Source organism: Scatophagus argus, chromosome 8, assembly GCF_020382885.2.
Source record: "Scatophagus argus isolate fScaArg1 chromosome 8, fScaArg1.pri, whole genome shotgun sequence".
In the NCBI taxonomy this organism is placed as follows: Eukaryota; Metazoa; Chordata; class Actinopteri; family Scatophagidae; genus Scatophagus; species Scatophagus argus.
Window position 1 is genome coordinate 1,901,825 of NC_058500.1, and position 120,021 is coordinate 2,021,845.

At 47.1% G+C, this 120,021-nt stretch overlaps 1 protein-coding gene across 1 annotated transcript; it reads left to right on the top strand.

Annotated features, from left to right (window-relative positions):
• The first annotated feature begins 13,746 nt into the window (after positions 1 to 13,746).
• On the top strand, positions 13,747 to 116,981 carry LOC124062752 (nucleolar protein 4-like). Its single transcript, XM_046395683.1, has 12 exons — positions 13,747 to 14,803; positions 15,184 to 15,778; positions 37,383 to 37,535; positions 39,532 to 39,643; positions 44,507 to 44,613; positions 73,349 to 73,502; positions 108,355 to 108,818; positions 110,885 to 111,082; positions 111,708 to 111,896; positions 113,081 to 113,194; positions 113,814 to 114,045; positions 114,533 to 116,981. Exons 2-12 carry the CDS (start codon positions 15,344 to 15,346, stop codon positions 114,775 to 114,777), a joined length of 2,403 nt encoding a protein of 800 aa, XP_046251639.1. The 5' UTR covers positions 13,747 to 14,803; positions 15,184 to 15,343; the 3' UTR covers positions 114,778 to 116,981.
• Positions 116,982 to 120,021: the final 3,040 nt, after the last annotated feature.

Below are 120,021 nucleotides of genomic sequence, written 5' to 3' on the forward strand. Positions count from 1 at the left end.
GGCATCAAGTTTAAAGATTGTAGTTTAAAATGTGGATTACAATCCAGTTTTATCCAGTTTGTGATGAAGACACTCGAGACTTCCTGTAGGCTTGTGCTCCCATCCTGCTTCTAACCCACCGTTCAACCTAAACCAGATTGGATGTAACGTGTCGTGGGATTCGTTTAGTCTGCTGTGAGAGAACAGTGTTAGCAGGTAAAACTCGATTTTGATGTTAACACGTGAGGTGCAGGTGTAACCTGTGAGGGCAGCCCCGTTAGTGTGAGGATGAAGACTTTAAATCCACGTGGATTTACGTGTGATGTGGATTTTTGGTGACTTTTAGACGCTGCGTCCTATTTGACAGCAGTGTTCAGGTGAGACAGACAGTAAATGAAGGGAATGATTTTTTCCTTTGAAACCTGAGGCTGCAGGAAGCACCTGACTGAGACCGCCATCTGCTGAACAGGAGAGGAACTACACCCGCCTGCTCAGAGTCGGAGGGATGTGTGAGTGTGTGTGTGTGTGTGTGTGTTTTACTGATAAGCGCAGCCTTGTCTCGACTCACGCGGTTCTTCCTCATGTGCATACTCAGAATGTGGTTTCTGCTGATGGTAATTAATGTCTTCCTGCCCAAACCTGTGAGAAAGCTGCCTCTCTGAAGGAGCAGGGGTCCACCCAGCTGCCGCCCAGGCTGGACAGAGAAGCTGTTATCTGGGCCCGACACACTCGAGAGCGGCCTGAGCCCTGGAGGAAGGGGCTGCAGCCTGAATTATTTGTGGCTGAGGATGCACAAAGATGGTTGACGGCTTTGCACAGAAACATGGATGTTGGATGTTGTGTGCAGCAGAAACAAGAGAAACAAGTTAAGATGTGATGGCAGAAATGCAAACCCGGAGCTTCCTGAAGGCCTCTCTCTCTCTCTCTCTCTCTCTCTCTCTCTCTTTTCACTGTGTGGAAGTGAGTGCCTGGTTTCCCCCAGTGAGGAACAAGAAATCCCTTATTTAGACGACGCTCACTGCTTTGGATCACTTCCTCTGCACACGTCTGTTCATTTTTGTGTAGACTTTGTTTTCATAGAAAAACATCAGACAACATCGTTGTCCAGTATTTGCATTTCAAACAGGAATCTCCATATGTTTCTTTCAAAGTTAAACATATGACATTCACGGCCACTAGATGTCGCACTGGAGCAGCAGCAGCAGCTCAGAGCAAAACAAAAGGAAGTTGGAGATCCTGTGAATACACGCTGTTCATCCGCCAAACCAGGCAGTGCTTAGCGGCTATGAATCAGTTTTCTGATACTGCAGGGTTCAGGTACTCTTTCTCACTCAAAACATTTTAACCTTTGAGATTGTATGTAAAGAATTCAGAACCAGAAACATTGTATTGATCCCTGGGGAAAAAATTGGGTAAACCTAAGAGATTTCAGGCAAATATTATGCACACAAATCAGGATTTTACAGGACTCACAGTTGGCTGCCAGTTAAGAGGAAGTCAGGACTGGAGTGTGAGTCCTGTTGTTTGAAGTGATGAAGACAAGAAGTGAAGAGCCCAGCAAACACAATGAGACCAGTTCAGACTGTGTGAGCCTTTGTGTCAGGTGGAGGACGGAGCAGATCCTGTTCTCCAGGGCTTCTCCCTCCTCTGTCGTGGACCATCGCTTCTCCCAAATGAGATGCAAGATCTGTTTCTGTTAGCAGTTGTGTTGTGAGGAACATTCAGCATCCAGAGTGTAAGCTGAGCTTGACAACACGCCTCCCTTCCCCCCCAAACGCACACACTTGGCAGCCCATAATTTCACCCCCTTCAGAGGTACCTGACTAATCCCCCCTCTCCATTTTGTAGCGGGGCTCCTGTTACTTAGCTACCAGTTGCCACGGTTGCTCGGGCTGATGGGGTTACCTTGGCAACCATACCCATCCCATTGTGTGGCAATCCAGCCACAGCGGGCCTGTCCCAAGGATACACAGGCACACAAATGCACAATGTTATCCCAGTGCAGCCCATCCCCCCCTCCAGCGCCCATACGCTCATAAAGACACACACACACAGACTCCCACCCCCACTCGGCACACAGCAGCAGCTCCTGGTGGGAGGGAAAGGTACACACACACACACACACGCACACGCACACCTGTTAACAGCTCCATGTTGAAGCCTTCCCTTCACCTGTGGAGAATACTGTGTGTGTGTGTGTGTGTGTGTGTGATTAATACCTCATTAATAATCAAACCTGTTTCACCCACAGTACTCATTTTAATCTGTCTGTCTCCCCTCCGTCTTCGTCCCTGTTCCGTCTCAGACCCACAGCAATCAGCAGCAGAAGAAACACTGCTGTGATTCAGTGTGTGTGTGTGCGTGTGTGTGTGTGTCGTGCTGTCAGAGCGGGTGTTAATGTATTCACAGACGACACGCTAACATAAACACAAGTCAACATCACATACTGTTTAACACACAGTCAGAGTGAGTAATCAGAAAATGAGCTGATGGTTTTCATGTGAACGTAAACACTCACCGCAGGAGCTGAGCACAGAGGGACTAGACAATGACGTCATCACGCGGAGGCCAATCATCATTCAGTCAAGTACTTCTTTTTTAAACAAAAATATCGTTTTACAGAGCTCGAGGTGCGAGAAGCAAAGGAGAATTTTAAACAGGAGTGGACACAAATGAGACAGAAGACCCCAAACGCAGACTGAGCGTGAAGGAGGCTCAACAGGTTTTCAGTGGAGACACGCGATGCTTCTGGCCACTGGAGGGCGCTGTTGATCAATGAGAAACACTCAGACAGGGACAGGAGCACCAGAACAAAGAGTTTCTGAGAAATGACACAAAACCCAGAGAGGAAAGGAGAAATATCAAATACATTAGTGAAATACACGTCCCTGCTTACCTTACGCACAGGTGAGCTCGCAAACAGGACGTCTGAAGATGAGTTCAGGGGGAAGCAGGGAAACGGAGACCCTGCGGCAGCAAACTGTTTTCATTAGTATGAAATGTCAAATTAAGTTTGTCAGTGCGAATGGAAAAATGCTTTGTGTAAGGGATAACCCCCAGTGAGACGTCCATTTTCAGGGACTAAAGGACGACACAGAGGACAGAACCATTAACTGCTAATTATGGACACCGTGAGGGACATTATCAGCTTTTTATTAACTGTTTTGTAAAGTGTTCTGTGGCGACATACTGTAAGTAATAATTCTTTTCTCAGTTAATCGGTTAAACCGTTTAGGCCCCTGACACGTTTTGACTGTCCTGAAGCGGCCGTAACTCGAACACGGGGAGTGTGTTATGAGTGAGGCAGGAAATGAGTCACATTTCAGTCGTTGAAACTGGAGTGTTTGTCATGTTTTTGTCTTTAAAGACGAACCTACGAGCGTAACGAACAGTGCAGCAGCTCTGTGCGCGTGTGCAGCATGTTGCCGCCGCGGCTTTCTGCTTGATTGAGTGAAATAGCAGATGACTAAAACAGTAAAACAAGACAGAGCTGGAGATCGTTTCCTCCTCAGACTAACAACACGGCGTGCTGTCAGTGTGTTCATTCGCTTTTATTTCTGTGTGTGTGTGTGTGTGTGTGTGTGTTGCGGGCCTTCAGCATGTTGCGTGTGCGCTGACAGCAGTGGAATCGTTGCAGGTCACGCCTCAGCAGCAGGCTGCGTTCATGAACGCAACGCAGAATCCACGGGGTGAATAAACACGCTTTACACACGGCAGCTCATTAGTGCGTGTGTGTGTGTGTGTGTTTATCTGTTTATCTGAACATAACACTTTTGGGGACATTTTATTTGTTTGTTCTGCTTTCCTGAGCCCTCAGATGACTGAAGGCTTACGTTTCCCTCTCTGTTCAGCTGAACTGCACTAACACAGCAATGGCCGTCGTCGCCGCGTTGTAGGAAACATCAGTCTGTCAGCACGCTGACTTGTTGACGATGCATTTTAAGGTCCAAAAAGGTTCTGACCCAAAACCAAACACGGCCTTCTTCAATGGAAATCCATGATATGAACTGTCTTTCATTGATGAGATTCATAAACGCATGATAAGAACCTGCAAACCTGGGATCATTTTGCAACTTTTCTCAGTTTTATGTTGTGGCGCCGCCGTGCTGAAGGTCTGGTTAGGAAAAGACACCTGCTGAAAAACCTCCCGACGTGGAGTTCAGAGTGTCAGCTTTTGGTGCCATGATGTGAGGTAGTTTTTGGCTCATTTTAGGCTTTAGTCACCCTCCCAACCTGTAGAGGGCGAGCTGAAAAGCTAACCTGATTATCATAACTGCATATTGTAACCTGATATCATATTGTATGGATAATTCTTTGAATTTAACATCAGGTGGGATTTCTGTGATCAATAAACGGAAGCAGTAATTGTTTCCTAACAACCAGTGAAATAATTTCTGCCTTCAGCAAATCGCAGCGTAATCCAAGGTTTTCAGCTGAGAGCCGGTGGACGTTGTGTAGGCTGTGGACCGCATGAAGACCGCCATATGAACACGAGCAGGTGGTCTGTCTGAAGAGAACGTCGGAGCTGATGATGTTTTCAGGGGATTGAAATAAGTGAGAAGCGAGTGAGACTCATTTTTCCCACTGGCCGTGAAGATGACGCGTTAGCGGAGTGACAGCGAGGGAAACAAAAGCTCAACGCTGATGCTATTAAAGTCTAAGTGAATATTTTACTGTTCGAGACGAAACCGGGAAATACTGCACCAGTTTACGAGTCAATACAAAATCTGTCAGCTCCTGATGATCGATCAGTCAGCGGGACGAACTGAGAAAAAATTGGAAATTTTATTAATGAATTTTTACCGCGTTAATTAATAGCAGGTACAAATTTTATGAAAAAGAATAAATTGAGATTTTTGTTTGCAATGAATCATCATCATTTATTAGTGTTTAAATGAAGAGGCTAAATTATATATGATAAGATTATAATTCATGATTTGATATTTTAAGGGACAATAAAAAGAGGGATCATAAAAACTATTTAGGTATGTAATATTAATCCATCAGTAAATAAAAGGATTTCCAACAACAGTCAAATAGTACATCACAAAATTAAATATTAATGAATATGTCAATCTTTTTAAAAATACAGTTTAAAAAAAGAAATACATTATCTTTATATTCATTGAAATATTGAACAATGAATCTATATATTATTTACTAGTGCAAAGTGCAAATTAGATTATAAACAAATGTACTTTTATTGTGCAGTTAGTTATTAAATGATGAAAAGCATTATTAGAATATCTGTGATGTCCTCCATAAAAAACAGCCAGCTTGTCAACTTGTTGTAAACATTTTATCATTTTGTCACATCCTAATTAATTTATTCCTATTTTCATCTTGTATACTGAGAAATATTTATTTTTAAGTCTCTTTACTTATCTGAACTTATTTCTGTCCTTGCAACATGCATCTAAATAAAAGATCTTATTATTGTATCTTGGGTTTTTTTCTATAGATTCATTGTAAACAGAATCAGAAAAATAAAGTTATGTGCAGCCTCACTGTGTTTTAATGAAATGACAGTCTGGGATGTAAATTTGTACCACATTTTTCTGCTGTTATTTTACCTGGTTGAAACTGAAACCGGCCTCGTCAGTGACCGTCTCTGCACGTAAGTCTCTCCTCTAAACCCACTGTGTGTTTCCAAGCTTCTTGAAACTCTGATCTTTATACAAAAACAGCGCATTAAGTTTCCACGGTTTATTGTTGAACGTTGCGGTCACTTTGGAGGCCGCTGTAAAAATGTCTAAATATCAATATGCAATATGTTAATGTGTTTGTAATGTTCAATAATTGTCATTTTATTTAATCCTTTCCCATCATTTTTCCGGCTGAGTGGTTAAGTGCTATTTCACAGAATAATTAACACCAGCTAATCTTCTTCCTGTTCACCAAAGTGTGTCGCATTAATTATATTGCATTAATCTCTTTTACAGTTTGTGTCTCTCACATATCACCACTCAGTGTGACCCTCTCACCACCCACCCCCACCCTAACAGACCCCATCCTGAAAACACTACAGTATGAGTAGTTTGTCCAGAACCCTGACACCAGTGTGTTGGGAACTGAACCTGAGACTTGATGTCACAGGTCAGAGATGCTCACAAGTCAAGTGTCTCGTGGTTGTAACGGATGTTTAATAATCTGTTGCTGAGGAATTCTGTAGTATCTGTAGTAGTATTAGGAGTAGTTAGTTCTGTAGTAGTATTCTGTAGCTGTAGTATCTATTAGCACACGATATCAGCATTAGTCCTCTGCTTTATGATCACTGTCAACAGGCCGTGCGGTACAGTATGAGCTTACGCCCAGCCGCTGTGACACATCGGGGCATCGCGGGACCCCATGAAGGCTGAAAACAAAGAAAGTCAACCGCCGTGAGGAAGAGGAGACGAAGGCCGTGCTGTAACAGTCCAGCGAGGGGCAGAGTCGGGGAAAAGGAGAACAGACAAGAGGAAGAGCACACAAATGGATTACAGCGCATCAATCGCTATGACCAAACACTCAGCACAGAGTGAGTCATCCAGGAAAACAGGAGCTCCCGCAGACAAAAGTGAATAAAACAGCAGGCAGAAGATCAAGAAGCAAAGTAACACTCATCCTTTCAAAATATTCAGCAAATGGCAGTCCAGTAAAGTTAACCTCCTTAGCTAGAGAGCTAAGTCGCAAGCAAACGTGAGCTGAACATGCTAACTTCCACATTACAGAGTGACTCACCTGGCTGATGTGTTTTCAGGTGTGGGAGATCCAGCATCTCTTAGAGCTGCATTTTGAGAGTGTTGGACACAAATCTCCTCCATGTTGACGACTGGCTGCAAAAATCTCTCCAGATCCACCTCAGAAATAGTGAGCTTGTGGAGCCGAATCTGCTTCTCATCGGGCTCAAGGAGTTTCGGGGCCCAGCGAGCTGACATCTTGGTCCTTTGGTGTTTGTTGAGGATGACTGACTCCGTCCAGATAATACCATGACCTTTGTCCTGGTAGTCCACCAGCAGCGTTCCCCTTTGCATCTCAGACACTCTAGTGTTTTCTGGTTTCATTTTATGGCCTTGTGATACGCAGGTAACACAAAGTCCATACTATGAGATCAGGAGTTTGGTAACGCTGTAACTGTGTCAAAACTGGCCATGTGTCATTTGTACTTGGCTAATTAGAGAAAAGGACAACAGCCTTTGAGACAAATGTTATCTGACAACTGAATGCATCGTCGTCAGTGTTGACGAGGTCAAGGACACTGTAGGAGTGTCATTCCCACAGTGTCCTTAGAATGAAGCTGTGGTCAGTGAAGGTCCTCACTTGTCCCATACCAGTTCTCGCCACATAGTGGGGACCATGGTAAGCTTTTACCCAACACAGTGAGGACATTTTGGCCCATCTTCACCACCTCAAAGGTCATTTTGAAGGTCAAGACTTCAGGGTTAAGGTTAGAATTAGTTTAGGCATCAGGTTAGACAGGGTTTGGGTCAGACATTTAGCTGTGAGTCTGGGGGCTGAACAGGGAATGGTTTGTGTGTGTGTGCGTCTGTGTGTGTGTGTGTGTGTTGTTTCCGTATGTAGGCTTGTACATCCGCATTTGTTTGTATATCTGCATACATTACTGTATGTGTGTGTGTTTGTGTGTGCGTGTATGATTGTATATCTGCATGTGTGTGCTTTTGCCTGTGTGTGTGTGTGTCCCAGCCAGGAGTCAGCAGCAGACCTCGTCCTCGACGCCCACTCACCCTCCCTCCAGCTGACTGGCACCATGGCAACCAAGAGATCCAGCCAGCCGAACAGGCGAGGCAGCCAGGGCCCTATGTGTGTGTGTGTGTGTGTGTGTGTGTGTGTGTGTGTGTTAAGGTGGGTCTCACTGATTTCAGTTCTTGTTTGTGTATTTCGTGTGTGTGAGCATTAACATACGTATGTGCATAAAAGCCTGGTTATGTGGCAGATCATGCATGTGTTTAAATGAATGCTCATGTAAGCATGCAGTCATGTGGCTGTGTGTGTGTGTGTGTGTGTGTGTGTGTGTTGGGGGGGTGGGGGGTGTTTGGCCGTTGCTGGGTCAGAATGAGGAGTTTTTTTTTTCCTCCATGGATGCTGCAGGAAAGCTTCCAGGGCTGAGAGACTCTCCTCACCCTCTCCTCACCCTCTCCTCACCCCAAACTGCTGCTGTCATCTCTTTAAGGGCACACGGCAGCTCAGCTGCTTCTGACTGTACTGAAGGCCAGATACATTACTACCAAAGGTCTGTAAGACTTCTGTTTTGACAGTCGGGCAGTGGACAAAAAATAATGCAAATCTTTTGTGGAAGAGGTTTCATATACTGGAGCTAAAAGGATTCATTTTAGCCCATGTTGGACTCTGGGCTGTTGTTCAGTACATTTTAAAGACTGAATTAATAATTTGATAAAATGATCCTGTATGACAGATGAATTGTGTGCAGGTCACTGAAAAGGATTTTGAAAGATTTATTTTAAAGAAAATCAGGTAAAGGTTGTGGCAGCCATGAAAGGGAACATTAGGAGGAGCTGAAGGAGGCTGCTGCTTGGAATCCCAAGTCCAGGATGAGAAGTGGGAGTGAAAAACCTTCCCTCCTCTGCACTGCAGTGGGGTCAAAGCTCAGTCTCTTCAGGCTTCATCCTGGTTTGGGACAGCAAACCGACAGTGGAGATTTCAACACTTAAAGTGTGTCAAGCAGAAGACGAGAAAGAGGAAGAAAAAGAAGAAGAGGACAGTTTCACAGAGAAGGAAATCCAAGAGGCCCAGCCCAGGACGGCCTCGGACACGACTCAGAAACCCACTCAGCGTGGACAAAAACTGGATGGACAAGAAGAGAAGCTAAACAGGGTTTCACCTGGGTCTAAGACAGACTTCCTACACGCGTTTGGTCTGGCCAGGAGTCTGACAATTAAAGGAATAAAGTAAAAATGTTAACCAACAACTTAGACCATAACAAATTTGTTTTACATGAAAGTGCAGCCCCCACACAGTCTGCTTTGAAAGATTCTGCAGCTGCTGACACCTGACGTACATTTCATTATATTATAGAAGAGTTTTAATGCAACGTGCTGATGAACATGCAGTCAGAGTTATCACTTGTCACGTCTGTAAATCTGCACTGACAGGTTCAGTACGTTTGGACACACGCTTGATGGATGCATTGAATAAAAGGCTTTAAATGTTCAAACTCCCTCATTTTAACGCTTTATTAAAAACGCTGTGTTTAGCCTAACCCCCCTCAGACGGCAGTTGGTTTCCACCAGCTGCCCGAACGTTGGCCTCCTGGACAACAGCACAGCGAGAAAACAAGGGTGAGCGGGAGGAGAAACTCGAGTGTTTTGAAACACACTTTCACTTCCCATGGTGGAAGGTTATTTTCATCCTCCTCTGTCGAGTTTCTCTGTTTTTTTTTCTCTCCATTGTCTTATTCCTACGGGGAAAGTCGATCAGATAAGACACACACGTGCAAACACAACGGCCCAACGTGAACTCACATCAACTTTGGTCGTCTTTGAAACAGCTCAGGTTTTGTAAAATGATTTTCTGAAAAGCATGGAATTGGTAACTGCAGTTATATTGATCCATCAGAGATTAAATATACAGAATTTCACAATGATGGCTTGACTGAGATTATTTAATAATCCTGCAATAGACCTGTTTGACAGCATCCATGTGAGAGCACAGGTGTCACTTCGGACACTAAGGATGGATCTGTTCTCGTCAGGTGTCCCAGGAAGCTGTGGCGGTGATACCAGGACCCTGAAACCCGAGGGCTGCAGGAAGAGTGACACTTGGCACAGGAAGTCAGTCACTTAAAGGAACTTGGGGTCTTCGTACCATTTGTACCTCAACAGTACAGCACAACAGGTGTTTTGGCCTGTGGTGGCTTTTCTGTGGATCCTGACGACCTTCAAGCTTTCCTTGAGGCCGACAGCTTGTGTTGTGCTTGTGATCCAATCAGGATCAGCACTCAGCTGTCACTTATGATGTTTTAGCCCCTTTTTTATGGCAGAATCAGAAAAATGAACACCTCGTCTCTCTGTGTCTCTCTGTGTTTCCTGCCAGTTTGATCGTCTGCCCCGCCCTGATTGGCTCCGCCTGCACCTCCGCCAAAAGACTGTGAGTCCTTTGAATCAAGACCTGCTGTCAGAGATGTGCACTCCAGTCCTGTTCTTTGTGGCTTCCTAGTTTTAACAAAATGTCTGTTGGGAAAAAGGAGCTAAATGAGTTCAGTATTGATGTTTAATCTTTTTTAGATAACCACATGTTGTTTTGAAGGTTCTGTCAGTGCCAGAGGATCCAACTGAAGGCTTGTTAGTTTCCCCCGTGAGCCGCAGTGGCGTCTGTTACTGGCTGCTGCCTGAGCCACGGCGAGCATCAGTCTGAAGCTCGCTGAGATGTTCGCTGATAAGAGCAGACAAACGGAACAGGCTCTTTCAGGTGGTTGTCACTGCGTGTGGTTATGGTGCTGACATGGTGACGTTTTTCATTTCGACACCCGCTCGCCTCTGATATCTCTGATCTGATGGGTTTTTTGTTTTGCTTTTTTTTTCCTTTTCAGAGAATCACTTTTGGTGCTCAGGACGTGGTTTTCATCAGGCCTCTGGTATTCATCAGATCAGATATTCAGATGGCTTTGGCTTCTTATTCTCTTCCCTCTTGTGCTGTTCATCCACCCAAACAGTTTTGGTGTGAGCTGCAGAGCTTTGGAGATATCAGCTGTAGACACGTCTGCCTTCTCTTGAATGTCATGGAAGCAGATAACACGTCACTCAACAGCGATGTCTCTTTCCAGAAACCGCGACCCGATAGCTCAAGATGATCCACAGACCTCGTTGTGAGCGGGTTCATGTTGGAACTGTTTTCTTTCAGTATTGTTGCACAGAAGGAAACGTACATCTACTCATGGATGAGAGGCTGGCTAACTAAGCCAGCTGAAGTTAAGGTTCAGCTGAGGAGGACGACATTAATGTGTTGATTTAGATGTGGTTTGGTTCATGGCTTGTTTCAGAGCTCCAAAACGTGTAATTTTGGCCACTTTGAACAAAGAGATTTGCCAGAGCTTCAGCTGAGGCTCACTTTATTGTCTCCAAAGGGAAGTTTGTGTCAAAGCCTGGTGGGACGGTGGACACAACCATGGAGTCAACACACACAGCCTGGTGGGACGGTGGACACAACCATGGAGTCAACACACACAGCCTGGTGGGACGGTGGACACAACCATGGAGTCAACACACACAGCCTGGTGGGACGGTGGACACAACCATGGAGTCAACACACACAGCCTGGTGGGACGGTGGACACAACCATGGAGTCAACACACACAGCCTGGTGGGACGGTGGACACAACCATGGAGTCAACACACACAGCCTGGTGGGACGGTGGACACAACCATGGAGTCAACACACACAGCCTGGTGGGACGGTGGACACAACCATGGAGTCAACACACACAGCCTGGTGAGGACGGTGGACACAACCATGGAGTCAACACACACAGCCTGGTGGGACGGTGGACACAACCATGGAGTCAACACACACAGCCTGGTGGGACGGTGCACACAACCATGGAGTCAACACACACAGCCTGGTGGGACGGTGGACACAACCATGGAGTCAACACACACAGCCTGGTGAGGACGGTGGACACAACCATGGAGTCAACACACACAGCCTGGTGGGACGGTGGACACAACCATGGAGTCAACACACACAGCCTGGTGGGACGGTGGACACAACCATGGAGTCAACACACACAGCCTGGTGGGACGGTGGACACAACCATGGAGTCAACACTGGGGCGACTGGAGTGATTTCAGGGTTAATTCAAGGTAACAGTAACCTGTCAGTGCTGTGACCACAGACTCGTGTCCCAGGTTGAACAGGTGGACAGTTTTTAAGTGTAGATTTGATTTTTTGCTATGGGCTGCGTTCACATTCAGATCACGTTCCCCTTGTGCAGAAGCAATCTGATGGACAGAGTTACTGAAGCAAGGATAAGAAAACACGCCACGTCTGCAAGGTTTTCCCCACCACGATGAGGCTCAGGCACACGAGGGCATCAGCACCAACGGGACCTTTTCAGATCTAATCACTGTGGATTTTTTTTTATTTTAATTTAAGTTATTTTATTAATCCCAAACTGGGAAATTACTTCCCTGCATTTAACCACACACACACATGCAACATGCAGTGAAACACACACAGGAGCAGTGGGCTGCACCAAGCGCCCGGGGAGCATATTGGGGGGTTAAGTGCCTTGCTCAAGGGCACATCAGCCGGCTAATGGGGGGTGGGGACATTATCACTCCACCACACTCAAATTTTTCCTGCCTGTCCGCTGGAGGAATCAAACCAGCAACCTTCCGATCACAAGCCGCTTCTCCAACCTCTAGGCCACGGCTGTGCGTCTTTGTTAAGTTCTATCATTACACTCTTTGGATGGTCCAACATGATGTGAAAATAGATTTTTTTTTTATTGCTTTATTGAAAAACATAAAACGTCCTCTTGGAGGTTGGCCCCCAAACCCTCGGACAGGAAAACACTGACCTCTTATTAATATGTAAACACTTCCAAAAGGAAAATGTGCTTAGATTTGCAGCACAGAAAGAGTTAATTATAAATTGCAGTGATAATAAACACAAAGTGTGCTTGACAGGAAGCTATTTTCAGAAAGGGGACACTAACTTTCCAGGCTGTAACTGTAAATTCATATGAGAGTAGACTTCTTTCCATAAATACGTGCGAGGCTGAACAAAGCGGAGGAACGCGATGTGAACTGTGTTCCTCTTTAAGGCTGCTGGCAGACGGTGTTGTGTGTGTTGAGGGAGTGTTTTCAGCAGCCTGGTTGACTGCCAGCTTCCTTATTTTGATGTGTGTACTGTGGCTGTTTCCACAGCAGGTCGCTGGCCTGTTAGTATCTCGTCTTGCCTCAGTGATTTCAAGGCTACATGTGAGTGCGGGATGGAGGCCAGATGACGGTTAGACCCCTCAGCAGGGAATCATCCTCAAGAAAGAAACAAAGAATTGCTTTAATTTGATCAGTTATTCTCAGGCTTGTTGGGTTAAAAACACACACACACACACACACACACGCACACACAAAGTGAAGGGATGAAATACAGAGTGGAGACAAACCAACACGTTTTAAGAAACAGATGTCGCTGAATGGCCTGTTGGCAACATGTCCTCCTCAGTCTGGAGAATCCGAGGGTCCGTTTGTTGTCTTTTATTTCCAGTGGCTTCACATGAATGTACCAAAGCAGAACAGCAGCGCTGCTCTTTGGGCTGAGCGGGACTCTGCAGATATCAGGAGCCCCCAGCAGCTAACATGCATGAAATCAAAACACTTGGGCACAAAAGCTCCCATTAAATGTCTTTGTTGGTGAAATTTTGAATCAAATAAAAGCTGATATGGCGGGCTGCGAAGGGTCTGCCTTCATTGGTTTAGCAGGAATAAAAAACATCTTCATGTTTAGTTATGTTAGTCTGTTTGGTCCCACTAGGCTTTAATACTTCAAATCTGGATGCTCACATTTCACAACCAAAACTTCTGGCCTCTCTGTGGCCTTCAGCAACAGGTACTCCAGGTGAGTGCTGACATGTTTTTTTTCTCACTATAACTTTATTAAATTGAATATCCAAAGACGTGACTGACACCAAGTGTTGAGGGGCTTCAAGTCAGAAAACGAATGACGGAAAGAAACAAAACACTCATGAAAAACGGATTTGGTCGGCAGCGGCAGTTGAAAAGCTGCACAGTCACGTGACAAATAAGAGAAACGTACACAGGTGGAGTACAGTAAAGTAAATCAGACAGCTGAAAGTGCAGAATATGTGTGGGAGTTTGTCAGGAGAAATTATCAGCTTTCCCTCTGCAACATTATTCATGTGTTTTTCAGTTTAAAAAAGTAAACAATGTCTGTGATCCTGGCTGGTAAAGCTGAGCTCTGACTCAAGTCAGGTCAGAGCTTATTTATCAGCTTTTCCTCTTCAGGGCCCCTTTGAATCAGCTAAATAACTGGATGAACAGGAACCATCGGATGCTGCCGCGGAGAGAGTGACGAATAACTGCGTGGACCTTGTTCACCTCGCGCAACAATCACGGCTTTTATTAAAACATGTCCAAAGAGATTTTTAACACACATTTCAGGCTCTCCCTTCAGTCTTTGTGGTCCGCCGTCTGGCAGCAGCGCGCTGCGCCTGTCTGGACCTTTTTGGGACACTTCCTGCTTTTGAGGCTCGAGCTGCAGCCGCGTGTCGGTCCCGTTGACTCCGGCCGCGTCCGAAAGCTGGTGTGTTTGTGTTCAAGGCTGCTGCTATCGTGACTTAACATCTTCAGCGCTTTAGCCACCGTTTATTTGAGGAGGGGGGAAATGAGGCGTAGCGTTGCGTAAGGGTGCCAGAAGAAGAAGGAGAAGAAAGACAAACCGGATTCAAACAGGTGTCCGCTTGTCTCCCATCAGCCCGAGCCCGGAGGAGGAAGAGAGCGAGAGAGAGAGGGAGAGAGAGGGGGGAGGAGGTTACAAAGAGGGACACAAGAACGAACATTTGTCAGGAAATAACGCTGTCAATGGGAAAATCAATCCGACGTGTCGTCTCGGTGTGAAGCCACGCGCTCCGTCGGCTCAGCGGTGATGGAGACCCGGCAGGACGAGTCCGTCTGTTAATGTCGGAAGCGGCTCGTACTGAGAGACAGACAGGTGAACAAAGATAACCCGCGCATCTCCTTTCTTTCTTTCACTGTGTCTCGGAGGAGGAAGAGGAGGTGACAGACGAGGGGGAGGCGGTGACCGACATCCCCCACGGGACAGGCCGACCGACCCACGCTTCTAACAGGTGTGTCTGAGGAGGGCTCCAGTCTGCACCGCCCGTCCGGCCGGTCTGCCTCCCGGTGCCCGCCTGTCTTTCTCGTTGTCCCTGCCTGCCAAATTTCCACCCAGACGGGCGCTGCTTCGGAGTAAAATTTGGTTGGTTTTAGGCATCCCGTTAAGTGAGCGCTTTTCTTCTCGCAGCTCATCATTGGTGCGCAATAGCAGCGAGGAGGAAGGAGGTGGGATCCAAACGGCTCTTTTTCTGAGACGTTCATTTAAAAAACCCCAGCGGGACTTTGTTGCGACGTTCGTTTCTTTCTTTGGGAGTAAAGGTCTTTTAGCTAGCGGGTCTCTTCGGGGGTCAATGGGAAAATTTGAAGATTTGGTTTGTGTTTTTCTCGCCAGATTTGAAGGTTCAGAGGATTTCGCCCCCTGGTGAAGAGGCACACCGCCGGTCCCGTGGCTTCGGCGACGTCCGCTTTCGCAAACGAACTCGTTTCTGACCAATTGGCTGGGTCTTTCAAAGGACTCCCTCCTGTACCGACCAAGTGCGCCGCGTTTCATCATGACAACGCGGAAAGCCAGCTGTGTGACGGACACGGTGACCACCTCCACTTCCACCACCACCACCAACAACAACAACCACCACCAGAACCAGCCGAGGAGCCGGAGTCCCAGCAGCGGGGATCCGGCGTCCGAGGCGGCGGGCGGAGGCGCGGAGATGTTCGGTGAATTTCAGGACTGGTGCCTGCGAACGTACGGGGACTCCGGCAAGACCAAGACCGTGACCCGGCGTAAATACAACAAAATCCTCCAGACCCTCCTCCAGGGGGACGAGGAGAACAGCAACGGGGTTTTCCTGCATGAGAAGAGCAACAACCACATCAACGCCAAATTCAAATTCTGGGTCAAGTCCAAAGGCTTCCAGGTCAGGACGCTGCAGGACGCCAAGAACGGCTCGTCGGACAGACCGGTGCTGTACGTGCCCATCAAGGCGGCGGTTAGTGCATCTTCCCCTTTATCTCTGACATGTGTGTGTCTGTGTGTGCGTGTCCCGTTGTCACAATGCCTGCTCGTCCATCGCTGTTTGGACCATTATGATAGGCTCCCCTTGTTTGCATAAAGAAACAAGGTGTGTGTGTGTGTGTGTGTGTGTGTGTGTGTGGGCTGAAGCTGTACAGCACAACTTTCCCTGGCTCAGTGCCATGTCTACAGCAAACACCTGTTCCAACACAAGGCTGAGCCTGTTAGTGGTTTTAAAACCCACAATCTATATTTTACCAGCCTGTCCTGGTTTACTGACAGACAGTTTGGGAAAGCCGCTCACTAAACTTTTGCTTCTGCTGGTTAAAGATCCACGATATATATCAGACCGATATCCAACCAATATTTATATTATCGGCCCTCAGCTGGTAAGAGAAGTCATAGCTGATAAAGGGAGTGCAGCGTCTTCGCACTCCGGCCCAGTGGGTGGAGGGAAGCACCGTCACAGTTTGTTTGTGAGCTGTCAGTGAACCCAGAGAAGAAGAGGACTCAAACTGCTCTCTAGTCCAGGTGGTGTGGACCTGAGAGCCGAACGTGTCGTCACCTTAGCTTTGCTTACCCTCAGGTGTCACTCGAAGGGTTGAAGCAAGGCGTCTGGACTTGTGAAGAGTCCCCTAAAACATCTGCCCTGGATGATACCGATGCATCGGTTTAAAGCTTGTCACTTGTGTTTTCATATCGGCTGAATAAGACAGATGTCCGTACACAAAAATGTGAGTTTCAAACGTTTTCATTGGGCGAGCTAGCTTTGCTACATCACAAATTCGGTCGCTGTCTGATTTGTGAATACTGCAGCGGCCAGTGAGGTGGTCCTCAGGCAGACTTGGTTGGCTACGAAGATGTCAGCACAGTGTAACGTCGCAGCGGATGCTGCTGTCCGTCACTGCTGCATACAAGCTAATGAGCTAATGAACAATAAGAAACAAAAGATGCTAACTGGCTTTCTGAAACGAGCTCTTCTGGTCGTGCTACCTTAGGGCTGAACCGCTCTGTATTTGCTCTAGAACGAGTTGTTTTGATGAAAAGCACCTTTTATGAAGGCAAACCAGGTTAAAGAAAACAGGAGTGTTTTTTACGTTCTTTAAAACTTGTCTGAAGGGGGAACTTTGGTGATTAGTGCTTTTTATTAGCAGTAATCCGCTGACAAGATACGTATCACTTCACATCATATCACGACGTATATGATGTATGCATCTAAATTTTAGGAAAACTGTCATGGAATAAAGAACAACACCACAACTGCACGCCTTAAGTCTGAGTAAATCAAAGTTTATCCATTGCGACCGTCGTTAATTTCAGCTCCCTTTTTTGTGCAATCGGAGCAAAGGAATTAGTAAAGTCCTTGATCAATAAAATATAAAAAGATGCTTGCAGCATTCTTCAAGTGAGCAAAGAAAATAAAAATCGTAACAGTAACGGCCATGAATTTTTGCTCGTAAGCTATCCATTAAAAATACAGTATCACTCAACGTAATGTTGTGATACTCGAGTTTATCAATACTGTCTTACGCTCTCGTTAATGATACTGAAAGAAACTGATGCAAGTAATGACAGTTTTCACCATCAATTCATGTATTTCACTTGTGATCAGTCAGTTGATGAAGAAACAGCAACACATTTCAGAGCTAGTGTTGTACTGATAACGAGACCAAACCAACAAACCAGTAACTTTATAAATAGCTACACATGATTACAAATGATGCTTCTCTTATGACAAATGTGAAAATAAAAACGGCAGTTACAGTCGGGCGCTTGTCGGAGAAACATGAGCGCTGCTGGGTTGATTCGTTTTCCGTCAGTTGACTGATTGAATGCGAAAAACACAAGGCGGTAACCCAGTCCACTTCATCTGTCTCATCTTTTGCTTTGTCCCTCCTGACCTGGAGGTAAAATTTGTCCACAACCTCGTTTTGAAATGTTTATGTCTCGCTTTCAAGTAAAAGCTAATTGGGATGCTTCCTTGGGTGTCATTTAGATATTCACATCTGCTCTAAAGGCAGGAGTGGATGCATGGATGTACTGTTACTCTTAGTGCTCCAGCAGTCCACGAACTTTACTCCCATACTGCAGCTGTCTGTTGATGTGAGGGGAAAAAGGCGCGATGCTGAGACGTGAATTTGTTGCAAGAAAGATTGTGATGGTGAACCGAGAAAGTGGAAGAGAAGGAGAGGAAGGAAACTGAGTTTGTGCTTTTACACACTGCAGGGAATCCAACATCCACGAGCTTCGAGTCAGCTCGATTGTGTTGCATTCAGGTACCACCCTGAAGACAGCTGGACAGAGAGAGGGAGGGAGACAGGAAAGGCAAGGGGGAGAGAAGGGAAGTCATATGTAAGTTCATTTTAACCCGCTTTTGGGCCTAGAAATGAAAACATACTGAAAGAAAGAGATCGCAGCCGAATTGAGTTTCCCCATGCAGGGTGGCTGGAGTTCGGCCCTTACAGGTGAGACGAGGTGAGGTGAGGCGAGATGAGGTGAGGTGAGGTGAGGTGAGGTGAGGTGCCCAGAGGAGCAGAGCCCAATATTCTCAGATGTGAATCTTTGTTTTTTGTCTTCATACATTGAAGATCTTTGGGTTTTGGACTGTCGGTCGCAGTCGACAAGTAAATGAAGCTGTCGGCGTGTTGTCCTCAGCTGTTCAGCATGTCCTCCTTCCTGACTGATGAGACTGACTGTATTTAATTCCCCTGAGGGACGCTGTCTCGTTTCACTGTTACTGTAAACAACTGAAATGACGATAAAAAAACCTCTTGACTTGAAGAAGAAGAAGTCAGTCGTGGGGTGGGAATCGGCTCTCCGTCAGCATCCGTTGTCAGGAGCTGCCCTGCGTGTTGCTGGTGGCGTCACAGCAGAGAGCGCGGTGGAGTGGGTTGACTCGGAGACGTGAATGGGAGGACAGAAAGCGGACTGCTGTCTTTAGAGAAACTCTGTCCGGTCTGCAGCTGAACCGTTTGGTTTGTCGACGGCTGAACAGACAGATGGCCTGACGTGACGCAGGGCTGCTGTGGCGATGAGGGGGTCTGAGGTGCTGGTTGGCATGGTTACCGCTTGGCTAATTTCACCCTGTCCCACATCATTTCATATCCAGATCAAAATCAGAATCACAGTCAGGACAGGGAGTCCTCTTTCAGAGTCTGTCTTCTCTGTATCTCCCTTTATCTCTGTCTCTCTTTATCTGTGTCCGTCTCTGCGTCTGTCTCTTTCATTGTCTCACTGTCCCTGTGTCTCTTTGTCTGTGTCAGTCTCTGTGTCTGTCTCGCTGTCTCTGTCTCTCTTGGTCTGTGTCAGTCTTTGTTTGTTTCTATGTCCCCCTCTCTGTCTGTCTGTCTCACTGTCCCTGTGTCTCTTTGTCTGTGTCAGTCTTTGTGTCTGTCTCACTGTCTGTCTCTCAGGCTGGTGTTTAGATTGAATATAGACACTTTTCTGTTGAACTCTGTGTTGTTTCTTTTTTCTGTGTCTAAACACAGCTGGACAGATGTTGGAAGCAGTGTGGACATTTTACTTGTCTGTCCAAAGTTTGCTTCCAAAAGAAGCTGGCTTCACCCAAACTCACAGAAACGGTATTTTCCCGCTTCAGTGCAGGATTCGTGGTTCTCTGTGGTTACCGTGGATGACGCAGTGGACTCAGTGTTGGAGGCTTCGTGCGCACTGAAAACTCAGTGTGGAAGGTCTGGTGATCGTCCTGATTAACAGCCACCGAATGACTGTTTGTCATTCATATTTTAAAACGTTCCATCCTCCGGCTTTTATTTGGGATTGATGCTGTTTTGTGTGTCCAGTCTGCACCATCATTTGATTTCTGTGCGAGCTGGATGAGATCACTCAGGGCGGCAGATCGAACTCCTGCCTTAAAACTGCTGATGGACAACTGGATTTCAGATTGTCAGTGATGTTGGAGGCATTTCCAGTCTGCTTTTTGGGTGGATCATCGGGATTGCTGTGATATTTAATGTCAGGAATATTTCATGACGTTGAAACACACACACCACTTGTGACCAGGATTCAGTGTTCAGTGTCTTTTGGTGTGTTTGATGACAATAAGAAATGAGAGAAAATAAAGAAGAGTATCACCTCCTGTGAGCCCCCTGTGCTCCAGTGTTTCTGATCAGCACCACATTGAGCAACTCAATGCTGTCATGCTCTTCAACTTTCACCGCAAAAACAAAACTTAAAATCTAAACAGTTTTTGTCTTTTGCAACGCAGGAAGCAAACATCAGATGATGACAAATGACAGCACACAGGAAACGGCACCAGCGTGTGTGTGTGTGTGTGTGTGTGTGTGTGTGTATGTCAGCATGTGTGTGCGGGTTGAACTTCAGGTCTTTGTCTCATCTCCTACCTGTCGAGCGGGGTGAGAAATGAAATACACACCTGGATGTGTTGAGCTACACAGGATCTTAATGTTGTGTTTATCACTCAAATCAACTTCCCGATTTCTTTCTGTCTACGTCGTGCTGAGAGGAGTATGACCTGACTGCAGCAACAGCTGATTAGAGCACAAACAGTGTGTGTGTGTGTGTGTGTGTGTGTGTGCGGGAGAGACAAAGAGGTGATATTGCTCAGCTGATCTGTGAGGCACGGAACAATGTAGGGATGAAAGAACTGAAGAAACGGGGTTGAGTGCAGAGGAACCGTCACTGTCGGGTGCAGTAGCCCCCCCCGACAGGCCGTGATATCTTGTCATTATAAGAAACCGGTCCTCCTGACTGCCTACACATAGTGGAAGGCGGTTGCCACGGATCAGAATAGTTTAGAGACCTAACTTAGCCTAACTTAGCTTTGTTACTTCCCTGTTAGCTTAGCTTAGCCTGCTGATTCGGCCTTATCACAGCAGTGAACCCAACCTCATAACCTGTGTTATCAACCAATCAATCAATCAGTCAAGTTTATTTGTCACATGGCTTGTGAGCAATAGAGCCACTTGGTAAAGCATCACATTATGTAAAAGTGAAGCCAGAACCTCCTTATCGCCTCCTGGTGGCTGGCTGCGGTACTGCTTATATGGCCCCTCTCCCTCCATGTTAGCAGATGGGACATGAGCCAAACTAAAAACTGTGCTGCCTGGATATAAATGAAGCGACCAACTTGCATGTGCATTGATACAGAACTGTGTAAAAGAATCAGACCTCTTTGCGGTTGTTTATGGCTATTATACCACAGCTAACAACCAATCAGGTGGCTTCATTTGAACCATTTGCTTTATACGTGACAGTAAATCATGCAGGTGAGACATGTTGCTAGTAGTCAGAATTTTTGTTTTTGTTTATTTTATTATGTGTGGCTTTTTGGGTAAACTAAATCATTTAAAATGCGTTCTTGAAATGCTGAATTGTTGTCTTTACATTGCAGCGACGGCCCTCAAACGACATGCTCAGAAACGTCGTAGGGCATCACAGCCATGCAGTTGTCTTCTGTATCGTGAGAACAAAACGGAAAGGAGAAACTATGTTTTGCTTTCTGATTTTGTCCACTTTGGCTGGTTTTAAATACGCTTTTTTTTAGCTGAGTAATTTTGGTCCTTCTTACTGCAGCTCACAATCCTCAGGAAAACGTCTGAACGACTACCGACGAAATGAACGCCTTAGAGTTCTCAGTGTGTTTTCATTGTAAATGGGACCTAATGGCTTTCTAACAGAAGGTTAGCAGGAGTGTAATTGGCCACACACAGCACAATTTAATCCACAGTTAGAACGAAGCCCCTGGCCAGCAGAGGAAACGCTTCTGAGCGCAGGGCGTGGAAGGAAACGTGGAAGCAGTGCTGCATTGACAGTTAACTCACACCCATCGTTTAAACTGACCGCAGACAAACCTTTCAAATTGGAATGTTTGGACACTTTTTGAAGCGTGATGACACAGTGTTTCAGACACTCTCAGAAACTTTATGGTGTCCACCTCAGGGAAGGTCGTCCTGTGTGTTCAGCTGCCTAAATGGCCTTTGTGTTGTTTTATTATCCTGTGCAGTCCAGTCCTTCTGTTCTTTTACACTACCGGAGAGCTGAGGTTATTAAAAATGAGTTTGATGAGTAAATCAAATTTGCTCAAACGACTTGTGGAGTAAAACATTAAAAAGAAAAACAAACAAAACTATCTCTCAGTTAAATCAAGAGAGCACTTTGAATTAGCTTAAATAGCAGTGCAACCACCAGCCGTGCTGGTGGGAGACTTTGGTTTAAGACTTGGAGGAGAACACCAGGTGCAGAAGTCGTTACTGAACAGACATCAGAATGGGCTGTAATGTGGGCTGCAGTGGACTCATGCTAACCACATGGAGACAGTTGTTTAAATGCGAGATCACCATGCAGCATAATCAAAGTAGCAACACAGTGGAAGTGAATGAGCCTTTACTCATTAGTGGGCTCCGTTCCACTGTACGATGAAACAGTCCAGTTTACAACCCGAGTCGACTCTGTGATCAAATTAGTCTTCCTTAGAATAAGGTCAGCAGTCACATTTGGTCAGCGTCATGTTCCTAAACCACATGTCCCATTAACCCTTCTGCTTTGTGAGGGGACGGGACAGCTCGTCCCTCTGCCCGTCTGTTCTCGTCTTCACTCAAACAGTCAACCTTGTTGTGGTGTGTGATCAGGAGAAATTTTACGAATGCAAAGATGCAGTGACTCACCAAGGAAACGTACTCGTTTGCACTGAGGGTCCCAGCTGTTATGGTAATTTTAGCCTGGTTCGACTATCACCCAGTGACGTAATGTGTCACTTAACATTGTGGTGTAAGCGGGCTGTATTAAAATGGCTGTGAGAGACACTTTTCTTTCACTCGACATTATCATTTGCCCATCGCTGTGTGTGTCGCTCACACACCGAGGGGGACCAGTCTGGCTGCAGGGGGTCTGATTCTCACAACATAAAAGATCTGCCAGGTTGGATCAGTCCTCGGTTTTGGCCAGTGTGCAAGTCTCCACATTTCAGTAATGTCTGAACATTAATGTGACCGTGATGCACCGAGCACCTTTGGTCTCCCGACAATACAGTGAAGAGTTTCTGTAGTGCAAACAGAGCCTGTTTGTCTGTTCCAGCTAAAGAAGGAAGTGCTGAGTGGGTTGTTGGCACTAATAATAGTTGCTATCTAGACAGTCATGTCAAGTACATGTGATGACTGCTTCCCCCTCTGTGCACTGGCTTCAGCCAGGGCTGCACAGAGAGGACGGTTGGCCGCTTCGCAGCAGAGCCTCATGTAGAAGGAGTTTATCAGTAGCTCCATGGCTCGGGTCCCTCTGAAGAGACACATTCAGCTGTCCTGGTCCTGGGGAAAAAGCCCTGCTGAGCCTCTTGTTTTAACAAGTTTGACACAGAAATCCACTCAGCTTGGTGCCTTTGAGTCGTGCTCTTTTATCAGATTTTCTCAGCAATGGGAATGTGTCTCGCGGACAGGTGTTCTTTCTTTTGGAATTACAGCCGAGCCGTATGGCTTCATCTCCTGCAGGTCTTTTGGTTGGCTGAAAGTGAGGCTGATGGCTCAAACGTGTCAGTAACGTCCGACTCCTCTTTCAAACAGAACACAGCTAACATGAACATTATGTCACACGCAGGAATGTAGTAAACATAAAGTGACGAGGTGATCAGATTTCCTGCCCACATACGGCGGCGATAAGCTGTGGACAAACATCTGAATCATTAGGGCTAAAATTCGTCATTGCTGAGCCAAAGAAGAATTGTGACTGGACTTCACGCGTGCTCAGATAGTGAATTGCTTCAGTTTTTGTGGTGAAGCTCTGTGTCAGTCGCTTCATGGAGGGAAACCGGAACTTGACTGATGCTTTTTATCCTAATATGTCACATCCTGTTTAAGAATCTTTGTGTTAATTAGCTTGACTTCTCCCTTGTGTGACTTTATTGTATTCAGTTTGCTGAAATGGTGAAGGCATAGATGTCCCAGAGACTCTGAGACCCCACAGTGGACAGTTGACTTCCTGTACAGTTTACTCTTTGTGGTGCGGTCAGTCTGCTTCTTGTTAAAGTTACTTGCTTGTATATTTTAAGAAGCCACAGAGTGATGCTTGATGTGTTTTCCTGCTGCCTTCGAGATTATTTTTACTGCATGAGAACGATGTCTCGCTCAGGGACAGTCAGATGGGCCCGATATGAGCTGTGGTGGCTCTTATCAGCTCTGTAGTGGGGTGGGAAATGATATGTGTAGGTTTCTGCTTTACCTACACATGAGTGAACGAAACCTGTGTGTGTGTGTGTGTGTGTGCGCGCATGTGTGTGTTGTCCTTCATTAGCACAACAGAGACAATTTGTCCCAGTGTAGAATGGAGGGAGGAGGGACGGACCAACGGCTTTCTTGTTTGCTCTCTCTCTCACACACACACATACACACACACACACACACACACACACACACGCACACTCTCACACACACTAGCTCTCATCTGTGAGAGTGCTGTCCTGTGCATGTGGGGGTCTGATCTTCTGACAGTCTGTGTGAGTCTGTTGAAGAAGGGGGCAGCTTAATCAGGCCTCAGTGATCTCTGCTGTCTCAAAGAAGCCCTTATTCTGTTATAATAAAACCCCTAAACTGACAGGAATTGGTAGGACTTGGACATTCATCACAGTGTGTGTGTGTTTGTGTGTGTGTGTCTGCTGCCCTCCCTCTGACCCCAGTGTATTGTAAGCCTCTGTGTGTTTGTGTGAGTAAGCAGCAACTGTTCCCCTGTGCCAGAGGTTACGTGAGGGCCAGATGTTGGGTGAAGCAGCGGCCACACGGCTGCCAAACATCAGAAAAATCAACTCTGTGAAGTCTGACGAAAACTGGAAGCTGCTCCGCTTCCAGCAGAGCCGTTTGGCCCGAATAACTCCGGCAACGTTAAACACAAGTTTGTGTTTAACATGTAAACTAATAATCACAACAGAAAGTCAGGAGAGCTGATGGGTACGCTTGGGGACACTTCCTGTTGTTGCACCTCAAGACTGCAGCTATTTGACGATTTATCGATTTAGTTGATGGAAAGACAATTAGTTGCAAGCTATTTTGATAATCGATTAATTATTGGTATTTTTGGCTAGTTAGACCAGAGGATGTTTGGTCAGTATTCAGTAACCGATCATATGGTAGCCTGGCAGGCGCTTTGGCTCCTGGTGTTATGGAAGATAAGACAACAGGAGTGACAGACGAAGGTGAAGTCGTGTTTCCTGTGCAGAGGATCTCATTTGCATCTGTGTGAAGAAGTGACTGATTAGGTGTTGATGTTAAGGTGTTAAATCAGAAAAACAAACCTGTTAAAATGTAACACGGCACACATTTCCTTCTGCCCTCTCCATGCAGAGAGGTGCATGCTGGGTAAACAAGAAGCTGTATCATGACATCTGGTTTTTGATGATTAAATTTCGTTCATTCCGCTCACCGTCACCATCCATTAGCTGTGACCGCTCGTCCCTTAGCGGGCTGCGGGACAGCCGTGGAGCACGCCACGGGCAGGTCACGAGGCTGACATCCGCTCACACAGACGGACAGGTTCGAACCCCTCTGGGTGCTGGCCACTGTGTGAAACAATAAATGTGATTAACAGCAACCAATTAAGTGAGGAAAAAAATAAATTAAAAAAAATCATATTAATCGACCGTTAAACTAATAATGAGTTGGAGCCGTGAGTCAGCTGTGAGTCTGCTGACTCTTCATCATCCCGGTTTGTGTGTGCTGTTGGGTTGAGTGGAGCTGCACAAGTGTAGTAACAGCTCCAGGTGGACACACACACACACACACACACACACACACACACACACACACACACACACACAAGGTCGTTGTCTTTGTTTGGTGGATCAGTGAAAGTGTCAGATGTCTTGGAGAACAAACAAAGCAAACACCCCTCACCGTTCAAGACTGAAGAGACAACAGAGTGTGTGTGTGTGTGTGTGTGTGTGTGTGTGTGTGTGTGTGTCGCAGAGGCGCAGGTTGAAGCTGGAAACTTAAATCTGCGTCGTGTGGATTGAAATGTGAAAACGTCAGTCGACTGATCTAAAAGTAAGAAAACACTGAAGAGTCAGAATTGAGCGATTGTCCAAAACATATTAATTACTTGATGAAAGTCAATTGTCACGTTCCTCTGTAACATCTCAGCAGTTAACTACAAACGAACTCCAGCCAACAAAGTGCCAAAAGTTTCCTCTCTTAATTGGATGAATAAGAAAAGAAAAACAGAACGTGATTACTTCTACAAATCGCGCTTCAACTCTTAATTGGTGAGTCTGAATTTAGACGGTTTCCATGCCTTCAGAGCCTCAGCAGTAAATCCAGCTCAGTGCCCACACAGCCTGAGTGTGTTTAAAATCACGAACTCACTCACTCGCTGTCTACCCTGAACTAATTAAAAGTAATAAACTTTGACATTTCTGCATAAACACGCATTTCCACTTGGCTCTTCCACTCTGAAGCTGTTGTGTTGCGAGTGGGAAGGAAAAGATAACGAACGTGTGATGAGCGCTTGTGGATCTCCACGTGATTTTCAAATGGTGCGAGAGGTTAAAAAAGATTTGATGAGATGTCGTAAAAACTTAAAGCTGAAGTTAATCAGCTCTGAGGTTACATTTATATTCTCCATTTTCTGTGCAGACCATGTCAGTAGTGCACCATGGGGGCATTCATAGTGTGCTATAATGCATTCATAATGCTTTATGACTACACTCATGCACTGTTGTCAGCAGCATGAAACATTATAGCTGTGACCTCTGGTGAACTCCAGTGTCTTATGGAGGCTCTTCAGAATCAGAATCAGAATCAGAATCAGAATTCCTTTATTAATCCCTGGAGGGAAATTCTTGAATTCTTGACTGGTTATAAACTCCAGGTTGACTTATGGGGCTTATAATGCATTAAGACCACCTGCCTCCCTTCACTTTAACACATTCAGTAACTTATGATACTGCATGGACTGTTACAGCACAGAATGAGTCCAGCTGATTGTTGAGGTGTGTACAGGTGAGTATGGGCAGTCATAATGCATTATAAGCCCCAACCTCTTGTTTATAAGCAGTCAAGAGCCTCCCGAAGACACCGGAGTTGTTTAGAAGACGAGGTCTTGATGCGTTTTCACAGGATCTGTTCTGAACCTCAACCACAGGACTGTTGTTGCCTAAACGTGACCACACACTGCGGTGTTGGTGTCAGAGTCCTAAACTTTGTGGTGCGTTCAGTCGAATAAACTTCTGATCGCAGTCTGGGCAGCGGTTATGATTCCAACATGAACGAATTTGCAGTTGCAGGTTAGTTGTACATAAATGTATTTTCTAGGAGACACGGTTGAGGTAATTGTAACTTTAATTCAGTACCTCCATGTTTGGTTTGCTGAATATCTTAATTTAGGCACACTTTTGTGTTGCGATTTCTTGTTTGATGGATTTAACTTTACTTCAGCGTAGGTAGGTGCTCGTTGTTTGTGTACATTCGGATGTTTGTTTGTTTTGTTTTTCAGCTTGACTGTTTTGGGAATTTTACATTTTTAATTCGTCTTCTGACATTTCAGATGTCATCTGAAAGGCTTTTAAAAACTGTTCATCCAGTGGAAGGTCATGTAGTCCCTTGGTTTTGTGATAAAACATAAAAGTTGGAGGAGGGAGCTTTTAAAACGCAGCTAAGGGTTGCTGCAGCAGGAGGGAGTTCCTGTGAAATAATCTGCTGCTGAAGGTGACGGCACATTTCATCTGCGTCAAAGACGGAAACTGTGATATGAAGGCCGTTAATTGTAGTGCAGTCGGTTACCTTGAGTTTGCAGCGGTGCTGGTATGTTGAGACAGCCTTGGGTTTGCTTCCCCCTCCTGTTGCCATGGTGAACCGCTCCTTTGGCCGCATCGATGGTGAAAAGAAATTAACACCAGTCTTAATTAGACCGCAAGGCTTCAATTTCCACCTTCGTCCCTCCTGCCTCCTCCTCCTCCTCCTCCTCTGCTGACCTTCTCCTCCCTCTCATCACTTCCCTCTCCCACCTGAAAGGCAGCCTGGCATATTAACACCAGCCAACAGGCATAATTAATGAGACCAGTCAGTCACAGTTGGCCCTCTGAGATTGTGAACACATCCAGCTTCCAAACGGATACACTCTGTTCCTGCTTTCTGTCATTCTGTGTTACGTACAAAGAGGAACCCTAATCGACTCAGATTAATATATCCAATACACACTGTATAGACAGAAGTATCCAGACACTCGTCTTTATGAGGCTGTTCCTCAGGGTTTGGGCTCGGCCCCTGACTTCCAGTGAAGGGAAATCTTAATGCTTCAGCATACCAAGACATTTTGGACAATGCTATGCTTCCAACTTTGTGGCAACAGTTTGTTGAAGGCCCTTTTCTATTCCAGCATGACTGTGCCCCAGTGCACAAAGCAAAGCTCCATAAAGACATGGTTGGATGAGTTTGGTGTGGAAGAACTTGACTGGCCCACACAGAGTCCTGACCTCAACCCCATCCAACACCTTTGGGATGAACTGGAACGGAGATTGTGAGCCAGGCCTTTTGGTCCAACATCAGTGTGTGACCTCACAAATGCTCTACTGCATGAATGGGCACAAATTCCCACAGAAACACTCCAACATGTTGTGGAAAGCCTTCACAGAAGAGTGGAAGCTGTTAGAGCTGCAAAGCTGTCTGTGTGTTTACAATGAGACGTCATTAAAGTCCCTGTTGGTGTGAAGGACCCAATACTTTTGTCTACATAATGTACATGCCGCGTGTATCCATTCGTATCAGCCTGCGCTACTTCGGCCACTTCAGTTCACAGCTCAGCTCACCATTCAGCTACATTTCACTGCGTTTAGCCTTCACATATGAGACACTGCTTTTAAGAGAGAAAATTCAAGTGGAATTTCAGTTGCTTTCTTCAGTGATTTCAGCAGCTTCCAGCAGCAGCAGTTGGACAGATGCTTCTGCACTTCTTAAAGTAAAGTGACATATTTTGTCATTGGAGGGAACTCACTCCAACGAAATTTGTGCTCTGCATTTAACCCACCCAAGTGACGTGCACACACACACAGCAAACCCGGGGCAGTGGGCGACCGCGTGCAGCGCCCGGGGAGCAGTGGGGGTTAGGTACCTTGCTCAAGGGTACCTCAGCCATGGACACCGGGACGGGGAATCGAACCAGCGATCCACCGGTTACGGGTCCGACACCCTAACCGCTGATCCACGACTGCCTTGTGCTTCAGCGTATTACTTCTGGATGTGTGCATGTAAGTGTAAATTTTACTCTGTTCTTTGTACAATTAAATTCTTATGGTGTACACATTCTGTGTGTGTGTGACACTGAAATGACCACAGATTTTGGTTTAATAGTGCACAAAGTGTTGCAGAAGGATCCATAAATGACCTTAGATCCTTGAAAGGCTGAGGCGAGGACAGGAGGCTCATACTTAGTCTCTCAAGTGATTCGAGCAGCATGTCGACTCAAAGTAAAAACCACTCGCCTTCTAAGGAGGAGCAGCAACAATTTCAACAGAAAACAAAGTCGCCTTTTCTGTTTAAACTTTAGTGAAAGCTGTTTAAGTCGTCCCCATGGCAACCAGAGACATCCCCGTGTTTCTGCGTGTTTTTCTGTCGCCGTTAATGAAGCCTAATCTGCACAAACAGTCGTTGAACTCAGACGAGTGTCCTGCCGTATAAGACGTTTTAGCACCTGCGATACCTGCTTTCTTTACCCCTCTGTGACACTCAGCTGAATGTCTTTGGGTTGAAGACTGATCAACATTTTTGACCAGTCTGTCGCTTTTTGAAGACCAAACAACTGATTGATTTATTGGGGAAGCCTCACAGCTCTGTTGGCGTTCATCTTCAGCCAGATGTTCTGGAAGGAGGCCCAGGAAACACAGTTCGTGTAGGAGATTTTGTCTGCCGTAGCCTAACTGACGTCTTTGCTTCCATTTTCAGTCCTCTACCAGCCGACTGAGGTCAGGAGGCTCAGCAGCGTCTAACGCCACAAAGCTGCTGGCGGTAGGCGAACTTTGTCCAAGCATCTGTTGTCGTGGTGGAATTAGTTAAGAAGGGAAAAATAAGTCTTGAAGGTGGAAGCCGACACGAGATGGAGAGATGGATTTCCTGCTGCTGTTGTCCGCTAACGGGGATGAGGAGCCTCTCCCTCTGTTTGAGTTCACCAAGAAAAGACATTAACAAGGGTTCCCACCAACACAGTCTGTCTGTGCACTTCATCATCTTGTGAAATCACAGCAAACAAAAGCAACGATTGTCATGAATTCAGAAACAACCCGGCACCTTCGCACCGTGAAGTGACAGTAAGCACTCGATTGTGATTTTCCTGTCAAAAGGGGTTGAAAAATTTGTTGGGTGATTTTTCTCTCTTGGTGTCTGCCTCCCACCTGAAGCCCCGGACTGTGCCAGGTAATCACGGCCCTGATTGGGTCGCAGTCCTGCAGGCCACGTCCTCCCCCTCCCCCACAGAGGAGACAGCTGATTGGCTCAGAACAGCTGGCTTCCCCCTTCATGAGCCAATCATAATCAGACTCCATTCACAGGTCACAGCTAAATGTCGTCCGGCTTTACTTCCCACATGCAGAGTTTATGTGTGTAGAAACTCAATTAATCAACGTTTTCCTCCTCGTTACGTATCAGCCTTTGAAAGCTGCTACCAGTCGACCTGCAGTTCAGGTTGACTCCGTGGGTCCGTAGGTGTGAATGAGTCCGTCTCTGTCCCGTGTCAGCTGATCAGCTCCACCAGGTGTGGCTGGTAGATGGATGGACGTCGTGTTATATGAAGGACTTTTTAATCTCATCATCTCTCGGCTGTGTCTGAGGTGGATTTAATGGAATGAAGAGCACATTTTCCTGCTGGTTCAGACCGATCTGGTCTCTGGGGGGAGGAGGAGGAGGACGCAGAGGAAGACAACGTTGTTATGGGACAACGGGCTTCTCTTTATCACGTCTCCCCCTCCTCCTCGATCATGACCCTCCAAAGCACATAAGCCGCCTCCCTCCAGCTTCCCTCGTCTTCCAGCCTCACTGTCTCCCCACAGACACCCCCCAGGCTGTCTTTTCTCCTTGTTTCTCCCTGCCCCCCCCCAGCCCTTCCTCCTTACCCACAATGCCCCTTTCTCTGCTCTGCTGCCAACGCTGCTGGATAATTAGCTCAGTATCCTCAGATTTGTGTGTGTGCGTGCTGCAGCCATCGTAACATGTTCATTGTCACTGGTTTGAAAGGTTCATCATGTTGCCAAAACTTTTGGTTCTTGTTGGTTAGTGCAGCTGAAGATGCTGCGGTCATGTGCTTTTCTAGCTGTCAGAAACTCATTTCTGTCCCATCCATGTCTCACTTTTAATGTTTTTTTAATGTCTGTGATGCTGCAACTTTTTAAAATGCAGCAGTGTTTCCTTTTCCGTTTTGTTTCCAGTGCAAACTGGGAAAATTGACTGTCTGTGTTGTAGATACGAGGGTGTGATTCTGCTGAAAGCTGCTGATTCAGTCTCACCCTCGGTGCTGTGGGTGAAGCTCGACTACATGCCTCTGAATTGAGTGCTAACCCCCTTTTGTTTTGTTAAGGTGATCAGAAACACACTTTCCATGTCAACTTCACCTTCATGGGGTTAATGCTGTGGTCCACAGAGACACAGCGAAGGTCACGCAGGCAGGACTTTTACCCTGGCCAGCTTTTTCATCTGCTCTCTCCTCTAAATCTGATTCAACCTGTGGGCTGAACTCAGGCTGAAAGGAAGAAAGGACCATGTGGGCAGGGGAAGGAGAAGGAGCAGAGATGATGGATGGAGGGAAGCAGGTCACAGTGAGCAGGATGGATGGATGGATGGATGGATGGAGGGATGAGAGGAGAGGGGGATGGTGGGGCTGGAGGTGGGTGAGTGTGTTGCTTCATGTCATGGCTCATTTAGCTGCTGCCTGTCCTGCCTGCTGAAAGTGAAGTCCGAAGGCAGGACTATCGGCGACTGCTGCTCTCAGAGCTGCTGCTCTCAGAGCTGCTCCTCTCAGAGCTGCTCCTCTCAGAGCTGCTGCTCTTAGAGCTGCTCTCGGTGTGTTTCGAGCAGCCTCTCGACCCTCCAATCGGATCGCAGCGCGTCAGAAATTGCAGCCGCATCGTTAATTTCTGTGTGACCACGGATTGTTGTGGGATCTGCGATCTGAGAGCATCCAAACGTGATCTGAACATTCAAACACACACACACACTGTGATGACTATCCAAGCCTTCCCCTGTGGGTGGAGGCTGCGGTTTGCTTCTCACCTGCTTAAAACAAACCTTAACTAACCAGAGCTTCATCGTATGTTGCAGTTTTGGAAGGCTGTAATCTATTTTTAATGTCAGAACTTCTTGGCGTTTAATTGTGAGTGAAGTCGCTCATGTGTTTGTTCTCAGCTCCTCTTGCTCGTTGCCGCTGACATTTTTTACGTTGGCGTCCATCTTATGTACCGTCAGTGTTTGTGGTGAACCACAGCGGCTTGAGGTGTGCGGTCATTTCCTAACTTTGTTCTGTGTTAAAGTCAAACCCCTGACACATCAGACTTTTGAATTGTTACTGTGTTTTATCAACTCTTACGACAGCCTGTGGAACACTGAACCCCGACGGGGCTGATTGTCGGCCTGTTGACTCCTGAAGTTGAAGTGGGAACCGAAGCTTTTTAGGTGTGCTGCATGATGGAAGCTCAGGGCTGAAGTGATGTGTGTCTCCTTTTGTGTGTTTAGCATAGTGTGTGCAGTCATGATGATTGTGTGTGTGTGTGTGTGTGTCAGTCTATTGGCTGAAGAGGGGTGGAGGATGAAGAGCAGGAGCAGTTAGTTTTCCCTGAATGGACTCCACGTGTATCCTAGCAACAGGCTGGTTTGGAAATGGGATGGCGAGATAAACGGAGGGAGGGAGCCCGCAAAAAAGGAGGAAATGAGCGAGAGGATGCAGCAGGTCAGAGATGGAGGGTCAGATAGAAAGCCGAGCTCCATGTTGTGAGAACAGAATCAATACGAATCCGCCAAGTGCTACGGCAGCTCCCACTTTGACCCAAACCGCTGAAATAACCCTCAAATCTGTAAAAAAACCAAAACACAATATACTCAACGCTTCCTGTTTGCCTGAAAAATATGTTTGGTTTGATGAGTTGACCAAAACGAAGGGATTTCACTCAAATGTCATATTTATACACTCGTAGAATCTAATGGGAATTAGAGCATTAAAGTCCTTAAAATGGCACAGATTCTCCCTCACTCACTGAAAATTCAGGATATACGAGCGTGTAGATATGTTTCATATTTTTCTCAGGTCTCCACATCTGGACCAGGACTGGCTGCCGATTGGCCAACAGTTTATGATGTCACAAATCTTGCTGTTAACTCTTAAAATCGGCTTTGTGCTCGGGGAAACTTTACACTTTGGGCAGAATGTGAGAACACAGACATCATCCTGCACCACAGATTATGAAAAAGTGGTTATTATTTAGGGAATAAGAAGAGTATTTTCTCAAACAGCTGCTCACTGTAGTTCTTATCAAACAGACAGGAGGAAATAGTGCATTTGGTGGGGACTATTTTCAGCGGCGGATTAATCCACCTTTGGCGCTTAGTGAGAATAAAATGAAAGTGAAAATGAAATGAGTTTTGTGGAAGCTGCTGACTTGACATGAGCAGATAAAACGGGGGGAAAACCTCGCTGTGTCTTCAAACTGTGGCATGTGACCTGAAAATGGGTCATGGGTGTCTTTTAATGAGTCCGTCCCCCAGAGAGACGCAGGGACGCCGCTCGTCTCCCCGGACGGGAGAAAAGAAAGCCTAAAAATAGTTGAGTTTTCAGTGTTTTACTGGACGACTCTGTTGGCTGCGGCACACGACCGACGTGTGTGTGTGTGTGTGTGTGTGTGTGGTCGCAGCCTGCAGCCTCTGGAGATGCACATGCAGCCCTGTGTGTGTGTGTGTGTGTGTGTTTACTGTGTTTATTTGTGTGTTCACTCGAGTGTGTCGTGCAGACGGGCAGCTCTGCCCTCACACCTCTCCTCTCTCTGACTTTGACCCTGCTGCTCAGCCAGTGGGAAGTGTGTGTGTGTGTGTGTGTGTGTGTGTGTGTGTGTGTGTGTGTGTGTGCGTGTCCACTGCATGCTGTGCTGTCCTGTCTGCTGTGCCTTAAGGTGTCCCCTGAACACACACATGCACACCCCCACCCCCACCCTGTGGCCCACATAGATGTGTGTGTGTGTGTGTGTATGTGTGTGTGTGTCTGTGTCTGAGTGTGTGTGCATGCTGTCACATAAGCTACAGTCCCGGGCCAGTGATGTGCCCTCCAACCGCTAGGAGCTGAGGTGGGGGAGGTCCAGAGTGTGTGTGCACGTGTGTGTCTGTGTGTGTGTGTGTCGTGCTCTGTAGTTAGTGTGTATGTGTGTAACTGAATCTGTGTATGTCTGTGCACACTTTCTTGTTGTATGTGGAGGTTTTATGTGTAGTTTGTGTGTGTGTGTGAGCGAGCTGGTTTTACGTCACATTCGGTCCCAGTATCAGCAGCAACAAGCAGACAGTGGAGGACAAACATGTCCCCTCTCCCCATCTCTCCTCTCGGTCCTCAGTGTGTGTGTGTGTGTGTGTGTGTGCGTGTGTGTGTGTGTCCTGAGCCGTGCTGTACAGCAGCCTGGCCCTCCTGTGATGTGGCGGGGACGGCGTGCTGTGGCCTGGCTCATCGTCAGTGAGCAGAACCAACAGTATCGCGTTCCTTTCGTGCTCAGCAGTCGTCTCGTCGTCAAACGTCACGTCGCTCTTCGTTAAGTGCAGAGCTCAGGGAAAAGAAAAGGTTAAAGTTTTTTCATTTAGTTGTAAGACATCAGCTTGATGTGAAGGGTCACGGTGGTCCGGGTTCGAGTCCAGGTCTTGGTTTTCATGTTCTCCCTGTGTCTGCGTGGGTTTCCTTCCTCCCACATTAGGTTAATTTGCTACTCTGTGTGTGTGTGTGTGTGTGTGTGGTTGTTGTCTGTCTTTGTGTATTGCTCCTGTGATTGGCTGGCGACCAGTCCAGGGTTAACCCCGCCTCCCGCCCGTATCTGGGCTGGGATTGGCTCCTGCCCCCCGACTGATGAGTGGTATTTGCTGCAGTGTTTTAATAACATGAGTGTGACTGATTCATTAGAGAAAAGACACATTAAAGTATCTGATATGAAACGTACTCAGTATGTACAGATATTTACACGTGTGTGTGTATACTGTATACTGTGTGTATATTCTGCTTTCAGTGGTTTCTGTTTTCATCCGGTTGCTCATGAAATGAATTCATTGCGGCTGAACTGACCTGATGAAAGAAGTGAACTGAAGGAAAAACGTTCAGGTTGAACTCAGGGAATTAAAGTAGATGGAAACTTTACATGTTTAAAATACTTAGAGTCAACATTTTAATCATGTTTGTGTCCATCCAGACAGCCTCCTCCGGCTGTGTTTCAGGACGGCGATTGTTATTTTTATTGTCGATTAATCTGCCACACATTTGGTCTATAAAAGACAGGATGGTGGAAACTGTCGTGTGTCCCAGAGTCCGAGACAACGTCCTCAAATGTCTTTGTTTGGACCACAATCCAAAGATATTCAGTTTGCTGCCTCAGACTGAAGGAGAAACTGAATCCAGAGAATTTTAGCTTCTTTTCTTAAAATTATCCAGACTGATTAATTTATTAACAAAATGGTCGGTGATTAATTTAAAAGTTGACTTTTAAGTCATTAGCTGATTAGCCATGGAAATTCAATTCTTATTCTCAGGTTTCTATCGAGGAAACTAATCAGCAGGATTTAAATACAGTACAGAACACAATGCAGTACAGAACACAATGCAGTACAGTACACAATACAGTACAGAACACAATACAGTACAGAACACAATACAGTACAGAACACAATGCAGTACAGAACACTATGCAGTACAGAACACAATGCAGTACAGAACACAATACAGTACAGAACACAATGCAGTACAGAACACAATGCAGTACAGAACACAATACAGTACAGAACACAATGCAGTACAGTACACAATACAGTACAGAACACAATGCAGTACAGAACACAATACAGTACAGAACACAATACAGTACAGAACACAATACAGTACAGAACACAATGCAGTACAGAACACAATGCAGTACAGTACACAATGCAGTACAGAACACAATGCAGTACAGTACACAATGCAGTACAGAACACAATGCAGTACAGAACACAATGCAGTACAGAACACAATACAGTACAGAACACAATGCAGTACAGAACACAATGCAGTACAGAACACTATGCAGTACAGAACACAATGCAGTACAGAACACTATGCAGTACAGAACACAATGCAGTTCAGAACATAGTGTTGTTGTTTCAAACTTTCTTTAGCAGCATTATTATTTTAATAAAGCTTCACCTGCGTCACCTGCTCCTACCTGTCATCTTCTCTCCGTTCTCCTCCTCCCCTCCTTCACCCCCCCCCCTCCTCCTCCTCTTTGGCTGGCAGTTGTAATGGCATTGGAAATGGGAGCTGGAGAGGGGGGCGTCCCCTCTGTGAAAAGCAGAACTGGTTTCCATAGCAACGCTTATTACAGTACCTGCACCATGGGAGAGGAGAGAGAGAGCTGGTGGGTCAAGAGAGTGTGTGCTGATTGTGTGTTTGTGTGCATGTGTGTGTGTATCCTGTAGTCCACTGGCTCTTCATTAGATGCTCCACATCTGTTAAAGGCTGCGCTGGGAGCATTTCTTCATGACAGTGAGGGGGAACACACACACACCATCACCAACACACACACACACACACACACACACTCTGAAACTCTGAAGTCAGCTGTGTGTTAGACCTGGTGTGCAGAACAAAGCGCTCCACCAGTCGGCCTTTTAGCCTCGTTTAGCTCTCGTGTGTTAGTTTTACTTACTGCACACACACAACCTGCTGTCACACACCTGCCTGTTCAGCTCTCATTGGTTACCATGGCAGTAGCAGGCCTCCCCATGTGCTGCTTTTTTGCACCTGGGGAGGAGCTGTGTGTGTGTGTGTGTGTGTGTGTGTGTGTGTGTGTGTGTGTGTGAGTGAGAGACAGGCAGACAGACAGGCAGACAGACAGAGAGACAGACACGGCTCTGTCCTTTGGGAGGTTTGGCTAACATGCAGTATGTGTGGTGAGTCTTTGTCACTTAACAGTAAATGTACATCATTCGTTTATTTGACAGCGTTAAACATCAGAGGCTCGTTGGCGTCGCCGAAACGCGTCGTCGCTTTACGACCGCTGAAGACGGACGACATGTTGGATTTTACACGCTGCATCGTGTTTGACAGCAGTTAAAGGAACTCACCTGTAACATCCGTCTCTGGGACGTCCTTCCTGATGTTTTGATAATCAGTTGTTGAAACAATCTTTTGATCGAGCGGTCGATTCGTCGCAGTATTTTAGTTGTGGCTTTCATTCGCTTTCTGTAATGAGACAGTGAAAAGGGAATCCTCATCAGGTGGGGGTCTGGGGTCCAGTTTGGGTCAGTTTGGGAAGCCCTGGTCCTGGTGTGACTGTGTCTCCAGTTTGGTTCTGGTCCCGTGTGTCACATGTCCCCGTGTCTCCTGTCTGTCTTTGCTGAATGACCCTCATATGTCCTGTCCCCCTCTGTTTGCAGTGTGTGGACAGCGTGTCGGGGGTGGACTCGTCCCTGAAGCGCGTGGCGGTGGTGGAGGATTTCTTCGACATCATCTACGCCATGCACGTGGAGATCAGCACCGACCCCGGCAAAGCCCCGAAACACGCCGGCCAGAAGAAGACCTACAAAGCTGTAAGAGCGCCGTCATGTGACCACCCGGAAGTCGCTGTCATCACGAGTTGTGTGCGCGACGCTTTCTGTCGCATCTTCATTCTGCTCTCGTCCTCGCGTCCTCCACTGTCTCATTTGTCTTTGAGCTTCAGCCGTCTGTTTCTGGTTGTCCAGGTGTCTCCCGTGTCTCGTTGTCCTCCGGTCTTTCCCCCTGCACACTGTCTTTTCTGTCTTTCATAACTTGTGTCGCCTGTTGCTTAACACACCCTCTGCCTCTCCCTCTCGTCTTCTTCCTCTTCTTCTTCTTTTTTTTGGGCGTCATTCCTCTTTCGCCGTCTCCGTCTTCCACCAGCCTGCGTCATGCGGTTCTGGTTTCAGTTTCAGATCAGGTCACCGCGGATCTTCCTGAAACTAAACAACCAGCCGACTTCTCATGAGTGCTTTTACTTTGTGTTTTTTGATCAGTTTGCAGTCGTTTGTCAAGCAGAATCACCAAACGTTTCCTCGTTCCAGCTTCTGAGGATTTTCTGCTTTTCTTTGTCTCGTGTGATGGCAGATGAGTTTTAGGCTGTTAATGGGACAAATCAAGTGATTTCAAGACGTCACTTTCGGCTTTAGTGAACTGTGACGGGCACTTTTCATTATTAAGTGGTAGGGAAAACAGTTGTTGTTCGAGGCAGCCTCATCATGTGCTGCCCAGCGCTGCTTATCGTCGGTACCTTCTCCTCCACTCAGCCGCTTTTTCTTTTCTTCTGTCATCTCTCCGTCCTCGATGGAGCGACATGAGTTCTCCTGCTGCCAGCGCTGACTGTAACCTGCACTCGATTCTAAGCTCAGACCTTAAAGTTTCAAACTGTTGGACCTGTGCTTCATTTGCAGATGTAGAAACCTGTACACCTCCCCCTGTGCTCTGCTGTCTCAGCTGCTGACACTGCCCTCTTTTGGCCAAACGGAGGAAGTGCAGCTCTGATCGCTTTCTTCTTCATGTGGTTCTTTCACTCTCCTTATGTCCTCTCCTTCTTCTTCATCTTCTTTAGTGATCTGTATCACTTTCCTTTTTGTGTTCTTTTCTTCCAGGTCTTTCCCCAGATAAGATTGGATGTGTGATTGCAATTGGACACGTCCACTGTGTCCTTTAAAGTACATACAGTACATACAGTATAATACATACATACAGTATAATATAGAAGCCAGGAGGCAGAACATCCTGCCACATAACTTCAGGTCTGAGTGCCACCAAAGGCTGGGAATGACATTTGCCTTTGCTTTACCCCCCTGCTTTTGCCACACACACACACACACACACACACACACACACACACACACACACAGGCTGCACAGCAACCCCCCATCCATCCTCTCTGCCTCCCTTCCAGCCTTCCTCCTCTCTTCTCTTGTGTCTTTGTGCCGCTCATTGCAGAATAAATGTTTGATTTGTTCATGTCCACATGCAAACGCGCCCACAGAGTCATGCAGCTCATATCCTCAGCTTCTCTGAGCGCAGGGAGAGCATTGGAAGCAGGTGACGGTGGCCTGTCTTACTCTTCTGGGCCATTTTTTATTACTTTGGTGAAATGCAGACACAGCACGACTTGAATGATAAAAGATTCTAGCGCCAGACTTTTAGACTAAAGTTGTTGTTGTTTGTTGTACTTTACACTCCCACTCATCCTGCTGCTCAGGGTGGTCAGAAATCAGTCCTTCTGGGATGTTTAAGACATTAGAGAGTAAAGGACGTCACTGCCACAATACCTTCAACAGAGCATGTGCAGGAGGAAAAAGAAAAACTGGGCATTTGCTCTGAATATCCAGTGAGCAGCTTTGTCTGTCACGTCAGTATTCACGCTGCGTGATGCTGTGTGCGACCCGAATGAATTTGGCTGCGCTCGGTGTTAAACGCACAGTGATGGTGACTTAGGTGGAGACGAGTGGTGCAGCTCTGTCTGCGCCGAGGCCTCCTTCTTCTCGTCAGAAACTAAAACGACCGTTTGTCTGTCTGTCGCTCCATTTCTCTCAGATCGCCGAGACGTACGCCTTCCTGCCCAGAGAGGCGGTGACTCGTTTCCTGATGAGCTGCGGCGAGTGTCAGAAGAGGATGCACATCAGCACCGCAGGACAGGACTGCAAAGGTACGAACGCGACACAGCGAGTCCTCGCCGCTCACCGTCAGCGGGATGATTCAAGTGCTGATAACAGCCACAGAGGACACTTTGTTATCCCTTAGCCGTTTCATTTGAGTCTGAATTCTCAGTGTGAAATTTATTCATTTGGGTGTTCTCTTAAAAAAGTTCCCAAGATGGAAAAAAAGTACGTCCAGCTCACAGTCCCACATTTTATCGAAATGTACAGATGAAACTGTCAGTGACGCAGCATGTCTGAACCTTATTTCCCGCAGGGTGTGTCGGGTACGGGGCAGGGCCGCCCAAACCGGGCCCAGTGCATTTATGTGGGTGATGCTGGCACCAGGTTCTTTTCTGACAGCAGTCTAAAATGTTTCAGTGGTGCAGTCATGATTGGCTGCTGTGGTCTGAGTGGCCACACATCGAGCTGTTTTAACGAGCTCTCTGAAGAGGTTTTGAACGTGTGCTGTAAACGCTCAGGCAGGCAGAGTGTGTTGTTGCTTCATGAGTCTTCGCTCGCTGCAAACTCCAGATTTGTTGCTTGCTGTCTTGTTACACATTCAGTTTAGCCTTCAATTACACTAATTAGAGAATTAAGCTCCATTAGTGTGAGATCAGAGCCAAAGCAGAGCAGATGACAGACAATTATCGAGATTTACTTTCACTGGTGGTTCACTCTTCTTCTCTCTTTCTTCATTTCGCTTCAGTTAAATTCAGCATTTGATTGGAAAGTCCAGTGTTGGCCAATAAAGACAGAAAATATTCCCTCTCGCTGGGTTGTTTTTCTTTCTCTGCGTCTCCATTAAGGCACGAAGGCTCAAAGGAAACTTTGCTGTCCCTCACTCTTCCTCTGCCGTCAGCTCTTTGTCGTCACTCTCTCTCATTCGCCTTCCTTTCAATTACAGCCCCTCTTTCATCCTTCCCCGTTTCTTTTCTCTCTCACATAATTGCCCTCCCCCCTTGGAAAAAAATCGTCCACCCATCCCCCGACAGCGAAGAAGAGAAAACCCAAAAATAAAAACCAGTTCAGTTTAACTTATTAGATTTGTATCCCAGTGAGGGTGGAAATGCACATCAGGGAGTCTCAACATGCTCTGTGTCTCTGTTTAAAGCTGAAATTTGCACCTTGTCTCTTTGAGATAAAAGACGTGTCGTTGGCGTCAAATCTCTGCCACCTCGCTCGCTGATGAGCCTCCTGTGACCGAGCTGACCGGCGTCTGCGCAGCCTTCACGGGATCTGAGCAAGAACACAATTAAAGATAAAGCTAATGGTCGCTGGCCTTCGATGTCCAGCCTCCCTGTGCTCCTCCAGCCCACAGGAAGTGGTACAACAGGAGGCACTTCAGTCTGTGAGATGTGAAGTTGGGAGCAGCAGACACGCGCTTGCTTTAAAAACATCGGTTTTCCTGTTGGCAGTGAAGACAACACACGGTAAAAATGTAAAGAAGCCAAACAAACCAAACTGAAACTCAAGCCCGCTGAACACTGACAAGATAAGTGAGGCAGCTGTTGTCATGGATACAAGTGTGTGTCACCTGTACATTCTGAACTACAGGTAGAAGCTTGACAGGATGAGTTCACATTTCGTCGGGTCTGTCTGGCCCAGCACTCAGTGTAGGTTTGTCTTTGGAGAGACGGGGACGCGGGGAGGCGGCTCGCGGTCTTCCAAAACTGGAAGGCGTGTCGCAGTGTGAAATGTGAAGATGCCGCTCCTCACTTTCTGTCCCTTTTCCTCAGTTAGCTTCCAGCCAAAAGATGCTGACATGCGTTTTGCCTCCCCAGCTTCTCCTCTGCCAACCCTGCCACCCTCCATTATACGTGTTCTACCCCCGCTGGCACACTGAAGCCCCCCGCCCCCTCGTCCCTCCCCCATCATCCCTCCAGCTTGTCCATCTCTCTGTCTTTTCTCCTCCTTTATCGTCTCCTCCAAGCGTCCCACCCGTCATCTCTGCGTCCCCCCACCCTTGCAGCTCTTCTTCTGTTTCTGCCTGCCATCGACCCCCCCCCCCCCCTCCAAGCTTCCTGTCCCATCCCCTGTCTCCTTCCCCTCCTCCATCCTCCCTTCTCCTCCTTTTTCGCCTTCTCTACCCATCCCTATACCCTCCGTCCACCAACCCCCCCACCCGCCGGGTTTTCTCCTTGTCCCTCATTAAACAGAGGAGTCATTGGAGTGTCCTGTCTCTCTCCTCAATTAGCCTAATTAATGGCTTTTAACAAAGAAAATGGCCCAGGAAACGAGCTCATTTTCCTCATAGTCGAGGGGGAGAGAGAACTGGTGCTGTGGGGGGGCTGGTGGGGACTTCTGAAGTGCAGGGTAGAAATGTAGAAGAAGAAGAAGAGATGAGTAGATGTCCCCACGTCTCTCCACACCCCCAGAACATTTCCCTGTTAACCAAATCTGGACAACTGAAAGCCTGAAAAATGATTTCTTTAACACTCTCAGAGTCTGAGGGAAAAAGTTTTTCATGTGAATCTGTGATCTGAAATGTTTGCAGTTTGTGTGCATTCAGTGACAAAATGAAAAACGTAAACGTGAGCTTTCCACACATCACATAAAGCGTCCAATCAGAAGATGACATAAGATGAGCAAACAATCAAACACATACACAAAGTAAGGACAACAGCTGGGTTACCTCAATCCAGAGTGTGTGTGTGTGTGTGTGTGTGTGTTGTCACTAGATGCCACTCAGAGCGAGAGCAGCTAATTGCCTTCCTACCCTGTGGGGGTTCGGCCTGTCCTCACACACACACACACACACACACACACACACACACACACGCACACACACACACACACACGGCCCTCTTTATCACTATGCTGAAGTGACTCCCACTAAAGTTCAGCTCTGAATTATTAAATGCAATTAATCACGGCTGTGTTTAATTGACACAGGCAGCAGGCTCACAGTGTGTGTGTGTGTGTGTGTGTGTGTTCATCAACAGTCTGAAGACAGAGGCTGTCATGTGATGTACATACTGTAAAACCCATGTAGCCAAATCTGTGAATTTGGGCTCATTAAATGAAACTGGTCTGACTTAAAGGAACAGTTCACCCAAATATGAAAATGCAGTCGTTATCTGCTGTTACTGCCTGCGCTTCCATTTCTGGAGTTTCACAGTAAAACAGCGTCGCAGCGTTGTGCTAAACAGCTGAAGAAGCTGGATCTGAAGTGGCTCGAGCTTTGTGTCCCCCCGTCCTCAAACAGACCTATCAATCACCAATCAATAGTGACGGTCCTGTCTGTCCTGCTCAGCTGTATTGATCTCGCGCCCCATATTCACGTCTGTCCTTTAGACAATCCAGACGTTAGACACGTCCTTCAAGAGGTCAGTAGATAAACGGCTGGAAGGGCTTACGGGTGTGGAGAGATCGAGGCTGATAATGTGATTTCATTTTTTATTTTCTTTCTACTTTTCAAGGAAAGGTTTTTGTAGTTTCTATAGAAAACAGACTCAGACCTAAAGCTGAACTCAGCTGCTATTAAAACCTGGCCTTTAAAGGACCAAAAACTGCTTTGTCCCTTCAGGACAGACAGGACACCCAGGTCACAGTCGGGACGCTCAGGATGACAGAAAACAGACACAACTAGGTTCACTGACAGGGCTTGACTTTGTATGTTTTGTATGACAAAAGAAATAAAAGTTCATTTGATGCTTTGATTTTAAGGTTTAAATTTAATTAAAACGGTTAGACAGCTGAGTGTGCACACACTCAAGACCCTCTCTGAGGAAATAATGAACACACACACACACACACACACACACACAGGGAGAGGGAGACATGCAGTGAGCATCTGGACAACCAGGAGAGACTGAGGACAGCGGAGACAGGAAGAGACCACAGAACGAATAACTTACTGACAAGATGAGCTTTAGGTTTGGATTTCAAGGCCCCAGCAGAGTCAGGCGGTCCTGTTCCTCGACCTCCGGCTCTAGAGGGCTCTAGAGGGTCCTCTAGTGTTTCCTCTCTGACATGATAACGCCACTGCATCAGCATCTCATGAGTTTTTGACCAACCGGCTGTCACTTCAGTAGCTACAAGACGTCATGAAGATGGAGATAAAAATAAACATCTTACAGGAGAGCAGCGCCAGCAGGATTTCGCTGGTTTTATGGTGATTTTAATCATATTTTTTATTCTTTTACTTTCACTTGGTGTTTTTGGAGAAAGTTTTTTCAGCTGACGTGGTTGATTGATGACCTCTCACGCGGTAATTGCACAGATTATAGAGATGCTGATTTGATATGTGTGAAAGACACAAACCTAACACATCTGTGGATTGGAGAGACAAAGAGGAAGAGGACGGGAATTTGTCCCCTCTCGATGTACGTTATATAGACAAAAGTATTGGGACACATGATCATTACACCAACAGGGACTTTAATGACATCTCATTGTAAACACACAGACAGCTTTGCAGCTCTAACAGCTTCCACTCTTCTGTGAAGGCTTTCCACAACATGTTGGAGTGTTTCTGTGGGAATTTGTGCCCATTCATGCAGTAGAGCATTTGTGAGGTCACACACTGATGTTGGACCAAAAGGCCTGGCTCACAATCTCCGTTCCAGTTCATCCCAAAGGTGTTGGATGGGGTTGAGGTCAGGGCTCTGTGTGGGCCAGTCAAGTTTTTCCACACCAAACTCATCCAACCATGTCTTTATGGAGCTTTGCTTTGTGCACTGGGGCACAGTCATGCTGGAAGTCAGGGGCCGAGCCCAACCCCTGAAAAACAGCCTCGCAGAGAGGGGGGTGTCTGGATACTTTTGTCTATATCATGTATATAGAAGGAGAAGGAGAAAACTCACAGTAACAAAATGAAAATGTGGCTGTTGCTTTGCTTTTTTCATCTAAAACTCTCATCTCCTCTGCAGAGAACGACAGGCCGAGCTCTCTGGTACTGGAGGTGATCGACTACAACATGCCTCTCACCACCACCTACATGAAACAGATGAAGCTGCAGTGTATGGGCAACAACAAGGTACGTGAGGTCACATGCTAAGCGACCTGAGGCTGTCGGGCAGAATTTGCATTTTGTGTTGTGCTGTGCGCCGTGAGAATTTCGGGAGGTTTTTTTTTTTGCTTTGTTTTGTTTTGTTTGAGAGTGGATCAGATTGTGAATCTTTAAACCAGCGAGTTCTTCAGGGCGCCTGAGTATTGTTTGTGACGAGTATGTAGGAGGAAAACAGGAGGCCCATTAGCGCCTCGGTAGGAAGAAAACTCCCACGCACGCCGTCAAGCAATTAAAACACTGTAATGAGAAGGAATATGAGTGTGTAAGTGTGACGCTCGTGGAGGTCAGTGGGCCGAAACCATTTCTCCTTGTTAAGCATGAGACGACTTGTTTTTATTCTCTGCGTGTATGTGGATGTGGGCAAAGAAGTGTGTAAAAACACTCAAAAATACATACATACAACAGTTCAAAAGCCTTACTTAATTTTTTGTGTTTTTTTTCTTAATAAACCACCTGAAGAGTTGTTTGGTTAGTGAAATTCATGTTGGTTAACAGAAGCGGTCCTGTTCTAGAGGACGTGAGCAAACAGCGACGTGACGACGTAGCTGGACTTGTTAGCAGTCATTAAATGTAAAATTAAGCAACATGACCCGGTACCGGTCCGTGGGTCATTGGGTACCGGGTCGCACAGAAACAATAAGTAACTTGCATTATTTCCGTTTTATTGATTATCTGAGTCTGAACGATGTTTTATTTTGAAAAATGACCGGATTCTCTCCGTTACATTCGTCTATGACTCACTTTTGATGCATGTCAAGACGCTTGTCTCGGTCACGTGCTAAAAATAAACCCACAAGCTAGCAAAATGAGTAAAAACAAACGTCTCTAGAAACGGGAAAGACTCTAGATGGGACCGTCTCGTTACAAAGAAACAGGCTCAGGGCTCCCACCGATTCAGCGTTATGGTGAGTTGTATTTTTCATGCACTTTTTTTGTTTTTGCGTTGTATCTTATTTTGAAGGCACGTTTAAATGTTACCATAGCGACCAGAGAGCGTTGAGGGCAGAGAGGATGTCACTAATGTAATGTTGTTGGCGCGATGTTACGAAGACGCTGCTAATAAAGTTGCGAGTACGCATTGGATTCACGTTTATTGTTATATTTAAAAAATACCCCAGTTTATGTCGGTCTTATCATTTTATTTTGTTGTATTTATCCGGTCTGTGAAAATACGGCCTGATATTAAACGGGTCCGTGGCGCTAAAAAGGTTGGGTACCGCCGCTCTAGAACGACACGTGGAAACGTTTTCCGATCGGAAAGCTGATTTCTGATGTGACGACCAAACGAGACAAACGGACGTCCGGTCTGACGTTCGTTTGACCCACTGCGACTCACTGAGGTGTGTGTTGGTGTGGGTTTCTGCAGAGAACCCGCTGCCCTCTGCCTCTCTTGTCTTCCTGCCTGCTGCACCTTTAAAGGTGTGTTTACAAATAGCAACCGGCAAATTCCACACGGTGAACCTTTAAACCGACAGAGTTTCATGTCTAACAGAGAAGAAGAAGCTGAGGTGGTGCTTGTGTGTGTGTGTGTGTGTGTGTGTGTGGGCGGGTGCAGTGATTGGTTTATACCACATTGTTGAACAACAGCAGCACCACCACTCTACCCCGCACCAGTGTGACTATCAGTACGACACACTCGCTGTCAGTCATATTCCCTGTGTGTGTGTGTGTGTGTGTGTGTGTGTCTAGATAACGGGTGGGGGAACGGAGGGTTGAGCTTGTTCCAATTAATCCAGGCCCCTGAGCGTCAAGTTAATTAGCTGAGGAGAGAGAGAGAGAGAGAGACCGAAGTGCCAATTTACATTGGAATGTCAATATGTCTGCCCGTCTGTCTGCCTGTCTGTCTGCCTGTCTGTCTGTCCAACACACACACACACACTTCAATACGTTGTGCTTTACCATTTTCCTCTCTGGCACACACACTCGTACACACACAGTCAAACATCCACACACATTCGGGTCCTCGTGTTGATCCAAACCACAATGCTGTTGTTTTAATGACGATCAATAATGTAATTGCAGCTTATTGGTTAGCTGTGTGTTAGCATAGCCAGCCTCGGCTCGTGTAGCCACAGCTCAGTGGCCAGTGAAGATGACATGTTGATGACTTGGAGCCATGCAGTTAAGTTTTCTGAAGAAGCACAGCAGCACACTGATGATGTCAGAGAGCCGTGATTGGTTGTCCCAGCAACGTGTCCTGCTGAGCTAAATTACACTGTGGGCTCCAGAAAATAAACAGAACCACAACACATCCATGATGTCACACACACTCACTCACATCACACTCACATCACACTCACACTCACACACACTCACACACACACACACACACACACACACTCACTCACATCACGTTCACACACACACACACTCACATCACACTCACACTCACACACACTCACACACACTCACACACACACACACTCACTCACATCACACTCACACACACACACACACACACACACTCACTCACATCACACTCACACACACACACACACTCACACACACACACACACACACTCACTCACATCACACTCACACACACACTCACACACTCACTCACACACTCACTCACATCACACTCACACACACACTCACACACTCACACACTCACACACTCACTCACACACTCACTCACATCACACTCACACTCACACACACATACTCACACACTCTCACACACACACTCTGACTCGTCCCTGCAGGAGTTGCTTGTCACCTTCGTTCTCATTAGTTCAAACTGACAGATTGACTTGATTCTCGTCCTGATGTTGCATAAAGAGCAGAACGTTTTTCTTTTTTAAGTGTCGTGTCTTTCTTCATTGGAACTTTAGCTCCTTCGCCTTTTTCTTCCGTTTCTCCTCAGCCTCTGACGTGAAGTCGCGCTCTGCACGCGGTGGGCGTCGACCGAGCGAACACGAGCGAACTGTGATGATGAATAAAAGATGGTCGTGTGCTGCACGCAGCCTGCAGCCGTTTGACTGACATCTCACTTCATCAATACTTGGCCTTCAGTGGACGAGGCCGCGTGCCAATACTCTTCATCTCTCACCTCGGGTCAAGTCACGTGAAGGAAGTTTTGAAACAGCATTAGCATTTCAAAACGGAGGAAAAAAATCAAGTTTCGGCGCAGGTTTTTCAGTCCGCGTTTCGCTTCACGTTTGTTAAAAGCAGAGCTGGTGGTTCGAGTCTCCTCGGCAACGAGAGCAGTGAAGGCAAAATAAAATCAAAACTTAGCGTAGAAAATAAAACCATAGAAGCTATAAGACTGCATGTGACGTGAACAAAACGGCCCTGACTGCGTCACTCAACATTGATTTGCTTCACATCAGGCCTCACGATTAATCGATGAGTTTTTGACGAGCTGCTCTGAGCACAAACGTCGTGTCACGATCCTGACATTTTGTGTCAGGTTCAGGTGTTCTGTCGCTGCTGATTGCTTTTGGGAGTGAGCTCTCAATTGGTGCTTTTCAACCTGCTGCTAGAAGAGTTCAGGTGAAGGTCTAGCAGACAGTATGGATTGTGTGTGTGTGTGTGTGTGTGCGTGCGCGCTGCAGAAAGATTATAGTGTGCAGCCCAGAGGAGCAAAAGTACAGACAGGAATAGAGGAGCAATGACTCACTCACCTATAGAAATAACATAGGACATGAGGGAGCATTAGGTTCAGTGTGTGTGTGTGTGTGTGTGTGTGTGTGTGTGTGTGTGTTATGGGAAGCAGACCGTGTGCAGGACAGTCGAATAGCAAAGTATTCTGTGGAAAAAGGTCGCAGTCTTTTGTTGAGGTTGTATTTATGATGAAGAGAGCGAGAGAGGAGGAGGCAAAATGAGGCACACAGAAGAAGAGGAGGAAGAGGAGGAAGAGGAAGCTCATATTTGTGATGTGTGAATCCTCCACTGGCCCCATTAGCACTCATCCCAAGCCTCTGTTCATCTGCCCATCCCTTTATCTTTCCCTCCATCCGCCCCCTGTCCCAATTCAATAAGAGGAGGAAATTACCCAGGATGCTTCCTGGCAGGGGGGGAGGGGGGAGGGCTGTAGGAGACAGTGCAGATATGGGTGAGTGAGGAGTGAGGAGAGAGGAGACGAGGGGGGGAGGAGGAGGACAGAGAGATGGCAGGGCGGTGGCTCTGCCTGTCTGAAGAAAAGAGGAAGGGGAGTGAAAACGAGGATGGGAGAAGGCGGATGTGCTCGGCCGGGGTGAAGATAAAAATGAGAAAATTTGTAGGTGACGGTGGGATGTGAGGGGGAGGATGAGGAATGGGAGGAGGGGGGAGGGAGGGGGAGTGGAGAGCCAGAGAAGGAATTAAAAAAGGAGAATGAGGTGGTTCATTATCGTTTATGGTCTCCCCTTCTCCCTCTCTCTGCCCATTATTTCAGCTACCTCCAGAGGAAAGACATTTCATTATTTTTGGGAGGAGGAGGAGGAGGTGTGTGTGTGTGTGTGTGTGTGTGTGTGTGTGTGTGTGTAGGGGTTGGGGGTTGGTCTGTTATAATTATTAAAAGACTGTTGAGAAGACAGCAGAAATAATTCATACGTTTTGAGATAAAATGCTCGTCGGTAGAACAGCCTTGGAAAAGTAGTAGTCAATAAAAGTAAAAGTAATCAAGTGAAAGTAAACGAACGTTTGTGAATTTGTGTTAGAAAGAAGAAAGTAATGCAGAAAAACATGTCCCACGGCCTGAAACTGATGTTTGAGCCAGATGTTTCTGTTCGCACTGTGCTAAGTGCAGGAAGCAGTGAAGGTCAGGGTGACGCCATAGAACATAAACTAGAACAGAAAACCAATATGAAGAATTCGATAAATAAACAACCTGTGTGCCACAGTAGTTCTTTTGCATGTTGGAACGTATCAGGAAAATGTTCGCTGACAACATACTTCATTCTCGCCTCTCACATCACGTTATTATTTAATCATGGACCAAACTGTTAAATCTCATAGCTTAGCTTAGAGGTAACAACATGTGTGGCTAGTTTTTACTTGTCCTAAGCCTAACCAGACCTTTTGCTGTGTCAGCCAACCACAGACAGCCAGAATCCGGCGTTCAGCGGCTGCCTGCCGTGTCGTCCTGTCAGGCAGACTGTGGGGGCACAAAACCTTTTGACAAAGACAATACAATGAGCCTGCACAAATAAATCCTAAAAACACTCAACACGTCTGACATCCGACACGGAGATCACACGTGAAGTCTTCTCCTCCTGGCATGAAGCCCTCAGGTGGGTTTACACCAGGACTGTGACCTTTATCACATCTTATTCTGCCACCATCTGCCCCGAGTCTCTCCGGTGTATACTCTCCAATAAAGCAGGAGTGCCATGGAAACGGCCAGAAAAATCCCCTCTGTGGTCTGTCAGTGCACAGCACAGAGGGTGTGAGGGGGCGTGAGAGCACCCTGTGACACACTGGAACTGCTGCTTCCCCTCAGGCTGCACTGGAAACAGGACGGGTTGAATCCATAACTTGGACTGTGTGACAGAGATGCTCGTTTTAAACTAAAGGGCTAAAACACACACTGGATTTGGATCTGGATCTCCACAGAAGCTGAAAGCAGCTGTAATTCAGGTCTTTTAGACAGTGTGTGTGGCACAGGAAGTGATAAGCAACCCTGATCAACACACACACACACACCCTGTGCTGCAGTTCCCTCAGCTCTTGGTCCTGTGCATCCATGGCGAATTACCCTGCAGTTCCCCCCTCTGCCTGTAGGTGGCGGGTTTGTCATGTAAATGTATGAGGGGGGCACATGCTGGTCTTTCTCTCTCTCTCTGTCACACACACACACACACACACACACACACACTGCAGCTTCATGAGTATGGACAGTGGCTGGTGTGTATTTAAATATTTGAGTGTAAAGGTCAGTGAAACCTCAGCTGAGTGAAACGTCCTGTTGCACCACAGGATTCTTTGTGTTTCAAATCACAGCTGCTGTTTGATTTTGGGATTTTTGATTTCTTCTCGGTGATTTTTTCCCTTGTCAGTGCAGTTGCTGCTTGTTTTTCTGCACATCCTTCAGGATTTGTTATCCTTGCATTAATTAATTCTTCCACTCTTGTGTTTACGAATACAACAGAGAAGAGCATCTGCCAGGACAGAAACAAAGCGTTTTCTGTTGCAGATCACATGAAACCTGATGTCTTCAGCTCTGATTTTTGATAATCGATTAATTGGTTCAATTTCAAGCAAACATTTAATCAAGCATCGAATGGTTCCAGCCTCTTAAATGTCAGAATTTGCTTCTGGCAGAAACTGAAGAGTCTTTAGTGATGAGCGATGTGGAGGAGCTTGTGGAGCGTCCACAGTCGGCTTGCTGTGCGTGAACCAGTCCACCTAGTGGACATGGACGCAGCCTGTCCACTTCCCACAGTGGACAGTGGGTTTACCCTTTGTACCCAAAGTTAGCTGCAGTACACTCGTGGAGTCATCCTCAATGGACGGGAGTGAAATGATTATTTACAGCTACTTCTGGACAAAAACAAGCAAATTTATTTTAGTTTTTGCAAATATAATATTGATCAAATATCAGAACTGAAAAGAAAAATACTGAAGGCCGTTTGTTTTTCTTACAGGGCAGACGGTTTTGCCCATAAAACACTAGCATTCTGCCAATTGGTCGGTTAAAGATTTACGACTAAATAACAAAAAAACTCTAATGGAGTTGTATCTATTCTCTCTTACTCTGAAAACATAAAGAAAATCGAAAGATTTTTTTTTATTACCTTTTGGGGCTGCAGCTCCGTAAGCCCCCATTTATTTTGGACCACCTCACGAGCGCCCCCTACATAACCGGAAGTTCCACAGAGTGGGAATCCTTCCTGTTGGAGTTTCTGTGACTTGGGCGGTCAGTCACGTTTGTGTCAAAGCGGGCCCCGTGGACACGTGGAGAGGATGACTTTGTCTTTATAGCTGAAAAGCGGGTCAGGTCTTCTGTCTTCTGTTCAGGTGTATGAACAGCAAGGTGTATGTTCAGGTGTATGAACGGAAGGCGGAAGAGGCGTTCAAATCGTCTCGGTGCCGGTTTATCAGGTACACTGAGCTACATCTAACGGCCTCGCTTCAGGACTGACAGCTACAGACGCTGACAGACAGAGAGGTGATGGTGAATTGAAGATTACAGACAGCGAAATCTTTCTGCTGTTTGATGTGAACATAAATAAAGCAACATTACAAACCTCGGAGCGCAGGATTTACCGCGTGCGTCAGGTTTAGATGAGTGGACCTAACAAACTAAACTGGGTGTGTAGCACAGCCTCTCCTGCTGTCTGTCTGTCTCTGTCTCTGTCTGTCTCCGGCTGTGATGTCAGCAGCCCTGGCCCCGCCCCCTCCCTCCCTCCCGGTTGCCTCAGAGAGTCTTGAGGGTCCTGCTGTGCGTTCTCAGTCCCTCCCGTCACGCAGCCGGTTATTTTGTCCTTTTAAAATAAACACGGAGACACGCCGGAGGCGAATGAATGAACAATTGCACCAAACGACGGAAACAGTAGAAGAAGAGTGTGGAAACGCGCGTGGCGAACGACTTCTTTCATGTTTGTAATCTTGCACAAGTGAAGGTAAGAGAGCGTTTTCTGCGTGTGTCGGTGTTTATTTGCGTCGCGGGGTGTTTTCCAGTGTTTGCCCTCGTCCCGTGCGTCCTGCACGGCGGTGCCCGTGCAGCAGCCTGCGGAGCTCCCCTCCCCTCCTCTGCGGTCACATCGCACCGCGCGGCTGGACGCTGAGCTGACAGGCGCTCCCATCATTTATCGATGCCATACTGAGGAGGAAACGAACGCTTCTGCTCCCTTAGCGCACTTTGCATTTGGTTGGCAGCCGACTGGAGCGGCTCAGTAAGTTGTTGTGCTGCTGTCATGCGGGCTGCTGCTGCTGGTGTGTGTGTGTGTGTGTGTGTGTTGGGGCAGCGGGCACCGCGCCACACCGCCTGCAGCTCGTTAAAGCTGCTCCTCGGATGTGCGCTGTGTGGCGGTCATTGTGCGGCTCCAGCAGGCCGCTCCGTCCTGCGACAGCCGTCATTAACATTCATGACCGCGTGCCGGCTGAGCGTGCGCGCGTGTGTGTGTTTACGTTCGCTTCAGTGTGTGTGTGTGTGTGTGGGTGATGCCGGATGACCAAGCACCCGCACACAGTGAGGAACAATTGGTGGCGCGTGCCGAGCATTGAAACGTTAGACTGGACCGCCGGGACGCGGTGCCGGTGCCGGGCAGCCCGCCGCGGTGGGATTCACTGTGGTTTTCGCCTGAGGCCGGTGGGGAGTCGAATGTGAGGCGGTTTTCTGGTCATGTGTTCCTGTAGTAAAACGTTGTAAAATCCATATGAGGTGCAGAACTCGGGGACCTGGAGACAAAAGCTGATCAGATGGGGGTTTGTGTCAGTGTGGGTTCCTTGGTGTGAAGAACTTTGGCGGTGGCCTCAAGCTCATCAGGAACAATAACGAAGACATCATTAGACAGCCCACGCTTGTTTGTCCCTTTGCTGTCATCGGGGTCCAGTAAGGACCCAACAGTCCGTGCAGTTTCAGGCACTTGTACTTGAGTATTTCCATTTCCTGTTGCTTCATACTTCAACTCCACTACGTTTTGGAGGAGAATACTGCACTCTGTACTGCAAAAACTTCAAAAACTTTGGTTACTTTGCTGCATCAGAGCTAAAGTCTGAGATTTTGAAATTCATTCATTTTATGTGCAATCAGACAATCAGAAAAATGCTGAACATCAGATCATTTTATACACTACAGTATACGCTATACACTACCATACTATACTGGCAGTATTTGTGTGATTTTCTTGTACGTTTTGATACTGAAGGACGTAATATGAAATACTTGATTTTTACTCAGTAACGTTCATATGGGCGTCTATCACTTTTACTAAAGTAATATTTTAGCATGATGTCTTTACTTTTACTCGACTACAGAACAGAGTAAAGCGTACGAATACACAGTCCGTTCACTGGTCCTGATGCAGTGCAGTGTGGTATCCTGTGATCCGGACACCCGGATGCAGCACTGGACTCATCCTGTAGCACATGAGCGTCCTTCACGAGTCTCTGCTGCGTCCCCTGTGAGTGTTGTTGTGATGCCGCCCTCCGCGGGCAGGACGCAGGTCAGAGTTTGATTCTGCATTCTGAGCAGCTGATAAGAATTCGGTGCCTTGCATAAGGGCCCTTCAGCGGGGCCAGAGGCTTTCAGACGGGGAGGCTCGAGCCGAGGTCCTCCAACTGAAGGACAGGCTCTTTAAGCACAAATCCGCTCCGAGCGTCGAGTGTACCATACACGCGGCCTGTTTCCATGGCAACGTCTCCCGGGAGACGCTTTGTCCGAAGTTGCCGCAGGTTGTGAACACTTCGTTGCTATCAGAAAATAGTTTTAGATGTGATGAATCGGTTGAATGTACAAGAGATATTGATCTCAAACGAGTCGGCAGATTTTGATTTGAAGGCTGAAGTTTCTCTCGTGCCCGCGGGGTCACGGCGGCGGAATAAGATGTGGAGTGACAGGGACGGTGAGCGACTGATGCTGTAGGATGAGGGTTTGTGTTTGTTTTACATTTTGTTGATATTTCCCTGCTTGAATGAGGCTGAACGTTCAATCAGACATTCTTCGTGGATACTGGGAATAAATGTTTCATCGCTGTCATGTTTTTCTCGTACGTGTGCGACTTCCTCCTCCACATGCTGATGAAACAAAAACCCACAGACTTTAACAGGCCTTTGCTGTGATCACCTGGCGTCCAGAGGGTTAAGGTCTTCACAGATTTTCTGCCCTCCCCCCCACCCCCCTTCACCTTCAGCCTTCTGCCGGGGGACAGTAGGACTGGAAGAGCCTCTTAGCTCCTCTCTGCTCTGAAATAACTCCAGTTTGGCCCTGTCCTGGCCATGTGCTCGGCAGGAGGGCAGGGGAGGAAGGATAGCCTGCCTTCTAATCCCCTTTTCCCCTTCATCCTCTTCCTCCTCTCCTGGACGGGTTGGGTCCCTCTATTTCTGGACCGTCTTTCTCGAGTGTCCGCTGCATCTTAGGAATACTTTCTGAAGGTTTTAGTTCTATCCCGTTTCACCTGCTTGTGTTTGTTTGTTCGAGGTTGTGAGGGTCCGACGCCTGCCACGGCATGTTGTTCAGTTATTTCATTATCAAACATTACCATCTGTCAAGGTGATGTCTTATTGTGTCTTGTTTTGTTTGAACAGCAGCCCAGAAATACTCAGTTTCCAGGGATGTAAAACAAAGACAAACAGCTCCTGAATTTGGTTTACCTGAAACAAACTATTTTTTGATTATAATTATGACTCCATATGTCATTTAGTCTGAAGAACATACAAAAATAGTTTGGCTTAAAAAATGCATATGCTACAATTAACCTTCATCACGGTGGTCGCAAATAAAAAGTCAATGCACATTGCATTGTGTTGCAAAGATAATCTATGGAAGCTAGCATGCTAACCAGCTAGCCCCGCCACGTCCCGTCTGTAATACCACATTGTACCTCTAGAGACGGTAGTTCGACAGCTTCCGGTAGTTTCAGCTGAGAGAGAGAGAGCAAAGTGAGAGCAAAACTTCTTTCTCTTTCTGAATGAGCCCTTATATTTATTTCTGCTTCTGTTTCATTTTTATTTTTCTCCTAGAAATGAGTTCTTCTGTCACTTATGTGTGTGTTCGTACATCTTTTTCTATCAGACATCTATATTTTGTACAAACTGGATCTGTAGGTGCTGTTGATTCATTCTGCCTCAGATGGCGAGTCTGTAGTGCGTTGAGCTCCTCGGGAAGCGGCGAAGTGCCGCACTGAGCCGTGCCGCGGTGTATCGTGTGTTGTAACAGCACAACATTAGTATGAACAACATCCTTGTCAATATTTCCATTGAGAGAAATGTGAAGTATATGAGGTCATGATGGTCATGAACTGAATTTTCCAACAACACTGAATGTAAAGGAATGACTGAATCGTTCATGAATAATGTGATGACGTCGGTACATGCCAAAGCACATCGTACAGGGTTAAGTGAGTGGCTCTGTGAGGCAGTGCAGGCGGGCGGATGACTCTACATTACCACTCTGAATAAATATGTGCAGTTCCGCTACTGTCTGGTTTCAGGCATCAGGCTTCTGTCCACGGTTTGGCCCATTCGAGGGTTTTGGACATTCCAGGCACATCAGACAGGCTTGTGCCATGAGATCAGTGGTGTCATATACCTTTAAAACATTCTGTGCAGATTGGTAAGAGAGAACAAAGATATGTTACCAAAGCAGAAGCTAAAGCTGGTCTGTGGAAGGCTTGAGATTACTTTAGATATTTTTGCTTTATCATCCTCTGTTTGTGTTAAATCCCCTGCAGATGAGTCACTGGCAAAAAAATGACTGACTGACTTCACCTGAGCTCGCTACAGGTGGTAATTATACAGCAGTGGAGGAAGAAGGAGCAGAACATTGAACTCATCTTTATTTTTAAACCTTCAAATCAGCAGCAACAAAGTACTGAGCTGTCTCCATTGTCTGCTTCTGGACCAGCGTGATCCATGACGCCGTGTGTGTCCAGGGCCTCATGGTCATCCCATGATCACCCACTTTCTCTTTTGTCTCCCCTCCCTAACAAAATTAGTTTTTATTCCTTAACCGCAGCACTGTGAGCGTGCAGTGTGTACATGACTTCCACTGTCACAAGCTAGAGGCTACGCTGCTCCTTTACCAGGCAAACTCACATTATTTTCATCATCGATTAATCTGCATGCTGAGTAGCAGAGCAGAGTCTGTCAGAAGTGCTCAGCCGGATTACGTGGCCTTTCTGTATGCTGTCAGTCAGACTTTCCTAAAACTCCGACTTGAAGGGAGCCTGTGATCCAGGCGTTGCTTATTGGCCTGTTCGGGTATGTTTTGGTGGTAACGGCGGGATGTTTGGCTGTGTGGCGTGTAGCAGTGGGTGTTGAAGGTGCAGCTCTTCCTGCCGCGGGACGCTCTCGGCATCAGCCTGCCTCTGGCGGCTCACTCGTGCTCAGTGCTTGATGAGCTCAGCCCACTGTGTGCAAACTCAGTGTTTGATTAGCATCGCCTGAGGCAGTGTGTTAGTACCCTGGCCTTTAGAGTGCAACCATAAAACAAAGACAGGTCAAGCCAAACACTTGTGAATGTAAACACAGCAGTCCACTGCTCACATATTTTCAACCACTGCAGCTCAGTGAATGGATAGCAGCTCACCCACACTCATCATTTCTCCTTCATGAACCTCGTGATGTATTGTGAATAAAAGGATCAAACATTTTTGTTAAACGTGTCTTCAGAGCTCCCTGTGGTTTCTGTATTTCACCTACACAGTTTGCCTTCCTTTTTTCTTCTCTCGGCTTCATCTTATTTGTTTAAGAGAAACTCTACAAACCCCTCAGGCAGACATGGGTGGCGAAGTTCAGAGAGGTGGGGTTTTGTTAAGTGTTCACAGGGTTGAAGTCTTCTCAGGTTATCCAGCAGCTCTCAGACAATTTAACCATTCAGCAGCTCTGCGTGAAGACAACGTGAAGAAGAAAACTTCTCCTCCTCAAGTCATTTCAGTGTTTCACAGTTAGTGAACACGCTAGTGAAGGTCGTGTGCAGCAACATGTTCTAGAGAAAAGGCCCTGTGGTGACACTGTGGTTTTGAGTCAGATCATTTGATTACAGACAGCAGAAGCTGACAGACAGAAAAGTTTATGCACTGATGTTGTTAACTTCAACGCACTTCATTGCACCAAAAGGGGCAAAAATTTTACCGTTATTACTGACAGCAAAAGTCAGAGGTTAGTAGAAGTTAGTAGAGGTCAGCGGGTATTAGTGGGTCTTTTTGTTCATTGCCAAAGGAGTATTCGTGAAAAGATGGAGGGCACGTGAAGGTGCAGGCTGACAATAAAGTTCTTTGGACTGTGAGGAACTGAAGTCTCATGAAAACTTCAAATCCTAAATAGTTTTCTGTGTCATGAAGTGGTCACAGGGAGTTGTGTTGTGTTGTGTTGGTGTAGTTTGGTTGCACGAGCAGATCCTGATTGGTGCCCTGCCCAACTCAAACACATAAGCACAGTAATGTCTAAAGGGAGGTCTGTCTCAAATGCAGTGCTTTGAATATGGTATATTCCATCAGCAGTTATTCTAAATTTTGACACTAAAATATACATTTTTGCCACAAACGTACATCAGTTCCACATGCTGGTTATCTGTCCGCATGATTGCTAATAATCGATCCTGAAAATACCAGTCGATCCCTGTCATGTAAGTTATTCTGCAGTGTGCTACACAGGAAGCATTTCCATGTAATTACCTTGGCTGTCTGCAGCAGACACGTGCTGCCCGGCGGCCATGCTGCCGTGTGTGTTCAGTGCTCAACCAGTGGAACCGGGGAGTCCCTGCAGAGATCAGCCCTATAATACAGCTGCAGCTGAACTCCACTCCTCTGCCGCTCCCTGAAGCCGTCACCCCCTCCGCTTCCTCCATAAGAGTTTCTCATGTCTGACTTTCTTTCTTTCTCTTACTTTCACGAGGGAGCCCGGCTGGAGCAGAGATGGACAACTCAATAAGGTGGAGCTGAGTGCTGATTATTGCCAGGAAATCGGGGCAGTTAGTTGTCTGTGAAATAACCGATACACCAGTTAGCAACTCTCTCTCTCTGGATGGCTGACAGACTCTGAAGGCTTTAAAGTGATGATACAACAAGGAAGAAGCCTCTCTGGCTAGAAGTATTGTCCACTAGAGCTTTTGAACAGAGTTTGAATTCACACCGAACAAAAAAAGTGGACCAGATTTGGTTAGGGAGAGAGCGGGTCTCTTGGATTATTGGTTTCTGTATCTTTTCTCTGTCCAATTGAAGATAAAATAAATGAATTGGGAAATGTTCTGCTTTGGAAGCTCTGAAGCAGCCTCCTCGCCGTGTCTGTCGTCTCCACTCCACATTGCACTCATTTAGAGTGCTTAAGTGCAGTTTTCTGATTGGCAGATTGGGGATGACAGTGACGCTGAACCGAACCGTAAGCTGGGCCTGAGAAGCTCCGTGGAGCTGCAGAGGTGAGAGGCGGCTCTTTGTTGGGTCGCCAGTACGAGTGACTTGTTCTATTCTTTCATGTGTTGTGTAGTCTTCTTATTTCTGTGGTTGGTAGAAAAAGATTAGTTTAATGCTGCTCTGGGTATTCCTATTTTATCTGGCAGTACTTTGCATTAGTGCACATGTTGACCTCTGCTGTCGGTTTCAGGTGAAACCTGCGTGGTTCAGTGTAGCGTTTCAGATCGTATGTGTTTGCAGGGTGAAACTAGCCCAGTCCAGCAGTGACCTTTGCCTAGACTAATCCACAATGTGTTTCCCAAGGATTGCTGCAGAAGAAAGGGGTTAATCGTCATGCTCGGGGCAGATTTGTGACTGACTGGATTAAGCAGGGCTCAGAGTGTTGGACACTTCACTAATCTCTGGTATCCATGCCCTGATGCCCTGCTGCTGGGGAAGGAGCGATCGCCCGATGACTGACTGATCTGCTGATCGACCAAGAGGACGACCGTCTGATCCAGCGATGATGGAGCGGCTGAGCTGACAGACGGTCAACCCGCCCTGTGTCAAATGAGAAATGAGAAAAAATATTTCAAACGACAAAGAATACACGTTTAACTTCTCTCCTGAGTCGAGCCCTGTGTTTCAGTTTATTTCGTTCTTCTTTGTACTCCACACCCACCTTTTAATGAAGGTGTTGAAACCCGGGTCATATTTGGAGACTGGCTGTTGATTTAACACTTTACAACAGTTCCCACTCCCTTGTCTAACTCTGAGTCAATGATTAGCTGAGACTGCTCAGTGTTTTTAGACTCACTGTGTTGGAGTGTGCAGCTCAGCTCCCATAACCTAACTTTTTTCTGTGTAATTATTTTAGTTCAAGTTGCACTTTTGATAGCCTGTGTGAAAGATCTTGCCGTTGCGCATGCTGCAGGGCTGTTGACTTTCAATTCAACATCACAACATCAACTGACACAATAAATGCCAGTGTAAACACCCGGAACAGGTCTATGAAGCGTTAGTGAATCTGCCCTAACATGGTGCTAGTTGCTAATGCTAGCTAAAGGCGACTGAACACCGCGTGGGGCTGCACAGTCATGTGTTGGTTCTCAGGTGTATCAGCAGCACCAGCAGCTGTTTCCATCACAAGCAGTGTAATTTAACAATGTTGCTCTTTTTAGCTTTGTCCACAAAGAGCAACATTTGCCACGAAACAGTTTGTGGTTTGAAGTTAACATTTAAGCTAACTGCCGTCCGTCTCAGACCCCATGAACAGAACAACATAAAACAACATCACTTGGTTTCATCAAGCACCACGATTATGTCCCTGCAGTCGCTGTGGCTCATCGAGGTGTCGTCTGCGTGTGCAGGGAGGAAACGCGACGTACTTCGTATGTTTCTCATGAATGGCAGCAGCTTCATTTGCAAGAACTCAACAATACTGAGCAAGTTACACATTGATGTGAGCTCAGCCGTTGTATGGATCATACAGACTTTTTGTTCAGTTTCCATGGCGATAATTCAGAGTAAGTTGTTGATCCAGGTAGACGCACACACAGGCACACACCAGGTTGCTGGTGGATTTAACAGATGGGTGATGAAGGTCACTGTAAGGTTGACCTCTTTTCAGACACACACACACACACACACACTCACTCAACAGTTTTGATGTGCCGTGTGTGTGTCTGTTCCAACACTGTGTTCATTTGTCACTCTTGGTTGTCGCTGTTTATTTCAGTACAACTTAACACTTCAGCATGTGTCACCATGTTAACCAGATGGATTAACGGGCTGCTGAGCAGACAGACAGTCAGACGACTAGCTGCTGCTCAAAACACAAGTATTGTTCCTCACATTCTTCCATACGCTGCCTGAAAACAATGAAAAATGGCCACCAGAAGTTCCTCAGAGACCACAACAACACCTTGTAATTGCTTTTCCAATCAGAAGGCACAAAAGCAAAAAGATTTGACACAAATCCTCACACTTGAGGTGAGATGCACTATATTGCACTATATTCCCTTTTTTTAGAACTGATGAAGCTGCTTGGATTAGCAGTGAAACGACTTCAAGTTAATCTTCACAAGTCCAGCCGCCTTGCTTCAACCTTTTGATTGAATATGACCTGGATGACTGAGAATCTTCACAGATATATTGCCAAAACTATTCACTCACCCATCCAAATCATTGAATTCAGGTGTTCCAATAACTTCCAAGGCCCCAGGTGTATAAAATCAAGCACCTAGGCATGCAGACTTTCACTTTCTGCAGCATCAATCGCTACAGACCTCCAAACTTAGCTCAAGAACAGTGCATGGAGAGCTTCATGGAATGGGTTTCCATGGCCGAGCAGCTGCATCCAGGCCATACGTCACCAAGTGTAATGCAAAGCGTCGGATGCAGTGTTGTAAAGCACGCCACCACTGGACTGTAGAGCAGTCCAGACGCGTTGTCTGGAGTGACAAATCACGCTTCTCCTTCTGGCAATCTGATGGACGAGTCTGGGTTTGGCGGTTGCCAGGAGTACGGTACTTGTCTGACTGCATGGTGCCAAGTGTGAAGTTTGGTGGAGGGGGGATTATGATGTGGGGCTGTTTTTCAGGAGCTGAGCTCGGCCCCTGACTTCCAGTGAAGGGAAATCTTAATGCTTCAGCATACATTTGTTGAAGGCCCTTTTCTATTCCAGCATGACTGTGCCCCAGTGCACAAAGCAAAGCTCCATAAAGACATGGTTGGATGAGTTTGGTGTGGAAGAACTTGACTGGCCCACACAGAGCCCTGACCTCAACCCCATCCAACACCTTTGGGATGAACTGGAACTGGAAAAATGTAACCTAAACCAGTTTTACAGCTGAAGGTGATGACTACTGAGGATTAAATACGTTTTTTGGCCGTTCTCAAGTACCCCGTTGTTGTGGCATTTTGTTGGCTTCACTCCACATTCAGTTTTGGCACGTTCTCATGAGCACAAAAACAGCCTGCCTCATTTGGCTTCAGTTACTACAGTGTGATGACGCTCTCATGGGCTCAGTCTGTTGGCCTTTTTCTCACCAGCCCCGAACGCGCTGAAAATGATCAGCAGCATCCTGTGCTTGGAGTTTTATTCACTATACAGGTTGATTTTACGGTTTCTCTCTTTCTACACTGACCTGCAGACTGCAGAAGAACTGGAACTAGTGGACAGCATCAGCAAACACAGCCTGTGTGTGTGTGTGTGTGTGTGTGTGTTTGCTGCTGGGCGATGGTGGAGTTATGCCTGTGTGTGATTTTTAAACCCAGAGTTCACTCACAGAGCAGCCAAGACCTCTCCAAATGAGCTCTGTGGAGAGATGGCATGTTCATAGCCTGCAGCTACACACACACACACACTCACACACACACACACACACTCTCTCAGAGGCCGGGAGGCTTTTATAACCACATGCATGCTGAAGACGCTTTCCCTCTCAGAGGCACACAGACCCAGAGGCTATGAGCAGGATAACTGAGCTCTCAGACTTCCTGTCAGGTGCGTCCACATTAAATCCAACACACTCAGCAGTCCGTCTCATCATGCACAAATATCAACGCTGCTCAGTCACACTTATGATCAGTGCACCACAAATGTTTCGCATTCAGCCACGTCATGTTTTATGCATACTTCCCTTTATTAAGGGGAGCTCACTTGTCACAGCTGAATTAGGAGTTAGGGAGCCTTTGGAGAGACGGCACGGGGTCGCACCTGCCTCAGCTGCTGCTCAGGTGCTGTGAGATCAGGCTGCAGAGGCGTCCGGAGCTTCAGTGAAGCCGTCTGAGGCAGCGACGTTCAGGCTGGAAAAGGCTCCTCCTCCTCAGGCTCCGACGCCCCGATGCACTCTTTGACCTGTAAAATTAGATTTTGGATACTTTGAGTGGATATATGGTTTCACACTAATAAGCAGAAAGAGGAAGGAAGGGACAGAGAAAGAGATATTTATGACTCCGTGTCCTCTCGTCTGGGACTTTTTTATTGATGATCATGTGCATTTCAATATGTCAACTCATGTACACTGATTAGTTTTAAATAAACCTGGTTCCTGGCCGTGACCTACCTGTCTGTCTGCCACGCTCACCATCTCAATTCTGGCAGTTTAGATAAACATGATTTTTACGTGAATAATTTCCCTTTAAGTCTCGCACATTGACGTATATGAAGATGGCCGGCACGCCTCACTTCATGTATGAGCTGTACTGCAGCCAGCCACCAGGGGGCCATCCACGTGTTTCGGCTTCTCTTTTTTTCACCTCTGCAATATTTTTCTTTAAAGTTCATATGTTTAGTGGATTTTAGATTTCGGTAATTTTTTAAAATTATTATTTAGAATTTTTCTCAAGACGCACACACTTTTCTCAAGACACACAAGCAACTAAACTGAATGAAAATTGCTTAATATCTTACCTGATCTGTATGCATTTTCTTAACTTGTGTGACAGAAAAGTCAAATTTAGAAACCAATGCAATCAGTATTTTTCAAAGCCAGCTGCTTCTGTCATGTCAGACATGGCGGCGTGTCAGGCGTGTTGACGAGAACACGAAAAGAGACGTCAGCCTCAGCCCTCAGTGAACGTGTGGTTCATGTGGCCAACAGTATGAAATCTCACACACACACACACACACACACACACACACACACACACACACACACACACAACGAGCTTATTTAATATGAGGACAAGGTCAGAGTGATGCTCTCGCTCCCACTCATCCCTTCTCTCAGTTTCAGGATTAGACACACGGGCCATGACATTTATGGATCTGCCTTCCTCCTGGTCAGTGTGTTCCTGTCTGACACACACACACACACACACACACACACACACACACACACACACTCAGAGTGGGTTGAATGTGTTGTGATATTCTAAACCACAAGAAGAGTTAGACTGTTGATGCTGTGTGTGTGTGTGTGTGTGTGTGTGTGGTGGTGCCTGGCTGTCTGTAGTTGTGTTTCTGCCTGCACTTCCTTGTAGTCGGAGCAGATCATTTGTTCTGTGAGTTTAGATTTAGTTTGCAATGAGATGTTTGTTATTTATTGAACTAAAATGACTTTTTTTTGCCCCACAGCTTGTGCTGTAGTGATCACAGGTGAATGATGGACTAAGATAAGCAGACCCCCAAGATGGCGTCTGTTCAGTCCAGTGAGAAGTGCTGGCCTGACCTGAACACGACAAACCGAACTGGCTTGTCGTGTTCAGTCGAGAGTTCAGTATCTACTGAAGGGTTCAGTCAGAATCACAGGGACACGAAGCAGATGTCAGACAGGAAGTTATGGAAGTCTTCCTGTCACGTGACTGTTGACTCCTCGGCGCTCTTCCTCTCTGTGTCTCTGTTCACTGAAGGTCAGTGGCAGCTCATTGAATATGGCTGATGCTCTGCTTTACATGCATGGCATATTATAAGCCGACAGATAGACGGACAGACAGTGCAGCCTGCAGACAGACAGTCTTTATTGTCGTCTGTCTGTCTGCCTGTCTGTCTGCCCACCTACACACGTTTAATTTCTTCATATTTGTTAATGCTGTCCTCTCACTGTCTCAGTCCGTCAGTGGTAGATTAATTGTTTTTATAGTGTTGCTGCATTTTTAGTGTGTGTGTGTGTGTGTGTGTCCCACTGTTCAGTTTTACACACACACACACACCGCCTCCTCATGGCCAATTTTCTCAGCAATCAATATTCTGCAGTGGAGCTCCTGGCCTGCGCCCTGTTAATCCTTGCAGTGTGTGTGTTTGTGTGTGTGTGTGTGTCCAGCCAGCTTTCCCCTTATCGATATCTCCTCTCAGTTCAGAAATGATCCTGCCCTCTTCCCTCCAGCCCTCATCGATCTCCGTGAGAGGTGGATGCAATCAGAAATAAGACGTCGCGGTTGGGCTGAATGCCGAGCGGCTGTCACGTGGGATGACTGGCGGCTGGCGGTTCAGAGCCTTGAATTGTTCCAGCCGTGTTATCAAGTCTGGCTCGGGTTGATGTGTGGGGATGCGCCTGAACATGGCTGCTGTCACCGGCTCACTTTAGCCCTTATATGTTGTGGCACGTCCTCATGCATAATTCTGCTTGCTGCCTCTCAGCAGGAGGCCGAATGACGACGTTCTCACTGTGCTGGTGCTGGTGCTGGTGCTGGTTCTGGACCGGTTTGTGTTGTTGCGATGCTTTGTTTGAACAGACTGCTGTTCTGCTGCTGTGCTGGAGGTTTTCTCTGTGCTCCTCCCTCACTCCGCAGACTGTATGAATGTGGGCAAAATCCTCTCTCGCACATATGTTTTTCTATCCTGATATTGATAAACGTCGGCATGTTTCTGCACAATCAATTTGGAAACTGTTGATGGATAAAATTAGAAAAGGCTTCCACAATACGTCTCATGTCGCTGTAGAGAATTTCTGCGGATTGATTTGCCCACAGTGGCCTGAAACGCTGGCCATAAAGAGATAAATAACACGGTGTGACAAAAGCTGTTCCACTGCAGGACTTTTTCTTCTTCTCATGGAGTATCGCTCACCCTCATCTGCCTGAATGCTTCATATCGGTAACGTGGGTGGATGGAGGGCTGCCTTGAGGTTATCTGAAAGGAATCATTTGACATTATGATAGAGAGTTTGATTTATAACACTCACGTCTCTCTTCTGGAGCCTCAAACCCTACAAAAGTAAAGTGCAAAAAAACAACATTTCACTGTTTTCTGTGCTGTGATGCACCTGACGGGTTCTTGGCAGGGAGACGTGACTTCATGGAGTTTCCTGCTCAGACCCAATAGTCTCACACTCCCCTTAAATATCAGCTTAGCACTTTCTGATCCTGTTCAGATAAGACAAGAGAGAAATGTTTGTCAGTGACCGTTAGAGATACTGCTATGTGGATTTTGTCGCCTTGTGGCAGAGTGAAGTTGTTCTAAGCCAAGCTAACGGGCCGCTGGCTGTAGCTTCATATTTGATGGACAGAAGTCGCATTTAAACCCCAAAATAAAATCAGTCAGTGGGTAAATGAGCTGTGCGCTGTCTGAATTTATGTCTCGTTGAGTTACTGACTGTTTTGTTTCTCATCGACAGTTTGTTCTAATGAAACTCTGGGCAGAAGATAAAAGCGAGGGGCCACATGACTGGGTCCTCTTTGCTTTTGAATTACTGGATGCGTTCAAGGCCAATGAAAATCCTGCAAATGAAACAGTCTGAGATGGCAACGTTACTGCTCACAGGTTATGATTAGGAGTCATGGCTTTAATCCATTCGCACAGGTGAAAGTTTTAAATGAAATCCAGGACAGTATATGAGACACTGAGGTGTCTTGCCTCATGGGGTTGGCCATTAAAAAGCACATTAAAAGGTCCCACGTTTTCACGCATGCCTTGAATGCATCATGAGCTTGGGAATCAGATGTGCTGTGGGCAAAGGCGTGGGGTGAAGGGTGTCCACGATGGTGACCGGGAGTCCCAGCCCAATCAGTGTTACAATGAACATGCAACCTGGATCAGTTTCCATGGAAACCAACAAACATGACTGCGAGAGGCGGAGGGAGAGACGAAGAAAGGCGGAGAGACGGGAGTAGTTCCTGCTCCTGATGGGTGAAGAATCAAACAAGAGTACTGCAGTGAGAGAGCTGGCAGGGTGGAGGAGGAGAAGGGAGCAGGTGGGGGAGGAGCTGAGAGCGGAGGAGGAGGAGGAGGAGGAGGTGGTGGAGGGATGAGGGTGGAGTGAGGAGAGGTTGGCAGGGTGAAGTGATGGGGGGAGGAAAAGGGGGAAGGGAGGCAGAAATAAAGGGAGATAAATGAGGAGGTGGGGTGATGTGGGAGAGTGATGGGTGGGGGGAGGTAGGTTTGTGGAAGGATGCCAATTTGACAGCTAGAGAAGCTCCAGGGTCCAGTTCTGCACCACCACCACCATCAGGGCCTGTGAAACAAAGAGAACAAAGAGGCTGAGCAGAGTGACGACCCCACCACCACCACCTTAATTGATTTTCTTAATGATATTCATTTTACTGTGCTCGCTGAGGACCGACTGTGGTCAGGTGGAGGCTCTGAATATCACCAAAACACATGAGGACAGGAGGACACGGAGTCTGAGACGGTTCTCCTTTTGTCCACACAAAGTCCAAGGTGCTGGGCCGTTTAAAGCGGCTAACAGTTGTTAAGCTGCAGCCTTGGTGGTGCTCATAGTGTCACCACATCCGGTTGGTGTCGGCCCCACAGATTCAGGCTCTGCAGCTCAGACTCACTTGTTACAGCTTGTCTTTTCACTCCTCCCAGATGTGAGGATTTGCTGCTTTTCTCTGGTTTGTTTCCTTTGTTTCGTTGTAATGTGAAGACTTTTCGGTTTCTGGGCTGTTGGTTGGACAAAACGAGACACAAGTCAGTTTTTGGCTCCGAGAAGATCAAACCAGAAGAGCATGAACCTTTCCAGCCAAAACCAAAACTTTGGACTAAATGCTAAAAGAAAAAATAATCACCAAATGAATCGATGATGAAAATGACCTTTAGCTGCAGGCCTGAAACAATTGCAGCACAGCCTCAGTGTTTTGTCCATGTAAGTTGAGCGGCTCATGATGACGGTCTGTTCTGCCTTATTGCATTAGTGAACTTTATTCTAAGCTCATCCCCACATACCCGACAATCACGGCTGCCTGACTTGTTACTTAAAGGCGGTTTTCTGCTGCTCTGGTTAAACGTCGTCTCTCGGTGTGTAATTGGTGTTTGCAAAGCGGCTCCGTGGCCCTCCGGTGCTTCAGTCTGTGGGGAGGCGCGAGTCGAAGGCGTGGGCGTAACAAGCCCGAGAGCTTTCCACTTTTTGCAGAGGAAGATTTCACAAACGTTTGGAGCAGATGTTTTGATAGACTCGGTGGTGTAGGGCTCTCGTACGGGGAAAAGGTCATTTTTCTAGAAATATCCGAAAACGATCAATACGTGAACACATCTTATATCGGTGGTCAGGTTATGTGGAGAAACGTTTACATATTTAGTTGTGAGAGATTTTAAACAAAAGCTCCTAAAAGTATTTGGGAGTGAAGGAGGGAGAAAAAGAGAGATTAAGTGTTCACTTCTGCTTTCAGATTTTAAAAAAATAAAACAACAAAAAAGCTGTTGATTTAAAATCACAATCTCCACCTCCCACTGTTCCCAATCACACTCACATGACTTCAGAGAGAGAGACTGAGCAGGAGGGAGGAGGAGGAGGTGATCAGGGGAGGAGAGCAGGAGGGAGGGAAGGAGGAGACGAGAGAGGAGAGCAGGAGGGAGGAGGAGGAGCCAAGAGAGGAGAGCAGGAGGAGGAGGTGATCAGGGGAGGAGAGCAGGAGGGAAGGAAGGAGGAGGTGATCAGGGGAGGAGAGCGGGAGGGAGAAGGAGGTGATCGGGGGAGGAGAGCAGAAGGGAAGGACAGAGGAGACAGGAGAGGAGGTCAGGAGGGAGGAGGAGGAGACAGGGGGAGGAGAGCAGGAGGGAAGGAGGAGACGAGAGAGGAGAGCAGGAGGGAAGGAAGGAGGAGACGGGAGAGGAAGCCTGTGAATGGAAGAGAGGAGATGAGCGCAGAGAGAAAGAAACGTTTCCTTCCGTTTGTCCGGTGGCTAACCTGATTAGCTTAGCAACACCATCCGACCAGATCCGGCTGGTGTGCTGTGAGAGCACACACACACACACACACACACACACACACACACACACACACACACACACGCTCAGCTCCGTGAGGCTTGTGGCAGGCACACACAGTGGAACACACTGCAGTCTCATCAGTGCTTCTGCTCAGCTGGCTGCAGTGCGAGCGAGGAAAGAGAGGAGTGACTTGACGAAATGAAAAAGTCGAAACGCCAATCTGGTTGGAGTCTTCTGTGTGGTCTTCCTGCGTCCGTCCGGTTCCTGCGTGTCTCCTTCCGGTTGGCGGTGGGTTGCAGTGAGAGGCTTCGCCTGAACGGGAATGGTCTCAGGATGACCGCCGCTGCGTGTCTGGCGCCGGACGCTTCAACGGCAGCGGGAAAAGCTTTTGTTTCAGACCCAACATGTTTGAATATGCGCACTTTAAATGTCACCAGGCCCCCAGGCTGCTGTGTTTGCTCTGAGCAAATACTACAGAAGCATCTTCGGCTGCCATGCAGAATCTCTCTTCCTCACTTCTTCCCTCCCTCCTTCCACTCTGTTGTTTTCTTCTTCCACAAACTCAGCTGTTCTCCAAGGCCTGCCACCTCCTGCTCTCCTCTTCCTCACTGTCCGTTCATTGAGCTTCTCCTCGTCTTCGTCTTCCTCCTCCTCCTCTGCTCACTTCCTGTTCTTCTCCTTTGTTCTCAGCTGAAGGTTGAAAGACGGTCTGCTCCTCTCACCTACACTTTAGTAAAAATAGACGATAGACAAAAGAGGCTGTTAATTATTCATTCTGGATGCACTTAACTGCTTTGCACCTCTCATAATCTTCACCACAGTCTTCATCACCATCATCATCATCATCATCACTGTCAGGCTGCGTGGTGTGTGTGTGTGTGTGTGTGTGTGGCTCCCACAGCCGAGAGCGACTCGTTCAGACAAACCCAGCCAGTGTGTGAGTCAGTGTGGAGTTTCCTGAAGGTTTGATGTTTAATATTTTTGACATTTTCTGAAAATCAAATCCTCTCAGTACTTTAATTATTCTGTTTGTTCAATCAATAAAAACAGGAGGATAATTTACAAATTTAGTGACTGTAATTGATATTTTTATCATTACAGTGATGGTGTGGGCTCTGCTTGAGGAGTGTGTGTGTGTTTGGTAATCCTCTCTCACACACACACACACACACACACACACACACACACACACACACACGGGAAGAACCAAAGTCAACACAGACACGAGTGAAGCCTGTTTATGTGTTCATCTATCAGACAGGAGCGCTGCTGTTCATCTGTATGCAGATTAGAACAGCTCGTTACTGAGACCATTAATGAGCAACACATGCACACGCACACACACACGCACACACACACACACACACACACACATTGAAAAGACTTTGCTATCCTCAGTTTAGCTGCAGTGGTAGAAAATGGAGGAGAGGAGTAGAAAGCGAGCAGGGAAGAGGAGGGATGATGATGATGCTGATGATGAAGAGTTTTTTGAACGTCCTCGTAGGAGGCCTGGCTGGTGGTTTGTGTCCAAGAGGTCGCAGAAAAGCTTGACTGTAAAAAAGAAACTGCAGTCCGTCTCTTCTCTTTTCCCTTCACTTCAGCCTTTGTTTGCTTTGCTTTGTTCAGGATTTGTGCCATTCAGCATGTAATCAGGCAAACAAAGTCCAAGTTGATGACAATTTTACTCAGCACACCACCGAAATGCAGTTACCTCTTATTGTCGTAATTTGGTTTTGAGTCTTTGTTTTTTATGAGGAGTGAAATCGGGCCTCATATAAATCATCTGTTCTTCAGTCCTCCAACGCGGCGACAAAGAGACGCAGGCTAACCGTGATTATTGCATTGAGATTATATGGTAATTGAAAATGAGCTAATGTGGGCCGGTGATGATAGTAATTGAAAAGGAATTAAGAGTAGATTAAAAGAAGGTCTCATTTGATCATTTGTCAGAGTTGATTCATGCGCCTGGCTGTGGTGAATTAACAGCCTCTGAATAGTCTCTGAGCTGATTAACATGCCGAGCTGCGAGTTCAAACAGCCTGGAATGTGAGCCCTGGAAGTCTTCACTGTTCCCGTTTTTTTACAGTAAAACGCTGTTAGCTGACAGTCTTGATGCCTGCAGCGCCCTTTGGTTTTTGGACCTGTTAGCTCCGTGGACACTGATTCAGATTAAAATGGAGACACCATGTTTTATGTTCGATCTGCTCCACATGGATGCGACCAACGAACGTGGACGCTGAGACGTGTCGAAGTGTCCCAAAACCTGCAGCTTTTCTGAGCTTCGGTCAGCAGCACCAAAATAATGCGCTGACAAGTTACAGATAAAACGAATAGAAAACAACATGACAGTTTTAAAAGCAACCAAACAGCCTTTCCTAACCTGAAAACTCTTCCTTTCTTTCATTAAGTGTAGCATATGACATTTGCCGACAGATCGGTGCTGATGCCAGAGTGTGTGGGTGACACAGTGACTCTCACTGTGGATCGCAGCCTTTCTTATTTAATGACACAGATCCCTGGATAGCTCGACTGGTTCCAGACCCACATGGACTCTGCCAGTCATTGTCAGTGTGTGTAGTCGCGCTGGCTGGCTAATCTGGTGTGGCGAGCTCAGGGAAACTCCTCCTGAGAGAAGCCTCTCTAACGGACAGATATGGGTCAGTGCTGCCACATGCGCTCACTACAGGAGCTGCAGCCATAGTATGCACACAGATATATTTTTTATTTCTCTTTAAATAGAAACAGTGGAATCCCCCGCAGCAGTTCATTTTTTAAAATCGATTGCTCTGTGACAGAAAAAAGGAGCGCTGATCTGATGAGTTAAAGAGAAACGTCCTGGTTTGCTCAGAGACGCCTCCTGCCTGGTCAGGAAGAGAGACGAGGACTGATCGGCGATCGATATTCAGCCTATCAGCAAGTGAACGATTTTTCATTTTCACCTCGATTCTTCCACTCAGAGGAAGGTGTTTATAGAAGCCCTGAGATTCAAATTTGCAGTAAATATAAAACGAAAATGTGTAAGATGAGTGTACACATTTAGAACAAAGCTCAGACCTTCACAAAGTGATCCTGAGACCAAGATTAAATAGTACATTTGTAAAAATCAAAATAGATTAAGCAAAGTAACTTCATCCTGTCTTTGTCTCAGTTTCTGTCCACATTTCTGTTCCTTTCAGGATGTCATCTGTCGCTTCAACTGCTCTCGTTGTTATCGGATCGTTTGTTTTTCGCCGTCACGTGTGCACTGGGCTGAATTATGCATCGTGTTCATGTTGAGAGTCAAGGATGACACGTATGTAAAATACGCAGAAAATGTGACCCGCGAGTAGCTTCACCTGTCTGTCTTTTATTTTGGAGCACTAAAATAACCAGTTTGCTGCGTCTCACCTTCAGTGTCAGTAAGGCCTTTGCTCACTCATTAATCTTTCCGCTCTGCGTGTGTGTGTGTACAGGCAGCTGCAGCACTGAGGACTTCATTACTGAAAGTGCAGGTCTCCTCAGATGCTGATAACAGCTGTAGAGGTGTGTGTGTGTGTGTGTGTGCGTGAGGGAAATCCTGAAGAGAGTTTGAACAAGTGGTGAGGCCTGGCACACGTATTAATAATTTTAATTCAGACTTCCAGAAATCCTGAATTGTGTCAATATGGGACAACTCAGAGCCCTGTGGCTAAAGTCCAGAGCTGTCGGGAGGTGGAAACCGTGTGGGGGTTGAGGTTGTGGATGAACGTGTCCGCCTAACACTGCAGACCTGATCCACTTCAGTTTTTCTCTTTTACATTCATTTGTATTCGCTTCAGGATGGACACGAACCTTTGGCTCTGGTTGAAGTTGATCTTCACTTCTGTTTCTTTCTTTAATCTTTTTGTGTCCACATCTTTCTGTTGTCTATTGCACGCCTCACCTACACAAATCATCTTCGGTCAGAACTGAAACTGAGCTCTGCCACCTCTTCAGTCAGAGAAATACTCGCATTGCTTCTGTCAGTCACCAGCAGATCTAACGACGGTTGAATCTGTTTCATAAAAGCTTTTGAATCCTTTTGATGCGAACGCTCACCTTTTGGAAACTACGAAAAGGAAAACATCGTTTCTTGTGGGGAATGTTGTGTTTTTTTGTTTTCAACGTGTTTTTTGTGGAAAGGTCAGCTCAGGGTCAGCAGGAAAACCATGCCGGGGCGATGCTGGTGCTCCTCGCCGAGCAGCATGTCGTGTTTGATTCGCGTCTCTCGTTTCCTCTGATGTTTGGGTTAAACTGGCGGAGTGGCTGTCTGACACGGCGATGAATAGAGAGATTACAAATGGCTTAAAACCGCTTCAGTCACGAGAAAGTGGCTAATCTGAGTTTAGGTGGATTTACAGACAAAAGATGTCGTCTGTTTGGGAAGGCAGAACTTGGCTGGTTTAGTCGTCTTTGGTCGTCCAGTCATGTTGGCAGAAACAAAAGTGTTCTCCTTTTCAAATTCTCTTTCTGCTTAAAGAATGATCTGCTGGTCTTGGTTTTGAACACTTCCTGTGTCATCACCCTCGCTGTCATCCACTCGATGTCGACACGAGCCTCTCGGTTGCATTTGTGGTGTCCGCAGCGTAAAGCTTGAAAGCTGCGATGCTTTTCATCGACTTAAATCTCTTAAATTAGCTTCATGAATGGAGGAAGTGGGAAGAAGAAGAAGAATCAGCTTTATTGACAGTATATATATTCTTACATACACACACTGAATTCGTCTTCTGCATTTGACCCATCCTTAGTTTAACACACACATGCAACACCCGACAAATTACATGCAGTGAAACACACACAGGAGCAGTGGGCAGCATCAAGGGGGGTTAAGTGCCTTGCTCAAGGGCACATCAGCCGGCTAATGGAGGGGGGGGCATTTGTCACATTAATCACTCCAACACACCCAAATTTTTCCTGCCCGTCCGGTCGGGGAGTTGAACCGGTGACCCTCCGATCACAAGCCGCTTCTCCAACCTCTAGGCCACGGCTGCCCCCATGACTCATTGCCTGCTGTTGGACGTGTTGTGACTCTGGTGACTGAAGGTCGTTAGACTGTTGGACTGAGTTCTTTGTGGGTCAGTTTGATTGCCGCGATATGAAATGCTGACGTGTGTGTTTCGTCTCTTTTGGTCAGGATGACAGCTCACTGAGCAGCGAGGAGGAGGCAGAGATGAGCGAGCCCACGTGGCTAGCAGCTGATCTGGGAGCAGCGTCCAACCTGAGCCCGGCCGGCCGAGGAGAGAGGATGCGCCACAGTCCCCAGAACGCCCACAGCAAGGAGGACGACGGTAAGGATCTGCTGGATTTGAAAGTGTCGCTGCCAAGAAGAACCGCTTTGTTTTGTTCTGGAGATCCTGAGTTTCAGGTGGTGCCAGATGGTGCACAGATAGAAAAGACGTAAAAGTCTTTGTCTTTGCTCCTCGTGCTCAGCGTTCCAACCACCGCAGCACTAAAAAGAGACGCATCATACTTTAATTAAATTGTCCAGTTCGTGTTGCGACTTTCTGTCATTCTCTTTGAGATGTGGACAGACGGTCTGCTCTGACAGAAGCGTAGTCACGCTCAGCGTCAGCTGCCGTGTTTCAGTTGAGATGCGTGTTAGCGAGAAGCAGCCATCTTTAATGTATTTCCCTGGGAGCTTGTGGCAGCACGGTCACAGTATAATAATCATGCTGAGGGACTGCTCTTCGTTCTAACGCTGAATGGAAGTTTTTATAGCAGCAGCGCTGTTCGTTGACAACACAAACGTTTTCTTTCGCTTTCCGCCGCGCTCCTCCTCCTCCTCCCTCCTGTCACTTCCTGTCTGTGCCTGCCGCCGTTTCAGGCTTCACACTTGTTATTCCTGGTGTGTTCCTGCACTCTGAGTCATGTTTTACATCCAGGACAAGCAGCAGACTGTGTGTCTGGATGTGTGTGGTGTTTGTATCAGTTTATCAGATGCTGGTTTTGCAGCCTCTTTGTGGAAACCAGATGCTTTGATCTTTGACAAAACAGCAGTAAGAAGCCAGGAGGGATAAAAATGTTCATGTCACAGAAGCTGTTGGACTGCAGGATGGAGACCCTCACACTGTCACTCCTCTTCCTCTCTCTGCCACTCTGCGTCCCTTTGTTTCTCTCTCCTCCCACCTGCCTGCCTACCTGACACTCTTTCACACAAACACACACACACACACACACACACACACATGCACACACACACACACACACACACGCACACAGCATTTGTCTCCCACCTGTTTCTCAGCTTTTCTCTCTGTGCTGAAAGGCTTCTTGCTGTGTGGCAGGCTCACCTTGAAGGCAGCCATATTGTTTCATAATGTTGCATGAATTCAGCAGCTACCTGCAACTGTAACAAGAGTGTGTCCATGTACTGTAATGTGTGTGTGTGTGTGTGTGTGTGTGTGTGTGTGTGTGTGTGTGTGTTGATGTGAGCGGGGTTGACAGCTCAGTGGCAGGAGGGAGTAAGTGCTCCATCCGATCTCCATCAAGATCTTTGTCTCTCCGCTGCTCCTCAGAGCTTCAGCCGGATGAAGGATGATGAGGTGAGGGGAAGAATGAAGGGATGAGTGGAGGGACGAGGTGGAGGAGAAGTTCAGGTTTATGTCAAGTGGAAGTAGAGATTTTCTTAATTGTTCACCACTGTTCAGGTTCATTTTGTAAGAGAGTTTTAGTTTAAAACATTCAAAACATGAACAAACATCAGCAGAATGTGAGGAAACAACAGAGCTGATGTCTGTGTTGTGTAGCAGATCTACTGAAGTTAGAAGTTACCACTAGAGGCGCTATTTGGGAGAGTTTTTCCAAGAAAAAAACTGCTGTTGTGTACCTTTAAAGAGGTGCTGTTGGGATTGTGACTGACACTGAGAAAACAATCAGCAGGTTAGTCACTTGCTTTAAACGTTTGCTCTTCTCTGCCAGTGTGGCACGAGTGCTGCATTAGCAGAGGAACCGCCTCACCGGGTTTGTGATGCAAAAATTGCCTTAATTACTTAATCAGTTTATTTTCATGAAAACACTACTAGGTTTGGATGGAAGGAGGGAGAGCTGTGTGTGTGTGTGTGTGTGTGTGGCACAGTGTGTAAGGCCTTGTCATTAAAAGGTCACTCTGTTCTCTACACCTCATATAGAAGCCAGCTGCAGACGGTTGTAGGCGTCCAAATGCCACCACACTGAGAGGCAGAGCTGAGGTGTTTTTCCTGCTCAATTAGGCTTCCATCAGAGCGAACAGGCAGGCAGCAGAGCCTCATCCTCTTCCTCTAATGTACAGGAGTGTTGGTGGTGATGGCCTGAATGCTGGCCAGATAGATGCATCTATACGAAATGGTGGGGGGGCAGGCTTCCCAGGAGTCCTGAAAACTGAAAAGAGCTTGTGGAAAAATGAAATAGGGCCATATGAAATGAAAGCACGTCCTTGACAGCAAGTAACGCCCTGAGGAAAAGCCTGCCTTGGACTTTTGCTGTTGATGGCTTTTCAGTTGTCTTTAAAACTTGAGCTTCTGGGATGTCAGTCAGTGTGTTTGCGAGCATAAAACACATGAATTTTGAACCAAGAAATTTCACTTTCTTTACATTTGAAGTGTTTGCACGAGCTGTGCTTTGTAATTACCTCAGCCATGTTTCCTCCCCTCCTGCAGCTCTGAAAAGGTGTCTGAGAGCAGGGCTGCTCGTGTCTTCTGCTGTTGCTATGAGACTTTATGAAACCTGCTTGAAGTGTGGCAATCTCAAATGTAAAAAGCTGGTATATTTTTAACTTTTATTACTGTTTTCTCCCAGTGCTGAAAGCCCTCTAAGCTGTCGGCAGCAGCTCTTTCCCTTTCTCTGACAACGAGGAGATGGAGGAGCTGCTTTGGAACCAAGCCGCACAAAGCCAAAGAGCTTGTGGTTAATGTAACTCCTGAAGTTAATGTCAGGTGGGCGGCTTCCAAACCAGCGTGCTATCAGGGCATTTAACTGGAAAAGGCAGACCAGATGTCCTGCCCAGAAGCAGCCAGTAAATCACCTTTAAGAGCTTCTGACCGCCACCTCGCTTTTCTTCTTCTGTGCTCCACTCCACTCAGCAGTGACAGCTGAGGTGAAAAGCTTTTTCTGTGCGACGCTTCAGAGCGGCAGGCTGAAAATGTGCGGCTCGCGGCCAACCGATGAGTCTTGAAGGTTGCGTCAAAGATGCTGTGATGTGCGTGTGTCCCAGCAGATTTGTGGGCTTTCCAGGAAACCACGTGCAAGTAAACTGGATCAGAAACCAAACCAAATCATCTGACACACAGGTTTTGACTTCAAAAAAATATATGGAAATTACGTCAGTGCAGTTTGAGCTGAGAGAAGAACAAAGCAGCGAAGCTTCTCCTTGTGTGTGTGATGCCTCCTTTGGTCTGAGCGCCGTCTCAGCACCAAACAAGATTGTGAATTCAGGTGCAGTTAATGAGCTGCGTTCTTAAACCAGCATCAATGATTTTTGTGCCTAATTTTAAAGCAGGTTGAGTCATCTCAGTGTCGTGAAAGCTGTCCCTCACTGTGAGGACGATCGTCGCTTTCTCCGTTCCTGAACACTTTTGCTCTTGAAGATATGTGGTTTTGATTCGACGGCTGCGAAATTAGGCGCCAGCAGCAAGCAGGGCTAACCTTGACTCGAGCTGTCACGGTGAATTTATTCACCAGTGCTATAGGATCCAACCTTGGACGGAGCTCATGCTGGCTTGCAGGGAAGCTGGCTCACCGGGTCTGCTTGTAGTTGCAATAGATTCATTTCATGATGCTGTTTTTCAGCTTTCTGAGAGGGCTGCTTGTGGGTGTGTGAGTGTGTGTGTGCGTGTATGCGTGTGTGAGCACACACTCTATGCCTCTCCACATCATTCTGACTCCGAGGGGCCACGCTCTTTACAAGTGGCCCCTCCATCGCCTCTCAATCCTGGCCAGCGAGCATCCTCTCATCCCCGCGGGGCTCTGAGAGACGTCCACAGCAGACCCCCTCGGCGCCGCTGACCGACCCGCCTGAGAAGCTCCCGTGCTGGCAGAGTGCCGGGCCTCCTTTCCCGGAGCCTCTTGTTCTGTGGAAAAGGCGTCGTGATAAAGAGGGCTTGTCAGAAGATGGAGCGGACATTACTGGTCCTCTCCAGAGGGGAGACGAGACGGAGGGATGGAGAGAGGATGAGATGGAGGCCAAGGATGATGTTCAGTTCAAAGGGAAACGAGGAGGAGAGGAGTGCATGGAAACAAGGAGAACAAAATGGCGGGCGGATAGATAGAAGCCAATATATTGATCTGCCCACATACTGAGCTTGATATTGTCCGCGACGACTGATATCGCAGACGTTCCATTAAAATTCGTTTCCCTTTTTCTTTCTAATGGAGGAGTGAATAGACGGAGAGAGACAGGGGACGTCCCTCCTATACTCCCCCCTCCTTCCCTCCCTCCCTCTCTATACATCCGTCATTTAACAAGCTTTCAACACTCTATTCTACATGCATATGCAGATCAGACACAAGTCTCTGAAATCACTTTGTCCTAACTTGTACAGAAATATCTAAGCTCTGTGTTAATGTTCCATCCTTTCATCCATGCCGCTGCTTAATCCTCCTCCTCTTAGATACAAATCATTATCTTGGTATGATTCAGAAATCTTCGGTACACAGTCCTCAGTGGGCAGATTGTGTAAATTGTGTTCCCTTATTACAATAAGCCGGATCATCTCTATTACAAAAATTCTGAATAAAAAATGTGGGATCTGGTAGTATTATCTAGAATACAGAGACACACGCACAGCTAATCCCCCCAAACAAAACCTTGACGGGTATCGCAGATGTCCATACGGTGTGTAAATGGCTGCACGCGGCACACAATTGAATGTTGTCTCCTGGCGTTTTATCTCGTCCTTCTCCTTCATCAGGAGCTCCGGCAGACACCGGGAGTCAGGAGATCAGGACTGACGAAAGAAAGACGAGCAGGTCGTGAAGGACGCGGTGTGGTGTTCCTCAAGGCTCCGTTCTGGGGCCTCTGGTTTTCTGTACACGTCCTCTAACCAGCATTATTTTACAAATACAGTAGCAGTATTCATTTTCATCACGGTGCAGATGGCACGTGTTCTATCGTTGTATATCATCGTTTCGTGTTCCATCTGCCTAGAAGATGCGACCGTCGTGTGTTCGTAAGTCCAGCGATGCAGCTTATAGAAACAGAAAGAAAGGCAGAGTTAAGCAGACCTCCAGCTGGGCCTGGAAAATGTAAATTCAGGACTCCAAAGACCAGCTTGACTGTAACACAGCAGCACAACTGAAGAGTTTTCACACATTCAAACCTCTCGGTCTTTAATTGTTTCCTGTGAAGCCTGCTAGTTCTCCTCAGTGTCTCAGTGATTAGTCTTCCCTCTCAATCAGTTTAAGTGAACTGGGCCTGGAGATCCTTAAATTTGTCTTACACATACATAAAATCATTCACACAGAGTTGATCCCACAATTTGAAACCTCTACGTGAAATGTTTATTTATAACGTTCATACAGACGGGCGGATGTCACTGTAACAGATGAACAGTGTAGATGGGCATGTGCGCAGCAGTCGGGTGGAGATGCTGCTGTATACGTGTGGTGAGCACACACACACACACACACACCATTTTGGTGCCACCCCGGGAAGCTGCACATGTAGCCTCTGTGTGTGTGTGTGTGTGTGTGTGTACACACAGTAAACACTCGTGTTGGTGCTGTAGGCCAGTGGCCCACATGGTCTAATGTGGTGCAGCAGAGGAAAGTAGGGCAGTGGGAAACAAACGGCAGGATGACTTTGATGCCCCTCCTCCTCCTCCCCCCCGTCCCCCCTCCTCCCTGCTACCCAAAGCCGAGTGAAGAGAAGAGGGGCAGCGAGGGGGGAGAGGGTCTGAACCGCAGGATGGATGGAGGGGTGGAGGTCAGGCATTCAGCTGAATTAGAAAGCGCGTGGGATTAAATCATCCTCTCTGTCACCAGTAAAGTGGATGTTACTGGATGGAGGCCAGCAGACTGAGAGGAGGATCATTTCACTCTCAGAGACTAAAACCGGAGCTCAGTTTTTCTTTTGATAGCATCACTGTACAAACACTCTACAAGTAAAACCAGGAGCGATGCTAATGACGTGTGTGCGTCGTTTGTAGGCGGCTCAGCGTTGCTATGAAATGTCCTCATGACGGACGGTTCTGCAGCGTCAGAGTTCAGCGCCGATGCAGGAAGCAGTTTGATAGGTGTGAGGTAAACGTGTGGTGGGCGGGACTCTTCAGCTGTAGTGAGGACTCACAGTTTGCTATACCAGCCCAAGCAGGTTCATAAGTTATTATTGCGTGTGTGTGTTCTGTAAAGTATGATGCAATTTCATGCATTTAAGAGAATCCATAGCACACTGTGAGTCTTTATTACGGCTCGTTGTTGAGGTGTGTACAGGTGAGTATATGTAGTCATAATGCATTATAAGCCCTTCAGTCAGTGTCTAGTTTATAACCAGTCAAGAGTCTCCATAAGACATTAGAACGTCATCATGAGTCAAATCTATAATGTTTTATGGCTGTTGATGACCGTGTACGAGTGCTGTCATAAAACGGTATGAGTGCATTATAACACACCACGAATGCCCCCATAACACACTGTGGGTGTGGTTACCGTGAATGTATGAATTAGCCATCCACCAGCGATGCGAAAACGTACGACTCGGAGCTCTAAAATCACAGCTCGGTCTGTCGTCGGCGATTTGATTCGATCGGGTCTGAACAGAAAGTTTACTGCACGACTCAAAGCATCTGCATGGCAGTTTACTGCACCGAGTGAACTTTAAATTACCACAGTGTGTATTATGAATATTTCTCATTTCCATGCCTCCAGCGTTGTTTCTCCAGCAGCACGCACACGCACACACACACACACACACACACACACACACACACAGTTTTAGGTCGTTGCAGTGACAGACTGCTGGAGGACCAGTGGCCAACATAATGGAAATACCATTAAAAATGCACAGAGGCCCTAACAGGTGACATTTCGCTTTGATTTTGGGGATTTTACCGAAGCTTTCCGGATATGTGTTTGTGTGCGTGCGTGCTTATGTGTGTGTGTGCTTGTGTTAGTGCTCTTTGTGTAATGCGGCTGCTTATTTGTCTGTTTATTTATGCATATGTATTCACGATTTTGCATATGTTTGCATGTGTAACATTACGCTCCAGCATGAGGCTGCATCTCGTCCAGCTGCATATAAATGTCCTTTGTCTGTTTATATATGCTCTAAGTCTGCTCTAAGAGTGTGTGTGTGTGTGTGTGAGTGTGTGTGTGTGTGTGTGTGTGTGTGTGTGTGTGTGTGTGGTGGGGGGGGGGGGTGCTCTCCACTGAGTGGGGTATAGTAGCTGCTTAATAATTAACACAACCCCCTCCAAGAGTCAAACTCAAATACAAAGCTATGCAATTAATATTAAAAACCCTCCACTGCTCTTTAACTCACACACACACACACACACAGACACACACACACACACACACAGACACACAGGATGAGCACCAGCTGTGATTGTCCTCAACCTGTTGGCATATTTATTTTTTTGCATTGTGTGTGCTTGTTTGTTTATTCCCTTGTGTGTTTGTTTGTCTACACTGTCATGTGCAGTTAAGTTGTGTTCACAGTCTGAGAGGTTCTCCTCCTGTGTGTGTGTGTGTGTGTGTGTGTTCCCCTGGTGTAATTAGCCTGTTGACTCGGAGCCGAGCGCAGTAGCCTCCTGCCTGGCTGTAATGAGGTCTGGAGCTGTGAGACGCTAAACTTGTTCTCAGATCAGCCTGATCAGCAAACTACTTATTAGTGTAAGTACAGCAGACAGATCAGCAGTCGGCCATCAGACTGAGGCCATTTGATATCCGGTATTTTGTAGAAATGACCCGAGGCCAATTTGCAGCGGCGCTTGGATTTTGCAACCTGCTCGTTATCACCGAGTGCGAGCTGAAAACAGGAAGCTCAGGGATTTTGGGAAAAGAAGAAGTTACTAATCAAAATATGCAAAGATGGTCGACGCAAAATTAGCTAAATATCAGTGCTCCACTCACATCGTATATCGCAGTTAGCACAGAAGAGAAGGCAAACTGCGGGTTTCACTTTGAGCACATTAAACACACTGGATGTAATTTGTGCCTTCGGGGTGCAGTCTGATGACTCGGTGAAGTAGCGTGGGATCATGGGAGCTGTTGTCTTTATTCTCAGGCAGAAACGTGCACAGACGAGGTAAAGCTGTTTTATCTGCGTTACGTTTAGTCGCGACTGCGTTGCCCGCGTCAGATCTGAACCTCTCTGTGTGTGCTGAGGCAGTAATGGAAACGGAAACGTATCTGCACAAGAGACGGTCGACTCAAATCGCTGAGAAATCCGTCGGTGCGGACTGAAGCTTGAAGTCAGGCTTTTTGCTTGAGCTGAATGGTGCGTCCCTCTCCGCAGTCCACATCCTCCACCGCTTTGCCTCCAACCGCCTCCACCGTCCCCCTCACCCAGTCCAACAAGCCCTGGGAGCTTCAAGCTGTGTGTGTGTGTGTGTGTGTGGGAGGGGGTTTAAGACCTTGGGAGTGTCGGTGTTCTCTCGTGGTTTTATGGTTTGGAGGGCTGAGGGTGGCCAAAGGTTGGCTCAATAAAATGTTTCCCAATCTGAAATTTGTACATGGTTATCAGCTGGCCCCCCTTCTCGAGAGCATAAAGCACACACACATGCAGTGTCTCTTTGGTCAATGCAATAAAAGACAGACACACCTGAGGGACCTCCTCACGGCGAGCAGGAAGTGGGCTGAAAACATGAGGAACAGGGAGGCATCGATGTTCCTGTTGTCCTGTGGGGAAAATAAGTTAATATGGGAGGAAATGTGACAGGAAACTGGGACTCTGACGCATCAGCCTGCTCAGCACACACTTTTTCAGTGCAGACAAGGAATGTTGTTTCAATTGATCGAGTGCACTGATTAGAAAATAAACAGAAAAGTTTCCGTTCATTCAGGTTTGATAAGAGGAATGGGAATTAATTAATAAAAACATATTTATGCACTACTTGTTCACGTCCACTGATACAAAATTTATTCATCAACTCGACTTTACGATAACTACGATAGCTTTGCTGAGAACAGAGCGCGTTTGGAGCTCCGAGGAAACAAAGATGTACAAAGAGACCGACGAAGGAGAAGACGCAGTGAACCGAAAGGACGGAGGCTAAGCAGAGAGACGGAGAGGAGACTGAGTGGAGGCTTTGGCCCGGAGGTGGACGAGATGAGACAGATGTTACAGAGACGCAGGGGCGGTGGGGCTCTGACCCTCCAATCACAACCACCCAGATGTTTAAGCCTCAGCTCACTGTGGCCTGTTCACACATCCACCCAGTCCTCCATCCTTTTCTGCCCCATCCACCCAACTCTCCTCCTCCTCCTCCTCCTCCTCTTCTGTCACTGCCTCCTTTCCTCAATCCTCCGTATGAGCCGGGAGGGTGACACACACACACACACACACACACACACACACTGCATTGTCGTCCGTTTGAGGAGTCCTGACAGTGTTGGCTGGATAAATCCGGACTCAAACAGGAGTGTGTGATCGTGTAACACAGAAAGTCTTTTGACGTCGAGCATGGAATCACAAAGCAGGAGGACCTCAGAGGACAAGGTGCAGGACTCGTCCGGTGTTTGCATGCCCACAAGTTCTGACGTTTCTGCTTTTGGATGCTCTTTTTAAAAGCAGAAATGTGACAGCAGTTGTCAGCGTCTGCCTTGTGATCACAGCTCGTGAGGCTTCGCACGGCTGCTCCTAAAAAGGTTTCCTCAACAAATTGTTCATGTGACATTAAAATCATGAGCAGAAACGATTCAAATGCAATTTATTAGTTATCAGGCAAAACATTTGCTCCAACTCAAATTTTCCACTTCAAGTCACTTCAAGTCACTTCAAGTCACTGAACGAGTAAGCAAGCAAAAGAAATCGCTGCTAACAAAAGTGATGAAGGATGAATGAACGGTCCACATGGAGGACGGTGGTCTTCACATCCATGAATTCCTGATAAGGGACACCCCGACAGACGTTGTCCCTCTGACACTGTGGTCGTTTGCCAAATGAAAAACATTAAGACCACTAAGTTATTTCAAAAGCTGCCACTCAGTTTCCGTGGTAACGCCTGAGAGGCCGGCTAATACCTGGAACAATCCTTCCCCTCCCTTAAGGTTCCTGCGCAGTCGAAGCAAAGCTGCGACGCGACTCGGCAGCAGGAGACGCCTTCAGTCCGCTCAGCCGTGAGCCAGGAAGGAGTCTGTGAATGTAGTCTTCAGCCAATCAGAATCGAGTATTCACTCAAGTCTTTATACTTCCTGATTAAAGAAAGTGTGAAGCGTCTCGTTCTTACCCTTAAAGTGTTTACATTTGTAAACAGATGATTATTTTTTAATGAGTCTCCTGTCGGGACTCCTCTCCCTGATTAAATGTGAGCTGTGGGGAATTCACTTTCTCTTATTAGTGTACTTGTTTGTTCGCTCCCAGCTTCTTTTCCTCCCGTCCTCCTTCACGTCGCGTCTGATGGTTGGTCACATCTCTCTCTCTTCGCCTCTGCTCTTTCTCTCTGAGCAGAAGTCTGATTTGCTGGCACTGATGAATGGGCGAAAGCCTTCGGATTCGACGGTCTAATCTTTTGTCCTGTGTCAGATGTCGCTGTGTCCCGCTCGTCATTTCTCTCCGTTTCCACGTTCCTCCTGTTCAGCTGCTGGAGCTGAATAGTCTGAAAGAGGAGAGGAAAAGAATTGGTGTCAAGGACAAGTCGCCGTCCTGCACCGAGCCGCTGTGTCGTCTTCTCAATGCGAGACGAGAAGACACGCCGCCGTTGGCGACGTCTTGTAGCTTCACGCCTCGGCTTTTCTTCGCGTCTCCATTGCCTTTCTGTCACACACGGTCACACCAGAGCACAGCTGCTTCTAGTTCAGAACTCGAGCCAAATACTGAAGACCAGCAAGGACATGAGACTCAAGTCTTTAACAAAGAGGGCTGCCTGTCATGCTGTCAGACTCTCAGACTGACAGTCTGAGCCTGTGAGGACCTGAGAAATCACTTTTACTGAACTTTGATGGTCCGATTGCCCCAAAGGATTACTTTGAAGCCATTGCAGCTGAGGTGAATTGCTGGACTAAATCCAAAACTTTTAGTATGCATGTAAGTGTATGGAAGTATAACACTTTAATTCTAAAAGATCTGAAATCTTGTTCCATCACTGGAGAACTCAGGAAAACAGGAAGCGTCCTGCTCTCATTCTCTTTGTGAAGGCAGAACAAGACTTGGCTTGTTGCTGTTTAACACATACAAACACACACACACACACACACACACACACACACACACACACACACACACACACACACACACACACACACACACACACACACACACACGGGGTCAAGGGTACAGGGTGCTGGTACCTCCTTCCTATCTTCTCACAACAGACAAGGCCAAGGACTGCTGTTCATAAAAGACACAGAGACACTGGGTGTGTGTGTGTGTGTGTGTGTGTGTGTGTGTGTGTGTGTGTGTGTGTTTCGTACTGCTTGCAGTGCCCCCCCCCCCCGAACAAAACACATCAGCAGTAAAGATCAAAAACACGTCAGGTTGTTGACAGGAGCTTCGAGGTTCATACGTACGTCACCATACATGAAATGAAATAAAATTGCTGCGTTATGTGAATATCATGAACGCTTAACTGTGTGCTTTGTGAATTTGTGGAGTTTGAGAACAGCGTGGGGTGAAAGAGCTTTTAATTTGTGGAATGTTTTCTGTAGTTCGCCTGGAGGAGGAGGAGGAGGAGGGAGACGGACAGGACTTCAACAAGTTAATAAAGACCTGAAGTGAGCTGTGAAGTTTTACAGTGAGGTCGTAAAGTTTCACAAAATATGATTCTCGACAGCAGATGGAGAAGTACTGTGTGGGTGTGTGTGTGTGTGTGTGTGTGTGTGTGTGTGTGTGTGTGTGTGTGTGTGTGTAGGTGGATGTGAATCCAAATCCTGCCCATTGAGCTCTCACACTGTTGAACTCTCACAGTCTGCTGCGTTCAAAAACACGCTGAAGGCAGCAGACTCGCCGCTGATGAAAAACCGAAAGCGTTTCTGCTCTTTTATTTTCCCCCGCTGGGTTTCATACCTCAAAACATTTTCATGACGTTTGACAAACTGGTTCGGTCGAAGTCCTTCTGAATTTGCTTCATGTGTTATTTCGTCTGGTTTCTTTTCCTTTAAGAGGAGGGAGCGTCTGCCTGTTATTTCTAAAGAAAAAGTTCTGCAGGATCAAATAATCAATATTGATCATGCGTAGTCTATAAGGCAGAATGTTGAGTATCTAACATCTTACATTTTTCTGTACAGCGCACTCAGTAACCCCTACATGGTTGTCAAGGAAACCCCTCCTTCGCTCTCCGCCGAGTGACTCCACTAGGTGAGAAGGGTGCGATCGTGTGTAGGTATTCACGTTCATCTGATGTGTCTGTTTTTGAAGGTCGAGCACGTTAATATGTTGCACTAATAATCCACCTGTTTGAATTTATGCAAAGAGTTCATCATTTGTGGGACAGGAAAGCAGCGCTGGAACCATCAGACTGTTATGTAATAACAATGAAAATAAAACATTTATGCATTCTTGCATGAAATCCAATAAAACTGAGGGCTTCACATTGAAGCTTGTATTGATCCGGGAGACGTGTAATCAACCTGCATCCTAGTCTGGATAATGGAGGTGGACAACCCTGACCGAACCTGAGAGGATTTGTGTTAGAGGTACATCGCCTGCCCAATCTGACATATCAATAATAGTCCCGCCCCTCGGATGCACACTGGCCAATCATAATCCAGTGTGTTTGCCTGACAACATTACAGAGAGACTCTATTGTTGACAAACGAAAACACTTTTTGTTTAACCAGAAACAGCTGCTGTGTCTGTCATGCCACACAACACACCAGACTCCATTGAAAAAAAATGCGATTTTACTGTACGATCATCCAAACTGTGAATGATATAAAACTTGCTTGTCTTAAATGAAGCTTTAAAACACAAGGAGAGGAGGGAGAAGGAGGTCCGATGAAAGAAGCAACATGTAAGCCGGAATATTTTCACAGCCGCTTTTTATCTGTCTTAAATCGCCTGCAGTTAGTTACAGTGTGGGCTGCATGCTGGCTCCTACAATGATGGGCGGGGCTTAGCGATAGGACGGGTTCCTCCAAGGGGACTACTTCTTCTTCGATCTGCAAACCACTGATTGGTATTACTAGAGACTATTAGAATTTTATTAGTATTATTAGAATTGTGCATAATTTGAGGAAATTAAATTATAAATACCGGGCTAATTTTGGAAAACAGACATGTTGGTAGATGTACTCTGGAGGGGCAGTGACTGTCGATGTGGGGGTGTCAGAGATCGATGTAGGACTTTGGGGTGAGATATGGATAGACATGTAGAGCTCTGTGGGGTCGTTAGGGACAGATATGAGACAGACTTATGGGACATCAGAGACTGATGCAGACTCTCGAAGGAAGAAGTCAAACTCTGCGGTGGAGTTTGAGGACAAATGAATCAGTTCTGGGGGTGAGAAGGGGCTAATCCAGAGCTCAGCGGGGGGTAGATATTGGGCCCTGGGTGGCAGTTACTGCACACATGAGGAGACTTGAGAGTTGATGTAGAGCTTTTTAGGAGGTGCAGGTAGAATTAGGGGAGGGTGGAGGTGTTCGGGACAGATATGGGGCTCCTGGGGGGAGTTAGCAGTCAGTACATCGGGACGTACAAGTGATACAGACACAGTTACTGCATCAATAAGATGGAGCTAACATTGAGAGAGAGAAAGAGTGTGTGTGTGTGTGTTCCAGTAGCAAGTATTGTGTGTGTGTGTGTGGGAGTGGTGCAGCGAGCGAGGTCGGGGAAGAGAGCAGCTCTATAGTCTGGGTCTTTGTGTTCCTCGTGTGTGTGTGTGTGTGTGTGTGTGTGTGTGTGTGTGTGTGTGTGGGAGGCAGGCAGGCAGAGGGGGGAGGCAGGGAGGGGCTCCCAGCATTGTCTTTCACCTCTCAAGGCCACAGACACAGCCGCAAGCTGCACGACACACACACACACACACACACACACACACACACACACACACACACACTGCAGCAAGTGACTGAAAAGGATGAGCTGGAGATAAGTGAGAGATGTGGAGGAACGATGGAGTGGATGTGTAGAGGGAGGAGATGGACGGAGTGGAGGAGGGGATGAGAGACGAAGAGCGATGGAATAAAGAAATTTGAGTGAGCGAAAATATAAAGTCAACAGTGTGAAGAAGAAAGGAAGTGACCGAGAGCGAGGGACTGGCGTGGATGGTGGAAGGGGCTGGAGTGATCAGAACAGAAGAAGAAGGAGGTGGAGGTTAATGACTTTCATATGCAGAAATACGCAGAGCAAGGAATTGTGGGTGACAGCGACTGAGGGCGCGGCTGCTGTGTCTGAGCCACCCGACCTCCTGCCTTCGAATGCGACCGTTTGAAATGGAACGCGGCCTCTGAAGACCGTGCAAACACACGCTGAGACTGACCGCTTCTGTCGCTTTAACGTCAGTCAGGTGTGAAGGGACTCCATCAAAGTATTCGCAGCAAGTACGACATGCAGCGTTGGTGTGGAGGTTCTCACAAGCTCAGGTGACAAGTCGCCGCTTCAGTGCTTCTGTCCATCAAGCTAAAATAGAGTAGCTTGTGACAGTTTGTGGCGAAGCCTGGCGGCCCAGCAGCACAGCACACTCTGTTGTTCAGGTTTGATAAACGGTACGCTGTTTTCTAACTGAAGCCTCTTCGTTCCCCGATTCCTGTTCGTGAAGGGTTCCTGCTGTACATGAGCGAATGTTGTGTCACTCATCGGGGAGGAGGCAAAACCGGAGCCTCAGTCAGGACGATGAGAGGAAGAAGGAGTGACTGTAGGAGAGGGAGAGCAGCAGAGAATAGAAACACAAACAGAATGATGATGAAGAGGTGGAGGGATGCCAAAGCAATACGCCGGCCTTTGATTTACGGGCTGATGTGGAATACGAGGCAGCAGTTTTACCTCCTGATCCTCTCAGAAGATGAATCACCCGGCGAGGCCTTGGCGTAGTCAAACGAAGGAGTCGTGGACGCGTGCAGGATCGGCTGCATCACGCAGTCATTTGTTTCTCGCCGGGTGCGTGAAATGGAAACAGTTCTTTCTTTTCAGAGGGGATCAACATTTGTTTAGCTCTTGTTTGGTTTAGACATTTGCACTATTGAAACAGTCAAGTTGACGAACTGACGTTGAAGTCAAAGAGAGAAAATGAAGTGAGTGTTGGCAGAGACAGGACAGAGTCTGCTCCACGTGCATCCGGCCTCCATGAGTCACGTGATGCGCCGTGTGTGTTCACGAGTCAAATTAAATGCAGTTTTCAGATTTTCAGTGTGGCTCGAGCACTGAAGACTGAAGTGAAATACGACTGAGGGAGCTCCTGTTTGCTGTGTGGCTGCAGTCTGTTGTCAGACTGTTCCTTTAAAAGGCAGGCTTATTATTTTGTTTGGATCCACTCTGTACAGTCATGCTTAATCACATGTGTGACCCACTCACCCATTTGTGTGTGTGTGTGTGTGACTTTACATGCCATACAGTCAGGGTTGTGTGTTCAAGCGTGTCCCTTCCAGTGCCGTCACATGCACACACGTGACGATGATGATGATTAATGTGGACCTTGGAAAGGGATGTTAGCTGTTCCTCCGGCAAGTTCATTAAATTAAGTGAAACAGTGACGATCGCCCTGTTTTCGTCCTCCGGTCTGATCTCACAGTTTCAAAACTTTAAAGCCACAAATTGACCAAACTCTCACCAAAGTCAAACTTCACAGCTGACAAATCTCCGGGGTTAAATAGTTACCTGGAAAACTGTGAAATGTTGCAAGACATTTTCTAAAACATACTCAGCAGACGTCAGGGATGTGACATCATGAAGTCCTTCCATCACAGCCTTCCATCCAAAAATGTTTATTTAATGTAGTTTGGAACATTTTGAATAGGAAGGAAAAAAATTGCAGCATGCAGATTTTCTGTGATTTGGACATAAAGCATCAGGGAAGGTATTCAGATTTCCCATCAGGGTTTCTGCAGAAGGTGGACACCACCAACTGAGCCCCACTAGCACTAACAGACTGTTGCGATGTAATCAGTTTAGATCACTGGTTCTTTCGTACATGGCTGCATTGCAAGCTGGTTTGTTCTGGAAAACCGTCTGAACGTACAAGTTCTGCAAAGACGAATGTGAGCGCTGAAAATGCAGCCGTGATCATAAAGGCCACGGAGGTCAGCGTATGTGCGCCCTTTGGACTGCGGCTGCTGCACAGCAGGTTCCCTCAAGGTAAATGAAATCCTCTCTTATCTTAAGGAAGTGATTATCTCACCGAAGTTCAGCAAAGCATTCGATCTGCGCTCGCTCGACAGTGGCCGAGAGGCGAACGCCGGGATGGCACAGAGGAAGCAGAAACTGTTGGCGCTGAGTGGATCTGTGTCTCTCTTCCGGTCCGACAACACAAGCGAATCATTGAGCCAGTTAGTGAGAGTGAATATAAAACCAAGAGACTCCCAAACCGAAGCACGTCAGAGTCTCTGACACGCCTGTTGGGATCCCAGCCGTCCCCCAGCACAGCAGACTACAGTACATTACAGTGCATTAAAGCTGCAGCTCCCTCTCACTGGCCTATATACACTCCAGCTCCCCATCAATCTTTCATGACTAACCCCAAAAATACAGAGCAGCCTAATTTAGCGTGAGTCAACACACACCCTCCCTGGGTGAAGGAGCGGAGACGGTTGGTGGAGATGTTCTCCTGTGTCTGAATGATTCGATGAGACGGTGGCTCGTGAGGTGGCTCGTGGGGCAGGCCGGATCTGACAGGCGCTTTCCTCAGGTTTATAATCTGGGATTAAGGTGACATAAGCAAACTAAAGCTCTGTTCAGTTTCTGTCAGCTGGAGGAAAGCTCGTTACAGGAATCTTATGGGAGCATCGCTGACATTTTCTTCAACCCCCTCAAAACCTGTGAGATCTGCTTCCTGTCTCTCATGGTGTCGTTTGAAAAACTACAACACCACCACCCTCGAAGTCATAGCCAAGAGTACTTTGTTTGATAGCCACCATGTGAGTGGAAGCAGCCAGCACCACACACTGTGTGGGTTGTAGCTGCTGCAGTGGGCCAATCACGCGTTGCTTTAAAACTGAAGAGAGCTCTTGGCTGCTAGCAACACCACACAAATAGTCAATTTGTGAGGCATCGATTATATATATTGATATTGATATTGTTTTAGGTGACTGGAGAAGTTTTGGTCTTACTTGGTCCTCGGTTATTTCAGTCCATATCCTGCTGATTTCCAGTCTACATTTCAATATTTCTGTTATTGTCCATCAGGAATGAACTGTGCGTCGTCTGTAGACACCAGAGAGCAGAACCTGGTCAAGGCCAGGTTCTGTAACCGGGTCGTCCCGGTTACACATGGAAGCCTTTCACTGTCAAGCGCCAAAGCTCTGGTTAAAGCTTGATTCGATTTAGAGACATCACCATGTTTTGAGTGAAATGAAGTTGCTTTGTTGTAATCAGGGAGACAGAATGATGAAGGGGACCTTCGTCGTCATGGCTGCCATAATAACCAATGAGGTTCAGGAAAGGGTATCAGAAGGACAGCATGAAGACGTCATGTTGTCATCGTGTGTGTGTGTGTGTGTTCTGACTGCAGACCACATGCACTCACATAAACAGTCTGCGGATGTCATTTTGTCCTTACGTCTTCAGTATTCAGTGTAATGAAACGCTGGTCGTGTCCACGGCTCATCTGTCCGACTTGTTGAACAGATGAGTCCGTGTGCTCATAAACGACTTTATTCATCAGTTTTAAATGGGCTTTCAGCCTCTCGAACAACGTCTTTAATTCTTCATGAGTTTAGCAGAGAAGTTACCCACCTGCTGTAACTGCTCAGTGTTGCTACCTTCTCATCAAATATGCTGATTTGTTAATTTGTCTTAATTTGTCCAAGACATGCATGCTTGACGCCCAGCATTGGTTATCTTTTGTAGGCCCCTTGCAGTTTCCATTTTTGAGATTCATGTCAGCAATAACTAAAGGGCCAAAATAAAAACTTTTCAAGTCAAACTCAGATATTCTGGAGCTCAGATAAAGTAGTGAAGATAGATAAGATGGGCCTTCATTAGTCCCACATGGGGGGAAACTCATACACCCCTCAGTCTTAACTGACAGTGAGATGTGCAAGGCAGATGGCACTTTATCTGAATATCTCTCTGCCCCTCACACACACACACACACACACTCACACACACTCTGGTGTATGATGTATGCAGTTTGTGTAAAGTAGGTCACGAGGGCAGTGTTGACCATTAGAGTCTCTGACTGTGGCAAGCAGCTTACCTCACTCACTATTAATAGACTGACCCCCCCCCCCACACACACACACACACACACGTGTGCGTGAAGCAGGCAGGGGATAATGGAGGAGTGCATGCATACGTTAACATATCATTAGTGTGGCCATGCCTTTCCTGTATGTGTGCATGAGAAAAAACTGGTACATGCTAACATGCTAACATGCTAAGTTTCAGCAAGCAGATGCCACCAGCTCTGAAGCCTGTGGCCAGTGTCTGCATGTTTTGGGTCCTGCCTCAACAACCACTCCAGAAGAAAAAGCAGAGTTGGGGTGGAGCTTGTTTTGCACACAGGGAGGTGAACTCCGGCCTGCAAAAGAGAAAGCAAACGGCCCCCAGCTTGTTCACCACCAGGTTAGCGTAACTGGCTCACTCCGAGGTGGAGGTTGTTGTTTCTCCGACTGACTTGGATTTTAAAGGTAACACGCAGCAACCTGCCATTGGCCGCCATGTTTGCATACGGTGAGTCAACAGAGTTAACAAGAGAGGACGAGGACAGGAAGGAGCCCACGTGTTCGCTTCCCTTATTGTCGAGAAGCATTTCAACACAAAAGCTACATTCAGCTGCACGCTCCCTCCCTATCCATCTATAATCCATTTTCTTCAAGGTTGCACAGGAGCAGAGGAGGAGGAGGAGGAGGAGAGTGCAGTGTGAGGGGAGGGAGGGAGGAGATGAGCGAGGGAGGAGAGGGCACGTGAGAGAGGAAATTGGGAGAGAAAAGAGCAGAGCTGAAGGGAAGCCAAAAACATTTATCAGAGAGATGGAGGGAGGGAAACGAGAATGAAAACGGATGGGCGGCAGAGCCGAGAAGGAGGAAGAGGGGCAGGAAGAGATGAAGGGAGAGTCAGAGCAAAGGAGTAAATAAGCAGGGAGAGAGCGGGTGAAACGAGAGGAGGAAGAGATGAAGAGCAGAGCCAGAGGGCAGAGGGAACACAAAGTGGAGGAGCTGTGGGAGGAAGGAGCGTTTGAAACGCTCGTGAGAAGTCATGTGCTGCCTCCTACCCTGAATATGTCATGAAAACCCCCAGAACTGCTCTGCTCCAGTCCCACTCGGTCCGCATTGAGCTCAGTTTGAACCACCGTTGGTTCGAGGCATTGGCTCGTCAGTTTGCTCTCCGTGAACAGGTGGTTCAAACTGAACCACAGACTCTCTGAGGAGCCAGAACTCATGTTTTGAGATTAATGCAAGTTCACACAAATTGTTTGGTAGTCTTGGCTGAAAATTAAAAGTCGAATTAAAAGTAATTATGATTAAAACGGTTTCCCTGTTTTTGAGTTCGCGTCCTCGTTCAGCTGCCGGATGTGGTTTCACGGAGACGGGGTTATCAGGATATCACAGCTGATGCAGTTTTACGGGGATTAACGGGACGGGTGCGGGCTCTGTAAAACTGAACCACATCCGAACCTGTTTGACTTGAGTCTGAACGAGGCTCAAGGCTCAAACACTCGCTTGATAGTTTGTTTGTGTTTAAAAATAAAGACGAACGAGCACAAAGGCTGCAGACCCACATGACAGTTCAGTGTAATGAAATGTGTGTGTGTGTGTGTGTTTCCATGTGCACTACAAGCAGTCAAGGCTTTTAGGTTGGAAACAGTAGCGCACACACACACACACTCTGAGCCCCGCCCCCTCTGCATCACTCGTCGTTCCATCCTGTCCAACCATCCCCCCCTCCTGCTTTACACTTTGTCAGTTCCTCCTTTGTCCAGCTCCTCTCTTCCTCCCCCTCATCTTCCACTCTTCTTCTTTCTCTTTCTTCCACTCTTCACTTCTGTTCAGTCAGTTTCTACTCCTTCTCTCCTCTCCTCTCCTCCTCCCCATCCTCTCCTTCTTCTTCATCTTCTCCTCTCCTCTCCTCTCCTCTCATCTTCCTCGCTTCTCTCCTCCCTCTTCATCTTCTCCTCTCCTCCCTCTTCATCTTCTCCTCTCCTCCTCCTCCCCTCCCTCTCTATCTCCTCCTCTCCCCTCCTCTCCTCTCCTCCCCTCTCCTCCCCCCTGCGATGCAGACGAGAAGGAGTGGTCCATTGTTCTTCCTCTCTGTCTCATGCCTGTTACATCTCCTCTCCTCCCCACCTCCTGGAGCTCGGCTTCATGTCACTGTGTGTGAATGTGTGTGTGTGTGTGTGTGTGTGTGAAGCATTGAACCTTATTTAAAGGAGAAGTCTTTATATTTTTCATGTTGCCTACAAATGGCATGGAAACCCCCCCCCCAAATCTGGATTCATCCGCTGCTGAAAATAGTCCCCAACCAATGCAGCCTTTCCCCCGACTGTTTGGTAAAATCTGGTGATGAGCCGCTGTTTTGGGAAATGGCTGAGCCTTTTAAAACGGACTTGTGTCGAGGTTTCAGGTGGAACCAGTGAGCCTGGAGCTGAGGGTTGCGGACAGGAAGTCAGCCGCCACGTTGTTGGTTTTGGTCTCTTCAGGGGATCAGCTGGCCGCACGGGGTTCAGCGTTAATGTTTGGCGTTGGCTGACTGGAGACATCAGAGAGGAAAGCGAACTTGCCGTAGTCTCCCACATGTTTTAACTGTGGCGAACGTGAAGACTCCAACAACGCGTGTCGTATAAAACAACTTTACTGTTAGTGTAGTAAAGTGGAAGTGCGAGTGTGATCGTAACGAATTAGCTTCCGTCTGCTGCCTGATTTCTCCGGCCTGTTGTGTGATTTGTGTTTGGTGTTGTTTTCGCCAGTTCGTCCTGCATCGTGTGAGCCGGTGAGCTCTCCTGGTGCTCAGAGATAACATTCAGACTCTTATTTTTGTGTCACATTGTGTGACGGCTGAAGGAAGCTGTTAGCTCACCGCCGTCTTCTCCCCTCTGCTGCCCACATGATGTGCAATATTAATCGAGTCTGATCAGAGGAGGGAGAGTAGCCTTCTGTGTGTGTGTGTGTGTGTGTGCGTGCGTGCGTGCGTGCCCTCATATCCAGCCCGTCTTCCATTCTTTCCCTCCCTTTCCTCCTCTTCCTCGCGTCCTGAGGGATGAAGCCTCAGTGCGGAGGAGCAGCAGCTGTGTGTGTGGAGCATCACGGCGTTTCCACAGAGTCGGGATCTTTTCTGTGTTTGTCTTTTATGTTTTATTCATGGAATTTGTTCGCTTATGCAGCAACCTTCTTCAAAATCTTTTCTGGCCTTCCCTCAGCTGTCTCATACCCACAGACATTTCGTTAAAACAAGAGCAAATTAAAATGAGAACTGAGCGAACATGCGGAGCCCGAGTGAAGCAGCCCTCTGGCTTTCCGTCCGTCTGTCTGAGCCGGGGAGGTGAGACGTCATCCCGAGCCTTTGCAGCGTTCGCTCGGTTTGGATTTTGAATCTGCTGCAGCTGAGAGCGTGAATGAATGTGACGCCGAAACTCCGTGTGTGGTTTCAGTTCCTGTGAGTGACAGGAGGGAATTGGCTGAGAGGATTACATCTCATTAAACAGTGAGATTGATCTGTTCGGCTTGAGATTGCCATCAGCAGGATTAACTGCTGCTGCTGGTAATGAGTGACATAATGATCCTGTCCCTGCGGCGTTCATCGAAAGACGCAGTTGTGGAATTTTCTTCTCGGCGCCGGGAGACGTTCTGGACCAGTGGACCAAAGTCTAACAGAACTTTTCCATCCAAAGATTCAATTTAAAAGGCCTTTCACCTCCACTGAGTGAACAAAGTGCTCTTTTAAAGTTTGTCTCCACAGAGCTGGTGAGGATCAGCTCTGCCCGCCAAAGTGCATTGCTATGGTTGTTTTGGGTTGGGACAAAACAAAGCAGGACAAAGTGTGGCTCTGTTGTAAACAGCCTGTTCTGCAGCCAGCTGCAAGCCGTTGGTAAAGAAAGTAAAAAAAAAATTAAAATGTACAGAAAAAATGTCTGGGTGAAGCCCTTTAATGTTCCACATCGAGCCGACAACAGCGTGGAGCCGTCGTCAAGCCGTAGACTTTAATGACGCTGGAGGATCTTCAGTCTGTGTCCGCAGCCGCTCCGAGGCCGAGCTAATCCTCTGTGATGTGCAAACCCACCTTCAGCACTTTCAGTCCTCGGGGTGTGGTTTTCAGAGGGCGGGCTCAGTCCCCACAGCTCCACCAGTGGCCCGTGTTCTGCAGAGAACCTCATCCAGGTGGAGCTGCTGCCGTCTCGTGACCGCACGGACTGCAGGATGTCAGTGTAAGCGTTTAACCCATTTGGTTTCCTGTTTTTGACATCCCCGTTGATTGTGAAGAAAGAGAGGAAATAGGACAGCGTTGAGAACCACGGGACCACATTTAAATAACAAATGGAGCTGTGGATGTATATGCTAATCATTATCATAATTACTGAAAATTGATGCTGTTAATGTAGATAATTACAGTCTTTGCACTTTCCACATTTACATGTGCGCTTTGTTGACGAGGCTGAAATCAGTGGAGTGATTTGAGAGCAGATGAGAGTAAACAAGCCGCCTTTCAAACCTCCCTCTGCCTCTTTGTTCTCTCTTTCTCCTGCTGCTTTTCCATTCCTCTTGTTTACTGCTCCTCCTCTCCCCTTCGTTCATTATTCCTCTCATCAGATCCTTAAAAAGTCCTTCTGCCTCCGGCTGTCCAATTTTACAATAATGTCTATTGAGGGAGGATGAGGCCTTTCTCTCCTCAGTCCTCCACCCTCCTGGCTTTCCTCTGGTTTTATGAGCTTCGAGTGCCACTTACACAGTGACTTTACTGTTTACTTCGCCTCATGAGCAGCCTGATGCCAGAGGGAAACATCCACAACATAAACCGAGTAATTCTACAAGATAAGTACAAGATCTGAGTACTTTTGTCCACCATGCCGAACCAGTCAGATCGTGCTGTGGGCGGGACAGCGAGCGGTTTTGGACGGCGTGACCCCGGAGAACCAGGAGGCCATCCGCCGCCTTGTCACACTCGGGTTTTCGTGAGGTGTGGGTCGGCGGCAGAGTAGATTTTCTATGGGTGATACGTCCCATCAGACTACAGTAAAGATGACCGACAAATTAAAAGAACAACTTGCCGAGGTGTTTTGATGAACTCCAACGGCGGCTCTGAGCCTTTTTATTTGTGTCGGTTTTGAGGTTTGTCACGCAGAAGCTGGTGAGTCTCAGCGCTGTGATGTAAATAAAATAAAGTAGAAGCATGTCATGAACTCACATTAGCCTTCTGCTCTTGTGCTTTCAGATGTAATCTTTGACCACTTCTGCGTACAGCCTTTCACAGGCTCAATCTTTCTCCCGTCACGAGAGTTTGGAGTCTTCTGTCCTGTCAGTGTTTTAGCAGCGTGTGGCTGGCGGTTGCTTCCCGCTTGCAGGTGATGTCAGCCGTTCTTTAGAGTGAGACTCTGAACGTTGTCCCCCTCCGTCCTGAGAGGGATACATGTGACCCACCGCATCCGTCAGCCTGCCTGCTCAGGGCCACCGGGATGATGGACAGCAGCGAATTAGAGAGGGAAGTGGGTGAAAGGGCACAGAGGGATGAAGTGTGTGTGTGTGCGTGCGTGTGTGTCCTGTGGGCAGCCTCTGTGCGCTGCGTCGTGTCATGTTGGCATGGCGGCTGGCGGCCGTCGTGCTCGTCCCATCCTATTAGCTCGTTGACTGACTGCCCGGATCCTGCATTACTCTGCTGCACAGAGCGCTGACTCTGGATTACAGCATGACAGCTATTATCTCACCTCATTATCCTCCTCACTTGTGATGATAAATTTCATCATGGCTTAAAAAAAAGAAAGAAAGAACGCGAGCTTCCCCTGCCTGATGTGCGGCGCAGCGATCAGCTTTTTAAGCGAAACCGCCGAAGACTGGCTGAACTACAGCGAGTTACCACCTGCTGAGCTGCTGTGTGCTTCTGTCACCTGCAGCCACACAAAATACAGATTTGTTTTTCTGTGCACGTTTATAGGAGCAGGACACCCAGAAATGAGTTTTGTCTTCCACAAGAGAGAGCTTCTTCACAGCAAATCAGCATTGCACAACTAAAGCCGCTGGAAACTCATTTTAAAACCTACAAAACAGCACAAAGTGATTTGAAAAGACGTTATCTGCACCATTTTTAAGCTAAGCTAAAGGCATTAGCACACACACCTCATCTGCAGTGAGCCGGCAGCCTGCATTTTTGGCTGAACTGTTCCTTTAATAATAATAACAATAACAGGGTTGGCTCACACAAATGAAATCTACACTGTGATATACAGTGAGTAACATCAGTTATCACTGTACTTAATGATAACCACATGAAATAATCATGTCGATGTTCAGCATGCTCCACTTTTATGCTTTTTGTAAAACATAAAGCATCTTTCAGCTGCTTTACGTTCAGCATCGCAGTACGATCCTGCTGACAGACCATAAATGATAATATTGTGTTATTACCCAGGCCTGATGCATTTTTTCTTCTGTTTCCCTCTGATTAGGTACTTATGTATCTTGGAGTTTTCCACTGAAAGGATCATCTCACTTAACGAAGCTTCAGTAGAATTTACAGAAGACATTAAAGGCGTCGTTTTGCTTGTGAAAACGCTCTTCTACCCCGAAACGATAGGATTCAGGGAGGATTTACGGAAACGGCGTGAACGCTGGCTGCCTTGGCTCTGCGTTTTCCACCTCGTCCGCGGAGACGTCAGCCTGCAGGAGTCCACGCGAGCCAAACACACGTTGTTTCTCGTGTTTGTGTGAAGTCAGGCTGTTGGCTGGTTACAGGCAGCACACAAACAGTCGAATCTGTTGTAGTGCAAGGTGTGTGTGTGTGTGTGTGTGTGTGTGTGTGTGTGTGTGTATGAGCAGTGCCGGGCTGTGACAGCAGCATCTTTGTGTTGGCTGTACCATCCTCCTATTGACCTTCTACACTCCCTTTATACTGCAGAGCCTGTCTCCCTCCTACACACACACACACACACACACACACACATACACACACATACACACACACACACACACACACACACACACACACACACACACACACACACACACAGTGGCAGTCTCTCTGAGATTTGCTGCTCGTTGTCAGGCTGGTGCTCGGTGTGTGTCGTGTGAATCTTTGTGTTGAGCAGCCACACACAGCACCGGCCTCCACCCGATCCGTCCAGCTGTGGTGCTCGCCTCCTCCCTCCTGCCTCCTCCATCCCTCCATCCTATCGCTCTTCCTCTTCTTTTACTCTTCATCCTTTGCTTGAATGTGAAGACAGCGAGAAGCTGAGAGGCGGATGGAGTGGACGGAGCTCATGAAAGCTCAAGGAGGAGCAAACAACATCAACAGATTGAGAGTGTGGAGGAGATGTGCTGCAGTTTTCCTGGTGCCTCACATTCGAGAGGAGGCCTCCTCCCTCGTCTCCACCCGTCTCTCTCTGTCTCTGAGACGCCATCCGTCCACAGCTCAGCCCAACGCCGGAGCTTTCACAAAAGTTTTGTGTCTTGATATCATTGTGAAGGGTCAGACTTGATTCTACAGGTCACAATTATCTATCAGACTGAGTGTGTGTGTGTGTGTGTGTGTGCGTGCGTGTGTGTGTGCGCATGTGCATGTGTGTGTGCATGTGCATGTGTGTGTGTGTCTCCAGATGGTCCTCTGCAGGCTCCAGGCAGGTGGACAACCCAGGTGTCGACACACACTGACGGCAGGACACCTCAAAGACATTAAAGGACGTGTACACACACAGGCGCACACGCACACACACACACACGCACACACACACACACACACACACACACACACACACACACACATACCCCAGGAGGCTCATCTTTACTCTCTCCTTCTCTTTTTTTCTCACTTCTCCGTCTTCCTTTCCCGCTTCTTCTCTATCCAGGATTTGACTGCATACGTTGTGCAGGTCCAGGAGGAATATGCATACAGATAAACTTCACACGTCTTCATCTCCCTCCTGCTCCTCCTCCTCCTCCTCCTCCTCCTCCTCCTGCTTCTTCTCCTTCTGCTCTTTGTTTTTCACATCCCTCCTCCTTAAATCATGGATCACATAGTTTCTGTAGCAGAGCTGGTTTCCCTTTACATTTGTGCGCTTTAAAACAGAAACACTTTTAATAGAAAACACCTCAGGATTTGTCACGGGTTCTCCGGTTTGTGACCTTCACGGGGGAATTCAGCCCAGGAAGTCAGTGAAAGGCACAATTTCAGTGTGAACTCTGAAGACGATGAACCAGGTCGTGTGTGTGCCAGCTGGTCCTGTCAGTAAGGAGGTCGCCGTCACCACTAAGAGGAGGCGGAGGAGGGAGGAAACGATGTGTGTGTGTGTGGAGGTGGGCTGGATTGGCGTGTCGCTATGTTGCTATGGCGATGCCAGGCGGGGCAGGCCCATACGGCGTGTTGTGGGGTGCAGCAAGCAGGAGAGCCAGCAGGCAGCTCGTGCCGCGTCTTAGCGGGATAATCCATTGTAATCCCACACGGGGGAGTCGCCTGCTCGCACCCCCACCCGCACCACCACCACGACCGCCTCCACCTCCCCCTCCTCCTTCCTTCTCTCCCACAGCCTCCCCATGGCTCTCCATCCCCTGGGATGGGAGGAGGAGGAGGAGGGGGAGTGAAGGAATTAGCATCTGTTACCACTCTCGCTCAGGTTAGCTCCTCTGAGGGGGGGGCCTCTAGCTGTCACTGCGTAGTGAAGCCGCAAATGAGAAACGACAGGGGACGACCCATTAGAGCCTCCACACTCTCTCCATGCCTCCATCCATCCCCCTTTTAACTCCTTTCTGCTCCACCCTCTAACCCTGCAGTCCTCTGCTCCCTTCGCTTTCCCCCTTTGTTTTTTTTTCTCCTCCTCGTCATCACATTTGCTTCTCCTGGCGTCTCTTCTTCCCTCCCTTCATCCCACCTCATGTTTCCACCTTTTCTCTTCATCCATCCTCGTCCTTCCTCTGCAGCCCTTCTCTACTTTTCCTGATGCATTTTCCTGTCCTCTCTCTCCTCCTCCTCCTCCTCCTCCTCCTCTGTTGTCCACTCAACAACGCCCAGCCTGCTAATGACACTGAAATCGATTCGGTGCTCTTAATAGCTGACAGATAATTGTAGAAATGTAAAAAGCACCACAGTTGGGTTTTTGTGTTCAGTATCAGGGTGGGCCATTTGGTAAGAGTGTGTGTGCGTGTGTGTGTGTGAAAGCAAATGAATGCAGAACGAAGCTGAGAGGTGAACGTCTGTTTCTGTGAGCTCGTGGATGATTTAAACCTGCACTCTGCTGCCAGTTTGTTAGGTACACGACTCCACAGTCCTGTGATAAACCCTTCAGCTTCAGTTTGTGTTGACGTTGTTTCAGAGAGGAGGCTTCACAATAATGGAAAGTAATGCACATCCCAGTTACATCCTGCTGTGTGTGATCCCAGACGGAGGCCTGACGTCCCTGAAGCTCCCTGTGCTTCACCCACTGCTGCTTCACTGCTTCAGCTGTCTCAGTTTGTTTTTCTCACAACGGCCTGTGTGACCTTTTGAATGTGCGCACAGTAAAGTGAAAGACTCGCTTCTGTGAATATTTCAGGAGCGCCGTTTAGCAGTGAAAGCCATAACTGGCTAAGCTGATTATTTTTCCCGCTGATGTTTTAAAGAACGAAGGTTCATCCAGGACACAAGTTCAGTCCGATGCGCCTGACGACGGTCGGGTCACCCTCCTCTCCCAGCGCTCACTACTGCGTCCTCCATCATGCCACCATGTGACTGGATGGCATGTGCGCGCACACACACACACACACACACACACAGCATCACATTCGCACAGAGTGAAGAGCAGGGCTGTATAATGCAGCCTGTGACAGACACAGAGCCCAACAGACTTCCTATTCACACACACACACACACACACACGCACACACACACAGTCACACACACACACAAGGTCACATTGTGTGCTCCTGCTTGGCCATGTGAAGGCATCAACCTGACGTTTGCAATAATAAATCCAGATCAGTGATGGAACATTACAAAGTACATTTAATCAAGTACCTCAGTTTTGAGGTACTTATACTTGACTGTTTCTGCTACTTCATATTTCCACCCCCCCTTACAATTTGGAGACGCATATCGTACTTCTTACTTGAAAAAGTCAGTGCAGTTGATCCATATGAAGGTTTTTGTCCTGTGTGTGTGCGTGTCTGTGTGTCCTGTGTGTGTGTCTGTCGTGCATGTGTGTGTGTGTGTCTCTCTGTTTGTGTGTCTGTCGTGTGTGTCTGTCGTGCATGTGTGTGTGTGTGTGTGTGTGCGTGCGTATGTGTGTCTGTGTGTGTGTTCTTTGAGTTGTTGTTTAAGAAAAGCTGCCTGCTGTTTGCTGTCGTGTGATTGGCCGGGTTGCCTCGGTGTGGAGGAGCGAGGCTTGCAGCGAGTGACTTCCTCGCCGCGGGCGACTGTTTATGTCTGAAATGTGAAACACCTCGTGACGTTTGTGAAATCGTGTTGGTTGAAACGTGCTCCCGTTAGAGTCGCTCTCAGGTGATATTTATATCGTTTTTTGAATTGGACGCCGGTTGCTCTCGAGTTCAGGTGGACGTGCTGTGTTATGATGCGTTTCTTCAGAAGGAAGAGATGATCGTGATGGATATCACAGACACTTCATGAAACAGTATGATCTCTGCTCTAATTACGTTTGTGCCAAAGCAGTTTCTTCATTGATCTGAAGCGTGTGGCCGCACGCTTTGAATTATTCACCACATTTGATGTTTTTTAATTTTCTCATTGTTGTCCACATCCACCGTGACTCACAAAGGAAGCTGAGCTGAGCTGAAGACGAGCGTTTGAGCCTTTTTTTTCCTCTGCGATCAAAACGACTGGATGTTCTGCGTCACTCGGATCTTCTTCCCTCAGCTGCCTTGATCTGATTTCAGGTGGAACTTTTCTTCTTTTTGAGGATGCTTTGTGTGGCGTCCCTGTGGTTTTGGGGTTAAGACGTGTTGAACTAAAACGTCCCTGGTGGAAGTCCAGCTGAGGACCTTTGATTCATCTCCCTTTCTGTCACAATCTGCAAAAAATTACCCAAGCAGAAGTGGTGTTGGTCCTGAGTCTGCACGGCTCCGCTGGACTCGTTCACCTTGTTCACATTATTATCTAAATGTCACAAACTGTAAATGCAACAAGCTGGTGGTTTTGTTTGCCTTTCAGCCTCGGTGTGTGTTTTCACCCTTCATGTGAGTGACTAAGGAAGACAACTTAACAGCTCACACACACTCACTGATGGAGATGCGTGCTGCCAGGTCAGCTGATGCGGCATCTTCCTCCTCCTCCTCCCAGTGGATTGTGAGTTGAACAGTGATTGAAGTCTCCGTCCTCCATCACTTTGGGGACAAGCAGGCCTGTGTGTGTGTGTGTGTGTGTGTGTGTGTGTGTCCTTGCTGCATGATGACATTTGGGACACCGGGTGCCCGCGGTGCCCCTTTGGGCTGCAGGGAAACAACAAACACGGCCATGCATCTCAGTCAGTGCACCTCCACCCAGGAGGTGGATACATGAAACCTGAAGACATAAGAACAAAGGAGGGAGGGAGGATGGCGAGTTCGCACTTGAGAAACAAACTGGCTTTGTCTGCCGTCGAGTGCTGAGTGAAGAACAAGTGAAGGTGAGGGCTTCAGGAGCAGCAGCTGTAGTCAGTTTGGTTTCACAGCAGATGTGATGCAGCACCAAAATGTTTCCTGACTCAGCTGTTCTTTCACTTCTACATCACTAAAATGAGTCACTTCACCATGAGGAGACCCAGAGAAGAGACTTTAACTGTGCTTTAAACATCAAGCATCAAGCAAGTATTTCAAGCTCTTTTTTAAGTGTAAAAGATTTGTGTGGATTTGCAGCTTTTTTTCCCATCTTATTTCACTGCAAACTGAATGTTGGATTTGGACATTTGAGGACGTCACTGTGGGCTTTGGCACATTGTTATGGACCTTATACACAGCTGATAGACCAAACCATTAATGCGACTGACCACACTCTGCCTCTGATTGGCTTGTCCTGATATTCTAACCTTAACCAATCTCACTCCTCACGCCTCAACCAAACCAAACCAACCAATGAAGGCAGTGAGTACTAGCCAATCAGTTAGCTCTCCGGCTATTAAGCTAGCAAACTCTGATTGAATCATGTTGTTGTTTCCAAGCTTGCTAACTTCAGATCCCTGAACATGAAATCTTAAAATGTTAAGATTGTTGTGGCAGTGAGAAACCGGTGATAAAACATGCAGTCATGAATCATAAATCTTGTGTCCGATGAAGTTGCTGTACGGCCCTGCGTAAACTTGTGGAGAGCGTCTCGCGGAGATAAAATACTTCCTCGCCGAGCTCACGAGACTGCCATGCATGTAAACGCATGAAAGTTTTTCCATATGCGAGCATCATGACATGCGTAGCTCAGTACGCAGTCGTGTGCGTGAATGAACGCGTTGTGCAGCACTGAATGGATCGGCTTTGTTTGCGTCAAAACGCTCAAACTGTCTGTGTCAGGACTGGAACAAGAGCTTTAAGGGAACAACAGTGTTTTTTGTACTCTGCTTTACCGTCGGCTTCTCAACTGGTTAATGACTGACTGAGCAGAGTTACTCCACAGAAGAGCAAATGTTAGCGTTTACTGTCATCGTGGGCTGCGTTCAGAAAGGTCACGTACAAACACAAGCTTGCTGTGTGCACAAAGGCTGATTCTGACCGCGTCTCAGAGACCAGGGCTCAGTACGTCGTTGTTTTGTGATACAGGAGAGGGGGAGGAGGGGTGAGGGATCCGACTGTGGACGTGGTCTCTCTGTGCCTTACATTCGTTCCAGCGTGACTTGACTAACACACATGAGAACACATGATGAGCTTGTCCACTCACTGCAGTTTCCCCTCACAGTTTGCAGGATGTTGAAAGGTGGACAAGAGGCAAACTTCCAGGATCAGGATATCTGAAGCACCGTCAGATTTAACAAGGTGGCCAAAAGTATTTGAACACATATGGCGTGCACTGTATGGACAAAAGTATTGGGACAAATCTCTTTGTTATTGAATTCGGGTGTGGTGTGGGGCTGTTTCTCAGGGTTTGGGCTCGGCCCCTGACTTCCAGTGGAGGGAAAGACATTTTGGACAATGCTACGCTTCTAACTTTGTGGCAACAGTTTGTTAAAGACCCTTTTCTGCTCTGCCACTTGAATGGGCAAAAATATAAATAATAAACTGACCAGGAACTGGGAATCTGAATGGTCATTGTTCTTGACTGACTGAAGATTATAAGGCGGATGGCATTAAAGACCCTGAAAACATATCAACAAAATCTGTGCCAAAATAAGCAAACATCGAAGTTTAATTATGTGACGTCACGTTTCTTCCCCCTGAAGCCCCGCCCACCTCAGCACTGTGGGACTCTGCTGCTTGTGATACGGAGAAAAATAGGTTTCGTAAAGGTTTAGTTTCATTTGAACCAACAGCCCAAAAGTATGTCGATGCACAGGCACAGGGTTAAACACCAAAGTGATGCGCTTAACGCCCTCGACACCCAAACCACACTGTTTTCCCGCTGATATCATGTAATGTGAAGCCGTCGGAGAAGGCGGGAGCAGCGGGGAAAGAGGCCTCCCTGTCTGGCGGTCGCCGACGGAGGAAGAGGAGGGACACAAATAATAGACGGTGGAGGAAGCCGAGCAGGATGGAGGGATGCAGCGACGGTGGTCCTCGCTGCTGAGGGGGGATTTGTGTCCAAGCGGCAGGAATTAGGTTGGCCTTCGCCTCTACGCATGAATACCCCTTACACACTCATAAACACACACCGCCGAGCTTCTCCTCCAGGTCCCAGGGCTTCCCTCCCTCCCTCCCGTCTCCCTTTTTATTCTCTCTTTCTCGCTCTCACATTCACGTCATGCTTTATTAACATGAAGCGCAGAGAAGCAAGGCCATGTAAGTGTAATAATGTAAAAAAGCAAAGACCGCACACACATCATGTAAGTGGTGTGTGTGTGTGTGTGTGTGTGTGTACACTGAGATGTGATGTGATGGTGAGAGCTGCAGGAGAAAAGAGACACAATAAAAATAAAAAATAAAAAATCTCTCCCACGTGCCTGCCTCCATCTCTCCACCCTTCCCCCTCCCGTCCTCCATCACAATCCTCCCTCTCTCCTCTCTCCTACTGCTGCCCCCACCCTCGAGCCATGACCCCCCCCTACCCTCCCCCCCTCCTGACCTCTTTCCTTCTGCCTGGCTCTCTATCTTTCTCCCCCCTCTCTGCCTCAGTGCCTCTCGACCCATCTCTCCCTCTCCATGCAGCGGTTTGGGCTCCACCCCTCCCTCCCTCCCTCCCTCCCCCACCGAACGAATGGCACAGTCAATACCATCCTCAGCCCCCCCCCCCTTTCTTTCTATACATCACTTTCTTTTTCTTTTCCTCACAGTCCAGTTTCTGCTGCAGTTCTGTTGACTCATTCAAGTTACCGTCTTCCTCCTCCTTCGCTCTCCTCCGATTATCCTTCATCATCATATCTGTTTGTTTTCCGTTTTGAAACATTCATCCACTAGTGTCACTGAGTCTCTCTTCTCTCTCTTCCCCCCACTTATCCCACTGCGTTTAAACACTGGACTAAAACTGAAAATTGAATGTAGGCTGAATAATTTCTCTTTCTCCATCCTCCCCCAGTGTGTCTTTTGGCGAGTAGGAAGCCTTCAGTTTGTGTGTGTGTGTGCGTGTGTGACTACCCGCCAGCCTGCTTGGCACACACCATTTATTCCATGATCGGTTATTTGGTGGGCTGCGTCTGCCTGAGAAGAGGAGGATGCTGAAGCCGCTTTGGCAATCAACACTGAAGCATTTAACAGGAGCAAACCTCCTTTTCTTTAGTGTGTAATGAGAGTCGGCCATCGGGAGGTCAGAGTGGCAGCCTTCCCAGCCTTAAAGAAAGATGTCCTTCAGGCTTTTCACCCAAATGAAACAATTAGTCGGTTGAGAGAAAATGAGCTGCCAGCTTTAGCTGATTTCATTTTTCAAACAAAAATGTCCAACATCTGCTCGTTCTGGCTTTGTAAAGATCAGATTATTCTCTTCATAAGTGTTGCACAAAACAGTTGAATTTGAAGCTGTCCCTCTGGGCCTCGGAGAAACTGGGAATCTTGTCAGTTTTTTGGTTTTATTATTTTTTGCTGTTTTTTTTACACCAAACGATCAGATGTAACTGATAATGAAAATAACTGTAGATTGGAATGAACTGTCTCACCAGTGGAACGAAGGTCCACCTCGACCAGCTGCAGATGCTGCTGATGTGATATACTGCATGTGTTGATGTGATGTGTAGTTAGTATGTCATTCAAGGGCCTTGATATTTGAAGTACAATTTTCTGATGTTATTTTTTGTGCATTTGCTTACTCACATTAGTAGGATCCATAATTTTGAGAGTTTGAACTTTGACTTGTGGTGGTGTTTTTTTTTCTTTCTCTTGTTGTTGTTGTTGTTGTTGTTGTCGTACTGGAGTAACAGATCTTTAGACACGCAGCTGAAGCGAAACATTCCTGATTGTAGCTTTAAACTGAATTCGCACTCTGACACTGTGTCCACCGTAAACACATGGATGGCAGGATGAGGAGGACGTCGCTGTGATTCAGAGAAAGTGGGAGGAAGACAAGCTCGTTGACGACGATGATGATGGTGATGATGACGAGGAGGAGGAGGAGGAGGAGGAGGGTGTGTGTGAGGGGCCCCTCTCATAATGCAGGCTGGTGACTGTGTTATTGTCTGGCCAGGCTGCAGACTGCATGGGTTTAATCAAATAAGCAGACATGTTTCTGTGCAGCACAGCCCTGTAACAATGGCCTCCACAGCAGCTGCACGCACACTCCCTCTGAGGACTCACACTGCACCTCATTCATAGCACCAAACCACATCCCTGGTGCTCTGGAGAAACGACTCGAGCAGAAACATGGAAAATCCCGAGTGAAAAAGCAGCTGCGTGTTATTTCGTTCACCCTCATTTTGAGAGCTGGTACCAGGAAGGCGTTCTGAACTACTTCTTATTCCACAATCATTTGAAGGACTCATTATGTTCTTCCCACCAGCAGACGGACGGCAGATAATTTCCTCATATCACAGTCCTGCTGGCTACAGGAAGACAGTAACTGTCGCTCAGTTTCGTTCCAGCTGTGAGACAATTATGGCTGCCGTGATGAGAGTTTTTCCTGTGCAGAATGATTCATTATTTCCTTGTTTAACCTTCGGTCTGCGTTGTGTTGGACCAGCACTCGCTTCAGTTTCTGTGTGGGCTTTTCAAAGCCTGGTGAACCAACATGGAAACCCATCAGTCATTCAGGCTGTTTGTGATACTTTGTCCCCCCCATACAAACTCTGAACGCAGCATAATTCAATCCGAGAGTGAAGCGTGGAGTTAATTCACAGCTGTGGCTTCTTCGTGAAGGCAGCCTGCCATCTGCTGGCCGTTAGAAATAGCTGTGACCGGATCTTGCGTTTCTGTGTCCGTCTGTGACAGCAGCCGTGTGAGAGCTGTCTGTAATCAGTCTGTAAAACTACAGACGTGTTGTTGTGATGATGCTGTCGTCACACAGCTTGTGTTCCCTGTGTCACATGTTCTTTCTGCAGCAACATGCTAACACAGCAGTGATGGTGATGATGATTAACATGATGTGGTGCACAATGTGTGTAGTTTGTCAGAACTTGTCAAAGTTGCGCCTTCTGCTAAGCAGTTGTCGAGTTAAAGTTGTTTGTCTGGATTCTTCTTCCTCTGCAGTAGTTCTGTTTAGGTCAGTCAGTTTGTTTGGTTTGGTTTTCACCTGCCTGTGTGTCTCCTTTCAGAGGATTCATCATCAGAGAGTGGCAGCGGAAATGGCCTGCCCACGCTGACCCCCCCCTCCTCCACTGTCACGGACGGCGCCATAGTCAGGGAAGCCGAGGTCATCAATGGCAACGGAGTCCCCGCTCCGCTGGACTTCAGCACGCCCACTTCCTCGTCGTCATCGTCCGAGGACCAGCAGCCGATGAACCTGAGCGACCCGCCCCCTCAGCGCCTGCCCCTGTCCACCTCACACCTGCCCGTCACCGTGTCGGCAGCGGCCGCTGCTCTGCTCGGCGCTCTGCATCCCAACGCGCCCGAGGAGCTCCGCAGGAAGTACCCGCTGGCTGCCAAACCTCCCCTGGCCCCTCACCCGGCCCTGCCGCTGCCGCACACACACTCCCTTCACACACATAATGCACACACTCCCAACACACACTCTGCAGAGCTGCGACTGGACCGAGACGGCAGGGACTACGGGGGCAAGGTGAGACACCCAACTTCACCTTCACCTGACCTGTAGGGCCTTAGCAGCACAGACACAACAAGAGCAAGCTGGTGGATCAGGTTCAAATGCAGCAGCCTCGTTACAGTGATTTCACGGCTCTGAAATCCCGTCTTGACTCAGTTTGGGGTTGACATAAATCTTTTCTTAGGACAGGAATTTAGCTGTTACAAAATCATCTGAAGAATTTTCTGAATTAGGAAGAGATGAGATCCAGTGACAATGAAGAGGAACAACAGGAGGGTATGAGATATTAAGGCTCGAATTGTAGCCATTGGAGAAGCTAACACTGTTAGCTTCAGCATGTTAGGTTTTTTTAGGTTTTCCCTGATCATGTATTTATATTTAGTTATTAATGTAGTCACAAATTAGCATCCAGGCCTCCATAACCAGCAAAACATCCAGTTTGTATACTCAACTTGAGTAATTGATCTGTAGAAAGCTACTGCTAGCAGCCAGGCCACTTAGCTTAGCATAAAGGCTGGAAACACCTAGCCTTTATTTTCAACGGTAGTTTAAAACATTAATACCTGTAACAAGGTTCTTTGTCATTTTTACACTTTTTTACTGATAAAACATGAAATCAGGTAAACATGTTAATGTTATTGGTGCTTTATAGGTTGATTTTGTTACCTGCACAGAGCACAGCTAGCTGTTTCCACTCTTTGCGTTAAGCTAACCTGCTGACGGTAGCTTCATGCTTTGATATGGTATGAATCTTCTCATCAAACCCTCGGCATCTCCCCAAGATGCTGAACTGCTCCTGAGCTACAGTCACGTTCAGTGTCATGTTAGTGAGTCACGATGTTAGCAGAGAGATTTGAAATGTTCCATACAGCCAGTAACGACTGAAACCATTTGAGGGGCTAAGTTATGAAATAACTGAAAGGGAAATATAAACATTTGAAAGGGAGGTTTTGATAAAAAGAGCCAGCCAAACAATGTGAAGAAGATTCCATTGCATTGTAACGGCTTCTCGTCTTCCCGCCTTTCAGAAAAGGCCATTTACCTTTATTCACACAGAGAAAAGAAAAACCCATCGGAGTAAACATAAAATCGCCGTCACGTTTCCTCACATTGTTGCCTTTGCACAGGGATTAATAGCAGAACCTGATGAACAAAACACGACGACCTCGGAGGGAAAGCATTACCACCCGACAGTCTGCAGAAACTCAGCCACATACAGAAACGCTGTCGGGTGGACATCAATCATTTTTTATTTCTTTGTTTTTACCAGATCATCGTCATCGGCGTGATTTTTTACCTTTATGTTACCTTCTCCTGACGCATCTCTTGTGTTTTCGTTATATGATTTTAGGCAGTCTTGTTGTGTATGCAAATAAAATAAATTGTAGCACCAAACACAAATTAACAGCTATGTTAATGTTGTAAAAATATTCAGGCTGCTAACCAGGAGGGATCAGACACACAACAACACTTCATGATGAAATTAGAGAAGAACAAAATCACGATCAAGAAACTCAAAGTTGTGATTAAGAGTCTGAGATCACGAGATAAAACAGGTTAATAATGCTGGTTTCCTGCAGGTGAGCTGCAGTAAAGACAGAAAAGAGGAAGATGGAGCTCCTGTTGCCATGACAGCAAACACCCCAGTAAATGCTTCCAAGCTGCAAACGAACCTTTTACTCCCGTTTCCTCTTTGCGCTGTTGGAGGTGAAAACTTTTCATCTGCTGACTGTCACTCAGTGATTTAACATCTGCTGGAGTCTGTAGCTGCTTTTCGTCAGTGAAGGCTGAGATGAAATTGTTCCCATTTGGTGCTGTATTTTATTTGTGAGGTCGTCCTTTATTCCTTAGTTTACTTACTTACTTAGTTACTTTTTCGTGGACTGATATTTACCTCCACCAAATATCCAAGTCTTTCCATTTAAGGACCTTCTTATTGGCGAGCTCTCACATCCTAATGACGCTCTTAATTAGTGTTTACTGAGGACGCGTCCAATAGTCCACCGAAGTGTGTGTAGATGGTGCAGATGCATATAAACTGACTGACTCACTCCACATTAACACTGTTTGTGTGTGTTCAGTCCCCCCAGTACAGTTCGGGCGGCAGCTACGACAGCGTGAAGATGGACTTGAGCGCAGAGGACCTGTCCGTGGGACGTCATGGCAGCCAGGTTGCCCCCGACGATGACGACGACGACCACGACCACGATGACCACGACGACAATGACAAGATCAACGACACGGAGGGAGTCGACCCTGAGAGACTAAAGGCCTTCAATGTAAGTTAGAGACGTTTTGTTGGGTCAGACCTTCAGCTCTCAACAACACCGAAGAGCTGACGGTCTGTCCCTGCTTTAGAACCTGTCAGCGGCGCTGGTCACATGGTCACAGGATGCACATGGAAGAAACACGCACAGGAAACACGTGTGAATTCTTTTATACTAACAGTGGGTTTGTGCCGAGTCTTTTTGACTCTCCTAGCTTTGTTTTGTTTTTTTTCTCCACATTTTTCTTTATCGTTCACCACAGCAGGCAGATGTTTTCAGCACACAAGATAAACCAGTGGACACGACCTGCCCAGCGCCAACTGGTTGGCTGAAAAAGTGGAACATCTAGCAGCTGCAGGAGGCCAAAGAGCCCCTGAAGCACTAGCCAGGCTAAGCACAAATTAACAGGAATTTTTCAGAATGGTCAAAGTATGAGGATACAGCAGAGATTTCTTGAGGTTAAATTACTTTTTGTGGTTGAGGTGGAGCAATGGCCAAAAATTAAAATTCAATTAAAATGGCCAATTAAGCAGCCAATGTAGCTTTGAAACACACACACACCCATTCAGGACGACAACAAGCTGCTTCGCGCACAAGGTCAAAAAACTTACCAAACTGCTGTGTTGTTTTCCGGCAGATGTTTGTGCGTCTGTTTGTGGATGAGAACTTGGATCGGATGGTTCCCATCTCGAAGCAGCCCAAGGAGAAGATCCAGGCCATCATCGAGTCCTGCAGCAGACAGTTCCCAGAGTTCCAGGAACGCGCCCGCAAACGCATCCGCACCTACCTCAAATCCTGCCGACGCATGAAGAAGAACGGCATGGAGGTACCGCATCCGTCTCAGCACGTCACTCAGTGCTTGGAGCCAACCATTACTTTCAATATCACTTATTTTACTGATGAATCACTTTTCCATGAAACATTTAACTCTTACCAGCAGTCCAAAATCTGTGTCATCTCCAGTTTATCAGCAACGTGTTCAGAGTCAGTACTTCTCATTTGCTGATTTTTTTCCTTTGTCACTTGTTATTACACAATTTTCAGTGAGGTGTGCTTTTGTTAGTAAAAGAACATGAGACAGGGTGGAGGTTAGTGCAGGAGGTGAACGTAATGAATGTGAAGATGAGCCAGTCATTCAAATGTCTTGGCTGCCCCCTAGTGGTGAAACGTGATGCTGCACTATAATTCTTAAACTGTGCTATGATGCCGTACTGCAGTCATCGGGATGGTAACAACAGTAATCACCTGCCGGTTTCTTACATCCAGATTTGGAACAGAATCGGTGAAGCTTAACAGGATTCATCATTTTAAAAGGCAGAGAACTGACAGTGAAACGTTTACTGTTAGGAACTAAACCTGTGAATTATAGTTGGTTCTTTCTTTCTGAATCAAAGGAAGCCAGAAAGAAAGAACCAACACAAACAAACTGTGGGTGTTTCTTAGCAGTAAGTCAGAAGTAAATCCAGCGAGCTAACAGCTGGGTGCCGTTGGTGTGGTGGTTTTAAGTGCATCCACAGCATCGATGTAGCCTTCTTAAGTTCAAACGTTTGAAGGTAATAGTCTTTCTGCAGACTGATATGATCTTCAGAGTCCCTGATCAAAACTGAATCTGTTGCAGCAATCTGTTGTTCAGTAATAACAGACCATAGAGCACATGTGTCAAACCAGTCCACAGGAGGGCCAGTGTGGCTGCAGGTTTTTGTGCCAACCAACCAAGAGCACACCGTTTGACCAATCAGCTGTCTGAAGACGGAGATCAGTTGATTAAATGAGTCAAGTCTGGTGTGCTGCTACTTGGTTGGAAAGAAAACCTGCAGCCACACTGGCCCTCCTGTGGACTGGTTTGACATGCCTGCCATAGAGTATCAGAGTGTTTAACAAAGCTGTGTGATAAAGTCAGGGTGTCACTCCAGCGTAAGAATCTAAATCCTGTATCTAAAGCCAAACGTTTTAAGAATCAGCTGTTGCTCTGATAGACTCAATAACCTGATTCTGGTCTGTCGTCTGCAGACTCGTCCCACTCCACCTCACCTCACCTCAGCCATGGCTGAGAACATCCTGGCTGCCGCCTGCGAGAACGAATCACGCAACGCCGCCAAGAGGATGCGCCTTGAAGCCTATCATGTAAGAGAGCGTGTGTGTGTGTGTTTATGATGTCCAGTTAGTTTTTAAGTCTTTATACCATGTACTGAGCCATTGGTTTTTACAATACATGTATTATTAATATACAACTTTAATCTGCTCATTATCCCCGTCACCCAACGGATACGTGAAGGACAAATGTAAGTTTGGTGACGGGAGCCTGAGGTCACGTGCTGTGGCTGCACACAGCTTTCAGAGCTAATTAATGTTGTGTTTGGTGCACAGACTCGTGCTCTTGCTATGGAAGCCGCTTAGCACGCTTTCAGCATCAGAACTCTATTCATGATTAATAAATGATCCTGTCCTGGTAATCAATAGGAAAATGAGTTCAGGACACAATGAGTCACCAGCTCATCACCAAACAGAGCTCGTCACATCCACTGTTGACAGCGAGTGTTGGTGGAAAACGTTTTGATGAAACCTTTACCTTGTTAAAGAGAAGAAAGAGTCGACGTCAAAGATTGTCTTACTAATTCTGAAGAAATTTAGCATTACTATTCTTCTTCTTACATAACCCAGGGTTCTCAGCACAGTTACATGTCTGTCCACACAACCGTCTGTGTGGTTTTCTGAAAATAAAACCCTGTTTCCTCTGCCTCAGGATGAGCAGATCTCTCTGGACAAGCCGTCCGTCGGCGGTGGCGGGCTGAGGGAGCCGGCGTCCCTCACTCACTCCGCCTACTCCCTGGCCGCATCAGCCTTCTCCTCCCAGGACACCCCGCTCTACATCAATGGAGCGGGACTCAGCTATGCTTACCGTGGGTACCCGGGCCTGGGCGCCGCCATGCAACACCCGGTCTCCCTGACGAGCGGCGCTACCGCACAGAGCAACGGTGAGGGCGGGAGAGGAGTGGGAAGGAAAGAACATTTTGGTTTTGGGATGAATGAGGAGGAGATGGTGAAGGACTGTGCCTCAATGATGTTGTCTTTCAAAAAATCTCCATCAACATCGAAAATGTGTAAGAAGAAAGCAGAAGCAGCCCAAGCTGACCAATCACAGTTGGATACAGGTGGTCCTGACATGTAGCTGCATCCTTACTGCTACGGTTATAACCAATAAACCCAGTTTGCTTAGCTCACTGCTAACTGCTATATCTAGACAGGATTTCTTTCACAATGATGGTCTTTAATCTTCTATCATGTTGAACTGACTGATCTTTCTAACCCTCTTCTTGTCCCTGTTTCTCCTCGCCTTCTCTTCCTTTCACCTCCTTCATGTGTCCTTTCCCTCCTGCACACCTGGACCTGCTGTACTTTTCATGAACCTTCACCTCATCCCTCCTTTTCTTCATCTATGCTTCTCCTCTCCATCGTCCTCAGGCCCCACAGACCTCAGCATGAAATCTCTGTCCTCTGCCAACATTGGAAACTCCTCCTCCACCTCCATCAACAACAGCCTGGGTGGGCGGGGCAGTGGAGGTGCAGGAGGGGGCGGGGCCTCCACCCAGCTCAGCCAACCAGAGATCACAGCCGTGCGTCAGCTCATCGCCGGCTACCGGGAGTCGGCTGCGTTCCTGCTTCGCTCGGCGGACGAGCTGGAGAACCTCATCCTGCAGCAGAACTGATGTGGGGGAAACGTGGGAGAACACACACACGCGCACACACACACACACACACACACACACACACACACACTCACACTCACACTTCCCATTCTGTTTGACTGGTGTCCGTCTGCGCCCCCTCCCCTCCTCTCTCCCCCACCGCCGCTTATTTTTGCCCTCCCTTCTTTAAACTTGGCTTTGTTGGTTCCTCCTCATCGCTTTCCATCTCTTTGGAAACTGTGGTTCATGTTTGGAGAAAAAGTGGGACCCTGGGACGGAGGGAGGGACTCCAGTCCCACCCCAACATCCCTCAAAACAATCCCCCACGGCTTCAGTCCGTCGCTTCTGCCAGAGGAGGGGAGGATCAGCAGATGACGTGAGGAGAGCGTTGTGACTCTGGAGGAACCTCTTCCTCTCCTCTCTGGAAGCACCTCACAATCAGCGCTGTGGAGGGGAGGAAGGGGGGAGGAGAAAAGAGGAGTAGATTGGAGATTGGATTGATTCTGTTTCCTCCTTGTGGGTGAAGATTTTGAGCTCCGTTGCGTGGAGTTTTGTTTGCCTGAGCGCCGTGTGGCGTTTAGAACAGTTTAAAAGATAACGAAATGACGACTCCCTGAGTTAGCACCACTGAAGCTGTTTGCTAAAAGACGAGTGCTTTTGATTTGATTCAAGATTTAGGTTTTTTGGGAGTCCAGTGAACGTTTTGTTTTTTTTTTGTGTGTTGGTTTTTTTGTTTTTTTCACTCTTCCCAAGTGACTGAAGGAAAGAAAAGCGGTTTGACTTATCTTAAAAGATAGCACTAAATCCTTCTGAGTCCCGAGGGGCTAAAGGATGAGACAAAAGGTGTTTGAAAACGAAAAGGAGGAGAGAGAATCTTTTTTTGTGCTCGCTTGTATATAAGCTCTCTGTGTCCTATAGCACTTTCCCCTCACCCTGATCCTCCCCCGCGCCCCGACACCCATCCTCCTCACCCCTTTTACCCAGGGAGCAACTTGCTACTTATGCATCCATGTTGATCACCAGGAAATACCTCAGATCAGACCTGCCAATCACATTTTCAGTTTCACACACACACACACACACGCACACGCACACACACTAGTAAAGTAAATGGAAACATTCCCATCAGAAGCCAGTTTACTTCTCCTTTACCACCTGATGTCTGCAAGGTTTCTACATTTTTGGAGGGAGAATCGAACTTTGTTGCGCAGAGTCCTGAAACGTCGAAGCATTTCAAGAACTTTTCAAGCACTCGAGTCTTTAACCTTTTCTTTCGTCTGTGCGGGTTCATTTGTGTGCTGCTGTATATAATCAGATCATCTTGAAAACATGAGAAGAGATGTGTGCGTGTGTGCGTGTGTGTGTGTGTGAGCGCGAGGGGAGGGGCTTTCTTAAAAGAAAGGGGGGTTAAATGTTCATTACTGGTGGCAAATTTTACCTCCTGCTTTGACTTTTTACAAATGTAAGACGCCAATGAAACCTCAGCATTTTCCTGTTAACCCCCCCGCGGCCCTTCTCTCTCTCTCTCTCTCTCTCTCTCTCTCTCTCTCTCTCTCTCTCTCTTCTCTCCATTGGACCTACTCTTCACCTCTTCTTCGTGGACCTAAACATGTTCCTCCTCCTCCTCTTCTCCCTGGTCGGGTCCAGGTTTCAGTGGAGAGGAGTTCTGCTCTGTCTTACTGTGTTTCTCTGTTAAACTCTGAGATGGCCATGTTATTATTATTATTATTATGATTATTATTATTACAATGAACTTTCATGTTGCTGCTGCTATATAAAAACCGGACCTTCTGCCATAGACCTGAAACCTCAACAAAGGCGAGCGTTAGTTAGCCGCAGTGCCCCGCCCAAACCCCACCGACCAACCAGCCTCCTGCGACCTCGACTGCAGAAATGACACAAGGACTCACCGAACTTCAGTGAAAACTCTCCTGCGTCCATCCGCTCACCTGTCTTTTCTTCTCCCTCTCGGACTGGTTGGTTGGTTTCTTTGTTTTCGCTTCACAGGGCTTGATTCATGTCGTGTTTTGTGACTTTCTAACTGTGAATTGTTTTGAGTCGTCTTCATCCTGTGGCGGGTGCAGGGACGTATCAGTGCAGTCGTGCACCTCCACTGTCAGGCCAACAGGTACACGAGTATGGTTCAGTGTAAAATACTAATTTCTTTTGTGAGGGGATGATTTTATTTTGTTTTTTTATTTTATTTAATTTTTGGTTACTTTAATCCAGACGTAAAGAAAAGAGATGGCACTAAATCACTGCAGATAACTTTAAACCTGTCAGGTTTTGCTTTCAGCCATGTTGATGTCACCACATGAAGGTAGATTTTGTTTTCTTGCCCAGCAAGTAAAAAAATGATATTTATTAGGTGCCTGTTTGCTCGTGCAGCCTCCGGTGTACCTGTTGTTCTGGTTTAGAGTCAATGCGCAGCCTGTTTGGTGAAAACGTTTGATGTCCCTTTCTTGGAGCGAGTTAGATGAGAAAGTTGACTCCCGGCCAGGAAATCGTCCAGTGCTTAACCCCCGTAAAACCGTGACTTCATCCAGTCTCTATGCTAAGCTAAGCTAACCAGCTGCCAGCCTCACCTTTAATATTTGACATACAGACCAATGAGTGGCATCAACCGTCTCTACAAAATGTTTTAAATCGTTGAATGATCGCCGACGTTGGTGAGAAGCAGCTCTAGTTTTTATTGCTCTGTTTCATCTCCTGTCTGCTTGGAGTTAAAGATTCTTTTCAAGAAAAGGCGTCCACCTGCACGTAACTCCCGATACATCCAATCAGCACAGGTGTAGTACAGACGAGGTTTGTGTCCTGCTGAGGCTTCACTCTTTACTTCTACTTTAGCTTCTACTCAGTTTGTCTGTCTTGTCACTGTGATTTGGTTTCCTTTTGCACACTGAGCGAAGCAGCAGTTAATCTGTGATCTGGAGGGGGGTGGGAGGTGCTCTCTCTCCTCCCATCGTGCACTGCTGGGGTGAGGCGAGAGGGGAGGACCTGTTTGGGGAGGGGGGGGGGAGGTTGTTGCAATGCAGTTGATAATCATAACATCCACTGGTCTTTCCTTTGGCGACACACTCGTGACCACGGCGGTCAGAAGGCGAACTGCGAGCGCCGTCGAACGTGTTAAAGCCATTCGTTCAGCAGATGTGGACGCCACTCACACCTCGCAGTCCATTAACACAGAACCTTCATCTGAACCATCGCTGATCTCTGTTCATGTGCAATGTTGGAACCACCCCAGTGAATTTGTGGAAAATGTAAATGAGTTCATTTGTGGCAGATTAGATGTAGAGTTGTTGTTGTTTTTTTATTTATTTGTTGAAGCTCTGTTTAAAGTGTGCTGAGTGACACGAGAGAAATATGCAAAAAGAAAAAAAACTAGAAGAGACGGAGGGGAGGACGGCGTCGTGGGAGGCGGACGTGTTCATCGAATGCTCCCAGAGGGGGTCAGTTCCATTTGAGTTTATTTACCTAAAAGATTTATCAGCCCTTTGAGATGGAGGAAAATCTCACAAATGTCATTGAATCCGGTGGGAACCAATGGGGTGCAATCAGTTTTCCTTTAATTTCTACCTAATTTTAGTGCCCATATTGGATTGAGTAAAAGAGGTCGTACTCACCGTTTTTTAACTTCATTGTCCCCGACGTGATGCCTCTTTAATGACACCAGCCTCCCGTCCTCCCGGACGATCCTCACTGTGCTCTCAGATGTTTCGTCTGCCTGGGACATGCTGATTGGTCCGGATGTGCTCAGGATGTTTCTGATTGGTTGATTCACATTGTGCTTGCTGTGAGGGACCTCAGTCGCATGTGTGGAAAAAGCGAGAACAAATCAGTGAGTCATTCTGCTGATTTTTCTGTCCTGTTAACAGAATTTTTTGTCAAGTTTTGTTCATGTTGTCCACTGTTAAAGGGACAGTTCACCCCAAAATCAGAAATACATATTTTCCTCTCACCTGTCGTGCTGTTTACCCATGTAGATTATTGGACTATTTTCTTTTCATGTCATTGCACAGAAGGGCGAGACGTTAACATCAGCGGCCTCCTCGGCTGAGCTGTAGTGTTAGTTAGCTTCGTTAGCTTCCCTCTTGTCCATGAGTAGATGCGCGCTGTCTTCTGTGCAGTGATACAAAGAAGAAAACTGCTCACAACGGGGTCTAAACAGCACTACAGGTGAGAGGGAAGTTTTGATCTTGGGGTGAACTGTCCCTTTACAATGGAGGCTTCCTGCTGATCGCAGCACGAACAGTCGAGAAAACCTGCTGGGATATTAGTCTGCTTGGATTTATTCCTCCTTTGAAGGCAGGAATGCATCACAAAGTTTCACAACCAGAACAGAATTGAATTGGAACCGTTTAAACAGACACTGTGGACGTGTGTGTCCTGGTCCCTCAGATCGGCGCAGGTTTTCAGGAAGACTTTCAGTCCCGACGTCCCGACTCGGATGGATGCGGTCTCGGCTGAAGCAGATTCAGGTTCATTTTACCTCCAAGCATTCTGACAACTTTGAACCTCCAAAATGTGTTTACTTTTTTTAAAAAATGAAGGAAATCCATCAAAATCAACAACCACCAGTTTCTAAATGACAGGAGGTTTGAAAACGTGGGTTCATTATCTGCACATGAAGGACGTCAACACATTTCAAAAAGAAAGAAGAACAGTGCAACAGACTGTAATGCATCAGTGAATACAACACATCTCTTATTGTCTTTGGACTGCGTTTCCTGAGCTTCAGCTCGGGGCCTGACATGAGTCGATCACGTTTGCTCAGTGGTTAAAAAGTCGTCTCATTCACTTCAGTTTGGCTTGAAAAAACACGAGCAGTTTAAGATGCTGATGGTGAAGAGGCTCATCCTCCTCGTCCTCCTCGTTCTTTCAGTTTGATTTGTTAACTTTGAAACAGCATCTGCGAGGTTTTTCTAGGAACTGAACCGCTGAGGTCGTCCCAAAAGTGCAAAGGAAACAAAGTGCCCCGAGTTTAACTCTTGGGTCAGGCTTCACTGACTTTAGAGTAAAGTGATAATCAAGATGTCTGCCAGGTGGGAGACATTTGGGACGATCTCACTGGTGTCCATCAGCCTCAGAAATGTTTTTGGAATTTTTGTGTTTCTGAGGTCGTGTCAGTTTACTTCAAAGCTGCAGAACAGCACCACAAAGAAGAAAACACCAACAACTGTGCAAAAGAAATAATAATGAAAAAAAAAAACAGGCAAATGACAATCTGTAGAAAGGTGAAATTTGCTCACAGAATAATCAGAGCGT

Coding starts and splice junctions, on each gene's coding strand:
- LOC124062752 (XM_046395683.1), top strand. CDS start 15,344: ATGACAACGCGGAAAGCCAGCTGTGTGACGGACACGGTGACCACCTCC. Junction 39,644..44,506: donor CGCAGGACAGGACTGCAAAG/GTACGAACGCGA, acceptor TCTCCTCTGCAG/AGAACGACAGGCCGAGCTCT. Junction 114,046..114,532: donor CGCTACCGCACAGAGCAACG/GTGAGGGCGGGA, acceptor CATCGTCCTCAG/GCCCCACAGACCTCAGCATG.